Source organism: Macaca mulatta, chromosome 19 (genome assembly GCF_049350105.2).
Source record: "Macaca mulatta isolate MMU2019108-1 chromosome 19, T2T-MMU8v2.0, whole genome shotgun sequence".
In the NCBI taxonomy this organism is placed as follows: domain Eukaryota; kingdom Metazoa; phylum Chordata; class Mammalia; order Primates; family Cercopithecidae; genus Macaca; species Macaca mulatta.
In genome coordinates, this window is record NC_133424.1 from 63431185 (window position 1) to 63570375 (window position 139191).

General features: G+C 48.2%; 8 protein-coding genes and 1 long non-coding RNA gene across 26 annotated transcripts in view; 5 read left to right on the forward strand and 4 right to left on the reverse strand.

The window, feature by feature from the left end:
* Window positions 1–9513, reverse strand: part of KLK13 (kallikrein related peptidase 13) — a 9656-nt gene extending 143 nt beyond the window's left edge. Inside the window, exons 1-6 of one of the 3 annotated variants that reach the window (XM_015124687.3) lie at window positions 9360–9513; window positions 8743–8828; window positions 4031–4217; window positions 3423–3691; window positions 2081–2217; window positions 1–59 (exon numbers count right to left, since the gene is read on the reverse strand). The exon at window positions 1–59 is cut by the window's left edge and continues 143 nt beyond it. In XM_015124687.3, the coding sequence (XP_014980173.1) occupies window positions 1–59; window positions 2081–2217; window positions 3423–3691; window positions 4031–4217; window positions 8743–8794 (704 nt within the window). In that variant the 5' untranslated portion in view covers window positions 8795–8828; window positions 9360–9513. Of the gene's footprint in view, window positions 60–2080; window positions 2218–3422; window positions 3692–4030; window positions 4218–7297; window positions 7466–8742; window positions 8829–9359 lie in introns of those variants that run through there. The other 2 variants (XM_077981097.1, XM_028839472.2) reach the window with 2 other exon arrangements.
* An 11803-nt stretch (window positions 9514–21316) lies between these two features.
* KLK14 (kallikrein related peptidase 14) lies at window positions 21317–38615 on the reverse strand. 3 transcript variants are annotated; one of them, XM_077981120.1, is made up of 7 exons: window positions 38409–38615; window positions 27053–27114; window positions 26031–26202; window positions 23529–23782; window positions 23114–23250; window positions 22292–22455; window positions 21317–21484 (listed from the first exon to the last, which is right to left on the reverse strand). In XM_077981120.1, the coding sequence occupies exons 2-6, from the start codon at window positions 27090–27092 to the stop codon at window positions 22303–22305; spliced, it is 756 nt and encodes a 251-aa protein (XP_077837246.1). In that variant the 5' UTR covers window positions 27093–27114; window positions 38409–38615; the 3' UTR covers window positions 21317–21484; window positions 22292–22302. The 3 variants fall into 3 exon arrangements, with proteins under 3 accessions (XP_077837246.1, XP_077837247.1, XP_028694830.2); XM_077981121.1 differs by lacking the exons at window positions 21317–21484; window positions 38409–38615 and adding exons at window positions 27200–27334; window positions 28789–28863 and having other exon boundaries at window positions 22303–22455; XM_028838997.2 differs by lacking the exons at window positions 21317–21484; window positions 38409–38615 and adding an exon at window positions 27200–27370 and having other exon boundaries at window positions 22303–22455.
* On the forward strand, window positions 21540–24742 carry LOC144337274 (uncharacterized). The gene is made up of 3 exons (XR_013410129.1): window positions 21540–22350; window positions 23026–23205; window positions 24294–24742. It is a non-coding gene; the product is annotated as an uncharacterized LOC144337274 (long non-coding RNA).
* Window positions 38616–39831: 1216 nt separating the features above from the next.
* Window positions 39832–53399, reverse strand: CTU1 (cytosolic thiouridylase subunit 1). 3 transcript variants are annotated; one of them, XM_077976822.1, is made up of 3 exons: window positions 53325–53399; window positions 48832–49566; window positions 39832–40381 (listed from the first exon to the last, which is right to left on the reverse strand). In XM_077976822.1, the coding sequence occupies exons 2-3, from the start codon at window positions 49543–49545 to the stop codon at window positions 40136–40138; spliced, it is 960 nt and encodes a 319-aa protein (XP_077832948.1). In that variant the 5' UTR covers window positions 49546–49566; window positions 53325–53399; the 3' UTR covers window positions 39832–40135.
* SIGLEC9 (sialic acid binding Ig like lectin 9) lies at window positions 49372–67867 on the forward strand. Of its 2 annotated transcripts, XM_077981114.1 has the most exons (11): window positions 49372–49587; window positions 55590–55850; window positions 55958–56088; window positions 56224–56545; window positions 57103–58622; window positions 58825–59103; window positions 59301–59348; window positions 60202–60471; window positions 61121–61208; window positions 61580–61676; window positions 67418–67867. In XM_077981114.1, the coding sequence occupies exons 5-11, from the start codon at window positions 58187–58189 to the stop codon at window positions 67598–67600; spliced, it is 1401 nt and encodes a 466-aa protein (XP_077837240.1). In that variant the 5' UTR covers window positions 49372–49587; window positions 55590–55850; window positions 55958–56088; window positions 56224–56545; window positions 57103–58186; the 3' UTR covers window positions 67601–67867. The 2 variants fall into 2 exon arrangements, with proteins under 2 accessions (XP_077837240.1, XP_028694900.2); XM_028839067.2 differs by lacking the exons at window positions 49372–49587; window positions 55958–56088; window positions 56224–56545; window positions 61580–61676; window positions 67418–67867 and adding exons at window positions 52493–52638; window positions 63046–64557 and having other exon boundaries at window positions 57005–58622; window positions 60202–60459.
* Window positions 66390–72707, reverse strand: LOC144337272 (uncharacterized). The gene is made up of 4 exons (XM_077981124.1): window positions 70244–72707; window positions 69516–69725; window positions 68581–68642; window positions 66390–67543 (listed from the first exon to the last, which is right to left on the reverse strand). The coding sequence occupies exons 1-4, from the start codon at window positions 70337–70339 to the stop codon at window positions 67537–67539; spliced, it is 375 nt and encodes a 124-aa protein (XP_077837250.1). The 5' UTR covers window positions 70340–72707; the 3' UTR covers window positions 66390–67536.
* Window positions 72708–76917: 4210 nt separating this feature from the next.
* CD33 (CD33 molecule) lies at window positions 76918–89706 on the forward strand. 5 transcript variants are annotated; one of them, XM_077981115.1, is made up of 10 exons: window positions 76918–77247; window positions 77409–77571; window positions 78441–78670; window positions 79785–79845; window positions 79908–80288; window positions 80498–80776; window positions 81003–81050; window positions 84547–84631; window positions 84973–85054; window positions 89210–89706. In XM_077981115.1, the coding sequence occupies exons 3-10, from the start codon at window positions 78638–78640 to the stop codon at window positions 89378–89380; spliced, it is 1140 nt and encodes a 379-aa protein (XP_077837241.1). In that variant the 5' UTR covers window positions 76918–77247; window positions 77409–77571; window positions 78441–78637; the 3' UTR covers window positions 89381–89706. The 5 variants fall into 5 exon arrangements, with proteins under 5 accessions (XP_077837241.1, XP_077837242.1, XP_077837244.1 ...); XM_077981116.1 differs by lacking the exon at window positions 78441–78670; XM_077981118.1 differs by lacking the exons at window positions 78441–78670; window positions 79908–80288.
* A 6357-nt stretch (window positions 89707–96063) lies between these two features.
* Window positions 96064–117633, forward strand: SIGLECL1 (SIGLEC family like 1). Of its 7 annotated transcripts, none has more exon segments than NM_001194706.3 (6): window positions 96064–96113; window positions 112202–112414; window positions 113683–113964; window positions 114092–114197; window positions 115685–115841; window positions 116887–117557. In NM_001194706.3, coding segments are annotated over 5 exon segments (594 nt in total). In that variant the 5' UTR covers window positions 96064–96113; window positions 112202–112392; the 3' UTR covers window positions 116914–117557.
* An 11387-nt stretch (window positions 117634–129020) lies between these two features.
* The window catches only part of LOC144329482 (sialic acid-binding Ig-like lectin 5), a 15681-nt gene continuing 5510 nt past the window's right edge, over window positions 129021–139191 (forward strand). The window contains exons 1-4 of the mRNA XM_077978023.1: window positions 129021–129351; window positions 130048–130311; window positions 130643–130924; window positions 131075–131177. Of these exons, the coding sequence (XP_077834149.1) occupies window positions 129108–129351; window positions 130048–130311; window positions 130643–130924; window positions 131075–131177 (893 nt within the window). The 5' untranslated portion in view covers window positions 129021–129107. The remainder of the gene's footprint in view (window positions 129352–130047; window positions 130312–130642; window positions 130925–131074; window positions 131178–139191) is intronic.

A 139191-nucleotide genomic window follows, 5' to 3' on the forward strand; every position in this document is an offset into this window, starting at 1 on the left:
CCCCAGGAGATGATGCCATACAGTGTTCTGTTACAGACCAGGGGGCCCCCAGAGTCACCCTGAGTTGGGAAAGAAAGAGAGAGAGAGAGAGATGGGTCCTTGCTGGGGCTAAACAAGGCAGGGACAGGGAGATGTGGGGAGAGAGTGAAAGATGGAGAGAGACACACACAGAGAAGGAGACTCAGAGAGGCAGAGTCAGACACACACAGTGTGAGAGAAAGCAATGAAGACAGTGAGAAACAGACAAGAAGACAAACACAGAGGGACAGAGAGCAAGAGACAGAAATAGGGACAGAAAGACAGAGATAGGCCCAGAGAAAGAGAGACACAGAGAAATTTCTGTGTCTTTCTCTGTTCCACAGTTTCATTAAAATGGTAACAACTTACTTCATACCCATTTTTGTTTCCCTGGTACTAAATCCCAACTTGCACCCCCTGCCCCACACCAGCTGACCCTGTTCCTACTTTAGGACTCCTTTGTGCCTCTCACTATTGAGTGAACCCATCCACATCTGGGCAGGGTATGCAATACACGTGTACATCTATTTATCTTCCTGAGCCCAAGGCAGACATCACTAGCGGATCAAGGCACATATCATTAATATAGTATCATACTCTGTCTCACTGAATCAAATCTCAACTTCTTTATTGGATGCAGGTTGGTTTTTTTTTTTTTTTTTTTTTTGCTCATGTAGTATCCATTTCCTCTTATTTTAAAAAAATTAATTTTTTTTTTTTTTTGAGACAGAGTCTCGCTCTGTGCTCAGGCTGGAGTGCAGTGGCCGGATCTCAGCTCACTGCAAGCTCCGCCTCCTGGGTTCACGCCATTCTCCTGCCTCAGCCTCCCGAGTAGCTGGGACTACAGGCGCCTGCCACCTCACCCGGCTAGTTTTTTTTTGTATTTTTTAGTAGAGACGGGGTTTCACCGTGTTAGCCAGGACGGTCTCGATCTCCTGACCTCATGATCCGCCCATCTCGGCCTCCCAAAGTGCTGGGATTACAGGCTTGAGCCACCGTGCCTGGCCTTCTTTTTGTTTTTGAGACAGCGGCTTGCTTGATCACCCAGGCTGGAGTGCAGTGGCATGATCTTACCTCACTGCAGCATCGAGCTCCTGGGTTCAAGTAGTCCTTCTGCCTCAGCCTCCCAAGTAGCTAGGACTACAGGTGTATACCACCACACCTGGCTAAAAAAATTTTTTTTCTTTTTTGTAGAGACAGAGTCTCACTATGTTGCCCAGGCTGGCCTCAAACTCCTGGGCTCAAGTAATCCTCCCACCTCAGCCTCCCAAAGTGCTGGGATTACAGGCATGAACTACCGTACTTGGCCATTTCCCCTTATTTTGGTAACAGCCACTCCTGACTTTTTCATTTGGGGAACTGCCCTTCTCCACTCCCAGTCCATGCCGTTTGTCCCTGCCCCTCTCCAGCACCCACAGTTAACTATGTGACTCAGGCTTGGCCCATCAGAGAATCCCACAGCTCTGATGGACTTATGGCTCAGGACACATGACTTAGGTCAGCCTAGTGAGAATCATGCTCAAAACTTATGTGAACTATTGGAAAAGAGAGATTCTCTTTCTAATAGGGTTGCCTAGGGGGTAGGATGTAAGCTCAAAGCCGCTGGGGCCGTCTTGTCATGGGAAGAATCTAACTGAGAATGAAGCCAAAAGAGAATAAAGAAGAGCTGAGAGTTAAAAGAAAGACAGAATTCCAAACACACAATTTGCATACCTGGATCCATCTGTGCCTAAAGTCAGACACCCTGGATTTTCAGTTACAAAAGCCAGCATTTTGTTTAAGCCAGTTTGAGTTGGTTGTCACTCAATTGAAAGAATACCAACTTTTATGTATCTCCACACAGGGATCTGGGCAGCCACTCAGTCAAAGCTGGGGCTTATGATGAATTATTCCTGCCATCCCTGGGTGCCTCTTTTTGTCTTGACCTCCTATGTGAGGGAGCATTGTACCTTATAAAGATTGGTTCCCCTAATGCTAGAAACAAAGCTTTTTCCCCAGCATCTGTCACTTCCATTCTGGCTTTCTATCCTGTCCTAGGCACCCACCAGCCTCCTGGCCTCACCTCACAGGAGTCTTTGCCACCCTCTTTGGTGCCGGCACACAACATGTTGTCAGTGATCTTTCCTGGGTAGACTTGACGACACTCCTCATCTGAGCGAAGTTGGATGTTGGCACATTGTAGAGTTTTGGGGTAATTCACTGGGGAGAAGAAAGAGAAGGTCTAAGGTATCCGACCTGGATAGGATATGGGATGAAGGTTAAATATGCAAGTTGAATGGGTAAAGAGTAGGTAGAAAATTGAGATGGGAAGAGAAAGATGGGAGAAGAGATGAGCACCTATCTGGGTAAAGCAATGGAAGTGACAGAAATATGGAGGGACATGGCAGAGAGGCAAAGGGAGAGATGAGGAGAAAAGTGGAAGGAAGGACAGGGAGAGAAGGGACAAGAGAATGGGAGGTTGATAAGGAGAGTGGTGGAGCCAGTGGTGGGGACAGAAAGTTAGAGAGAGGGAGTTGGAATAGGGAGATGGTCAGAAATAGAGAACTAAAGATGGGAAAGGCAGGAACAGGGATGGGAAGAGTTATGGAAGAGTTGGATAGAATGGTAGGAAGAGAGACGAGGCATGTTGAGGAGAAAGGTACAAACATGAGTCTGGGAGAGAGTCAGGGATTGCTAAAGAGATGCAAAGGGCTCTTGTTGGTATATACATCAACTTTATATTCACATATACAATGTACTATACTTAATAAGTAATGATATATAATTATTAAATTGAATTATTAGAAATTTCATTAATAAGCATATTTAACATATTAAACATTTTATAAATTATAGAAATATAAAATTTTATATTTATATTTTTGTATTTATATTTAAATTTATACATTTATAATATATAAATGTATGATTTATATATTATAAATGATAAAATTCATTTACAGTATATAAATATATAAATGTATACATTTATAAAATACATTTATAATATATAATTTAAATATAGATGATATAGTTATAATATATACACTATGGAGAAATACATATTTAAAATACATAATTGATAAATTTTATAATTATAAAATACATTTAATTTGTATAATTTTTGTATAATATATAAATATATTGCTATATAATACATAATATACATCATATAATATATTCATATATATTAGATCTATTTATATTTTTATATATTCATGAATTTATATACATTTATATAAAGGATACAGCTAACTGTATATAATTATAACTGTATATAAATTGTTATATAAATAGTAAATATGTTTATTTAGTAATTTATATTTTTATATATAAAAGAATCTACCTCAGACCTTCCCTCCCATCTCGCCCCTGTTTCCCCAGCCACTCCTGTGGGGCCTCAGGCCACCTGTGTGGGTGCATACCCTGGGGGCTGGTGGTGGTGCCCCAGCCAGACACCCGACAGGTGGTGCCAGGGGTTAGGCGGTTGTTGTGGGAAAGGGACAGGGTTTGGATGTAGCCTGTGAGCTGGACCGGGGACTGCAGCTCCAGAAGCATGATGTCATGGTCGTGGTTCAGGTGGGTGGGACTTCTCCGGTATTCAGGGTGGGGGATAGAGTAGACAACTTCCCTCACCTGCTCACCAGCTTCCACACGCCCTAGGGCATGCTTGCCTAGGTAAACTTTGAGCCCCCTGTGGGTGCAGGAAGAGGGTGGTTAGAAAAGAAGAGGAACCCATTTCCATCCCCATCCCAGCCCCAACCTCTTCCCATCCCCAGCCTAACCTCTTTTCCATCCTACCTTCCTCATCTCCAAACATATCTCCCCTATCCTCAACTTCAATCCCATCCAAATCCTCTACTTTGATTCTATTCCCATACCCAATCCCCATATCTCAACCCCAAACCTCATTCTCACCCCCATATCCATCCCCAACCCTAACTCCAACTCCATTCTTAAATCCAACTCCATCCCATCCATAATCCCAGTCCCATTCTCATCCCTACCCCATGCTCCCCTGGCCCCTACATACTCCTTCAGACAGTGTGCGGCAGTGAGGACCCATTTGGGGTGGACCAGGACTCCCCCACAGAGTAGCCGCCCTCGCACTAGTAGGGCTGCCTGCCAGGGCTGAGAGTGGGGAAAGCAGGTGTAGCCACCTGGGAGAAACCCACTGGTCCCATTGGTGTTGAGAACCTTGGAAGACTCCTGGGAGATACCTGGTAAAGAAGAGAGATTGTTTGAAAACTGGGATCCAGGGTGCAGAGGAGCCCTGGAGTTGTGGTTCCTGGGCTTAGGGAAAGGGTCAGACTATTGCCCTGGGTGACCAGGAACTGAAGACGAATTTGCCGACCTCTGGCAGTTGCTATTCTTGACCAAGTAGAGATGAGTTAGGGCAAGGATGTGACATTCTTTTCCAAATAAGTACCAAATCTGTTAACCCCACTGGGGGTTAACAGAAGAGTTCACAAAATGAGGATGTTACTGATAGGTAAGCAGGAGATTGACTTTCTCTCCACATGCATTTTTTATATCATTCTACCAGAGGATGGATTTCAGGAGGTAGAAGTGAGACTGACTTACACATCCACCTAGGCAATATCCATCCATCAATCTATCCAATCATCCATCCCCAATTCATCCTATTGATTTGTCCATCCATCTACTCATCCATCTATCCATTCATCCATTTAGGTAGTCATCTAACCATCCATCCATCCATCCATCCATCCATCCATCCACTCATCCATTTATCCACCAATTCATCCATCCATCCATCCATCCATCCATCCATCCACTCATCCATTTATCCATTCATCCATCCATGCATCCATCCACCCACTCATCCATTTATCCATCCATCAACTCATCTGTCCCTCCATCCACTGGTCCATTTATTCATCCATCTGTCCATCCATCCATCCATCCATCCATCCATCCATCCATCCAATCCATCCATCCATCCATCCATCCATCCATCCATCCATATATCCATCCATGCATCCATCCAACCATCTTTCCACCTACCTCTCTATGCTTTCACTGCATATATACTGGTTGCCTCCATGGCTTTAAATACCAGCTACAGGCTAACCATCTCCAGCCCTGAACTCTTCTTTAAGCTCAAATCTCAAACACTGTTGATTTGAATGCTTTACAGGCATCTTAAGCTTTGTATTCCCAGTTTGATCCTTGTCAATCAAAACTGTTCCCTCCAGTATTTCCCACCTCAGTGCTCAGCTCCAAAACTGGAGTCATCTTTGCTTCTTCTCTTTCCTTCATCACTCACAGCCAATTCCTATTGGTTTTATCTCCCAAATATCCAGTTATCTCCACACTTCTGCCACCATCTTGGTCCATGCCCCATCTTCTCTAGCCCAAATGACTACATCAACCTAAATCCTTCCACTTTTACATCCCTCCAATCCAGTCTTCTCAAAGCAGGCTGAGGACTCTTCAAACAAAGAAAGTCAGATGTTGTTCCCAGGCTTGACTTCCTTTAAAATAAATCCAAAAAGCCTTCCCAAGGTGTGCAGGACTCTTTGCTGTCTGGCCCTTGCCAGCATCTTTGACCCCATCTCCAACCTCTTTCTTCTGACTTCCTCTGGTCCAGCCTCATGGACCTGTTCTTCAAACACACCAGGCATTTAAAGAAAAAAAAGAATTTAAATCATCTTGGATGCCCCCATACTAGACATTTTATACTTACTATTTCCTCTCTCTGGACAGTCCTTTCTCCAGACCTGTGTTGTTTCATATGGTAGCCACTAGCTACATGTGGCTATTTAAATTTAAACTAATTAAAATGAAGTAAAAGTAAATTAAAAATTCAGTTCTTAAGTCACACCAGCCATATCTCAAACGTTCAATAGCCTAAAGTGGCTAGTGGATAATTGGACAGCACAGATATAGGACATTTCATATATATGGAATATTCTACTGGATGACCCTCAGAATCTAGAGGTTGTATGTCTGGGTCCTTCTTAATTCTGAGAGGTCAGGTAAATGTCTTCTTTTCAGAGAGGCCTTCCCTGACCACCTGGTCTAATATTGACTCTCCTGGTCCCCACTCATCCCCCATTACATTCTTCTGGTTGGTTTTTATCAGAACAATGATTGCTATTCATTTCTCTTTACATTTGTATACATTCATTTTTAAAAATCTCTCCACTTTGACTGTAAGCTCCATTGACAACAGGCACCTTAACTGCTTTATTTAGTACCATATTCCCAGGACCTAACACAGTGCCTGGCACACAGTGGGGGCTCAATAAATAAATGCTGTGTGTGCCAGGCACTGTGTCTGGTATTGGAAGCACAGCAGGGGTCCATGGGACAGGGAGAATCCAATCCTGAACATGCATGCCATTTTGTGACTGTGTGACCTTGTGCAAATTACCTGCCTCAGTTTCCCCAGCTGTCAAGTAGAAAAAGTAACAGTTCATCTCTCATTGCACAGTTGAAGAATTCAAGATGATCCCGCATTTCAAACCATACAGCACAGCAGGTAGCACAGAGAGCACTCAGTCAGTGGGCAATGTTATTATTAATTATTAGCTACAGCAGGAGGTCCCTCCGCCTCCCCATCTAGCTTCCCCAACTACAGGGCAAGCAGTGGGATTAGCCCAGTGGTTTTCAGTTCGGGACAGAAGTTATTGGTGAGCAGAGGATCATTTTAGGTGGTAGAGAGATGAGATATAAGTAACATTAAATCGCACACTCAGACGCTGAGTCAGCATCCAGTTCTCTTTTAATCCTGATTTTGTCAAGGATAAAGTCTCAGGTGGTGCTAATACGGTTTTAACACCTCCCTAATCCTCACTGAGCTCACTTTTTAAAGCCAAGAGGACACAGAAGCCTCATCAGGCCACTTAACATTTATCATGTTGAAACATCTGCAAAAGCTGTTTTAGGAAGATCAAAAATGTTCAAGTATCAGCAATTTCAGGTGGTCCAACCCAATAAACATATTATTTTCTTTTCATTGTGCAGGGTTTATTTCCTTCCTCACCTTTTATTTATGACAAAGAATTCTGTTCTCTCTTCAGGACAGTAATATAAACTTGAACACACTTTTGTTTGAGTAAAAAAAAGAAAAAAGCTAACTTTAAGCAAATTATTAGGTCAAAAGTTATACAAATGGTTTTCAGAGCCTCAAGTCCAGGATATGGAGGACAGGGTGGACAACCTTGATTAGGATTCTGACTCAGGCATTGCTGGTGTCATTGGAGCAGGAGCCTTCTGTCTTTGAGTCCTAGGTTTCTCTGCCGTGAAATTGGAGTAATTACAGTGCACCTACCTCGCCAGGTTGTTGAGGACTCCACAAGGCGTAGCATGTGGATCTCCTAGCCTAGGGTGTGGCACTCAGGAGAGGCACGGGCATGAATCCAGGGAGTGTCGCCAGAGGAGAGAAGCCACCCCACCTTCAGGCCAAGGATGGTGCCAGGTGCCAGGCACCCACAGACCCCTCCTTTTTCAGGTCTTGGCTCAAGGGTCAAGCCCTTTGGGAAGGCCTCTGGTTGGGGAGCCGCCATTACATCTCTAGGCCCCTGGCTTGGCTCCTTGAAGTCTTCACCTCATGTCAAGATAATTATTAACTAATTATTTGGATAATTGTTTGAATAACATCTGCGTCTGTCCCCGCTAGACTCCAGGTGCTGAGAGCAGGGACTGTGTCTCTGCTTGTACAGCACCCAGCACAGTGGCCGGTGTTTAATAGCTGTTTGTTGAATGACTAAATTATGTATGAATGGGGTTTCCAGAGAAACTGCTTACAATGGCAGGGAAAGATGGGAAAGATCCATAGGGATCTTAAGGACTACCAATTTGCGGCAAAGTCACATAGGTTTGGGGTCAACCCAAGGATGAAAAGAACAATCTGGAAGGTTCTGGAAGGGACTGAGTATGAAGACAGAATACTAGAGGCCGGGCTCGGTGGCTCATGCCTGTAATCCCAGCACTTTGGGAGGCTGAGGCGGGCCACTTGAGGTCAGAAGTTCGAGACCAGCCTAACCAACAGGGTGAAACCCCGTCTCGGCTGAAAATACAAAAATTAGTTGGGCATGGTGGCGGGCGCCTGTAATCCAGCTACTCGGGAAGCTGAGGCAGGAGAATCGCTTCAACCCGGGAGGTGGAGGTTTCAGTAAGCCGAGATCGTGCTACTGCATCCCAACCTGGGCCATAGGGCAAGGTTCCATCTCAAAAAAAAAAAAAGAAAGAAAGAAAAGAAAAAAAAAGAGACTACTACTAATAAAGTAATAACGGCTAAGTGGCTAACTTTCAAGTCCCTTCTATCTGCGACATATTGCATGTTCGACGCATCACCTCGTTTCAATATTCACAGTGACCTTCTGTGATAAGCACTTATAGATTGAGCCCATTTTCCAGATGAAGCCAATTTAGGCACAAAGCAGCTGCTAGGCTACTGGCTCAAAGCGGCAGCGTCAGGACACGAACCCGTGTCCTTCAGCTTTCCAGAGAGGACAGGAAGCCTTGAACGGGGAGAAGAGGCTGCTGAGAGGGTATTTTGGGAGGTGAGGGGTCTGGGGTCAGAGGGCCGACCTCAGCCGGGAAACCAGGTCACCCAGGGACAGGCAGGAAGAGCTCTGGGCTGTCCCCACGGGACCCGAGTCCGAGTGGGTGGGGGGCGGAGCTTGCGGCTTCCACGCCCCCTCCCCCTTCGGCCTGACCCCTCCTACCATTGTCCCGAGTGGCCGCCGCGCCTCCACCCCCGCGCATTCTTACCTCCTGACAAAGCCACGGTCAGGGAGGCGATCACTAGGGCCAGGGGCCACATGGCTCCGGGATCGGGAGGGCAGGGTGGGCGGGGCCTGAGGAGAAGGTGAAGGGGGTGTCGAGGGCGTGCCCGGAACCTCCGCGTCTGAAACCTCTCGGCTCCTAAATCTCTCCTCCCCTCATTCACTCTTGACAGCTCTGACCCTGGAATCTGCCCCCCACCCCCAACTGCATCCTTGGAAGGGGTGCAGTAGCGAGGTGGGAGGAGCAATGTGCAACCCCCTGGGGCTCCGGCGTGCAGCCCCTCACCCCGGGAAGCCGTCCCATCCCCCCTGCCCTCTGGCGAGCTGGGTAGTCCGTGCACTCTCGCCCTTTTCCTCCAGAGTCAGCCTTCCATTCTACCCCTCTAGGTCTGTCCCCACGCTTGGTATTAGCCCAAGTTCTTATCTGTCCGCTCCCTTCGCCTCTCTCCGTCTCTGCAGGTTTCTCTCTAGATCTGAGACTCTAGCTTCACTCTCCCTCTCCCTGACTCAGCTGCCCTTCTGCTTTCCCCATCCCTTCTATCCCCTCCTCTCTCCCCTTCCTGCCCTCCTCCGCTCCCCGCCCCCACCCCAGGCAGACCCTACCTGAGTGAGGGGCCCGCCAGGAGTGTCAGCCGCCAGCTGCCTAGAGCTTCGGCCCCGACCCATGGCTTTTAACCCCTGAACTCCCTCCCCCAGCTCACTCAGCATTTCCTGGTCCCTGGCCTCCCCCTCTCCACCCCCGGTGGCTCAGCGGGCTGTCTCCAGGCACCCCCAGCCTGGGCTTGGCCCTCTGCTTGGGGCGGAGCTTCCAGGACGTGCTGGGACCTAGATCTGACCCCGCCCAAGCCGGAGTTGAACCCACTGTGAACTTTCAGGCACCAGGACCCAACAAGGGTAAGGGGAAATTCCATTTCCTTCCCCCTGCCCCACCGAGTTCCATGCCCATCCCTAACTTCAACCCATTCTGCACCCAGTTTTCTAACCTCTTCTCCAACCCCATTCATAATTCCTAATACGCAGTCAGCCCCCAAATGGCCATGTTCTACCGGATTCCCACTTCCCTATCCATCCCTAACCATACCCGGTACTCCAGCCTGTTCCTCAACCCCAGTCCCATCTCCAACCTCATCTCAGGTTTAGCTCTCAACACATCTAGGTTCCAATTCCCAGTCTCATCTCAACCCTTTTTCTTTTGAAAGACCCAAGGACACCTACAATTATCCCATCATCATGCCTCCCTGCTCCTACCAACCATCAGACACAAGAAGAAAATCATCAGCTGGGTGGATAGAAAGTCAACTGCCCTTGGATTTGGATGGGGGCAGAGATAGGACCTGAGAAAGCAACATTTTCCAGAAATGGCCTTTTAGGAGCAGAGCTGGAGGGGGTTAGGGAGTCACGGGACGTAGGTGGAGAGGAAAAAGCAGGAGTCGGAAAACTCTGAAGACATAGATTGGGGGTGGGGGAGAGGAAGGAGGAAGGGGTGGTGTTTTGGGAATGAGTAGGTGTCTCCAGGAACTATGACTGGGTGGAGCCCTGAGTTAATCCTAGGGGGTGGAGGGCACAGGATTAGGGATTAAGAAGGACTGAGGTGGGGTCAGAGTTTGGAAGAAAACCAGGGATGTGGACCAGATGAAGTCTGCAAAGAGTGAGAGAGTGGAGGTGTCACGATGAGGATAAGGAATAGAGATGGCTGGGGCAAGGGCTCACATGGAAACTCATACAGTCCTTGTTGATGGAGTTCAGGTTTGGATGTGGAGATCAAATCTAGTGTCAAAGGGTAACTTTTAAAACGTGGTCTTACCATGACTCTGACATATATGAAATGAACATATGTCAAAGATTGTATCTTGACTCATTAATAAATGGCAGAGCCAGTAAGAGAGCCATATGCACACAGACAACAAGGAATGCTGAAATGCATTTACAAATAGATGCAAAACTGGCTATTCCACCCTGGGAGGAGGAGGGAAATCCATTGTACTTCCACCTGGCAAAATTCATTTAAACAGTTATGGACAAGAATTATTTGCATTGCTCTCAGATATCTACAATTTAGAGCCATAAAGTAGTTCAAAGACAGTAAAGGGTACAGAGACCTCATAAAATCAGATAACCCATTTAACTTTGCACTGGGGACACCTCAATGTCCAATGTTGGGTCCATTTCAAAGTCTTTTGCTGAGAAGAAAAATATGGCTTAATATAGGAAATGAGTAGAGTTTGTGGTTAGGTTAAGGATGGGCCTGATGACAGCATTGGGAATGCCATGAGTTTGGGGAGGTGAATGAAAATTGGATGAGGATGGGTACAGAGTTGGATGTGGTAGTTGTGTTGGTTTTGGGATAGGATTAGATTGTAAGATGGGAGGTATCTAGGGATAATTTGGTGATGGGGTACTGTTGGGTTGGGGCTGAAGATGGAACCAAGATTGAGGTTTTGGATGGGGAAATGTTGCGATGTGGCTGATCTGGGGTTGTGGGTTGACATTGGTGATGAGGACTAGCCATGAGGTTGAGTGTCTATGATGCCGTAGGTTTTGGGGGATGAGCTGGGTCATACCCCACCTCTCAAGGTGGAAGAAAAGTCATCGTCTTTCTCCACCCTGGACTTCTCCCACCTCACAGGGTGGAGTCTGAGTTCACTTTTTGAGTGGAGTTGTGTTCAGGTGGTGTGGCTGGAGGGAGGATGCCAGGTTAAATGAGGCAACCAGCTTGTGTGGGAAATCAGGGTACTTGTGCCCTCTTGTGACCTGGGTCCATGCTTCCAGGGAAGCCTTTCTCACCTGAGAAGGGCTGGAGCCTGGAGTGAGGGTGGTTGGCCTTGTCATTTGCTGAGGGGTGAGTGCCAGGTCAAATTGATGTTAGGGGTTATGATTGGCCGAACACGGGATGGGTAGCTCTGGTCGAAGTGAGGTCATGGGCCCACCAAGGGCTGGGCAACTTCCACCCCCTCACTTGATGAACAAACCCACGGCTGAAAGTCACACACAAACTGGACCAAATCCAAGTGCACTTCTGTAACAAGTGCAGGTCTTTCCTCCACCACAGAGAGTTGGGCTGGAGAAAGAAGAAAGGATCTGAAAAAGATATGGTGTTCCTAGTGGTTCTGACCTCAGACTCTGGAGCTAGACTTCCTGAGTTCACGTGATGTGACCGCTCTGTGCCTCAGCATCCCCATTTGTAAAATGGCACAATCAATAGCACCTGCCTTATGGAGAAAGGTTAAATGGATTAATACATGAAAATGCTTCAAAGAGAGTGTGGCATGGACCAAGGGCCACAATGCTCTTGTTAAATAAGTAAAGCTTAAGATGGAGGCATCCGACGGTTCCGGGAGGCCCCTCCCTAACTTGGCTTCAAAATGGGATTCTTTGTCAAGCAGGAACTGGAACTTCTGGTTGGAAATGCTAGCTGGGATGAGAAAGTAGGCCCCACACCCAGGCCCAGAGGAGGGGCCCCAATGCAAACATGAAGGGAGGGGAAGACCGAGAGACACAAAGGGCTAAATACACAGAGACAGAAGGATGGGGCAGGTGGGAGAGGACAGAGAAAATGCAGAGAAGGACAGAGGCACAGAGGTAGAAAGAGAGAGATGCCCAGTGAGAAGCAGAATCTTGGTGAGAAAGAGGCACAGAGAGTTGAGAAACATGGATTCTTCTTTAGAGCTGGATCTGTGTTATTCAGGATGTGGCTCCAGTCATCATGCATCCCATGCATCAACAACACATCACTTTCATCCATCAGAATAGCAAAAATTAGCAAGGTCAGTCTTGCCACCTACCTGCATGCCCACATCCTCTGTCTCCTCTCCCATTTCTCTAGGTGAACAGTCTGCACCTGCGACTAAGATAGACGCCTCCACTGGTGCTGGTATCCTGTTCCCCTCTTGCCTTCTGGAGGGCATTGCTCCAGCCAGCAGTTCTCTGTTCTCTTTCCTGCAACATATTTTTCTTCTCCAAGGAGCAGCCCCACTAGCATGCAAATATACTACAGTTTCTCCCATCTCTCATTAAAATTTGAAAACCAACCAACAAAAACTTTCTCCCCACTCTCATGTTCTCCTTCAGCTCCTGGCCCATTTTCTGCTCCATACAACTGCAATCCTTCCCTAAAAAGCTGGCCAAGCTCACTGCCTGCAATTCCTGTCCTCCCGTCCTCCCTGGAGCCCACACTATGAAGGCTTTCTCTCCCGCTGCTGCACCAACCATGCCCCATTTTAGGACAACAGTGACCTCCATGGTGCTGGATCCAAGGGCCATCTCTTCAGGGTTTATCTTACTTGAGTTATCAGCAGCATTTAACAAGTGGACTACTCCCTGTTTCTTTCCTTGGCTTCTGGGACACTATACTCTCCTGGTTTTCCTCATCACTCACTGGTTGATTCTCATCCGTGTCTGGAGATGTTTCTTCCTGTCTCCCCAATCTCTACATGGTGGAGCACCTCAGGCTTCGGTCCTTGGCCTTCTTCTCTCCTCTGTCTATATTCACTCCCTTGGTGATCTCATCTGGTCTCGTGGCTTTAAATACCATCTACATGCTGACGACTCCCAAATTTATGTCTCCAGCCAGGTCTGACTCTCAAACTCTCCACTTAACATCCAGCTGCCTACTCAACATCTCCATGTTCAAAACCAACTCCTGTTCTCTGCCCTTCCCATGTTCCAAACATACTTCTCTTGTGGTCTTGGGTTTCTCAGTGGATGTTCACACCATCTTTTTCATTACCTGGTCAATACTTCAGTCTCACCCTTGAATCCCTTTTCTCACACCATACATACATTTTGTTACCAAATTCCATCAGTTCTACCTTCAGGGTGGATCCAGAATCTGACCATTTCTTACCACCTTCCATCCTTGTTACCCTGGTCCCACCCAGCCTGCATCATCTCTCACTTGGATTACTGCGAGTTTCCTATCTGATCTCTTTGCTTCTGTCCCTGTCCTCCTACACTCTAATTTTAATGCAGCTACCAGAATGACCTTTAAGTCAGAGCAGGTCACTTTTCTCAAAACCCTGCAGTAGCGTCCACTGCACTCCAAGTGAAAGTGGCATTTCCTTATGGTTGGCATATAAGACCCAAGACCAAATGGCCTGTGATCCACCTCTGATGTCATCTTCTACCATCTTCTCTTCTCTTGTCCCTCTAATGCCAGGCATGCTTCCATCTCATGGCTTTTGTACCTGAAACCCTCTTCCCCCAGATGTCTGCATGGTCCCCTGTATTCTTGTCGTCTTCTTCATGAAGGCCTTCTTGAACACTATACTTGGGAGTCTCCAGGACAGGTTCAGTGATTCACTAGAAGGACTCATAAAACTCAGAAAAGTTGTTATAGTTTTGGTTTCTTACAGTGAAAGGATACAGATTAAAAAGAGCAAAGAAAAAAGGTGCATCGGGCAGAGTCCAGGAGAGACCAGGCATGAGCCTCCACCTGTCTTCTCCCAGTGGAGTTTGTGGACAGTGTATAATTCCCCCAGCAATAATGTATGACAACATGCCGGAGCATCGCCAGCCAGGGAAGCTCACCCAAGCCTTGGTATCCGGGGTTTATATTGGGGGTTAGTCATATCGACATGACTGCCCACTTGTGTGGCTGACCTTAGCTCCAGATCCTCTAGAGGTCAAATTGACACAACATGTCCCTAGGTCCCTACCATAAGTCACATTGTTATCATAGATTATCTGGCATGGCTCAAGCCCCAGATAGACAAAGATTCTGTTACTCGGCAGGATATTCCAAGACCACAGAAGCTATCTCCCAGAAGCCAGGCAAGGGACAAAAGTTTCATTTCTTTTCTTATAGTGTCCTTGTCTGAGTTTGTGGAGTGTGCAGGATTCGTTGTAGTGTGCAAGATTTGGACAGTCCAAGCCTGCTGGGTTGAACAACCACCCAACATAAAATTGCAATTCTCCTCTGATATTCTCTATCCTGTTACTCTGCTTTATTTTACTCTATGGCATTTACTCCCATCCATCAGACGTTATGTTTTACTTATTCATTTGTTTCTGTCTGCCTCCCCTCTAGAATGTGAACTCCCTGAGGGAAGAAATGTTTAAATATTTTACTCCTAGAACAATACCTGGTACACAATCAGATTTAATGAACATTTGCTGAATAAGTAAATGAACTATAGGCATTAAATATTTACTGAATGAATAAATATGTGGTACAGGCCGAGAAAATGGGGGTCGTGACCAACTCAGTTTACCACTGGAGGCTGTATGAGCAAACAGAAAACTGTTCTCATGAAAGCAGGATGTTGGAAAACTGACAACTGCATCTGCCACCTGAAAAGGTGCTGAGGGCTAAGCACAGTGTTCCTTGTGATTATCCGAAGGAACATCTGAAGGCTGTTATACAAAGAAAGCAATTATATGTACCTGTGATAAATTAAGCAGCTGACCAACCGTTACCGCTCCCTCCCTGCTCTTTCTACCTAATATAAATGAAGGGCTGTAGAAGCTCAAGGCTGCCTTTGCTCACCAGAAGCAAGGAGCCCCCTGACCCCTTCTTTCAAAACAGATCTGTTGTCTTTGTCTTTATTTCTGCATTCGTCCCCCTTTGTTCACTTCCATAGGAACCGTCAACGGCAAATATGGATATTGTTGAAGGTGTGGAAAGGGAAAAACTCTTCTTTACTGAATGAATAAATATGGATATTGTTGCAGGCATGGAGAGGGAAGAACCCTAATTTTTGTTTTGTTTTGTTTTGTTTTATTTTGAGATGGAGTCTCTCTCTGTTGCCCAGGCTGGAGTGCAGTGGTGCAATCTCGGCTCACTGTAACCTCAGCCTCCCAGGTTCAAGCAATTCTCCTGCCTCAGCCTCCTGAGTAACTGGGACTACAGGCGCCCGCCACCACGCCTGGTAATTTTTTGTATTTTTAGCGCAGACAGGGTTTCACCGTGTTAGCCAGGATGGTCTCTATCTCCTGACCTCGTGATTTGCCCACCTTGGCCTCCCAAAGTGCTGGGATTACAGGCGTGAGCCACCGCACCTGGTCAAACACTTCTTTTTTAGACAAAAACTTGCCAATATTTGGTGAAATTGATTAATAATAGGCCTTTAGGCCCCTTGGTCCCACTCCTGTGTGAATGGTCAAGAGGAGTCTTATATAGATGTATAAGTGGCACACTCAAAGTGAAGGTAACCTAGGTATCCATCATCGGAGGACCGGGTTACTAAACATGGTGGATGTATACTATGCAGTGGTGCTTCTTACATCCTAACACGCACTGAATGCCCTGGCAATCTTGTTATATATAGTGCAGATTCTGATTCAGTTGGTCTGGGTGAGATCTAAGACTCCAGTTCTAATAAGCTCCAGGTGATTCAGAAGCTGCTATTTTCTGCACCACGCTATGTGAAACAAGGGTGAAAACTAGAGTAGTGCTGTTCAGTGGGACTTTCAGTGATGATGGAAATAATTCTATCTATAATATATCTATGCTGTCCAATATGGCAGCCACTAGCCACATATGGTTATTGAAATGTTGTGAGTATGACTAAAGAATGGAATTTTAAGGTGTATCTAATTTTAATTAATTTTAATCAAAAGTTAAATGGCCACACCACTTGTGGCTAATGGCTACCATATTGGACAACATATGTCTAGAAGACTCTGGGGCAGTTAGAAGCAATGAACTAGATGAGCAAACAATGATGCAGATAGATCGTTAGAAGATTATTTGACAAAATCAGATGACCTATTTAATAATACAAACTGACTCCTCACCTACACTTGCCTTCCTTCACACACTATTTAACTGAATGTAAAATACTGTTGATTATATTTGCACTGTTATTTTGTAGACCACTCAGAAAGAAAAAGAAGTTGTCAATTAAATTATGACATGTAAGACATCACGCTGAATTAAGATGTGAGATGCCTCCTAATTTCAGAGATGTTAAAAATATGAAAAGAATGTGTCTTTAAATCAACAAAATATGGTGCTCAACCAACACAACTGGAACTTTGAGTTGCAAAAATGATTAAAGTAATCTTTAAACTATTTTTACTTAGCTTTGTAGAAGGATGCAGGATGAGAATTATAGCGTGAGTTATATCATGTCACTGGGGGCCCAAATCTACTCAAGTACACAGCTTCTTTTGTCTCCTTTTTCCTATAGGGCTTGTATGACTGCTGTGTATTAAACCCACAGTGTGTGTTTATCACCTTGACACAGAAGATGCAACCTCCACAAACTCAGACAAGGACACTATAAGAAAAGAAAATGATAGGCCAATATCTCTGATGAATATAGATGCAAAAATCCTCAACAAAACACTAGCAAACTAAATTCAGTAGCATATTAAAAACATCATACACCATGATCAAGTGGGATTTATCCCTGGGATATAAGGATGGTTCAACATGCACAAATCACAAAGCGTGATATACCTCAACAGAATGAAGGATAAAAATTATATGATCATCTTAATAGGTACAGAAAAATCATTTGGCAAAATACCACATCATTTCATGATAAAGACAGTCAACAAATTAGGTATAGAGAGAATGTACCTCACACAGTAGAGGCCATATATGACAAATCCACAGCTAACATCATACCCAAGGGTGAAAACTTGAAAGCTTTTCCTCTAAGATCAGGAACAAGACAAGGATGCCCACTCTAGCCATTTGTATTCAACATTAGCGCTAGAAGTCCTAGCCATAGTAATTAGGCATGAAAAAGAATAAAATGCATCCAGATCAGAAAGAAAGAGTAAAATTACCTCTGTTTGCAGATGACATATCTTATATGCAGAAAACCCTGAAGAGTCCACCAAAAAACTGTTAGAACTCATAAATGAATTCAGTAAAGTTGCAAGATACAAAATTTGGTTGTGTTTCTACATCCTAACAATGAATTATTAGAAAAAAAATTGAGAAAGCAACTCAATTTACAATGGCATCAGAAACAATAAAATGCTTAAAAATAAACTTAACCAAGGAAGTAAATAATCTGTACACTGAAAACTATAAAACATTGATGAAAAAAATTGAAGACAACATAAAGAAACGGAAAGATATCCCATATTTGTGAATTGGAAGAATTAATACTGTTAAAATGTCAATACTAACCAAAACTATCTACATTTTCATTGCAATCCCTATCAAAATTCCAATGGCATTTTTTTTCCACAGAAGTAGAAAAAATAATCATAAATATGGAACCATGAAAGACCCTGTAACCTTGAGCAAGAAGAACAAAGCCGGAGACATCATACTGTCTGATTTCAAAACATACTACAAAGCTATAGTGACCAAAACAGCATGGTACTGGCACAAAAACAGGCATATAATCAATGGAACAGAACAGAGAGCTCAGAAATAAATCCACACATTTACTGCCAACTGATCTTTAACCCAAAGGAAAAGGATATTCTTTTTAACAAAAGCTGTTGGAAAAACTGGATACCTACAAGGAGAAGAATAAAATTGGACTCCTATCTCATGCCATGTATAAAAATCAACTCAAAATGGGTTAAGGATTTAAACATAAGACCTGAAACTGTAAAATGATAAGAAGAAGACCTGGGGAAAAAACTTCTTGACATTTGTCTGGGCAATAATATTTTAGATATAAAATATCTAAATAATAAAATATATCAAAGCACAGACAACAAAACAAATGGGGTTGTATCAAATGAAAAAGCTTCTGTGCACCAAAGGAAACAACCAACAGATAATGATCAACAGAGTGAAAAGACAACCTACCGAATGGGAGGAAATATTTACAAATGATGTATCTGATAAAGGGTCAATATCCAAGATATATAAGGAATGCAAAAACTCAACAGCAAGAAAACAAATAACCCAATTAAAAAATGGACAAAGGGCCAGGCGCAGTGACTCATGCCTGAAATCCCAGCACTTTGGCAGGCTGAGGTGGGTGGATCACCTGAGGTAAGGAATTTGAGACCAGCCTGGCCAACATGATGATACCCTGTCTCTACTAAAAATACAAAAATTAGCTGGGCATGGTGGCAGATGCCTGTAATCCCAGCTGCTTGGGAGGCTGAGGCAGAAGAATCGCTTGAACCCAGGAGGTGGAGGTTGCGGTGAACTGAGATCACACCACTGTACTCCAGCCTGGACAAAAGGGAGACTCTGTCTCCGGGAAAAAAAAAAAAAAGGGCAAAGGACCTGAATAGACATTTCTCCAAAGAAGACATACAAGGGATCAAGTATATGAAAAGGTGCTCACTATCGCTAATCATCAGGGAAACACAAATTAAAATCACAGTAAGATATCGCCTCCCACATTTTGGAATGACTAGTATAGAAAAGGCAAACAATAACAACCTTGGCAAGGATGTGGGGGAAAAAAAAGTGAATCCTTGTACCCTGTTGGTGGGAATGTAAGTTGGTGCAAGGAAATGAAATTGGTATCTCAAAGTAATATCTGCACACCCATGTTCGTGGTGGCATTATTCATAATGATCAGGATATGAAAACAACCTGTGTGTCTGTTGATGGATGAGTGGATAAAGGAAATGTAATATATTAATATCAGTATAATTTAATATTATTCTACCTTATAAAAGAAAGAAATCCTGTCATTTGTGACAACATGGATGGACCGGGAGGACACTGTGTTAAGTGAAATAGGTCAGACATAGAATGACAAATACTGCATGATCTCAGTTATATGTGAAATCATACATAATTATATTTTCACTTATATGTGAAATCACATATAATTTCACAATTATATGTGAAATCACATGTAATTTCTCAATTATATGTGAAATCTAAAAAACTCAAACTCTTAGAAGAAGAGAGTAGAATGGTGGTTACCAGAAGCTGGGGGAAGGGGTGGGAGGATGAGGAAAAAGGAGGCAGCCTCTACTTCCCAGCAATCTTTCGTGCATGTCCCAAACCTGCCACCTTCGGGTTCCCCAATACTGTGCTGTCTCCATAGAACATAAGGTGAGTACAACATTCTATTTTATCTGTACTCTGTAGTATCCAAGCACAGAACTTTGAGAAGACAGACACTAAGATCATTAGGTCATTCCCAGGCAGACCCATCCAAGGGTGCCTGGTAAAGGTTTGGCAATGACTGTCCAGCAAAGCCCTATCTCTAGTGTTTTTCAATTTCAGTGCAGTAAATACTCCTACTTTGGCTATTGTCAAGCTACTGGTGCATACAGAGTTGGGGAGCTGGAAAGAGATGTACAGAAGCTCATCATTACAGACGTAGTACAAGAGACATACCTCACTCCCAAGCATAGGTATTCATTGAAATAATTAGCAACAGTTGAGTTTTGAGTATTTACTGACAATTTTTTCAATCAATTATGTAATTATAAGCTTATGTAATTTAATTTTTAATAATGGCTGCATTTAGCAACCAGCTCTCGAAATTCCTGAAAATTTGCCGGTAGACTCCTGCGAGCATGTATGAGCTGGTCCTGGCACACATTGGGCCTGCCGCCCAGCCCACATTTATTGACCTCGTTACTCACAGGGACTCTGCTTTATTTTAAAATTATGTTTACGGCTTCTTGTCTGTCATCTCCTGCTAGAATATAAGCTCTGTGAGGGCAGGGATTCTGACTGGCTTGCTCACAGCGCTTCCTCCAGCACCCAGAACAATACCAGGTGCATAGCAGATGCCCAATAAATAGACCAATGCCTGGCGTGTAGTAGGTACTCAATAGCTGTTGATGAGTGAAAGTAAGAAAGAGAATGAGATTCCTAACACAATGGTTTCATGTAAATTAGAAACAACACCGTGACACTGCGTTGTTTTCCAAGGATGCAGGGCATTCAAAGTCATCTGTGTCGGTGCCTGTGGGAAGGGAGGGGAGCACAGCCAGAGATGAAGAGTGGAAATAAATTAATAAAACGAGAGAAAGGCTTTGCCTGGACAGGAACTGAAGCCTGTGATTAACTCAACTCTCCTCACCTGAGATCTGATTAGGAAAAAGAGGACATCTTCATTTGCATAGAATTTTCCAGGAAACAAGGCAGTTAGTTCTCTGCCCTGGACCACAGGGGCTCCAGGGAGGAGGCTGGTAGAAGGCAGTCGTGCTCAAGGTCACTCTGCAGGGCTGAGGTGTTACCGTCTAGAAACCTGATACAGTGGGGTGGACGGGGGATTCCCGAGGAAAACCACGCAAAGAGGGAGGCAGCCACTTGTCAGTACACAGCTCCCGGCTGGGCATGGTGAGGCCACTGTGTACCTGTTTCTTGAAGTAATTAAATGAATGGATGAGGCTGGGCGCGACAGCTCACACCTGCAATCCCGGCACTTTGGGAAACTGAGGGAGGTGGATCGCTTGAGGCCAGGTGTTCGAGACCAACCTGAGCAACACAGGGAAACCTCGTCTCTACAAAAAATTTGAAAAGTATCCAGGCATGGTGACAGGCACCTGTGGTCCCAGCTACCCGGCAGGCTGAGGTAAGAGGATCACTGGAGCCCAGGAGGTTGAGGTTGCAGTGAGCCATGATTGTGTCACGGCACTCCAGCCGGAGACTGAGCAAGGCCTTGTCTCAAAATATAAAAAATAAATAAATGGATGAATTAATACAACTTAGGATGATTCCATTTTTATTGTCATTATTTATTCGGTTTTTAGAGACACTAAGCGTGTTAAAAATTGTCTTCTTTGGAATGCAATGCCGGTTTAAGGTGTCTGTGCTCCTGCCCTCTGTTCCTCTGTGATGGCGACACAGCAAGGGTGGGGGCATGGTGGGGAGAAAACGCTTGAAGCAACTGATGGGAAAGGAGAGATCAGAGCCGGAGTAAAGATCAGGTTGCTGGGGACTGGGGCTCCTGGGTCTGAGGGAGGAGGAGCTGGGCCTGTCCTCCTGGGTCTGAGGGAGGAGGAGCTGGGCCTGTCCTCCTGGGTCTGAGGGAGGAGGAGCTGGGCCTGTCCTCCTGGGTCTGAGGGAGGAGGGACTGGGGCCTGGACTCCTGGGTCTGAGGGAGGAGGGGCTGGGCCTGGACTCCTGGGTCTGAGGGAGGAGGGGCTGGGCCTGGACTCCTGGGTCTGAGGGAGGAGGGACTGGGGCCTGGACTCCTGGGTCTGAGGGAGGAGGGGCTGGGCCTGGACTCCTGGGTCTGAGGGAGGAGGGGCTGGGCCTGGACTCCTGGGTCTGAGGGAGGAGGGGCTGGGCCTGGACTCCTGGGTCTGAGGGAGGAGGGGCTGGGCCTGGACTCCTGGGTTTGAGGGAGGAGGGGCTGGGCCTGGACTCCTGGGTCTGAGAGAGGAGGGACTGGGGCCTGGACTCCTGGGTCTGAGGGAGGAGGGGCTGGGCCTGGACTCCTGGGTCTGAGGGAGGAGGGGCTGGGCCTGGACTCCTGGGTCTGAGGGAGGAGGAGCGGGGGACTGGGGCTCCTGGGACTGAGGGAGGAGGGGCTGGGCCTGGGCTCCTGGGTCTGAGGGAGGAAGGGCTGGGGGCCTGGACTCCTGGGTCTGAGGGAGGAGGGGCTGGGCCTGGGCTCCTGGGTCTGAGGGAGGAGGGGCTGGGGCCTGAGTGCAGAGAGGAGGGCCTGGGCAGCTGACGAAGTCCATCCCACCGTGAAGACCATCATTTGTGCCGCATCGTTTCCTCAATCCAGCTTCGGTACTTGCACAGGTTGGCATAGACACCAGGGTAGCCAGGCAGGGCGCAGCGCTCCATTCCCCAAGACACAAGGCCCTGGAGCTGTCCTCTGCACACCAGGGGTCCCCCAGAGTCACCCTGAGGGGGAGGAACAGAGATAGAGACACCGATGGACAGGTGGCTAGAGCCATGGCACAGAGAACCCAAGAAGCAGAGATAGTCAGGGAGACAGGAAGAGACTCTGGGGTGGACAGTTAGGGACACAGTCCTGCCCCAGCTCTGAGGTCTCAGTCCCAGAGGTCAGGGCACTTCCTTCCCCCTCCACTGGGTCTGGCTCTGTCTCTGTGTGCACCTGCCTGTCCCTTGAGTCTCACCGGGCCCCCCTCTGTTCGCTCCATCTGTAGAACACTTGTGTGTCTCTCTTTTTCTATTTCCCCGTCTCTGCCTCTCTCAAGGATGCATTCAGATTTCTAGAAGCCTCAGCACAGCCTTTCCCAGACCCATATGAGCAGATGCCACTCTGCGATCTTTCCCCAACCTGCCTCATCCTACTCCACCAACTACCCTAAGAGGGTTATCCCCACCTGACAGATGAGGAAACTGAGGCATGAATGCTTTGAGTCCATTACCCAGGGGGTACAGGGCTAGGAAGCAGGGTAGCCTGGCTATCGGAATCTCTCCATCCCTGCAGCTCACTCTCTTTTGAAGACCTCTGCAGAATTCCATGCTCCTGACATCGTCTGCCTAAATCCCAGTCCCACATAATCCCTCCCCCAGCTCCCATCCTGAGCCTTACCTGACAAGAGTCCTTCCCGCCCTGGGGAACTCCTGCACAGACCATGCCAGGCGTGATGGCTTTAGAATAGGCCTTCTGGCACACCTCATCCGGTGAGATGTTGATGTTCACACATTGCAGAGAGGCGGGGTACCTGGCTGGGGGAGCACTGCAGGATTATGACTGGGTCTACCCTCCCATAAGACCCCAGTGTCCGGGCCCCCAGCCCCTCCTCCCTCAGACCCAGGAGTCCAGGCCCAGCCCCTCCTTCCTCAGACCCAGGAGTCCAGATCCCAGCCCCTCCTCCCTCAGACCCAGGAGTCCAGATCCCAGCCCCTCCTCCCTCAGACCCAGGAGTCCAGATCCCAGCCCCTCCTCCCTCAGACCCAGGAGTCCAGGCCCAGCCCCCTGCTTTCCAAGATGCAGGAGTCCTCACCGATGGGGCTGGATATAGTTCCCCAGCCTGACACTCGGCAGGAGGTCCCGGGGCTGGCACAGGCCTGGGCGACCTCAATGGGCCTGACTGCCCTCCCGATCCGCGCGGGCTGCTGGAGCCGCAGCAGCATGAGGTCGTTTTCGTGGGTCCGGGAGTTGTAGTTGGGGTGCGTCACCTGGCGAACCACACGCAGCACCTGCTGGGTGGCCTCCCACCTCCTCAGGTTGTGTTTACCCAGGGCGACCTGAAGGATCCTGGCCACGACCCCCAAGAGAAGTGCTGCTCAGTGTCTGAGCCGGAGACCCCTCCCCACCCTCTGGCCCGATTCCCTGGCCAGGTGATGAGTCTTCCCTGAGGTCTAGCCTGCTTCTCACTAACGGCAGGCCGAGCATTCTTGGCCTCCTGTGCCCTTCCCCATGACCAGGGCATTCTCTCGGCCCAGCCCCAGCTGCCTCTCCTTCTGCTCTTGGGCTGAGCTCCAGCTCCTGGCTTGGGAAGAAGGTGATGATTGGGAGAGCTTGGCTCCGTTCCAGGGTCTGTGCTGGGCTCTGTGCTTTGAGTTGTAAGTGAAACTGCATTATGACTCTAGGCTGTAAATCAGAACTGATATTCTGGAGTAGGCTCCATTCCGTTTCTAGTCTGGGCTCTGGGTTCTAGACATCTTAGACTTTTGACTCTATGCTAAGATCAGGATTCTAGATCTAACCTGGATTATGACTTGATTTTTTTTTTTTTTTTTTTTTTTTTTTTTTTTTTGTGATGGAGTCTCGCTCTGTCATCTAGCCTGGAGTACGGTGGCACGATCTCAGCTTACTGCGACCTCCAGCTCCTGGTTCAAGTGATTCTCCCGCCTCAGCCACCTCAGCCTCCCGAGTAGCTGGAACTACAGGTGCCCACCACCACACCCAGCTAATTTTTGTATTTTTTAGTAGAGACGGGGTTTCACCCATATTGGCCAGACTGGTCTTGAATTCCCAACCTCAACTGATCCGCCCCCCTCGGCCTCCCAAGTAAAGGAATTACAGGCACGAGCCACCGTGCCCGGCTGTGACTTAATTCCTAGAGTCTGATGTTGGGTTTCTGTTTTGGGATAGGCTGAGGGTTTTATTTTGAGCAATGGATTAAGACCTGGGCTATGGGTTCTGGACACATTGATAGCTCCGATTTCTGGATGGTGCTCTGGGTTCCTTATTAAACTCTGGTTTATGAGCCGTTCTTAGACAACAGTATGAGCTCTGTGCGCCAGCTGGGGTCAGGGCTCTCAACACTGGTCTGAGCTCTTGATTCTACAGGTCTGTTTCATATTGGATTATAGGGCTCTTGGTTCTGGACTCTGATCTGAGCCCTTGACCTCAGGTTGGGCTCTGGGTTCTAGTTGGAGCTCCAGGTTATGGCCTGGATCCAAGATTCTAGAGTCTGATTTGCATTCTGGCCTTTATATTCTAGATTCTGGCCTGAGCTTTGATCTCTAGGTACTAGACTGACCTTCTGTTTATGGCATAGACATGGCTTATAGGTATTTTGACTTCTTGGCTGGGGTCTGGGTTGTAAGTTCAGATCTAGAATTTAGGAGGGGTTTAGGTTTTATATGGGGCTTCCGATTAGGATCTCCATTCTGGGATTTATTTATTTATGTATTTATTTATTTATTGAGATGGAGTTTCACTCTTGTTGCTAAGGATGGAGTGCAATGGCGCGATCTCGGCTCACTGCAACCTCCGCCTCCTGGGTTCAAGTGATTATCCTGCCTCAGCCTCCCGAGTAGCTGAGAACACAGGCATGCACCATCACACCTGGCTAATTTTGCATTTTTAGTAGAGACAGGGCTTCTCCACGTTGGTCAGGCTGGTCTCGAACTCCCGACCTCAGGTGATCTGCCTGCCTCGGCCTCCCAAAGTGCTAGGAATACAGGCATGCACTGCGCCAGGCACATTCTGGGCTTTAAACACTGGGTTGAAGTCTGTATTCTAGGCTGCTCATAGCGGAGCTATAGACTGGACTCTGAACGAAACCTTGGATGTGGAACAGCCTCCAGATTTTGCCTCTATTCTTAGAGTTGTATGTTCCAGCTGTGAGCAGGGTTTCAGTTCTGGATTTATGGCTAGACTGTAGGTCCTGAACTGGGCTCTGAGTTCTACGTAGTCTCCTTAGTTTCTGAATGTAGACGGGGTCCTGAATTCAGCCACCAATCTGGTTTGGGCTAAGCTTGGTCTTGATGTAATGCGTGGCCTCTGGATGAATCACTGGATTAGATGTTTGGTTCTCAGCAGGCCCACGGGTTCCAAGCTGCCCATCTGCTTTCAGAACCTACGCTGAGTTCGAGATTTACGGAGGAGTCCACATCCCGAGCTGTGGTTTTGGTTCCAGGCTCTTCTCTAGACCTCAAACCAGGAGCCAGCCACTACATTGGGTTCTACACAGAGATCCAGGTTCTCAGCTCAGTTCTAGGGCTTTAGACTCTAGAATTCGCTGGACACAGGGACAGGGGAGGGGGTCACTTACGGGCGGCCGCAGTGAGCAGCGGTGATGACCCACTGGTCTGAAAGCAGGGCACCTCCGCAGAGGAAGCGCCGCCCGGGACCCGCCAGCAGGGCCGCCTGCCACGGCTGGGAGCTCCGGGTGCATGTATAGCCACCAATTATCTTGTTCTCATCCTCTTGGCTCCGTGTCATGTCTAGGAGTGGACAGGATTGGGTGGGGAAAGTAGATGAGCAAACACTCTCCACTTCGCAAGTTTGTAGGATTCCAGAACTGACAAATCCCCTTCCTTTTGGTCTAACCCCTAAACCGCCCACTTCTATCCATCCCACCCAGGGTGAGACATGTCCCATATTGACCCCGTTATTGCCCCAACACAGAGAGTTTTCTGACTCACCTCCCAAGTCACCTCCGTAGCATCTCTTATTTTGTGCCATGGCCACCTTATCCAGGACCTTGCTACATCTACGACCCTCAGCTCTACGCTCCCATAATTTCTGTGATCACTTCTCGAAATATGCCACATTTCCCCCCAGTGAGTCCTTCCCCAACACATTCCAGGGCCTCCCTGTCTCTTCCCCAAAGTTCCCACTCAGTGGGACCCCAAGGATCCACCATCTCTTGCCCCACACTTGCCCCCAGCCACCTCGCACACCCCACAGCACGATCCCGCCACCCCATCGTCCTTCTCCACCTTCCCTCTGACAACAAAACATCTTTCCCACGTTTTCTTTCCTAGCACAGTCAGGTAGAACCCTGTGATCTTTCTGTTATGACCCACTCAGGACCTAATAGTTCTCTACGATTCCTTATTTATTTTGCACCAGATCTTATAAACACCTCTCTCCCCAGTCCCGCCATTTCCCAGCACCTCCACAACTAGGAATTTAGGCCTCCAGCACGCTCCCCCGCCATGATCCCCAGACCACTCCCGGCTCTTTCTTACGAGGTCACCATGAGCATCCAGGGGCCCCAAGGACCCATTCCCCATCTCTTCTCAGAGTCTCCAGGGGAGCCCCTTGTGTCATACCCAACCCTTCTCTTACCTATAGCCAGGACTTGAAGTGCTGTCAGCAGGAGGAACATTTTAGGGGCTGAGGGCCAGGTTCTGTCAAATGCAGAGAGAAAGTGAGAGAGAAGGAACCTTCAACAGAACCAGGGGCTGAGAGGCAGAGACAGCGAGGGCCACTTACCCAGAGCCCAAGACCCTCAGCGACATGAAGACAGAGCAGAGAGGTAGGGGCCAGAGACCAGGAGGGCGGGGCCTGCAGGCTCTGCGGGCGACAGGCGGGAGGATGAGGAGCAGGGCGCAGGTCCCTCCTTGATGTCTTGGTGAAGGAAGGAGGGGAGGTGTCTCTCTTCCTAGTCACGCTGGCAAAGCCTTTTATCCCTGGTCAGGACAGCTGGCCCTGCCCCCACCTCCTGCTGCCCTGCTTCTGATATTTTTTTTTTTTTTTATTGCCTAGTTCCCATTCCAGAACTCCCTGATCCCATCCCCTCCCTCCCCTCTCTGGCCAAAAAAGCAGCCACAATTGTTCATGAGAACCCGCCCCCGGAAGATGCTATAATCTAGAAGGAATCCTGGGAGGGGACCCCAGGGCAGGGTGGGCACGGGAGGGTTCTCAGTTGCTGGAGGTGGTGGATCTGGTGGTGGAGTCAGGAAACCAGGGTGGGGAGCCTCAGAGGAAAGGGCAAGAAGGGGCTGAGAGAGGGAGGAAGAGAGGCACTGAGAGAGGGAGTCACAGTAGGGGGGAGAGAGAGAGAGAGAGATAGAGAGACAGAAAGAGATGGAGAGACAGAGAGACAGAGAGACACAGAGAGTGAGACAGAGAGACAGAGAGAGACAGAGAGACAGAGAGAGACACAGAGAGTGAGACAGAGACAGAGAGCCAGACAGAGACACACACAGAGAGAGACGGAGAGAGACAGGGAGAGATGGAGAGAGACAGAGACAGAGAGACAGACAGAGAGACACAGAGACAGACAGAGAGAGACAAAGACAGAGAGACAGAGACAGAGAGACAGAGATAGAGAGACAGAGATGGAGAGACAGAGAGAGATGGAAAGACAGAGACAGACAGAGAGATACATAGACACACGCACACACACACAGAGACAGAGAGTGAGAGAGAGGGAGAGGGAGGGGGAGAGAGAGAGGGGCTGGGAAAATGAATGAGAAGATACGACAGTGGAGAGAGAGGGGTCCAGGAATGCGAGCACAGAGGGAGATGTGCTCATGAGAGAAGGAACTGAGGAGGGAGATGGAGAAAGAGGTGGAAGCTGGCTGTGACAGGGAACAGGAAAGGCAGATGGTGGGAAAAAAAGACAGAGGAAGAGGGAGACACAGAGGTGCAGAGAGAGACGGGTGTGGAGAAGTGGAGAGAGAAAAGCCAAAGACGGAGGCAAGAAGGTGGAGACAGAATGCAAACAGACACACAGAAAGAGAAAACAGTGGAGAGAGGGGAGAGAGGCTGAGACGCCCCCACCATGAGGCACTCACCACAAACACACAGAACAACAGCGATGATGATGATGAAGGCAGTGTGGGCATGAGACGTGGAAGAGAACGGGACATGGTGAGAGAAAGAGGACAGGACAGGCAGGCTGATGGCAGAGGGGAGACAGGAAGGATGGGCACCTACAGGGGATGGGGACAATAACAGAGGAGACAGAGGCAGAGATGAGAGGTGGCAGCGCCAGGGAGAGAGGGAGAGGCGGGGTGGGATGGAAGACAGGCAGGAGGTGGGTGGGAGATACCTGGACCTGGAGCAGAGCTGCCCACCTTGCTTTCTCACTTTCGACTCCTAAGAGATGGGGGAGCAGAGGCCCCAGCAGGGAGCAGGAAGGTTGGCGCCAGAACTGCCGTTCCCCAACTTGGGATCTGCAGAGGGGTGGGGAAGAGCTAGGTACAGAGACAAAGTGAGAGCTGGAGATGCGAAGAGAGAGTGACAGAGACCCAGAGAGGGGGACAGAGACCCAGAAAGAGAAGGGGACAGAGACCCAGAAAGAGAAGGGGACAGAGATTCAGACACAGAAGGACAGAGTCTTAAGAGATGGGGTCGGAAATTCAAAATGGTAGAGGGTAGAGAACAGGAGAGAGAGAGTGAATGAGGTGGGGAAGGAATCTGGCCAGCCTGCAGAGGGGTTCTGGAGTTGGGGGGGTTCCATCCTCATTTGGGGGAGGGCCTACCCTCCTCAGCCCCTCCCCCAGCCCCTTACATTCCCCAATGCTTGTGTCTGTCTGTGGGCCTGGGCAGCCCCATACCTGGACCACGTGGTGACTCAGGAGGCTGCCTGCCTCCCTCGGCTACCCCAACTGTTACCCCGGCCTCAGCCTGACTCAGCCTCCCTCTACCTGGACACCCACCTAGGTTGGCGCTTTGAGCTGGTACTTGGCCTGGATCTGTCTCTGCACCTGGGGACGCACTGTCTGTGCACCTGCATCTGGATGCACACGCCCATCTCTCCCCAGGTGCCTTTCTGTGATTCCCGAACTGTTTCTGTTTAACTACGGGCCGTCTTGCTTTGTGTGAGCTGAAGGCCTCGGGGAGCCTTCCCGGCCTCCTCTGCCATGGTTCAGGCTCTGCGTCAACACAAAAACCCCCTCTTTATGTTTTATTTATTTATTTATTTACTTTTAAAATTTTTTAATTTATTTATATATATATTTTTTTGAGACAGAGTCTCGCTCTTTAGCTCAGGCTGGAGTGAAGTGGCTCAATCTCGGCTCACTGCAACCTCTGCCTCCCGGGTTCAAGCGACTCTCCTGCCTCAGCCTCCTGAGTAGCTGGGGCTATAGGCGCCCACCACCATGCCTTGCTCATTTTTTTGTATTTTTAGTTTCGCCAGAGACGGGGTTTCGCCATGTTGGCCAGTCTGGTCTCAAACTCCTGACCTCAAATGATCCACCCTCCCTGGGCTCCCAAAGTGCAAGGATTACAGGCGTGAGCCACCGCGCCCGGCAAGAACCCCCTCTTTTAAGAAAGGATTCTCTTGGGACCCAGGGATGGGGCAGCAGGAGGGAGCCGCTCTGTGGTGACGAATCATCTCTGCGCTGGATGTGGCGGTGATGACACGATTCTACACATGAGATAAAGAGACACAGAAGCCCACGTGTGCACACACACACACATGTGCAAAGAAGCGCGTGTGAAAAATGAACCCGCAGTGTGATCTGCAGTCTCGTTAATAGTTTGGTTTCTGTGCTGATTTCCTGGTTTCCATTCTGGACCTACAGTTACACGAGGTGTCGCCACGGGGGGAAGGAGGTGAGGGAGATTCCCGACACTGTGTGTGTAGCCTCCTGTGGGTCTGTAATTATCTCAAAGGAAAAAGTTAAAAATAAAACAGAATTTCCTAGTAAACACAAGGTCTCCTTGTTCCTAAAAAGAAACTCTATTTAAGCAGAAGGCCTTGGTCAACCCCCAGGAGCCCGAGAGCGGCTCCTTTATGCCACTCTTTCCCTGGGATCCAAGAGAATCCTTTCTTTAAAGGGTGGGCGGAGGGTGGGCAGGCGCGGTGACTCACGCCTGTAATCGCAGCACTTTGGGAGGCCAAGGCAGGTGGATCACCTGAGGTCAGGAGTTCAAGACCAGCCTGGCCAACATGGTGAAACCCCATCTCTACTAAAAATACAAAAAAAAAAAAAAAAAAATGAGCCAGGCATGGTGGTGGGTGCCTATAGCCCCAGCTACTCAGGAGGCTGAGGCAGGAGAATCGCTTGAACCCGGGAAGCAGAGGCTGCAGTGAGCCAAGACTGAGCCACTTCACTCCAGCCTGGGTGACAGAGTGAGACTCTGTCTCAAAATAAATAAATAAACAAACAAACACACAAACAAATAAATAAAGAGGGGGTTCTTGTGTTTATGCAGAGCCTGAGCCAGGGCACAGAATGCCTGGAAGGCTTCCCAAGGCCTTCAGCTCAAAGGTAGGGACACAGCTGGAGATGTAGCCGATGAGACCCTGTTCACTGCCCGTGGCTCCCAAGGACCCGCCGCCCCCAGCCCGGCCCTCAATGCCCGTCGTGCCGTGGCCGGGTTGCTGGGTCCTCTTCCCACCACATTCTAGGTTCCCGGGGTATCTCGCTCCACCACTCCACCACCTGCTTGGCATGGTCTTGTTTGCTGTGCCATGGGCATCGACAAAGATCTGACGAATGAATGAACACAGGGCCTCAGTCGCTGCTCCTGTGTGAACTCATGGTCTGGTGAGACAGGCCAGCGGGGCCACAGGAAACTCCATCTGGTGTCACATGTGCTCCCCCGGAGGAGGCTGAGGGGCTGGATGGAGCCCCAGGTGTGGGAAAGGGTTCCGGGAGGAGCGGCTGTCTTAGCCGGGTTCTGCAGATGAATAGGAGTTTGCCAGGGAGGACGGACAGTGTGAGGAGAGGGTAGCAGGGAGGTGAGTGGTTTCCAGTAGGGATGGTGGGGCAGGAGGATGGTGAGAGAGCTCAGAGCATAGGAGAGAGGAGTGGCCAAGACCAGTAGGGCCCTGGTGCTGCAGGGGTGAGAATTTTACTCCAAGGGTAATGGGGGGTGGTGGCATGATCCTGAGTAGGGGAGAGCAGAATCCTTTGGGATACTCGGGTCTGGAGCTCAGAGTGATGGGGCGTCATGGCACAGATGGCACTGGACACCAGCGGTGTGGAGCCCACCTAGGGAGAGGGTATACGGTGAGAGGACCCCACTGAAGACTCACAGCTCAGGGGATGAGAAGCAGTTACCCCAGGGGTAGGAGTGATTGAAGAGCTAAGAGGGACACCAGGAGGGAGCAGTGTCAGGAAAGTTGAGAGCTTTTATTTCTTTTTAAACAGGGTCTCACTCTGTTGCCCAGGCTGGAGTGCAGTGGTGCAATCACAGCTTACTGCAGCCTTGAACTCCTGGCCTCAAGCAGTCCTCCCACCTCAGCCTCCTGAGTGGCTGGGACTACAGGCACGTGCTACCACAACCAGTTAATTTTTGTATTTTTTTGGTAGAGACGGGGTCTCACGATGTAGCCCAGGTTGGTCTCCAGGGCTCAAGCAATTTGCCTGCCTTGGCCTCCCCAAGTGCTGGGATTACAGGCGTGAGCCAGCATGCTATGCCCAGCCAGAGAGCATTTTTTAAATGAGGGAGTGGCGGGGGCGGGGGCGGGGTCAGATGCCTCTGGAAGGAAGACAGGTGATGGGTGATTCTGGAGAGAAAGGTTTTCTGTGGTGTGCTAGGGGTGGAAGCTGGGAGGAGCAGAGGAGACCACAGGTGCAGACAGCTCTTGGCTGTTAGGGGAGGAGAAGGGAGCTTGACAGTGATGGCTGTTTATGAGAAAGGAAAATCCGGATAGCACTTGGAACAAAAACAATCGGTCACATGTATTCTGTGCTCAGCAAAGCCAGGGACTGTGATGAAACCTTGTTTTTTGTTTTTTTTTTTTTTTTTTAGACGGAGTCTCACTCTGTCACCCAGGCTGGAGTGTAGTGGCGGGATCTCGGCTCACTGCAACCTCTGCCTCCTGGGTTCAAGCAATTCTGCTGCCTCAGCCTCTCAAGTAGCTGGGACTACAGGCGCCCGCCACCGCACCTGGCTAAATTTTGTATTTTTAGTAGAGGCGGGGTTTCACCATGTTGGCCAGGCTGGTCTCAAACTCCTGACCTCAGGTGATCCACCCACCTTGGCCTCCCAGTGTTGGGATTACAGGTGTGAGCCACTGTGCCTGACAGATGAGACCTTTTTAAAAATGTTTAAACTTTAAGAAAATTTCACCATTTTTTAATTGTTGTAAAATAAACATAGCATAGGCCGGGCACAGTGGCTCACGCCTATAATCCTAGCACTTTGGGAAGCCAAAGAGGGCGGACCGCCTGAATTCAGGAGTTTTGAGACCAGCCTGGGCAACATGGTGAATCCCTGTCTCTACTAAAATACAAAAGAAATTAGCTGGGCATGGTGGCGCGCGCCTGTAGTCCCAGCTACTTGGGAGGCTGAGGCAGGCAGTGAGGCGGGATCACACCACTGCACTCCAGCCTGGGCAAGAGAGTGAGGTTCCATATCTACCAAAAAAAAAAAAAGCGTAAAATCTAGCATTTTAACCATTTTTAGGTACAGTTCAATGGGATTCAGCAGATTCGCATTGCTGTATAGCCATCACTACTCTCTAACTCCCCCAGACATTTTCATTGTCCCCAAATTGTGCACCTACTAAATGATAGCACCCTGCTTCTCCGTCCCCCAGCCCCTGGCAACAATCATTCTACATTCTGTCTTTATGAATTTGACTACTCTAGATCTAGGTACCTGACATAATAGGAATCAGTAGGAATCAGCCTTTTTTTTTTTTTTTTTTTTTTAAGAGATAAGTGTTACTCTATCACCCAGGCTGGAGTGCAGTGGTGCAGTGGTGCAGTGGTGCAGTCATAGCTCACTGCAGCCACAACCTCCTGGGCTCAAGTGATCCTCCCACCTCAGCCTCCTGAGTAGCTGGGACTACAGGTGCACACCACCATGCCCAGCTAATTAAAATTTTCTTTTTTGTAGAGATGGGGTCTCCCTATGCTGCCCAGGCTGGTCTTGAACTCCTGGGCTCAAGTGATCCTCCTCCCACCTCAGCCTCTCAAAGTGCTGGGATTACAGGTGTGAGCCACTGCTCCTGGCCAAAAGGAATCATATTATATTTGTCCTCTTGTGACTGGCTTATTTCACTCAACCTAATGTTCTCAACATTCATCCACGTTGTAGCATGTGCCAGGATTTCTTTCCTTTTCTAAGGCTGAATGCTATTCCATTGTGTATATAGACCAGATTCTGTTTAACCAGCCAAGTTCTTTATCTGGGTTAGTGTTTTCCCTTTGTTTTCCTCCCTCTTTCCCTTCATCCCTCCCTCTTCTCCCATCTGCCTTCCTTTTCTCCCCCACCTCTTTTCAGCAAATATTTATCAAGCACCTACTGTGTACACCCTCATAGTTGTAGAGGATACAGCAATGAGCACAAAAGATACCCCTTCCAAAAAAAATCTTTGCCCTACTGATCTCTATATTCTGGAAGAAAAAGAAAGTAAATAAATGCAATATATGACATTACAAGTTATGCGGGTCTATGAAAAGGTGGCACCAAGGGCCTCCCTGCAGTGAAAGGGGTCTGTAGGTTTGGGAACTGCAAGACGGCCAGTAGGGGGCTGAGTGGGTGAGGGGAGAATAAACAATGAAGGCTGTGAGGTCATGGGAAGTCTGGACTCCTCAGGAGAGACACTGTCTTGTCCCCATTTTACAGACAGGGAAACTGAGGCTGAGAGAGGAGGTGGCTTGTCCAGGGTCCCACAGCTGGTAGGTGCAGGAGGCAGCAGAGACTCCAGGACTGTCTGAACCTCCACTCCACGGTCTTAACTCTTCCTCTGTTGTCTCCCAAGGCCACTATCAAGTTCATTTGCACACCGATGTGTGTGTCCAACACGATTTGAACAATTTCATGAGAATTAACTCGCTGACACCTTCCCCTAGCCATGGGAGAGCTCGCGAGTACCTCCGGTATTGTTACTCCCCTCATTGTACAGATGGAGGAAGCCTGGACGGAAATGCTCGGCCACTCGCCAAGGTTACACAACGCTGAATGGGGGCGCCATGATTTGAACTCAGGTGGGGAGCTCTTAATCACCTCACGAAATGTTCAAGAACAAAGGAGTGGATGGTGCAACCAGCGATGTGGTGGGATCAGCCCCAGACATGGGGAAAGAAGCTTCTTCCATTGTTTCAGGAAGGAAGAAGGAAAGGGCAGGTCAGGTGCGGGTAGGGTGTGGGCCCGATGGCAGGAAGTCGAGGCTGGTCTGTCCTGTGGCTTGTTTCTTCCCAGGAGACGTCAGTCGGCTCATCTCAAGGGGCCTTGGTGGGTGGGGCTTGGAAGGCTGAGGGTGGCGGCGAAGGGGCCCAGGTGATGTTGAGGATCATGTTTCAAGGGGCACCTTCTCAGCAGTTGGTGGATTTTTTTTTCCTCCAACTTCCTGGATGTAGACAAAGAGAAGGCGCCTGAAGGACTGGGTGACGGCGGGAGGGATGCTGGGACTGGGGAGCTGAGGGTCGCCAGGGCAGAGGGGACTCTGGGGCTGTTCTTGAACTCCTGGGCTCAAGTGATCCTCCTCCCGCCTCGGCCTCTCAAAGTGCTGGGATTAAAGGCGTGAGCCAGTGCACCCGGCCCAAAGGAATCATATTACAGTTGTCCTCTTGTGACCTGCTTATTGCACTCAGCCTAAAGTTCTCAGGGGGTGGAGACAAGGGGGCTTGGTGGGGAGGCTGCCTGAGGAGGGTCAGACGTCTTTAAGGTGGAAGAACAGGTATGGCGCCCACAACCACAGCACAGAGGCACGGGAGGCTGTGGGCTGTGGGATTTTGTGGTTTCAGAGGTGGAGCCCTTCCGGATGGAGATAGAGGTTGGGTGTGACTGTGGGAACAATGGCGGGGGAGGTGGTCTCTGGCCACGTGGAGGTAGTGGGATGCAGAAGCTGGGGGGGTCCTATCTTTGAAAGTTGGGGGGGTCCTCTCTCCTGAAGCTCCCCACTGCGTGTGTCAGCCAGTGCCTGTCCCTCTGTCCACTTATCATAGCAATGGGGCCGGTCACCAAGGGCTTCACATACATCTTCTCACATTTAATCCTCGTGAAAGCCCCGTGGGGCGAGGGACTCTCATTAGTACCATGTTATAGATGAGGAAACTGGGCCTTAGACAAGTAACCTGGGCAAGTGGCACAGCCAGGCCTCAAACCCAGATCATTCGTCTGTTAGACACCATGCCACTCTGTCTGCAGATCCGTTTCCATGTCTGCGAGGGCTGAGAGTTTTGTTTGCCTCGTTCCCTGATGGGTCCCCAGCTCCTAGAACGGCCTGGAGTGAGTGTGCACGCCGTGAATGGTCGTGGGATGAGTGGACAGACCCCTGTCTCTGTCTTCCCTCGGGTCCTGATGGGCTTTTGGTTGGCAACTTTCCTAGTCCCTGCTGTGTGCCATGTCTCCCTTAATTCTCCCACCAGCCCTATGAGACACGATGACACCCATTTTACAGATGACAAAGTGGAGAGAAATGAGGTCAGTTGTCTAAGGTGGCATGGAAGGGCTGGGATTTGAACCCCAGCCAGCCTGACTTGATGCCTTTCTGCTTCTGATCTCATGTGTGTTGTTGATGATCCAAACTTTCTCCGGGTGAATCTCTCAGACGTTTCTGAGCTGGCACTGAAAACTGCTTTGTGCCAGGCAGCCTCTGTGTGCAAAGCTGGAGGCCCCTGAGGCTCGGCCGATGGGCAGTGAACATTCCTGCCCCCCATCCCACCTCTATTACCCCCCATTTATTTCTGTTTAAGCTCCATGGTGTGCCCCAACCTTCCCCCTGTGTCTCCTCTAAGTTAGCATCCTCTCCCCAGGTGCTTGGGTCAAAGACGCCTGGGAGCGTCCTTGATTCCTCCCTCGCTCTCATCTCCCATTTTGGCAGCTCCTGTCACTTAGCTCCAAAGTACACAGTAAAGAATCCGCCCACTTGTCTCCTCTCAGTCACCCTCTTCCAAGTCACCCTTATCTCTCACCTACACAGGTGCAAGAGCATCCAAACTGGTCTCGTTGCTTCCAGCCTCGACCCCCAACCCCTCCCTCCCTCGCCCTGCTAAGTCCATTCTCTACTTGGCAGCAACGTCATCTTAAAACAGTATCATGTTAAAACCTGCTTAAAACCCATCCGTGAGTCCCCACTGCAATTATAATAAAACCCAAATGCCTCCAAGGCACTCGGTGTCTGGCTTCTGTCCATCCTTCCAACCTCATCACCCCATTGTGTACTGTGCCTCTGCTCCCCTTGAACATCTTCCATCTTCTTAACACAGGAGGTGCTTTCCCAACTTAGAGGCTTGGCCTTTGCTGTTCCCTCTGCCTGGGACACGCTTCCCACCACTCTGCCTGTGATATTCCTTCGGATTTCAGCTTAAAGGTCATCTCCTGACCACCTTCTCTAGAGCTGGCATATTCCCTTCCAGTTTCTATCTCAGCTTCTTGTGGGTTTCCTTCCTCCACCTTATTTCGATCTGTAATTGCTCTATCCGTTTGCTTCCTTGTTTATTATTATTGCTGGTTTTCTTCCTCTCTATGGTGTTTATCACTGTCGGATGTCTCTCATGTTTTATTTATTTACTTTCTTACTCTTACGTTGTCTCTCTCCCACAGCTTGAGTGCCAACCCTGACAGCACAGGGATTTTCACCGGCTTTACCTGCCCCTATGCCCTGGCACATAGGAGGTGCTCAGTAAACCTTTGTGGAAGGAAGAGACGGCTCTCATTAGAACTGAGGCTTCGCGAGGGCAGGGACCTTGTTTATCTTGTTATTGAATCCCTGGTGCCACGTCTGCTGCCTGGTATGTGGCAGGGGCTCTATGAAAACAGGCTGAAGGAGGAAGATGATCTCAGAGCCTGTTTGGAATCTCTGCTTTTCTCCAGAATCTCTGCACTCAATGTTCCCATCTCCTCAGACCTGACAGTGATCTCCAGTGACTCAGCCCCCGGAGAGCACACAGGTGGAAGATGGGGAAGCCGGTCTTTCCGAGACTGGGCTCCACATCCCTGCAGCAGGGAGAATGCTTCGGACCCGATGGGATGAGACACTGGTGCTTCGCTCCACTGCCACCTTCAGCTGTGTTTATGTAGGGGCTGTGTTTGCCGAGAACACAGGCCACAGCAAAAGTCCCTTTGTCCCCATGAAGACTGGGGCCTCCTGTTTAGCTAAAGGACCGTCTGTGTTCACTTGGGCCTCCAGCCTCAGCAGCTCCCTGCCCCTGCCCTCCATATTTACTAAACCTTCCTCCTTCAGCAAAAGAATCTCCCGGGTTTACCATGGCCACTGGCATACGTGGCGAACATCTTTTTGTTGTTGTTGTTTTTGTTCAGCCTGCTTGGGAGAAACGTCTCTTGGATTTACACTGCCTTTGAGTACACGTAACTCTCCGCATTCAGTAGGGTTCCCAGCTCTTGGTGAGGACTTCTTAAATAGCCCTCACATCCGTTCTCACCATCCTGACACCCTTGCCACTGCCCCAGTTTTGGCTACCAAATCCATTCCCAGACCTTTGTCCCAGCCCTCTCCCTGACCTCCTGGCTCAGAATCTTCCCTACTCCAGTCCTTCCTGGACATGGCCCCAGAGGGATCTTTCTGACACCCAGAGCCGGCCCTGTCTGCTCTAACCCTCCCCAGGGCCCCATCCCGGCCAGAAGAATTCCAGTGCTTTATGGAGGGCTGGCCACCCCCTCCACCACCCTGCACGAGGAGGAGCGGCAAAGCCTCGCAGGGACTCGGGGCTCCCATGCCTGCAGGCCTCTGTGCCTGCCGTTCTCTCTGCCTTGCACGTTTGTCCCCATCTCGCCTTTCCTGTGCTCATTCTTACTCATCTCCAGCTCCCGGTTTAAACATTACCTCTTTCAGGAAGCATTCCATGACGCACCACGCTGAGTTAGAAGCCCCACCTCGGGCCTCCCCTGTGTTCCTCCTAAGCCCCACCGTGGCACGTATCCCTCTGGGTCTTGACTTGCCAGTGTCCCTGCCCGCCTCTGCTGCCAGACAGGGAGCCCATTGAGGGCAGGGACCAGGGCTGACTCAGCTGCATTGCCCCACCGCCCTGCGCAGGGCCCGCCAGCTCCAAGGAGGTGTCAGGAAATGTTTGCTGCGTGAATAAAGGGGTGATCCGTATCCCTCCTTTGCCCAAATATCCTCCATGGCTTCTGCATTGCTCAGAACCAAAGGCCAGGCCAAAGTCGCCTCTCCCTCTCACCTCTCTCCTCCACCTGCCCCCTCTGCTTTTTCCCTCAATCTCAGAGTTTGCACTTGCTGTTTCCTGCCAGGAGCACTTTCCCCCGAGACCCCCCACCCCCGTGCTCTCTGCCTCACCCTACACCTTTCCCTGAATATCTCCTCCTTGAAGCCTCCCCTGTCCCTCCTACTTAAATAGAAGTCATTATCACCATCTAACATACTACATATTTGACTTATTTTTCTGAGTGTTTTTTGATCTCTCCCTTCAGGGCATGATTTTGGTCTGTTCACTGCTGTCACAAATCACATGCTCAAAAAGTATTTGTTGAGTGGATGACACAGGGGTCTTGAGGTCAAGGAGTGTCCGGTGTTTATACGGGGCCTTAAATCTCTGCCAACCTGTCTCTCACCCTTGAGGACTGGCTCAGAGACCAACGGACAGGTGGCCGGAGACACCTGAGCTCCCAGTCTGGGCAGGGGAAGGGGAGACCTGGCTTTGCTGTCAATGACCACCGGCTGCACAGGTGAGGTCACAGCGACCTCTTGTGGCCAGAGACGAAAAGAACACCTTCCCCCAGCATTTTTATTTTCATTTATCTATTTATTTATCTATTTATTTATTTATTTAGAGACGGAGTCTTGCTGTCGCCCAGGCTGGAGTGCAGTGGCGCCATCTCGGCTCACTGCAAGCTCCACCTCCCGGGTTCACGCCATTCTCCTCCCTCAGCCTCCGGAGTAGCTGGGACTACAGGCGCCCACCACCACACCGGCTAATTTTTTGTATTTTTAGTAAAGACGGGGTTTCAGCGTGTTAGCCAGGATGGTCTCAATCTCCTGACCTCATGATTCTCCCGCCTGGGGCTCCCAAAGTGCTGGGATTACAGGCGTGAGCCACTGCGCCTGACTATTTTTATTTTATTTTGTTTTGTTTTGTTTTGTTTTTTGAGACGGAGCCTAGCTCTGTCGCCCAGGCTGGAGTGCAGTGGCCAGATCTCCAGATCATGGTTCACTGCAACCTCCGCCTCCAGGGCTCAAGCCTCAGCCTCCTGGGTGACTGGGATTACAGGCATCCGCCAGCCCGCCTGGCTAATTTTTTGTATTTTTTTGCATTTTTAGTAAAGGCAGGGTTCCACCTCGAACTCCTGACCTCAAGTGATCTGCCTGCTTCAGCTCCCAAAGTGCTGGGATTTCAGGTGTTAGCCACCGCATCCAGTACCCCAGCTCTTCAGAGTAACCCATAAGCAAGGCTGCAAGCCCAGGCTAAGAGGGATGGCAAGCACTCACTAAATGCCAGGCGCTCTTCTAAGCACTGGTATGTATTCATTAACAATAACCACAGGGCAGAAGTACCATTCCTCCCCACACTGTACAGCCGAGGAACCTGCTCAAGGTCACACAGTTCGCCCGGCAGAGCTTGACTCTGAACTCAGGCAGTCTGGGTCTAAGAAGCACATTGCAAACCTGCGCAGTCCAGTGGGGCGCCCACGAGTCCCATGTGGCGGCTGAACTGTGGGGAGTCTGGATTGAGATGGGTTGGAAGTGTAATATACAAACTGAATTTTGAACACTCTATATGAAAAAACATGTATAAAACATCTCGCGGCTGGGCATGGTGGCTCAAGCCTGTAATCCCAGCACTTTGGGAGGCCGAGGCGGGTGGATCACAAGGTCAGGAGATGGAGACCATCCTGGCTAACACGGTGAAACCCCATCTCTACTAAAAATACAAAAAAATTAACCAGGTGTGGTGCCGGACGCCTGTAGTCCCAGCTGCTCGGGAGGCTGAGGGAGGAGAACGGCGTGAACTCGGGAGGCGGAGCTTGCCGAGATTACACGAAGATTAGGCCACTGCACTCCAGCCTGGGCGACAGAGCCAGACTCCATCTCAAACAAAACAAAACAAAACAAAACAAAACAAAACTCACTTAAGTTTTAACATACTGATTATATATTAAAATTATAATTTTTGTATAAGTGGGTCAAATAAATTTATTTAAATGTCACTTGCGTCCCTTCTCTAAAAATACGGCTATGAGAAGATTTTAAATTATACATACGGTTTGCATTTTCAATTGGAGAGTGCCTTAAACCACAAAAGAAATCTAACCCACTGCCCACCCCCCCATGCAGGGGGAGAAACTCCGACGAACAGAAGGGAAGCGGTCCCTTGGCCAAAGCCACATGGTAAATCCCTGGCACATCAGCAATAGGAACCTAGGTCCCCTGGCTTCCAGCAGGCAGCCCAGCCAAAGTGTCCAGAGCCCCAGCTCCTTTGCTGATTTGCTGCAGTGTGGCCCCGGGCAACTTACTTCACCTCTCTGGGTTGTAAGTTCATCCTTCATAAAATTGGTGCTGAAGGAACCAACCCAAATGCCCATCAATCAATGAGTGGATAAAGAAACTGTGGTATATATATATATACGATGGAATACTACTCGGCCATACAAAGGAATGAATTAACAGCATTTGCAATGACCAGGATGAGATTGGAGACTATTATTCTAAGTGAAGTAACTCAGGAATGGAAAACCAAACATCCTATGTTCTCACTGATATGTGGGAACTAAGCTATGAGGATGCAAAGGCATAAGAATGATACAGTGGACTTCGGGGATTTGGGGGGAAGAGTGGGAGGGGGACGAGGGATAAAAGACAAAAAATACGGTGCAGTGTGTACTGCTCAGGTGATTGGTGCACCAGGATCTCACAAATCACCACTAAAGAAATTATTCATGCAACCAAATACCACCTGTACCCCAATAACTTATGGAAAAATAAAATAATATTTAAAAATAAAAAATAAACTTTTTCCTTCTACGTACCAGTTAAAAAAACATTGTTGCTGAAAACCCATTCCTCATGTCACTGAGCTACTGAGGAAGGTAGGCACACTTGGCACCAGGACTGGCACACAAGCGTCATCCTATGCAATTGATCTTGATCATCTTGCACCCCCTACAGCTCATTCTCCTCACAGCAGTTGGAGTAACTTTTAGGAAATGGAAATTAGACACACTGCTGGAACCAAAGCCCTTCAAAGACCTGCCATCACTCCTAAAACACAAGTCTTTCTTGCCAACAGAAGACCATGCATGGCCCATCCCTGCTTACCAGCTCATTTCATCTCTTGCTATTCTCCTCCTCACCCACTCTGTTCCCGCCACAGTGGACTTGCTGTTCCCTGCACTTGCAAGCTGATTCCCACCTCTGGGCTTTTGCACTGGCAGTTCCCTCCACCAGGAAAGCTCTTCCCCCAAATGGCTCAAAGCTTCGTTCTTTTGCTTCTGCAGGTCTGTGCATAACGTCACGTCCTCTAAGGCCCTTCCTTCCCTGACCCCTATGGCTACAAGCTCTTTCTGTCTCTCATCATTTTTTTTTATTTGTAGCATTCATCACTATCTGACATTACATATTGATGTGCTTACTGTCCATTTCCCCCAGACTGAACTTCATGAGGGCAGGGACTTGTCTCCTGCTCACTGCCGTGTTCCTAGAACCCAGAGGAGTGCCTGATGCAAAGGAGGTGCTCATACACATGTGTTGAGTGAATCCCTGCCCTCCAGCCCAAGTCTGGGTGGCCACACAGTGAGGACAGGACTGAGAAGCAGGGGTTTGGGAGAATACCAAGCCCAGGGTTGGGAGGTGGGAGAAGAGAATTGAGAAGCCTTCCAGGAGGACCCTGGAGGATCTGAGCAGAGCGATGGGAAGAAGGGGCATTTCTGACAAGAAGCCAGCCCAACAAGTCCTGGAGGTGGGACTGAGAGCACCATCTCCCTAGGAAGCTTGAGATTCTCACAATCTCCCCATACCTACAGGACAGCAACCCTGAAGCCCAGCGCCCCCTGGTGGGCAGACAGTAACACGAACGACCAAGTCCAAGTGGTCACCATTTATTGAGCACCTCAACTTCTCTGATCTTCCGCTTCCTCCCAATGGTGCCTTGATGCGGGGAGATGGGGGGGGGGGGCGCGGGGCAAGGGGGCTGACTCCATTTTCAGAGGAGAAATGGGAGATGAAAGAGGCTAAGTCACCGACAGGCTCACAACCCTGCTTCCAGAGTCCAAGGTTTGGGGAACCCATCCAGCCCCTCCTCACCCGTGACAGAGATACTAGGAAAGATTCGGGAGGGGTGGGGTGGGGGAGGGCCAATTCCACGATCTTCAATCCTCGAGAGCTTTGGAGGGAGCCCTCGGTGTGACCCCTTCCGACTGGGTGTCTTAGGGCCATTTACCACTTCAGGCTATAGCCAGTGAGGCCGTGGTGGAGACGAAATGAAGGTGCAGCGTGCACTGCACACGAAGCGCTGGAAGGGAGGCATCGTGATGGGGGCTGTGAATGGCGTGTGTCCATCAAGTCATGTCACTCTGCTTACCCCACTGTGGGCAAACAGGAAACATCAGGTCAAGACCCTCCTGAGCGCACCCAGAACCAGCAGAGGCACTGGGCAGGAGGCCCCAACCAACCTCCACTCGCTCAGGAATCACAAGGTGTTCAGTCCCCTCCTCCCTGAGACCCAGGAGTCCACGATCCCAGGTCCTCCTTCCTCAACCACAGATGATGCCTGGGGTCCCTAGCACCACTTCTTCTAGGCCTAGTCCTGGCCCTCTCCTCTCTCAGACCCAGGATGGTCCCCCAGCCCCCTCCTCCCTCAGAGCCAGAAGCCCAACTCGAGAGCCGTCCGCCCTAAGACCCCAAAGTCTGGGGTCCTAGCTTCTTCAGGGTTTCAGGTCAACAGGCCGCCATCTCCTTCCCAACCCCACGTGGAAGGCCCGGTAAGGTAACAGGTTTATTCACAGTGTCATTTACAGGCAGCCCCCACCCGGGGGGGGGGTCAGATCCCGGCGGGAGGCCTGAAGTCGCTAGAAGGTGGGGACGGCCTTGGAGGTGGGGACCCGGGCCGGATCCCCGGGTGTCCCCGGCATCGCCTCCTCGTCCAGCCCCCGGCGGCCCTTGCCGATGGCCAGGCGGGGCCGGCCGCGGTTCAGGCCGTCCAGTAGTGCGCAGGCCTGGCAGAGCGCGCGACTGGCCAGGGCCCCACAGCGGGAGCAGGCGCCGGGGCGCGGGGTCCGCGCGGCCGGGGCCAGCGCCAGGCGCTCGGCCGAGTGCACGAGGTCCAGCACCGCCGACGGCCGCGCCGCCTCCAGGCGCTTGAGCAGGTCCCGGGCGTGACCACGGAAGGCCTCGGGCGCGTAGACGCACTCCTCGGAGAAGTAGTCGAGGCGGCGGAAGTGCGCGTACAGCACCACCTCCTTCTGCGAGGCGAACTGCAGTGGGCGGCAGCGCGGCAGGGCGCCCCCCTCGCCCGGAGAGCCCAGGCCCCCGCCCCGGGCCAGCCGCCCCGCGTCGCCCCGCAGGAAGTTCATGAGCACGGTCTCCGCCATGTCGTCGGCGTTGTGACCTGGTGGGGAGAGACGGGAGCGGGTGAGGTGGGGCGCGGAGGGCGCTGCTGGTCAGGGACCCCCCCCCCCCCGGGGAACTAAGGGTCCACCAGGACCCAGAGAGAGACTGGGAGGAGAGACCCACGGAGACCCAGGGCACAGTGTGGCCGCCAGGACCCAGAGAGAGACGGCGAGAGGGAGAGCAAGCCATGGAGACAGACCCCTGAACAACGTGCGACAGCCAGGATCCGGAGTGGGAGAGAGAGCCATGGAGACCCCTGGGGCACTGTGGGCAACCAGGACCCAGAGAGAGACGAGGAGGGGGAGAGCGAGCCATGGAGACACCCCCGGGAACCGTGAAGCAGCCAGGTGCAGGCTGGAGGTGGGCACAACAAAAAATCAAAGAGAAACATAAGCTCCCCTGGCGCCACATGGGGGTGCCCTCATGTACCACCCGCCTACTGCATAGTGGACCTTATGCTAGTTGCCCTTTCATATAGGAAGTAAAAGTGCATTATGCTGCTAATAACCTTATCAGCCTCAGTTAAAACCGCAATTCAAACTGTACACAAAAATCAGAATGGCGTTTAAGGCACTTAACCAAGATTCTCAAGAGAGCTGCTGGGGTAGGCAGGCTGCGCTCTCCCCCACCGCCTAGGGAGTCCATGGCCTAATTCTGGGAACCTGTTAGTATGTTTGGTTGCAGGGCAAAGGGGAATTACGGTTGCAAGTTGAACTGGGGCTGCTAATCAGCTGACTTTACAACAGGGACAGTCTGGTGCGTTATCCAGGCGCGCTCAAGGGAATCACAAAGACCCTTAGAGTGGAGGAGGGAGGCAGAAAAGGGAGAGATAGGACCATGGAGACCTTTGAACATAGTAGGCAGCCAGGACCCAGAGAGAGATAGGGAGGGGGAGCCTGAGCTATGGCGCCCCTCTGGGCACCATAGGACAGCCAGGACCCAGAGACCGGGAGAGGGAGACTGGGCCATGGAGACCCCTGGGCACTGTGGTGTAGCCAGGTGGTGGCCGGAGGTGCACACAGCAGGAATCGAGAGGGGAACATACACAAGCTCCCTGGGGAACTTGGGGATACCTCATTTGCCACCCGCCTACTGCATATGGGGGTATGAGGGCAGAAGCAAGGTTAGAGTGACGGAAACGGTGTAAGACTCAACCTATCATCCTTGGCTTTGAAAATGGAGGAAGAGCCGGGCACAGTGGCTCATGCCTGTAATCCCAGCACTTTGAGAGGCTGAGGGAGAATCACCTGAGGCCAGGAGTTCAAGACCAGCCTGGCCAACATGGCAAAACCCCCATCTCTACTAAAAATACAAAAATTAGCAGGGTATAGTGGCAGGCACCTGTAACCCCAGCTACTCAGGAGGCTGAGGCATGAGAATCTCTTGAACCTGGGAGGTGGAGGTTGCAGCGAGCCGAGATCGTGCCACTGCACTCCAGCCTGGGCTCCAGAGCAAGACTCTTTCTCAAAAGAAAAAAAGAAAAGAAAAGAAAATAGAGGAAGGGGCCAGCCAGGAATGTGGGCAGCCTCTGGAAGCTGGAAAAGGCAAGAAAATGGACCCCCTTGCCCCAGAGCCTCCAGGAGAAATGCAGCACTGTTGAGATTTTGATTTTAGCCTGGTGAGACTTCCCAGACTTCTGATTTCCGGAACTGCAAGATAATAAATCTGTGTTGTTTAAAGCTGTGAAATTTGAAGTAATTTGTTACAGCAGCCAGAGAAAACAAATGATTCTTGACACAGAGCCTCTGACAAAACAGACTGTAGATTTTTATGTTTTTTTTCACTTTGTTTTATTGTGTGTGTGTCTGTGTTTGAGACAGGGTGTCACTTTAGTGCCCAGGCTGGAGTACAGTGGCACGATCTCAGCTCACTGCAACCTGCATCTCTAGGGCTTAAGTGATCCCCACTCCTCAGCCTCCAGAGTAGCTGGGACCACAGATGTGTGCCACTATGCCCAGCTAATTTTTGTATTTCTGTATAGATGCAGTTTCTCCCTATGTTGGCCAGGCTGGTCTTGAACTCCTGAGCTCAAGTGATCCACCTGCCTCGGCCTCCCAAAGTGGCTGGGATTACTGGCATGAGCCACCACCCCTGTAATAACTGCAGTGTTTTTGTGTTATCTTTGTTTAGAAATAACAGTGAGAAAAAAAAAAATAAAAATAAAAATAAATTAAAAAAAAAAAGAAATAACAGTGAGAAATATGGTCACCATGAAATTGAAGCTATACTTGTTCTGTGTCTTGTCAAGTTGTACTTGAGTCTGTATCAGTGGTTCTCAATCTAGGATGATTCTGCCCTCCTTCCCTCCTCCAGAGACATTTGACAATGGCTGGAGACATTTCTGGTTGTCGGGTTGGGGGTAGGGCACTACTATTAAATAGCATCTAGTCGGTAGAGGTCAGGGATGCTACTAAAATCCTATAACGCAGAGGACAGCTCCCTAACGACAAATTATCTGGCCCCAAATATCAATAGGGCCGAAGTTGAGAGGCCCTGGTCTATATGGTAAAAATCCCCCAAGAACCTGGCTCTAATTGTGTTTGTAGTAATGGTTACCTTCCAAAGACCTGCCGAGCCCTGTGACCTTGAGATCAGGCATGTTTGCAAACGACATCTGGTTAAATGTTTATTGATTTAAAGTTGTAAACCACATTAACTAGGGGAGACTGGATTTGCTCCACACCTTGTCATTACAAACCTACCTAAGAGCTCCCGATTTTGTAATAATTATTACAACAATTATTATACTATGCCTTTGAAAATGGAGTACATAAACAAAGGGTAAAAATCACCTTTCAAGTTAGGGATTTTTCTGGAAGCCTTCATTACTTTTAGAAGTACAATTATTCTATCAAATTAACTTTAAAACCCGAGACAGTCTCTCATTCTCTTTTTCTTGCTCTGTCACTCAGGCTAGTGCGATCTCAGTGGTGCGATCTCAGCTCACTGCAACCTCCGCCTCCCGGGTTCAAGCAATTCTCCTGCCTCAGCCTCCCAAGTAGCTGGGATTACAGGCACCTGCCACCATGCTTGGCTAAATTTCATAGTGTTAGTAGAGATGGGGTTTCACCATGTTGGCCAGGCTGGTCTCGAACTCTTGACCTTGTGATCCACCTGCCTCAGCCTCCCAAAGTGCTGGGATTATAGGTGTGAGCCACTGTGCCCGGCTCAAGCGTTTCATTCTTTCCATACACTGCCTGTTCTTGTATGGAAAGGATTATTCTTCCCATTTTCAATCACAGAGATCTAGGGATTTCTCCAAAGTTACTCAGTAAGGAAAGGGCCACACCAGTGAATGAAGCTCAGTAAGCCTTCCCCAGAGCCAGTGACCCTAGCACGGTGGCAGACAACAGACTCAGAACTACTTTTGCCTTCCTATCCTTTGAGTGTGCTGATTCTCTCCAGCTATCATCTCTCACCCCCATGACCGCAGCTGGCTTCCCACTGACTGGTCTCCTTGCCTTTGTCCCTGCCCCTCCAACCCAGGTTCCTCACCATGGTATGGGTGAGCTTTTCAAAGTGAAGCTCTCTTCATGTCACTTTTACTGGTTCCACCACAGCCTACAGGGTAAGGCCTGACCTCTTCCACCTCTCCAGCCTCCCCTGCCCTTGCTTTCTGGGCTCCAGCCACACTGGACTTCTTAGGGCAGCCCAGATTGGCTTTTCACAGACCAATAACCTCTCCCCAATTCTTACCCCCTTAACCTCTTCACTGTGAGCCTTCAGATTTCAAAATAGTTCCTTGACCCCACTCCTTCCATGCCATAGGATTCTCTGTGTGTACACATAGTCCATAACATGTCCAAGCATGGTCAATAACATGTATAGTGTTTATAATCTTGTACCCGATAACCATGCAAAGGTAGAAACTTGTGCATAACTGTATTCTCAGCCCTAGCCCAACAACGATGATGATAATAGCATGTATAAAATGTGTAATCTATATGATATCATACAGGTTATGTAACATAACTATAATATAGATAACATTATACTTCTACTGACTCATCTAATTGTCATAACAAGTTTATGAGCTGGGTACCATTCATAGTCCTGTTTTAGGGATGGGGTGAACAGAAGTACAGGGTGGTTAAGAACTTTGGTATGGCCACAGTTGGGATCCGGCATGTCGCAGAAACTTAGCATCTGTTTGTTGAAGGAATGGATGAAAGAGACAGAATAAAAAGTTTGGGAGGCCGAGGCGGGTAGATCATAAGGTCAGGAGATCGAGATCATCCTGGCTAACACGGTGAAACCCCATCTCTACTAAAAATACAAAAAATTAGCCGGGCATGGTGGCGGGCGCCTGTAGCTCCAGCTAACCGGGAGGCTAAGCCAGGAGAATGGCGTGAATCCGGGAGGCGGAGCTTGTAGTGAGATCGCTCCACTACACTCCAGCTGGGGAGTCGGAGCGAGACTGTCTCAAAAAAAAAAAAAAGTATCAAAGAGGAAAGGCCAACCAAGAAAAGGAATTGAGAGATGGAGATACTTTTTAGAGACACAGCTGGATTCTGAAAGGTGGGCCGTTAGAGATCAAGCATGTTAGAAACACTTAAAAATAAAGAACCAGAGATCTAATCTCCAGAGACTTTCACCTCCCACCCCTTTGGCAATCTGTGGAGACCAAGACGGTGGCCAAGACCCAAAAGCCTTTGTGATCACTGCCTGGCGCCTCTGTCTCCCCAGCATCTTGAACCTTCAAAGGTCCCCAGCCCCAAACTGGAGCATGTGCACTTCCGCATCTCCTTACAGGGATCCTCGGGTTAAGCCACCAGGGTCTCCTCGCCCGCTTCTGGAGCATGCGCCTGAATCCCCTTTCAGGCCCCGCCTCCTCGCCCGTGCATGCGCCCCACTGCCTCCGAGAGTGCCGCTCTGCGCCACGCCTGTACTCACCTGTCACGATGTGCGTGGCTCCCACGCGGCGCGCCCCTTCCTCCAGCGCCCGGCGCCGCAGCACTCCACAGAAGGTGCAGCAGGAGCGGCTGCGGCCGGAGCCGGCTGTGCTGCGGGCCACGGCGTCCATCGTCCAGCCCCCGAAGAGGTCTTCGTAGGCCACCACCGTGAGCGGCAGCTCCCAACGCGCCGCCTGGCGCCGCACGGCCGCCAGCGCCACGTCCCGGTAGCCACCGATGCCCTCGTCGACGGCCACGAGCTGCAGTGAGATGCCCAGGCGCGGTGTCAGCGCACGCAGCACGTGCGCCAGCACGGTGGAGTCCTTGCCGCCCGAGGCGCCCACCGCCACCACCGCGCCCGGCGGCAGCAGGCGGCCGGCGAGCACCGTGTGCAGCACCTCGGCCTCGAAGGCGGCGCAGAAGCAGGCACCGCACAGCGCTTGGCCCGAGCGCGGACGGCGGAGGGCGGCGCGTGAGGCATGGCAGGAGGCGCACGGCGGGGCGGGCATTGCGGGAGGGGTCGGCTTCTCCTAGACAGGGAGAGAGAGGAGGTGGGTTACACGTGGATTCCGGATTGCAGGGTCCTTGCCTTCGAGGAGATTGGCTGGATTGCACCTCTGCCTGGAATAGACCAGGGAGACGCGTGCGGGAGTGGGGTAGCTTCTTCTAGCGCTGGGGACAGAATGGTTATAATCAGGTCCTACTGTAAGGAAGCCACTGCCTTAGGGAAGGCTTCTTGGATTGCGCCCATTATGCACGAAGAGAAGTAGCTTAAGCTGGCTTCATGGGTAAAGAGAGGGAGCGACGAGCAGGTTATACCCAGGATTAGGTTGTATCCTGTCCAGAGGGATGAGGGTGTATATTAAGGACCATTTGTCACAACCTCCAGGGAGGCCACCCTTGTTACAGCCCTGATCAGAAGGACAAGGTAGATATCATTGGCCTGGGCCACCAGGGCTGTTAAGAGCGCTTGGGAGGTGAGGGGTTTATAACCGTAAGGGCAGAGAGAGGCCAGGGGACTGAAGCTGTATTCAGGGGGAGGTGGAAAACGGGAAAGGCCAATTGATTTCGCTTTGTAGGATGGGATACGCTCTCCAGGAATGGGTTCTGATTGCATCCTATGAAAGGCAGGGTGATCACCTTCTCCAGGGAACACATAGGCAGCCTGGATCACACCTCTCGGGAGACCAGCTGGGGCTGCACCCATTTTGAGGGTGAGAGAATGTGTGGGCCTCCAAGATTGAACTCAACTCTGCTCTGGTATCAGAATCCCCCACAAGCTTCTGTGGCCTCATTAAGACATGGATCGGCCCATCTTTGACCTTCATCTGTTATCTTTCCTACCTCATCCTTCCCCACCCAGCCAAGACTCCAACCCTTCAGTCAAATCTTGGTCCTGCCTGCCTGGTGAACCCATAAAAACTCCCCAGGCTCAGTTCCCCTCCCCAAGCCACCCTCACCTCCAGCCTGGACTGCTGCAGTCACCTCCTTGCCATTCAGAGCAGGCCACGCTGCTTCTAGGATTTACCACAATGGGTGGAATTATTTTATGTGACTATATATTTACCATCTCTAACTTCTATGAGGACAGAGACCAGTGCGGCTCAGATGTCTAATAGGCATCTCAAAACCCAAATTCCTGATTCCTCTAACCTAACGGGCTTCTCCTGCAGTACAGGGCAGCTCCATCCTTCCAGCTGCTCAGGCCAGAAGCTTTGGGGTCCAGGACCCTGGACTGCTCTTCCTCTCACTACACTTGTCATGCTCCCAGTGGGTGGCACCAAATTGCAAGGCTAAGTCCACACCTTTTCAAACTCCAGGTACCTAAAGGAAATTTAGCAAATCCTGTTTGAATGTAGCTTCAAAACAGCCAAACACTTACGACCATCTCCACGGCAGCACCCTAGTCTGGTCTGTCTCTCTCCTGGACGGTTGCCTGGGGCTCCTCACAGGTCTCCTACTCCTGCCTCGCCTCCCCTACAAACACTCCTTCACAGAACAGCCAGTGGGATCGTGCCCTGAATCTTCTCAGCATCCTCCTTTGGATCCCATCTCAGTTTAGTATAATAACTGCTAATGGCCGATGAGGCCCTACACGTCTGACTCCTTGTTTCTCTGACCTCCCGTCCTTCAGCCTTTATGGCGTTTACTCTGACACCTGAGGAATGCTCCTCTCCAGATTTTTGCACTGGCTCTCCCCTCTGCCCTGAGTACTCTTCCCTGCCACTGGGCCCAAGAAGCAGCCCTCAGGACCCATCTGCAGTGACCATCAGGCACATCTGTCACAGCTGAGCAGCAACCCTTGGAATCTTTCCTCCCCCCACTTTGACTCATTCATTCTGTGCTCCTGGATTTCCTGCTCAATTCTCTTTTGGGGAGGCCTCTTCATGTCCTTAGGTCCTGCCTAGCACCCATCTCTTTCCATTCTTTTTGAGATTTAAATTTTTTATTTTTATTTTTTGAGATGGAGTCTTGTTCTGTCACCCAGGCTGGAGTGCAGTGACACAATCTCGGCTCACTGCAACCTCTGCCTCCCAGGGTCAAGCGTTTCTCCTGCTTCAGCCTCCCGAGTAGCTGGGACTACAGGCGTGCACCACCATGCCTGGCTAATTTTTTTTTTTTGTATTTTTAGTAGAGATGGGGTTTCACCATGTTGGCTAGGCTGGTCTTGAAGTCCTGGCCTCAAGTGAGCCACCTGACTCGGCCTCCCAAAGTGCTGAGATTACAAGTGTGAGCCACTGTGCCCAATGTCTTTCCATTCTTGTGAGTGCCTATGAATCATGATATTCAGATGTCCCTCTGGCTGGTCCTCCACATGGCTGCATCACCTTTCAGATGTTCAGACCCTAAGTGCCCAGACAACCTTCCTCAAAAGGCAGAAACCTGTTCTTGCCCATTTGTTCCCTCTCTTCTGAGAGCAGCCACCACTTTTCATCCAGCACATCTGCAGGACAGGACATAATGTCACCCTGGACTAATCTCTCCTCATCCCCTAAATCTACAGTCACCCAGTCCTGGGGGTCCACGTCCTGAGGAAGGGAGACCCTTGCAGGGGACAAGGCTGCACAAGTGAGCAGAGCCTAATAGGCCATGATGTGGAATTTTAGGTTTATTCAGGAGGAGATGGGAGCCATGGGAGGTTTTTGAAGAGGGAAGAGGTACGATCTGACATGTTTTAAAAGGATTCCTAGACTGGGCAACATAGCGAGACCCCATCTCTAAAAACAATAAACAAATTAGCTGCTCCTGGTGGTGCAGGCCTGTAGTCCCAGCTACTCAGGAGGCCAAAGTAGGAGGATCACTTGAGCCCAGGAGGTCAAGGCTGCAGTGAGCCATGAGTGCACCACTGCACTCCAGCTTGGGTGATAGAGTGAGACCTTGTCTCAAATTTAAAAAAAAAGGTGGGATTCGTTTGGCTGCTGTGTGGTGAGGACTGTTGTAAGGGAGAAGGACAGAAGGCTGGAGGTCAGCACACTAGACAGGAGTGGTGGCAGTAGAGGTGGGAAGAAATGAAATTTCAGATCTACTTTGAAGGTGGAGCCCATAGGACATGTATAAGACTGATTGGGGACTGGAGCAATGACGAGAGAAAGTGATGAAAGGTAACTTTGAGGTTCTGGTCTGAGCACTGGAGGGATGGTGGGGCCATTTTGTGAGGGGAGAAGACCAGTAATTCCATTTGGACACGTCAGGTTTGACATGCATGTTAAGCGTCTTCCCTCAAAGACTTTATGGACCCCAGTCACTGAGTCGAGCGCCTCCACCAGGGCCCCCAGAACTGCACGTATGCAGCTCCATACGGGCCCTGATCCTGACTAGCTTCACTAGTGACAGGTCTGCCTCTCTGCTTCTTCAAGGCAGGGACAGGGTTGGTCTGGTGCCCTCTCCCCCGCTGCCTTGCGCAGGGTCGGTGCTCAGTAAATATCTGTAGGATCAAGGAATAATAAATGCTCCCAGAAGAGCGGCCGCGGACCCTAGGGATGCCTCTGGATTGCAGCCTTATCAAAAGGACAGATAATGTGTGGCATGGGGGCGGGGACAGGCATATAGGGACATAGGGGCGGGGGCAAGCAGATGGTCTTATCCTGTCTTGGGGAAGGGGGTGGCCCGGTAAGAGACAGGCCGGACCGCAGCGTCCAAAGTGGGAATCCTGGCTACAAGGCCTCAGGGACACAGGCCCTGGGAAATCAGAGGCGTCTTACGCTCGGAGAGACCCCCAACCCTCCCACAGCACCGCAACAAAGAGCCGGGGTCCACATGCTGACCCACCGCAGGAGGAAGTACTCACCCGGGCAGAACTCAGTGCTGGGACGCCCACACTGCCCAACACGCGGAAGCCTGGCACGGAAGTGACTCAGAGACTACCACTCCCATGAGGTCTTGGGGCTTTCTTGCCTGGAACTCCCAGAAGCCCATGCGACAGGGCCGCTGGATGCGCCTGCGGCTCCGGGATCCCGCTTGGCCTACAACTCCCAGAAACACTTGCATTGCTCTTTCAGCTGCTCCCAAAGTACACTACCCTCTGTTTACTTTCTCCTCCTGCGCGCGGGCGCAGGGAGCTGCGGAGCCGCGTGTACTGTTGTCATGGCAGCGCGCTGTCACCAGCAGGTTGCTGGATGGGCGAAGTAGTTGTATTCTAATTAACTGGTTTTGTGGGATTATTATAGGATTTTAAGGGGATTATAGGGCCTGTGATTTCTGCCCTTTGAGGCGGGGTTGCGGGTGGGAATTGAAGGTGAAACTGCAGGGGTTGGTCGCTAGTGTGAAAGGCGCAGATGGCGCATCCGCAGAGCAGACTTCGAGGATTGGAGCGGAACTCCGCGCGCACGCGTGGGCGGTGGTGATGCGTGTGCTGGAGACCCAGACTCTAAACATCTAAACAGAAGGATCCAAAGATCTTTCTCACCTAACCCAGGAGCCCAGACGCTCAGAGACTCAGGCCCTTGAGACTAAGGGCGTTAAATACGCAGACCCCTGGCACCAAAGCACCTGAGAGAACCAGTAGACCTGGAGACTACCGTCTGCACCCTAGAGACACAGGGACCTGGAGGCCTCCACCCTCCCCACAAGGCCCAAGGGCCTTGAAGTCCCCGGAGACTCAAATGCCGGGGCACAAGGAGTCTAAGGACTCAGATATCTGATATCCTTGAGACCCGGGTCCCCAAACCTAAGTCCTCAAAAAAACTGAGGCTTTGAGCTCTGTCTGGATGCCTCCCCTACTTTCTGCCCCTTGATCCTCGTCTTATGCATGGCGTCTCTCTTCCCCCATTTACCCCATTTGGGATGCAGCACTTCCTGCAAATGTCACCCTTTTCACCCACCACACTCATAAGCCAGTGGGTGCTGTAACTTCACTTCCTGAACAATGTCTCCCATCATGCCCTCCTTGCTTAGTCCCCTCCCCTCCATCGGCATGACCAGGTCCTTTGCTGTCTTTTTTTTTTTTTTTTTTTTTTGAAGATGAAATTTCACTCTTGTCATCTAGGCTGGAGTGCAGTGGCAGGATCTTGGCTCACTGCAACCTCCGCCTCCTGGGTTCAAGTGATTCTCCTGCCTCAGCCTTCCAAGTAGCTGGGATTACAGGCACGTGCCACCATGCCTGGCTAATTTTTGTACCTTTAATAGAGACAGGGTTTCACCATGTTGGTCAGGCTGATCTCAAACTCCTGACCTCAGATGATCCACCCGCCTCGGCCTCCCAAAGTGCTGAGATTACAGATGTGAGCCACTGTACCCAGCCCCTTTGCTGTCTTGATCATTGCTCCATGCCCCTCCCCAGCTTCCTATCTTCCCTCCATGCTGTGCCCCTGACAGCACAAGCCAAGAAAGACCTTCTTGCACTCAGTACTAGCCCCACCCCTTCCTGGCCCACCCCTGAGACTCCTCGGCACCCTCAGTCCAAGCTCCTCAGCTGGTCATGCCCCAACACCTCCACGTCCCCTTGGAAGACCCCAGATATATGTGCAGGTCCCTTCATCTGCCAGGCTGTTTCAGAGCCTTTGCACATCCCTCGTCCTTCATTGTGGTGCCCGTCCGTCATGCGTCAATATGACCCACTCCCCCTTCCAATCTCAGTTCAGCCTCCTTCCCTCCAGGGTCTGTCAGCCAGTGTGGACTCTAGGATTTGTGTACATAAGAGCATGAGCCGGGCCAGGCTTGGTGGCTCACGCCTGTAATCCCAGCACTTTGGGACGCTAAGGCGGGCAGATCACGAGGTCAGGAGTTCGAGACCAGCCTGACCAACGTGGTGAAATCCCATCTCTACTAAAAATACAAAAGTTAACCTGGCATGGTGGGACGCGCCTGTAATCCCTGCTACTCAGGAGGCTGAGGCAGGAGAATTGCTTGAACCTGGAAGGCAGAGATCGCAGTGAGCCGAGATCGCGCTACTGCACTCCAGCCTGGGTGACAGAGCAAGACTCGGTCTCAAAAAAAACCAAAAAGAGCGTGAGTCAAACCGTCGTGTGTCTTCTGTTTAATTCTGAATGGGAGGTAAGGGATAAACTGACCTCTCAGGGCCACCCTTCCTGCTTTCTCTGTTTTTTTCATCCAGCCCCAAAGACACTGAACAATGGCACATCACGGCCTGTCCTGGAGAGAGAGTCCCTGTGGTCTGTGTGGCTGACAGCAGCCCGCCTCCCCACCCTGCCCTGCTGAGCGGGTCCTGAGAGGGAAGAACACCGAATTCCTCCCAGCTCTCAGCACCCGGGGGCCTGGAGCTGCCTCACATAGAGGCTGGGGATGGAGGAGAATTGACCTGTTGGGCTCATCACCCACTGCGATCTCAGCACATTTCCCTGAGCCTCTGAGTAGAGTGAGTTGCAGGACGGGTGCTGGGGCAGGCAGCCTGGTTGCGTGTTTGGGCTGTCACAGGGGTGGAGGCCTGGGAACAGAATCTCATACTCTTCTACCCTTTCCCAGGAAGCCCCTCTGGTTGCAAATGTGTGAGTGAAAAGGCCTCCGGGCCCCTGGTTCTCACCTGATCAGGCGCCCTCATGGGCACTGGCTTCCCTCTCCCACCTCCATGGCCTCACCTGGGGCTACTACTCCAGGTGAGCAGGCCTGCTCTTCTCTAGGGAAGCTGAAGGATTGGCCCCCGAGTTCCAGGTGGGGCTGAGCTGTCCTGTCCTGCCTGAGTTAGAATTGAAGTGGCCGATGCTAATCTGAGGCCCGTGTTAGCTCTGCAGGTGCGCAGGCCTTCAGGGGAGCAGGGCTGAGAGGCCTGACTGAGCACCTCCTGCTCAAGATAGAACTCAGATGTGGACACCTGGCCCTGCGGGACAGATGCAGGACATCACTGTCAGCCATGGCTCAGCCCTTCTGACCACTGAGATGCTGCAACTTCCCCTCTTGGGAGGGAGTGATTGGGCAAACATGGGGGCCTGCAGTACTCCCGGCAACATGCACAGATGATAAAACTACATAGAAAAGCATGGAGACCAGGCCGGGCGCGGTGGCTCACGCCTGTAATCCCAGCACTTTGGGAGGCCGAGATGGGCGGATCACAAGGTCAGGAGATCGAGACCATCCTGGCTAACACAGTGAAACCCCGTCTCTACTGAAAATACAAAAAAACTAGCCGGGCGAGGTGGCGGGCGCCTGTAGTCCCAGCTACTCGGGAGGCCAAGGCAGGAGAATGGCGTGAACCCAGGAGGCGGAGTTTGCAGTGAACCGAGATCGCGCCACTGCACTCCAGCCTGGGCGACTGAGCCAGACTCTGTCTCAAAAAAAAAAAAAAAAGAAAGAAAAGCCTGGAGACCATTAGCGTTAAAGTGAGGCTGGGGCTCCTTCCGTAGAAAGTGGGGGTGTGGCTGACAGGAAGTGGGGTAACAAAGGGGAGGTGCTGCGGTGTCCCCAGTGTTCTGTTTCTCTAAGCGTGTTCATGTGTGTAAACCACTGAGATTTGTTTTCTTGGGGGGAAGATATTTTTATCTACATGGCTTATATTTCTCCCAAAACTATTTCTAGAAAACTGACATCGGTCTAAGGAGGCTCCACCACACAGGACACTCCCAGTTCCTCCCAGCCCAGCCACACAATTACAAAAAATCTTCTGTTGAATTGAGGGGCACGTTTCTTCTGTCATGAAATCCTGCCCGTCGCTGAGGGTGGACGCCCCAGGGCTGGTGTCCTCGCTCCACATCTCCTGTTCACCTGGACCCCCGGGAGCAGAGCCTGCAGGAGCAAAGCCCGGGGGCCGGCAGACCCCTCGTGTTCTGGAGTAACCAGGGAAGTGTGGCTGAGCGAGACATCGCTGGTGAAGAAATCCTTCGTGGCGCTGAGACAGCAGTGAGGAAAGGAGAAGTATCTTCCCTTTTGAAATCTGCCCCTTCCCTTCTGGATTTCCTCCCCTCCAAACCCCACAGTACAACAATCACAGTCTCAGTTTCCCAGACCTCCTGCGAGCCAGGCTCTCCTCTGTGTCCTTGGCGTGTATCAACAGGCGAAATCCTCACCTCCACAGCCCCGTGTCCCTCTGCTCGGTCCCCCTGAGACTGAACCCCCGACCTAGGGGAGAGTGACCCCATCCTGCCTGTGCCCCCCACTGAAGCTCCTGCTATGGACAGCTCAGAGGTCAGGAGCCTCAGTGTCTCCTCTGCACAGTGACTCCTTGGGGACAGTGTCCGGCTCTGCTGTGTTGACCTCATTGTGCAGAAAGGGGGTGCCCACCTCGTACCTGCTGGCAGGGGGAATGAGAGGCTGCCTGCTCACCCCACCTGCACCCCTGTCTCTCATGGCCCCGAGTCCCACCTCTGAGCTACACAGACATCCACAGCCTGTGACTCAGGGGTCTGGCCAGATGGGACTCATTTTCACCCTGCAGAAAATGTCACCTAAGGGGAAGAGCATTGAGAGTCAGGCAGGAAGTGGGGTGGGCCCTGCATGGGGTGGGAATCTGGGCGAGTCTGTCTCCTGCTCTGGCCTCAGGGGCCCAGGAGTGAACATGGGGTAGTGGACGGTGGATCTCCCAGGGCTGACCCAGGCCTGACAGTGTCTGTGTGTGAAGTTCCTCCTCTGGGGAGGTCACTGTTCTGACCTCACCCCTGTCTTCCTGTGGGGCCTCCTCTAAGTCTTGAGCTCTCACTTCCTGAGAGAAGAGCCCTGAGGAACAGACGTTCCCTGGCAGCCCTGGCACCTCCAACCCCAGACATGCTGCTGCTGCTGCTGCTGCTGCCCCTGCTCTGGGGGAGGGAGAGGGTGGAGGGACAGAGGAATAACCAGAAGAATTACCCACTGACGATGCAGGAGTCTGTGACGGTGCAGCAGGGCCTGTGTGTCCATGTGCTTTGCTCCTTCTCCTACCCCTGGTATGGCTGGATTTCCTCTGACCCAGTTCATGGCTACTGGTTCCGGGCAGGGGCCCGTACAGACCGGGATGCTCCAGTGGCCACAAACAACCCAGCTCGGGCAGTGCGGGAGGACACTCGGGACCGATTCCACCTCCTTGGGGACCCACAGACCACGAATTGCACCCTGAGCATCAGAGATGCCAGAAGCAGTGATGCAGGGAAGTACTTCTTTCGTGTGGAGACAGGAAAGACAAAATGGAGTTATAAGTATGCCCCGCTCTCTGTGCATGTCACAGGTAAGGCACGGGCTCCAGGACAGGCCACAGGGAAAGGTCATGGGGGCGGCAGGGAAAGGCTGGGATGGGGCCCCTGCCCCGGGAGAGGGCTGAGGGTGAAGTGAGTTGGGCTCAGGGCAGGAGCTGGACCAGAGCCTGAGTTCCCCCCAGGGCTGCACCATGGATCCTCCGTCCTGATCCTGAGTCCCCCTCTCTTCACCAGCCCTGACACACAGGCCCAACATCCTCATCCCAGGAACCCTAGAGTCCGGCTGCCCCCGGAATCTGACCTGCTCTGTGCCCTGGGCCTGTGAGCAGGGGACAGCCCCTATGATCTCCTGGATGGGGACCTCCGTGTCTCCCCTGGACCCCTCCACCACCCGCTCCTCGGTGCTCACCCTCATCCCACAGCCCCAGGACCACGGCACCAGCCTCACCTGTCAGGTGACCTTCCCTGGGGCCAGTGTGACCACGAACAAGACCATCCACCTCAACGTGTCCTGTGAGTGCTGGGCCAGGACGCCTGGGTCCCTGATGGGGTCAAGCCTGGACACAGGGTGCTGGGTCCCGGAATCTGGGCTGGTTGTGGGGTCAGGAGGACAATGGCTCTGTCTTCCCTGTTTATGCGGCTCCTGGGGACAGACAGGGCCAGTGTTCCCAGCCCACAGTGATGCGGGTCTCCATGTCTTTCTGTCCCAGACCCCCCTCAGAACTTGACCATGACTGTCTTCCAAGGAAATGACACAGGTAGGATGGAGCCCCCTCCCTGGGGCTGGAGGTGCAGGGCCTTCAGGTCAGGATGGGGCTGGGTTATTCCTCAACCTGAACTCACTTTGGGAAACAGAGATGCCCTTGTGGGTGAACTCAGGGCCCCTCTGTGTCCTTAGGCCCCAAGGCCGCCTGTTCCCATCCTCCCATCACCACTCTTGGACCCCCCACACACACACCTCCCTTCGGCCTCAAACAAGAACAGGGTGGCATTCACACAGCAGGGCCAGGCTCTGAGGTTCCTTCTCATGCATCTCCTGAATACACCTCCACCCTTACCTGTTTATTTCCGATAGTTCTGATATAAGTACTTCTGGACAGGTGATAAATGCCCATGGGCAAAAATTCAAATTGCAGAGCAGAGTCTGTCCTCCGATGCCTGCCCCCTACCCAGAACCAGCCACTGTCCATCCAGGCTGCCCTGAGCCTTGGTGTGTGCACCTGGAGGATCAGAGGCGGTTTGGTGTCCGTAGTGAGACGGTCCACACCCTCCTCTAGGGCTGTGTGTGATTCCACTGCATGGATGGACTCTGATTTTGTGGCATCTCCTAATGGAAGATCATGGCACTCATTTTATCCTATGGCAGGAACACGGCAATGAACAATCTTGTATCTACTTCCACAGGAATATCTAAGTCTGTGGGTTAAGTTCCTAAAAGCAAAATGTAGCTACGTTATGTGTTCACATTCCCGACAGTGAGTGGTGGAAGTGCATGTGTCTGGAACTTCAGTCTATGTCTGTGTGTCAGTTGCTGTCATCAGTCCCTTTCTGTATCCTTTCTTTTTCTCCAGATCTATGTACTTCTCTGACCCTCTGTCTCTTTTTCTACAGTATCCATAGTCCTGGGAAATGGCTCATCTGTTTCAGTCCCAGAGGGCCCGTCTCTGCGCCTGGTCTGTGCAGTTGACAGCAATCCGCCTGCCAGGCTGAGCCTGAGCTGGGGAGGCCTGACCCTGTGCCCTTCACAGCCCTCAAACCCGGGGGTGCTGGAGCTGCCTCGGGTGCACCTGAGGGAGGAAGAGGAATTCACCTGCAGAGCTCAGAACCTTCTGGGCTCTCAGCAGGTCTCCCTGAACGTCTCCCTGCAGAGTGAGTGCACCGGTGTGCTGGGGAGGGGCTGGAGGAGGAGAACACCCCTTCTCCACCCTCAGTGACCACTGAGCGGCCCCCTGACCTTCAGAGAGGAGCCCCACTCTGGTCTGTGCTCAGCTGTGAGCACTTTCCTGGGACCCACAGCACCACCGTCCTCTTCCTGTCAGGGAAGGGTTGTGGGGTGGGGAGAGGGCAGGTGTGGATCTCAGAGGGGAGAGGATGGGGCCTGGACAGGTGTGTTTAGGGAGACAAGCGCCTTTCTTTGCAGGGCTGAACTGGAGTCACACAACGGAGGTACTTGCCTTGAGCATCAGATTAAAAAAAAAAAAAGAAAAAGCCCAACAAGTTAGCAATCAAATGAAATCATACAGCAATGCAGTCATCTTTTAAAAACAGTACAAATTGAATGCAAAACAAATTCATTGATGGATAAAATATTAACATCGTAAAGAAAAAAAAAAGGAATGGCTGGCACTTGCATGCCTCACTGGCCTCAGGAAGAGTCTCTCCATGTCCTCCTCTCTCTCATTTCTGTTCTTTGTGTCTGGGAAGGGGAAGTGGAAATAGACGTATAGGACCCTACAGGAAGTGGGAGGAGGAGGAGAAGAGACCCAATTCTCTGTGATATATCACAAAAATAACTCCAATCTGTCAACAGGTAAAGCCACATCGGGACTGACTCAGGGGGCGGTCGGAGCTGGAGCCACAGCCCTGGTCTTCCTGTCCTTCTGCGTCATCTTCGTCGTGTGAGCGTGGACCTTAGGAAGGGAGGGAGAGCCCTGGGGGAGGGCGGGCTGGGAGCTGGATCCCTGAAGCCAGAGCTGGAGGGACCCGGATGGGTCAAGAGCTCGGGGCAAGAAGGAGGTCACAGGTGCATGGTGAGAATTCCATGTGGGCCTGTGTTTGAGGAGCTTTGAGTCTGTGGCAAACCTTGGTACCCACTGTCCAGGAGAAGAGAGTCTCTATTCTCAACCTTGGGGTCTCTAAGACTGGACCACTGCTTTCCCACCTCAGTCACCCCTGCAGTCTCTTAATAGGAAACACATGGGGGGTACCTGGTCTGCCCACTGCACCCCGATCTGACCACACTGAAAGGCTGTCTGGTCTCTTCACTCAGAGTGAGGTCCTGCAGGAAGAAATCAGCAAGGCCAGTCGCGGGCGTGGGGGATGTGGGCATAGAGGATGCAAACGCCGTCAGGGGCTCAGCCTCTCAGGTGAGTGCTGTGGACTCTCCACAGCCAGCATCCAGCCTGGACACCTCCCACAGGATGACCCCCAGGACTAATCAGCTGGGCACAGCCAAAGTTACCTCCTCTCTGTTCTTCCTTTCTTCTCTGTAGCCCCAAATTCACAATGTTTGGTTGGTTTCCTCCCCTAAGAACAGCTTGCATTGTCCCTACCCCCATCCTGACCCTTCATTGCTGAGGCCTGAGGATCTCTGTCTTTTGCTCCCTCACTTCCCTGCCTGTCACCTCTCCTTTCCTGACTGGGGAGACTGTCCAGAAGGCATCATCGTCCAGTTCCTCTGCATTTGAACAGCTGTTCCCCGACCCCTCGATACCGTCTAGAGCAGAAGCCAGCAAATATTATCTGTAAGCGACAGATAGAAACTATTTTTGGCTTCATGGGCCACACAGTCTCATTGCAGCTCCTCATATCTGCTGTTGTAGCGAGAAAGAAGCCATATACCCTGTGTAAAGAAATGAATATGGCTGTGTGCCAATAAAACTTTATTCACAAACATAAAGAGTGGGCTGGATATAACTCAAATACTGTAGTTTGACAACCCCTGATCTAGAGTAAAAATCCCAAACTCTATAGCCTGCAGCAGTGCACATTTTGACCTTTTTTTTTTTTTTTTTTTTTTTGAGTTGGAGTCTTGCTCTGTCGCCCAGGCTGGAGTGCGGTGGCGCGATCTCTGCTCACTGCAAGCTCTGCCTCCCAGGTTCAAGCCATTCTCCTGCCTTAGCCTCCGGAGTGGCTGGGACTACAGGCGCCCACCGCCACGTCTGGCTAATTTTTTGGTATTTATAGTAAAGACAGGGTTTCACCGTGTTAGCCAGGATGGTGTCGATCTCCTGACCTTGTAGTCCGCCCGCCTCAGCCTCCTCAAGTGCTGGGATTACAGGCGTGAGCCACCGTGCCTGGCCACATTCTGACCTTTTAAGCACCTACCTCTCCACTAGGGCAAGAACAAGGGTGAAGTGAGTGAGGCTCTTGCCTCAAGTGCATTTTTTTGTTTGTTTGTTTTTGTTTTTTTGAGATGGAGTCTCGCTCTGTCACCCAGGCTGTAGTGCAGTGGCACAATCTTGGCTCACTGCAACCTCCACCTCCTAGGTTCAAGCGATTCGCCTGCCTCAGTCTCCTGAGTAGCTGAGATTACAGGTGTCCACCACCACACTTGGCTAATTTTGTATTTTTAGTAGAGACAGGGTTTCACCAAGTTGGCCAGGCTGCTCTTGAACTCCTGACCTCAAGCGATCCGCCCGCCTCAGCCTCGTAAAGTGCTGGGATTACAGGCGTGAGTCACTGCGCCCAGCCTCTCTGTTCTGCTCTGACTCCCTTCTCTCTCCCATGTCTCAGGGGTCCCTGACTGAACCCTGGGCAGAAGACAGTCCCCCAGACCAGCCTCCCCCAGCTTCTGCCCGCTCCTCAGTGGGGGAAGAAGAGCTCCAGTATGCATCCCTCAGCTTCCAGACGGTGAAGCCTCGGGACTTGCAGGGACAGGAGGCCACTAACACCGAGTACTCGGAGATCAAGATCCACAAATGAGAAACTGCAGAGACTCAGCCTGATTGAGCGATCACAGCCCCTCCAGGCAAGGGAGAAGTCAGAAGCTGGTTCTTGTAGAATTAACAGCCCTCAAAGTGATGAGCTAGGCACGTAGTGAAAAGCACACAGGCTTTGGAGTCAAAGTATCGCCAACCTGAATCCACACTGTGCCGTCCTTTTTATTTTTTTGACTAAAAGACAGACAAATTCCTACCTCTCTGTACCTTGGTTTCCTGCTCTGGAAAACAGGAGTGAGAAGCCCTACTTGCAAGGTTGTGGTGATCATTCCAGGAGCCACATCCCATCAGAGCTCCTGGCACAGGTGTATGCTGAGCATTGATGAATCGCTGTGCTTTGAACACAAAGGTCCTGCTGAGAACCTCTCCTGATTCTGGTGGCAACTGGTACCTATATGTCTGTGTCACTTGCCTGCAAAATAGTGATTCTGCAATTTTCCAGGAAAGGACCTCAGCCTGCAAATCAGGTCTGGGTAGCATCTGGATCCTGCCCACCTCTTCGGCCTCATCTCCCCTCCTTGTGACTGCTAGGCCTCCTTGCTCTCTGTAGTCTACGTATTGTGCACAGTCCAGTGGGAGTCTTTAGGACACACTGAGCTCTCTCTGCGCTGCGCACAGCCCATCCATGGCTCCTGGATCCTGAACCTCCGATCACATCCTCTTCATGACATCACTCTCCAACCTCAGTCCACTCCTCCATCCTCACCACTGAACCCACTGGTCCCTCTGGCCTTTTCCAAATCATTTGCAACATGTCCTGTTGGTTCATACCTCAGTCCTTGAACACTGGGGACCCTCCTCCTAGAATGCCCTCCTCCTGGGCCTTCATCTGCCTCCGTCTTTGAAAATGGAGTTCAAGGATTGGACTTCGGGGTTGAGCTGAGGGAGACAGTGAAGCAGCAGCTCATGATCTCCCTCCTCTAAAGCCAGACCCAGGGAATGAGAAACGTTTCCAAAGAGTCAAAGGATCATCTGGCAAATTAAACATGATCCAAAAAAATTCACCTACGTGCAGCACCCGAACGAGGAAAGGAACGTCTCACAACAGTAGCCCTGATGAGAAGGAATCAAAGGACTGGAGGAGGCACTAACACTTCCCTAAATCTGGACTCTTGCCCATTTACGGCAGCATCAAAAAACTGTAAAGTACAAAGGAACAATTTTTTTAAAATCACGGCCGGGCGCGGTGGCTCACGCCTGTAATCCCAGCACTTTGGGAGGCCGAGGTGGGCGGATCACAAGGTCAGGAGATCGAGACCATCCTGGCTAACACGGTGAAACCCCGTCTTTACTAAATATACAAAAATTAGCCGGGTGTGGTGGCGGGTGCCTGTAGTCCCAGCTACTCTGAAGGCTGAGGCAGGAGAATGGCGTGAACCCGGGAGTCAGAGCTTGCAGTGAGCCGAGATCGTGCCACCACACTCTAGCCTGGGTGACAGAGCAAGATTCCATCTCAAAAAATTAAAAAAAAAAAATCATATGCGAGCTGGGTGTGGTGGCTCACGTCTGTCATCCCAACACTTTGGGAGGCTGAGGCAGGTGAATCTCTTCGGGTCAGGAGTTCAAGACCAGCCTGGCCAACATGGTGAAACCCCATCTCTACTAAAAATACAAAAATTAGCCAGGTGAGGTGGTGTATGCCTGTAGTCCCTGCTACTTGGGAGGCTGAGGCAGGAGAATTGCTTGAACCTGGGAGGCGGAGCTTGCAGTGAGCCGAGATCGCGCCACTGCACTCCAGCCTGGGCGACAGAGCGAGACTCCGTCTCAAAAAAAAAAAAAAAAAAAAGTAAGATAGAGAAGCAAGCAAGGACCCCCGTGGCCAGCAGGATCTGGACCAAACCAGCAAGGGGCAGTTCTTCAGAACTAGACATGTGCATTAGAGAGAAAAAGTATCCTTAACCTGACCCTGTATGATAATCAGCTCATTAAAGCTCATGCATATGGACTGCATATTATCCATGTACTTAAAATTATGGGATTGGTCAAAGTAACTAAGCAACATACTTAACCATCAAAAAGGCAGACACTGGCCAGGCGCATTGGCTCATGCCTGTAATCCCAGCACTTCGGGAGGCCAAGGTGGGCGGATCACTTGAGGTCAGGAATTTGGGACCAGCCTGACCAACCTGGTGAAACTCCATCTCTACTAAAAACACAAAAATTAGCCAGGCATGGTGGCGGGTGCCTGTAGTCCCAGCTACTAGGAGGGCTGAGGCAGAAGAATCGCTTGAACACAGAAGGTTGAGGCTGCAGTGAGCCAAGATCATGCCACTGCACTCAAGCTTGGGTGACAGAGTGAGACTCTGTCCCCACCTCACCTCACCTCCACCCCTTCCCCCCGAAAAAGGTAGATGCTGGCTAGAGATTTAGCAACCTTGGGAAGCGAAGAAAAGCAAACATACATAAAAGGACCCTGCAGGATTCCCCATCTTGCTAACTGCATGACAGTCCCTCCTACCTACTTTCTCTCAGGCCAGGCATGGAGAAAGAGTTTTCTCCTCTCTGTCCTCCCTTTCTTCTCTATGGCCCCACATTCACCAAATCTTGTGCATTCTTCCTCCCTAAGAATGGCTAGCATTGCTCCCACCCCCAAGAATCCTAAACCCTCTCAATGCTGAGGACTGAGGATCTCTGTCTTGGACTTCCTCACCTCCCTGCCTATTGTGTCTCTTGCCCTGATGGGAGGAATTGTTCAGAAGCCATCACTGACCAGTTTCTTTGCATTTGGATGGCTGTTCCCACTTCCAACACTGTCTAGAGCAGAAGCCAGTAAACACTATCTGGAAAGGCCAGATAGGAAATATTTTTGGCTTTCTGGGCTACACAGTCTCATTGCAGCTCCTCAACTCTACTCTTATAGCAGGAAATTAGCCATAGACCATGTGTAAGTGGTTAGCTGGCTGTGTGCCAATAAAACTTTATTTATAAAAACAAGCAGTGGATTGAATTTGTCCTAAGGGCTCTAGTTTGACAAGCTCTAACCTAGAGAAAAAGCCCAAACTTCATAACTGCAGCCCTGCACATTCTCATCTCTTAAACATCTACCTCTCCAGTAGGGCTGGAATTAGCGTGAGATGAGTGAGGTTCTGGCCTAGCGTACACAATTTAAGAAGGTGCCAAAAATCTCAGTAATTGTGACAGTTTTTTATAAAACTTTTATTTTGGGTTTGGGGGTACATGTGCAGGTTTGTTACATACATAAACTCTTGTTACAGGGGTTTGTTGTACAGATTATTTTGTCACTCAGGTACTAAGCCTAGTACCCCATAGTTATTTTTTTCTGTTCCTCTCTCTCCTCCCACCCTCCACCCTCAAGTAGGCCCCAGTGTCTGTTGTTCTCTTCTTTGTGTTCATGAGTTATCATAATTTAGCTCTCAGTTATAAGTGAGAACATGCAGTATTTGGTTTTCTGTTCCTGTGTTCATTTGCTAAGGATAATGGCCTCCAGCACCATCCATGTTCCCACAAAAGACATAATCTCATTCTTTTTTATGGCTGCACAGTATTCCATGGTGTATATGTACCATATTTTCTTTATCCATTCTATCATTGATAATTTCTTTGACTGACTTATCCTCCCCACACCACCAAACTGTGAGCTTCCTAAGGGCAGGGGCCCCATCCAAATCAAGGCCCTGTGATTCTCTCTCACTTACCCTCTTCCTGTGCATCTTATAATTCACACATAGATATTCATTTGTTTGACAGTCATTTTGCCAACTTCCCTCAATTAAAAAGTGAGCTTCAGGAGGTCAGGGCCAACACTACTATGTCCACCACAGTCCATCCAGCACCTGGCTCAGGGCCTCACATACAGAGGGCCTCAGCAGGACTGCAGGCTTTGGGGTCAGAAGGGATGGACTGGATTGGGTCCTGGCATAACAGGGAGTTTGGGCACGCTACTTTCTTCATGGGATTGTTGTGGGAAGTTAATAAGATTAATAAACACCAAACGAGGTGCTCATTAAGGGTTAAATATTGCAGGAAAGTATAAATGAAGGAGATTTCTATAATATGAACATGGGATAGAGGCAGGAACTCATGAAGTTTAATTCTATACAGAGCGATATGTCCAAACCAACCAACCAATCAAACAACTGGTGACTCTCCCTGCCTTATCCTATTTCCACTGCTCTGCTCTGACTCCCTTCTCTCTCTCCATTCAGGGTACCTTGATTGAGTCCTGGGCAGATGACAGCCCCCGACACCATGGACTGGCTGCTCCCTCCTCAGGGGAGGAAGGAGAGATCCAGTATGCATCCCTCAGCTTCCATAAGGTGGGGCCTCAGGACCTGTGGGGACAAGAGGCCACCAACAATGAGTATTCAGAGATCAAGATCCCCAAGTGAGAAACTGCAGAGACTTGGGCTTGTTTGAGGGTTCACAACCCCTCCAGTAAAGGAGTCCGAGGCCGATTCCTGTAGAATTAACAGCCCTCGAAGCTGTGCAATAGGACATCAGAGCTTATTCCTCCTGTCTAACTGAAAATGCATGCCTGCCTTTCCCCGTCCAATCAGTCCACACTCCCCGCCCCAGCCTCTGGTACCCATGATTCTCCTCTCTACTTCTCTGAGGATGTCTATTTTAGATTCCAAATATAATGAGATCGTAACGTGTTTGTTTCTCTGTGCCTGGCTCATTTCACTCAACATAACATCCTCTAAGTTCATCTGTGTTGTTTCAAATGACATAGAGTCATGTATTGAATAATTCAAAATAACTAAAAGAGAGAAGTTTAAATGTTGTCACACACACAAAAAAAGATAAATATTTGAGCTGACGCATATGCTAATCATGCTCACTTGATGGTTCCATGGTGCATCCAGGTGAGGGAGCCTCACTGGGGCTGCGTTCAGGTCACTCAGGTTCTCAGGGCAGGGCTGGAATTTAATCCCTGCCTGATTCTGAGGTATCTTCTCTCACCTGGCACTGAGTAAAGCAACCACTGGTTGGGCACCCCTTAGCCATAAGTTCGCAGCATCTCTGTTGACTCCATGGCCTCTGGTGAAGGAATCTGAGAACCTGGACATGCCAGAGCTCTCTGAGAAAGGAGGCGCCTGAAATTACAGCCCAGCTCTGCGCATGGCCTGCCCCAGCCTGCATAGCTCTGATCAGTGGATAGAGCCTCCAATGACCATGCTGCCCATGATTTCATCCCCAGGGCCCCGATTGGGTCTGTAGACCTCCCCCAGGAGCCCCCATCTCCAGACCTTGGTGTGACTGGGCTGGGTCCCTCTCTTGCCAGTCCTTTCCAGAAAGACCCTGGACCCTTTCCAGCCTCACAGGTCCTATGGAGACCCCCAGCCCTTCTCCATCACCTTCTCCTCACCTGCTTGCCCTTCTGGTCTTGTCCTTAGGTCTGGGGTGGACAGTCATGGAGGCTGATGTGCCCTATGGGGAGAAATCAGGGAAGAAGTCACATCTCAGGTCCATAAGAAACACGGGAGAGTCCTGGGTAGAGGGAGGTGAAGATGCCCAACTTCCCACCAAGTCCAAGCCCAATCCCTCCCCACGTGGGACCCTAGGAGGTGGAGGAGATGGTCTGGGGGCTTCACCTCTGCACCAAGAGTCCTCAACATCTCCATACTTTTAAAGATTTCCGAGGGCGCTGTAAGAAGATGCCATTGTGTGGGGGAAAGAGGCCGCCAGGTGAAGCTGAGGAAGGAGTTGGCACTGCTGGACTAACTACCAGGGGATAGTATAACAATGTGGATGATAGTAGTAATTTACTTCACACCGACTATATGCCGGGCACTATGACAGGGCTACCTTTAACCCTCCCAGCAGCCAAGCAAGACACATACTTTAACCCCATTTGCAGATGAAGAAATTCGGAGGTGCAGAGAGGTGAAGTTACTTGCCCAAAATCACACAGCAAGAACATGACAGAGGCCAATATTCACACCCACGGGAAAGTCAGTACGGGAACCTCAGGGTGGAGATACAAGGTCCTGGCACCTGGACGTGGATAGAAATGCATGGTGTGTGTGCGTGTGTATATGCGTGTGTGTGTATGTCTGAGTGAGTGTAACACCACATCTGTGGGGCTGTGCAGGGCTGTGTCTAGGGGTAAGACATTTCCAGGTGTGTGACCTCATGAAAGACCTGCAGAGGGTCCTGCCTCCTCCCCTCTCCCCAGCCCTTGCTCTGGGAGTTTCCGGCTGTGCCCCTGGATGGGGATGGCCCCAGCCTCCTCCCCTCCTTTGCTTCCAGTTGCCCTTCCCTCAGCCCTGGGAAGCTCATCCAGCATCCAGCTTCTCTTACCCACCAGGAAGAGCCCCCTCCGCAGCCTCCATCTGGGTCTGGAAAGGTCCGTGAGCTACTGGGGTCCTCCAGGAAGAGGGGTCCCTCCAGAGATGCAGCTCTGCTCCCTCCCAGACCTGTGTCTCCTGGCACAGAGGCTGCGGGTCTCATCTCCCAGCCCTGGGGCAGCCTTTCCTCTCCAGGGTGAACTCCGACCGGCACGGGTGGGGCCTGGGGAGGATGGCGCTTGTGAGCCCAACCTTATCTTTATGGCTTTATGTTGCCTTTAGTTTATTATTTATTTACTTATTTTCATATTTGTTTACCTTATTTTGACCTGGCTATCAAACGAGCAAGCAAGCAAACAAACAAACAAACAAAAAAGACAGCTCACTGTTGGGACAATTGGGAAATACGGAAAAGCACAGCAAAGCCTCAGATTTCCAGGTGTCCTGTTTCCGTTTGGTTTGGTTTTCCTACTTAGGACCTCGCCCAATTTATTTTATTTTTAAGAGTTGTCATGTAGGTTACCTATTTCTTATAAAAATGATATTGAAAGAAGGGGTTGAAGAGTCAAGTGCACTGGATTAGTACACATTTGCCAACTCACAGGATTCAACCATTTCGATAATTTTTTTATTGATAAACAGGAAATGCATATCACAAGCCTCACATCGAAGCCTGAAACACAAGTCCAACCCCGACAACAGTGTGCACATGAATGCGCCAAACAAGCTCTGGGAACTCACGTCTCCTGGATCGCCTACGATATGAGCTTTGTCCCCCTGGCTGTGACACGGTTCATCCCCTAATAGTGCACACGCTTCTGCAGAGACCGAGTCCATTTCCAAACCTCCTGCAGGTTTGCTCTCTTGGCCAGGATGGCACCTCAAGCAGGACCCTTTGTGGTTTTCACCGGCAGTGCTAGAAGCTTTGATTCAGAGGGAGCACAGAGCAACTAAAAACAAAACCAAAACAGTTCCCAGATAAAGAGAAATTCACAACAGCTTCCCGGAGGGAAACACCGACTTTTCTTAGCGTGGGAGGCAGGCTGAAAGGAAGACCCTCAGACTTGTCACAGATTGTTTCTTCATGCGTCCGGCCAGAAACGTACAAACCAGGCGAGTTTAAGACAAGTCCCCAAGGCGGGGAACTCTTGGCTTTCTGGGATAATTTAAGTTCTGCACCAAGGATCCTATTTTATCACTTGGGTGGTGAGTAGAGAAACAAACACAAATGCCAACAAAAAAATCCAACAAGCTGGTGCCATCCTGACCATTCCCGGCATGAGTGTTGCCTGCACCGCGGCCCACACAGTCTACCCTGCCAGGGGCTGGCCGCCTTGTGATCCCTGCGCCTTCCCAGGGGTGCCCAAGGGCTAGGTTGGCAGCCCCCTAGTCCCCCACACCACCATCAGCATTGAGCTGCCCAAAGTATTAATATCAGGCCACTGAGACGCTGCTCTTCTCTCATGCAGGTGCTATGTTTACAGTGCTAATTTCACTGGAACAACAACAAAAATCAGTTCCAAGGCCCTCACACACTCAAGATTTTTGAAACAAAATTAAAACAGGAGAGGCACAAAGGACCACACAGGAACGGCTGTTCATTGGATCAAGATGTTCTGCAGTGTATTCATAGTAACCCACGGGGAGGAACCTGGAGCAGTTCTCCCTCTTCCCCGAAACGGTTTCTTAAAAAGTAGCTTGTTTGGCCAGGCGCAGTGGCTCATGTCTGTAATCCCAGCACTTTGGGAGGCCGAGGCGGAAGGATCACGAGGTAAGGAGTTTGAGACCAGCCTGGCCAATACGGTGAAACCCTGTCTCTACTAAAAATACAAAAATAGCTGGGTGTGGTGGCATGTGCCTGTAATCCCAGCTACTCAGGAGGCTGAGGCAGGAGAATCGCTTGAACCCGGAAGGTGGAGGTTGCAGTGCACCAAGATCGTGCCACTGCACTCCAGCCGGGCGACAGAGTGAGACTCCGTCTTAAATAAATAAATAAATAAATAAAAAGGCTGGGAGTAGTGGCTCACACCTGTAATCCCAGCACTTTGGGAGGCTGAGGCGGGCAGATCACAAGGTCAAGAGATTGAGACTATCCTGGCCAACATACTGAAAACCCATCTCTACTAAAAGTACAAAAATTAGCTGGGTGTGGTGATGCATGCCTGTAATCCCAGCTACTCAGGAGGCTGAGGCAGGAGAATCGCTTGAACCCGGGGGGCAGAGTTTGCAGTGAGCTGAGATCACGCCATTGTACTCTCCAGCCTGGGTGAAAGAGCAAGCTCTGTCTCAAAAAAAAAAAAAAAAAAAAAAACCAAACAAAAAAACAGCAAAGTATTCTTAAAAATCCTAACTCTGCAGGAATGTTAATGACGTTTGGCTTCAACAGGCGGCCGTGCACCTTTCCTTAGCTGTACAGGTGAGAACTGGAAAATCTTCAGTCAGTGACTGTAAATACATCACACTCTGCCTGCTGTAAGCAATTGGTTTGTGTAGGTTCCATTTGCCCTGTTGGTCCCAGGTGAGCTGTTTATTCCCTTCAGACCCCAAGTAAATAAGTGAAAGTCTGTTAGCAATTTCCGGCTTGATGAGAGGGGCCTCCCAGAGAGAACTCCAGGCCTCCTTTCCAGGTATCATCGGCAGTCGCCTAAATCGGTAGCTGAAGAAGAGATTCATCCAAAGGAATAAGGGGACCCCTAAAAACAGCCTTCACCCTTTCCCATGGCAGCCTCTGCTCCCACGTGGACTTCTCACTTTTCCATCTCTTGATCTCTGTCTTGTCTGTTGCATATGGAGTGGATTCAGTAGCCAAACAACTGAGTGAAAGTGAAAACAGACAACCCTCAAGGCACAGGAAGGTCGGCAGGATGACAATTATTGGAGGTAAGAATTCACTGCATTCAGTCCGCTGCCCCCGGACATAGGAGATAAACTGAAATCCACAGAGAATCAGACCGTGGGCTGAAGACGGAGCTGTCCACATAGGAAAGAGCACGGAAAACTCAGATTCTTATCCCCTACACCACTGCTCACCCTCAGGCTGTGGTGACCCGTTTTGCAAACACATCTCTTGCAAGAACAGCAGTGGTGAGGACGCTCTGGCTTTGTAGGCTGGTGGGCCAGTTCAGGTTCTTGACTTCGCTAGGCAAAAGAATTTGAGAGTGAGTCCAACGTAAAAGTAAGCAAGAGAGTTAATGGCAAAGTGAAAGTGCACTCTGACAGCAGGTCAGAGCGGCTGCTCAAACGTGAGACGGCACTGACTGACGCTGGGGAAACTCCCTGTAGGGGAATCTTCCGTGATTACTCATGCGGGGGTGGGACGGTGTTGCTCTTAAGCATGTTCTGGGTGGTCTCTTAGGCCCGCATGCGCAGTGGCTGTACACGCTAGTGCATACCTCGCTGTGTCATTAGCACCTTAAGTCTCCACGCGGGGGTGTGTTTTCACTATTATAATAAGCATAGATCAGCCCGAGGACACTAACTCAGCATGGGTTTCCGCACTTGCACGAATTTGGGGACTTTCCCTTCTGCCCTTCTACCTCCTTGCTGCAGGATGTTTTGGCCACGAGCCCAGGATGCGGTTTGTGCGATGTCGGGCGGTTTGTTCTCTCCGTCTATTTAGCAAGTTTGTTTCCCTTTAAGGGAGGCTGTGACCCGCCTGTCTAACCTATCTCTGCTTGATACAGCAGCACTTGGAGCAGGTGTAGATCGCTTCTCGGGGCTGCAGCTGCACACTCTCCGTGTATTCTTTTGTAGCCTTTCCTTTGGGTACCGCCCTGGGGTCGGTGAGCGTGGTTCCCAGCTAGGACAACAGGCAAGCACCGCCACTGACCACAGAATACCGGAAGTCTTTGGAAGGCAGCAGCATGACAAGCGTCACCACAAAGTCTGCACAGCAGAGCAGCAGCCACGTCATGACAGCGCAGATCATGCCACAGCAGTTGCAATGACCCAGACCCCATTTGCCACATCAGCCTCAGAGAAAGATGAGGATGATGAAGAGTCGTTATTGTCATTTTCAGTCAGGAGAGGAGGATGCTCGATGGGCACCCACAGACACCTGACCCTGGCCGTGCAAGAATTCCCAGGAGTGCACATTGGGATCTAATGCATAACGCTTGGGTGCTTTAGCACCAAATCTGTAAGATCCACTCGCAAATGATTTCTAAACATCACTTGAACACTTAGTGCCTTTTCTTCAGGATCTAAGGTGCATGCTGTCCTGTGTGACAGGATCTGAGGCCCAGGAGGCATCGGCGGGCGCTGCAGCTCCTCCCTGCCTGCTGCAGTTGCCAAGACTGGGATGCATCATGCAGCTGCACTCCTGGATGGGCCAGAGTGGGCCGGGGGCTTGGCTCTGTCCCTTCCATGCCACTGGCCAGTTAGAGGGAGGCGGCCACCAAGCAGACGCTGGAGCCCAGAGCGGCCCCCGAAAGTCTCACCCAGTTTTAAAATTACTGGTCCTGTTTTAAGACCGGCTGCTTTTCCCCTCAACAGGGTACTCTTCTCTTGTACCATTAAATATTCCTCAGCAAGTCCATTTCCGATGGCTGCAGGGCATGCTGGTAAAATCCTAAACCCAAGTTCGTATAACCAGTGTCCTTGTTGGAGTTTTGGGTTATTCCTACATTCACTATTAGGACTATAAACTAAAGTTCTCTGAAAAGGATTTTGCAGGAAAGAGACTTTATTCCAGTTAACAGTTTGCAAACCAGAGAGACTCCAGTGTAAAATGAAGGGTGTGTTCCATCAAGCCAAGGGAAGGGTCAGGTTTAGTGTCCTGCCCAGGCTCCCAATCAGGTCTGTTTATGCAAATGAAGGATTGAAACTTACTGAGTTCTCATTGGTGGACACAGCTGAGCTCTGATTGGTTGGTTCAGGTGATCTCTGAAAGTCCCGAAGATGAAAAAGGTGTGGGTTTTTAGGGAAGTCAGAGTAGGTGGGTGACCTGTAGTCAGTAATTGGCCGCTTGCCTCTATTTTAAACTTAGGCCCAGTCAGCCACTCAGGATCCGTCTTGAAGGAGAGGCTCATTCAGGTTCACATTTGTTTAGACGAATAACGCTGCGGGTTAGAAGCACAGGGGCAGACTTGTGCAGACAGGAGCTCGTGGAGGGGGAGTCGAGGTGTGCAGGGATGTGATGATGTGTTGCAGACTGAGAAATAACAGAGAGAGAAAGAGAGATAGAGAAGGAGAAAGGCAGAAAGAGCCACTCAGAAATGTTCAATTCACAGGGTATCACAAGCAGTACTTGGAAATATATTTTTCTTTCGCTTTTATAATAACACATACTATTTTATTTTGTTTTACTTTAAGTTCTGGGATACATGTGCTAAACGTGCAAGTTTGTTACATAGGTATCTAGCCATAGGAAGGAGCGAAGCACCGTCACACGCTACAACATGGATGAGGCTTGGACGCATCATCTACGTAAAAGAAGCCAGACACACAGACATAAAAGACCACAAATTGCACGATTCCTCTTATACGGAGTGTCCTGAATAGGCAAATCTATAGAGACAGAAAGTCCAGTGGCCCAGGGCTGGGAGGGAACAGGTGATTGGGGTGTGACTACTAATCAGCACTGGGTTTCTTTTTGAGGTCATGAAAAAGTTTTTAAAATGTTTGTAGTGATGTCGGGCAAACGTACTTCCTGAATTCAAATCAAAGGCACGTCGTTCTTCCTTCTGCAGAAGAGAATGGACTGCGACTCTGCCTGGTATGAGGCACCATCCTGTGATGATACTAAAAAACCCGTGAATTGTACACTTTACATGGGTCGGTTGTATGTTCTGTGGATTACATTTACTAAGGCTCTTACAGGAGGTAGCTAGTCAGCACAAGCAGGGCAGGAGAGGGCTGCCTCCTCCACTACCGGCAATGTCAGGTGGCCATCTGCTGACAGTCAGGTGGTTGTTACACTGTTTCTCTAAAATAATCATTGGTCGCAGCTGGTGCCAGAGAATGGCCATCTCCCAATAGATAGAAAACACCTGAAACTGGCAATCAGCAGCTTCCCAATACCATCTGCCACAGGACTTGGATATGTTCCCCTGCTAACCAGGCCATTTGCGGGGGGAAGGAAAAGATCATGTACTTCTTTTTAGGATGGTGGGGAGTTTAAGTTTCCCTTCGAAATAAGAAGAAAATCTTTCGAAACTATGAGTGACAGAACTTCAAAGTCCTCCGTTGGGAAGAACCCAAGTAACAAAAGTTTATTAAAAGAAAAACAGAGGTTAGCAACCTGTATACCTCATGTGCACATGGGAGACACCCAGGGAAAAAGAGTAAATTTCAAAGAGGTGGCTTTGACTTCAGGCTTAAATAGCATCTTCCACAGAAGCAAAGAAAGAAGGGTGTGGGCAGGCCAGTTATCGGAAGGCAACAGGGAAACACACCAGGAAACAACAGCGAGGCTTGTTTTGCAGATCACATGGGTGCCTCTTCCCTTGATAAGAGTTTCGTGAGTGAGTCGTCTTCTCTGCCAGGTACAGAGGGAGACCCCTTCGCTGTTGGAGATTCCTTTGTAGATGTGATTTTCCCTTTAAAAAAGGGAACTTCGCCGGGCGCGGTGGCTCAAGCCTGTAATCCCAGCACTTTGGGAGGCTGAGACGGGCGGATCACAAGGTCAGGAGATCGAGACCATCCTTGCTAACAACGTGAAACCCCGTCTCTACTAAAAAATACAAAAAACTAGCCAGGCGAGGTGGCGGGCGTCTGTAGTCCCAGCTACTCGGGAGGCTGAGGCAGGAGAATGGTGTAAACCCGGGAGGTGGAGCTTGCAGTGAGCTGAGATCTGGCCACTGCACTCCAGCCTGGGCGACAGAGCGAGACTCCTTCTCAAAAAAAAATTAAAAAAAAATAAAAAATAAAAATAAAAAAGGGAACTTCTTCCCTGGTTCTCAGAGCGTCTCCTGTGTCTACAGGCTCTTGAAATAATCTTTATGCCAAAAAGGCACATCTTGGGGTGGCATATTTTGGTCTCCTACAGCCATATCTTGGGGTGATGTGTTTTTTGTCTCTCATATTCTCATAAGGTTCAAAAGATCTATTGTAGGTAAAGGATTTAGAACAGTTAATAATAAATTAATAATTAATTAATACTAAAGGCTCACTAACAGCGTTCTCCAATTAAAAAAAAACTATTTCCAGCTGTTTGCACAAGTCTCACATGACGTTTGACCTGATGTGTCTTTGGTGTGAAAGGACTGGAAAGTGAAGGGTTATGACTGCCCTCTGGTGGCCATACTGTGAATTACAGCCTCTACAAATCCCCGTAAAAGTTGGTCCCGACGGTGGAGGACGTACTCGCTCATTCACTTCTCGTGTGTTGAGGATCACAGGAGGTTCTCCCGTGGCTTGCTCCGTATTGGATGGGAGGTTGGTAAAAACAAAAAAGTCATCCCACGAACTGCTGCAGAGAGAGAAGAGGGCTTCCCTTGGCGCCACACTACAGGGAAGTTTTACCACAAAATCTTTCAGCACATGGGAGCAAACGTACTTCCTGCATTCAAATCAAACACACGTTGCTCTTCCGTCTGCAGAAGAGAATAGACTGCGGCTCTACCTGGTATAAGCCAGCACGGATGCACACATACAGGCCGCTCAGAGCTCCTGAAAAGTGAGAGAAACAGACATACGTGGGAGCCTCGGCAGAGGTTGCCGCAGGAAGCAGACGCATCCGTAAGAAAAAGATGGACGAGGGACGCCTCATCAGGGGCAGCTTTGCAGTGTGAATTAGGAAGAAGGTAGGGAAACAGCCCCCACCATTTATTAAAGCATTCATTCGTGTAGACCTGCACTGAGCATGCGCTTTATTCTTAGATGTGCTGTTATGTGGGGATGGAGGATGTTGGAGACAGGGCCCAGGAGAGGTCCCTCCTCCCCATCCTCTCTCTCTCTCTTTCAGGCTCCAGCCAGGGAGCGGGGACTCTGCTGGGGCCAAGGATCAGATGACAGAATCGTAGAAGGAAAGAGCTAGAGGGAAGCATGAGCTTGCTCCTTCTTCTGGAGCTGGGAAATCCATCTGCTCTTGGTTCTCGGGCCTTCATTAAATTCATTAAAGAAACACAGTAAGACTCACATATTCATATTTGATCTTCTGGTCCATGAACATAGTATGACTTTATTGTTAAAACTAAATGTGACTGGGCACAGTGCCTCACGCCCATAGTCAAAGCACTTTGGAGGCCAAGGTGGGAGGATTGTTTGAACCCAGCAGTTCAAGACCAGCCTGGGGAACATAGCAAGACCCCATCTCTCCTAAAAATAAAAACAAAAAATTACTCCAGCCTGGTAGTATGAGCCTGTGGTCCCAGCTACTAGGGAGGATGAGCTGGGAGAGTCACTTGAGCCTGGGAGGTCAAGGCTGCAGTGAGCTGTGATCATGCCAGTGCACTCCAGCCTGGGCAACAGAGCAAGACCCTGTCTTAAAAAAAAAAAAAAAAAGCACTAAATGTACTGAATTTTCCATTATGTGCCGCATGCTAAATAACTTACAACAGATATTATTTACTGGAGACTTAATTTGTTGTATATCAAATGAGGATTCTACCTCTCTATTAGTAAGGACGAATTAAGAGTTATCTAGATACTATTGTGTGTAGAGATTTGACAAAGGTAAGGTGGCAAGTACTAATATGTCCCAGGGATCAAGGGTTGCTGGATGCATACTACACAGAGTGATATGGACAACCACGTAGCTGGACCTAAAGTTTAATTTTCTCTGTACATTCCACTCATGTTGTCTGGAAATATTATGTCTTTGGGCCATATTTAACTGTGAGAAGCAGATTTTTACATGAAAATGTTGATCCATATCATGAGCCTCTAAAAAAACTTGCTTCTGCCCATACTGAACCAAATAGCAGCATGAACACAAAAAAGTTTTTTTCTGCACTGGTTCATAGAACGAACATGTGTTCTCCCTTTTGTTTTACAGGAAGATGCTGCATAGTTCTTATTTTGGAGATGTCATCGACACTGTGCAAAGCAGTGTACTAGCTGCCAGGGGAAAATTCTATAGTCAAATTTCTTTCAAATTTTCCAATATGCTCCCATGACACATGGCAAATTCCCAATTTTTCACAGCTCTAAATCCAGACAGTATATGTGTGTGTGTGGTGAGGACATGAGGCTATGGATGGGGAACATCTCAAGGGCAGGAATCAGGTCAGTGGCATCTCTTCTCAAGCCCCACCTACACACAAAGGCTCAATGTAAGAATTAAAGAAAGAAGAAAGAAACATGTATGGTGGCTCGCCAGTCAAGACAGGTTTTAGAGAAAACAAACCTGAGAGGAGTTTCTGGCTGAGTTAGGTAGAGGCACACTCTCTTACAGACTAAGAGTTTTTAAGGATTTAGGGTGGGAGGGTTTATCAGAGGCTTGGACTGCTTCTGTGTCTCTTTGTTGTGCTTATCTGGGAGGGAGAGTTGTGTATCTGTTCCCATACATCTTTTTGCAGCTGCAGGCATACCCACTGAGTCTGCATTTAGCTTTCCAACTTAGTGCACCTGAAGGCAAAGGAATGTGCTTATTAAGGCCCACTGTTTTACTAGGGCCCATTGGATGAGAGTGAAGTTTGGCAATAACTCAAGAGACTTTCCCCCCAACCTCCCTCTGTGCCTGAGCTGTCTTATCCGTGTTTCACCGGTCTGCTCTTTCTGGCTGCTGGTAGTTAGCAGAGAAGTGATTTCCTTGAAATGCATGAGGCTAGAAAGGGAGTTGGAACTTAAAGTGGCGGTGTTTGTCCGAGATGACAGTGGTCCTGCTCTGTCACTCACTATGTCTTTAGTGAATGGCTGCCACCTTCACTTTACCTAGGACTCTTCTTTGTTTCTCTGCCCCAGACACTCACACAGACCCTATAGAATCCTATATCCTGCTGGACAAATCACCCCATGGATCTAGGCGAGCCTGTGACTCGGGCCAGGCCAGCAGTGACCAGCCCCCATGCAAACAGTTGTTCACAGAAAAGTACCTCAGAGTGGAAGGATTTTAGACATGGGGTTTGCATGTCTCAGATGGCCCCGGAGGTACTGGTCCAGGCTCCGGTGCTCCTGGGAGGCAAGACTCAGATTCTGCTCCATCTCCTCCCCTCTCTGGGCGGATCTCTGGCATCTCTGGCCCATGAGGTTCAATCTGTGTGGAAGGGACAAGCTCTGAGCACGTGTGGGTCTGAGGTTCCTCTTCCATGCAGGGCTGAGGTCTCCTGCTCCTCCCCAGCTTCCTATCCGGCCCCCTAGCCCTTCTCCTCCACTCCTTTCCTGTTCTCTGCTCACACAGGGAGCCCAGGAAACCTCAGCCTCAGACATGCCGCTGCTGCTGCTGCCCCTGCTGTGGGCAGGTGAGTGACTGCTGGGAGGGGGGTTGTCGGGCTGGGCCAAGCTGACCCTCATTTCCCCACAGGGGCCCTGGCTATGGATCCAAGAGTCAGGCTGGAAGTGCAGGAGTCAGTGACAGTACAGGAGGGTTTGTGCGTCCTTGTGCCCTGCACTTTCTTCCATCCCGTACCCTACCACACCAGGAATTCCCCAGTTCATGGTTACTGGTTCCGGGAAGGAGCCATTGTATCCTTGGACTCTCCAGTGGCCACAAACAAGCTAGATCAAGAAGTACGGGAGGAGACCCAGGGCCGATTCCGCCTCCTTGGGGATCCCAGTAGGAACAACTGCTCCCTGAGCATCGTAGATGCCAGGAGGAGGGATAACGGTTCATACTTCTTTCGGATGGAGAAAGGAAGTACCAAATACAGTTACAAATCTACCCAGCTCTCTGTGCATGTGACAGGTGAGGCACAGGCTCCAGAAGTGGTCACAAGGGAAGGTCATGGGTACTACAGGGCAGGGCTGGGATGGGACCCTGGTACTGGGAGGGGTTTAGGGGTAAAGCCTGTCATGCTTAGCAGGGGAGCTTGACCAGAGGTTGATCTTCTCTCAGGCCCTCACCTGGACGCTCCCTCTTGATTCTGCATCCCCCCCCCTGCTTCTTCTCACTAGACTTGACCCACAGGCCCCAAATCCTCATCCCTGGAGCCCTAGACCCTGACCACTCCAAAAACCTGACCTGCTCTGTGCCCTGGGCCTGTGAGCAGGGAACACCTCCAATCTTCTCCTGGATGTCAGCTGCCCCCACCTCCCTGGGCCTCAGGACCACTCACTCCTCGGTGCTCATAATCACCCCACGGCCCCAGGACCACGGCACCAACCTCACCTGTCAGGTGAAGTTCCCTGGAGCTGGCGTGACCACGGAGAGAACCATCCAGCTTAATGTCTCCTGTGAGTGCTGGGCCAGGATGCTCGGGTCCCTGAGTGCGTAGGGGAGACAGGATGGGCTGGTGCTGGGGACATTTCGTGTCCTGGGGACCTGGCTGAGTTCGGCAGTTAGAAGGACATGAGCCCTGTCCCTTCTGCATTTCTGTGGCTTTGGCAGGAGTGAGGGGAAATGCCTACCCTTATTGCATCTCTACTCCCAACTGAAGGAAATCCTCTCTTCCTCTCTTAGATGCTTCACAGAACCCAAGAACTGATATCTTTCTAGGAGACGGCTCAGGTAGGAAGGCGCCTCCCTGCCTGAGGCTGTTACTGGGTTGAGTCTGTGTCACGTTTGGTCAGATCTGGACTTTCAGAGTCAAATGTTCAGAGGCAAGGCCTGCAGTTAGACACAGGTAGACATCGGACACCTTGGATAAGGATATTTGGGGATGACTAGCAACTTCCTCCTTGCCCATCCAAATAATGCTCTTTGTCTCCCTCCTGTCACTGAATGTCTTGGGGTATTTTATTTTTAATTGATACATAATAATAGTACATATTTATGGATGGCATAGTGATGTTTCAATACTAATAACATATAGTAATCAGATCAGGGTAATAGCATATCCGTCATTTTGAACATTTATCATTTCACTGTGTTGGAAACATTCAATATCCCCTCTCTAGCTATTTGAAACTATCTATTATTTTTAACCACAGTCATCCCACAGTGGTATAGAATACCAGAACTTACTCTTCCTTTCCAAGTGTGATCTTGTATCTTTTAACAAATCTCTCTCCTTATCATTGTTCCCCTAACCTTCCCAGCCCTTATTATTCTCTGTTCTACTTTTTACTTCCATGAAATCAACTTTTTTTAGCTTCCACTTATGAGTAAGAACATGTGGTATTTAACTTTGTGTTCCTGGCTTATTTCATTTAACATAATGTCTTCTAGTTCAATCTATGTTATAGTGAATAACAAGATTTCATTATTTTTTATGGCTGAATGATAATCCATTGTGTATATATGCCACATTTCCTTTATTTATTCATCTGTTGTTGGACACTTAGGTTTATTTCATATCTTCCTATTGTGGTTACTGCTGCAATAAACACAGAGGTGCAGACGTTTCTTCAATATACTGATTTCCTTTCCATTATATAAATGCCCAGTAGTGGGATTGCTGGATCATATGGTAGTTCTATTTGTATATTTTTGAGGAAAAAAAACTACATATACTAGTAGTGGTTATACTAGTTTACATTCTGGTCAAAAGCATTTAAGAATTCCCTCTTCTCTACATCCTCACCATCATTTGTTAATTTTCATCTTTTTTTTTATCATAGTCCTCCCAACTGGGGTGACGTTACTTCATTGTGGTTTTGATTTGCATTTCCCTGGTGATTGGTGATGCTGAGCATTTTTCATATATTTGTTGGCCATCTGTATATCTTCTCTAGAGAAATGTCTACTCAGATAATTTGCCCATTTTTAAATCAGATTGGGTGTCTTTGCCATTGAGATGCATGAGTTCCTTGTATATTGTGTATATGAATCATTTGTCAGATGAATAGCTGACAAATATTTTCTCCTATTCTGTAGGTTGCCTTTTCACTCTGTTGATTGTTTCCTTTGCTGCATAGAAGCTTTTTAGCTTGACATTATCTTGTTTATTTGCTTTTGCTTTTGTTACTTGTGCTTGCGAGGTCTTACTCATAGAATATTTTTCCAGACCAATGTCCTACAGCATTTCCCCTATGTTTTCTTCTAGTATGTTTATATTTTTGTGTCTTACATTAAGGTCTTCAATCCATTTTGAATTGATTTTTGCATAGGATGAGAGGTGTGAGTCTAGTTTCATTCTTCTGCATATGGCACCAGTTTTTCCAGCATCATTTATTGAAGAGACTGAGTGGGACCATAAGACTCTTCCTCCAGCTGGAAGTACAGGCAGCAGGGATTGGTTTCTCTGCTGTTCAGGACCAGAGTTCCAGCCAATCCTGGGCCCAGGCTCCATGCAGCTCTAATTGTGGTATTCAGCCATTACTGCAGGCTTAGTGGAACGAAGATGGAGTTACAGTGATGAAGAGGTGTGTGGCCACTGGCCCCCAGAGGAGGGTACACTCCAGAGACGGCTGTGGTCTCGAGATGGTACTGTGTCGCAGCAGCTTGCCCACAGGGGCTGGTTAGGGAGTTGGGAGTGCACACCGTGTGCTCCTAATCCAGAACCATGCAGCTGCATGAATTCCTGGCAGCTCTTCCAACGGTGCTCAGAGCTTGTGAGGACTGCAGGATTAACCTGTAGTAAGGAATGTAGGTATCTGCAGTGGGCACTGGGGGTTGGTTGTATTCTTCTGCTTCTCATTTCCCTACAAGGGGAAATCCTTCCTGTCTCTGGGACAAACCAATCTGGGCTGGGGAGAGGGAGCTGCAAAGTCTGGGTGCCTCCATGCTGCCCTCCTGGGCTTCCAATTACCACAGGTAACTCTCCACTCCCCTGCTGCACTACAGTACTCTGCCTTCGACACTCCACTCAAATCTCTGCTGTTTATTCATTGCCTTGGCCCTTTCCTGCCCGGGGGGATGGGGGAGGATGAGTTCCAGGCACCTCTGGTCAGCCATTTTGCTCCAATGGGAGCATTTTTTTAATAGGTTTTATTTTTCAGAGTAGTGTTCGTTTCACAGCAAAATTGAGTGGAATCTTCTAGTCGCTGAACATCTTGGGAGCATTTATAAATGAACTTTATTTTTCATGAAAAAATTGAGCAGAAGGTACAAAGACTTCCCATATGCCCTCTACCCTTACACATAGTTTCCCTGGCCATCAGCATCCCCCATCAAAATGGTACATTTGTTACAATCAATAAACCTACATTGACATATCATTGTCACCTGAAGCCCATAGTTTACATTAAAGTTCACTGTTGGTGTTGTACATTTTACAGGTTTCTAAAAAATGTATGATGACATGAATCCACCATGAGAGTATCATATAGAATAGTCACACTTCCCCAAAAATCTCTTTAGGGCATTTTTTTTTTTTTTCTATTGTCCATACCTCAACCCTTACCCCTGACCTCTGTCCAAAGTGCTCACTCCACTGCCTTATTCCAATTAATAATGGCCTGGTCCCTCAGAGGACAGTGAACCCAGTGAGGGCAGGAATAGTTCCCTCAGTAGTTGTCATCAAACTGTTGACAGATGATGCTCAGAGAAACGCCCCTGACTCTGAGTGTTGGGATCTAGAAGGTACAGCCAGGCAGGTCCAGGAGAACTATCTGGGTCTAAGAAGGTCTGAGAACCACCTCCCTGCCCCACCCTGATTCCAGGCACTTTTGAAGGCCAAAAGGAGCACCTTTGACCCTGAGTGATGGGGCCAGTGGGAAGAAAGAAGAGACAAGGCCTATCAGCATTCCAGTGCTTACTCTCTCTCTCTCTCTCTCTCTTTCTCTCTCTCTCTCTCTGTCATCCAAGAGGCTCAGAGCTTCACAGTCCTTCAGTGGCCGTTTCTGAGGTTCATTTCAGAGAGACCGAGGGTGGAGAGGAACCTGGGTCCTAGGAGAGATGGTGTTTTGTGCACTGGAGAGAGAAGGTGGGACAAGAGGTGTCAGGTGTACTGTGTACTTCGTCTCACGGTCATGGTCAATATTCATGTCTATGATGGATGGGAGGATCTAGGAGCCAAACCCCATTTTGGAGGTGAAGTCATCCCTCTCTACATGCTGGAGAGGAGGATACACATACCTGTTTATCCAGATTAGAGTTCACCCCATGTCTTTTTTGTCTGCAGGGAAACAAGGAGTGGTTCAGGGAGCCATCGGGGGAGCTGGTGTCACAGTCCTGCTCGCTCTTTGTCTCTGCCTCATCTTCTTCACGTGAGCATTTTCTCTGGGTCAGGCGTGGACCAGAGGTGGAGAGGATGGACCTCGTGTAGAAGGGTCCTGGAGGGGCTGTGAGGGCTGGAGAAAGGGCAGGGGGTGTGGTAATCTACAGAATCTAGCCTGTAGCCACTGGGCTAGGCATGGGTCTATGCTAGGGCCCTGGTCTCAGATGTCCAAGGAGTGGGAGGTAGAGGAAGACCTTGTTACTAAGTTTTGTTTGAAGGCTCCTGGATTAATTCCACCCCTTACCTGCCAAAGTCCCTCATTCCAGGCTCATAACAATGGCCCCACAGCCTGAGAAAACCAGGCTCAAAGACCCTGGTGTCTCCCATCAGAGTGAAGACTCACAGGAGGAAAGCAGCCAGGACAGCAGTGGGCAGGATCGACACCCACCCCGCCACAGGGCCAACATCCTCGGTGAGTGATGGGGCATGCTGGCATCCAGGATGCCCTGCAGACACCTCCTCCCAACATGGCCCACAGTCATGCCCCATTCAGCATTTCCAGAACTGAGCTTATTGTCTTTCCTCCTGTTTAACAGTGTAAGTTTTTTTGTTTTGTTTTGTTTTTGTTCTTTTGAGACAGAGTCCCGCTCTGTCACCCAGGCTGAAGTGCAGTAGCACAACCTCGGCTCACTGCAAGCTCCGCCTACCAGGTTCAAGCCACTATCCTGCCTCAGCCTCCCGAGTAGCTGGGACTACAGGCACCCACCACCATGCCCAGCTAATTTTTTGTATTTTTAGTAGAGACAGGGTTTCATCGTGTTAGCCAGGATGGTCTCGATCTCCTGACCTCGTGATCCGCCCACCTAGGCCTCCCAAAGTGCTGGGATTACAGGCATGAGCCACCATGCCTGGCCCCAACAGTGTAGGTTTTAATGTTATTCAGGTATGTTGAGGCCAACAGATCAGGAGATTATGGCCATTGAAAAGACAGTTTCTTGGCCGGGCGCAGTGGCTCATGCCTGTAATCCCAGCACTTTGAGAGGCTGAGTTGGATGGATCATGAGGTCAGGAGATTGAGGCCATCCTGGCTAACACGGTGAAATCCCATCTCTACTAAAAATACAAAATAATTAGCCAGGCATGGTGGTGGGCACCTGTAGTCCCAGCTACTTGGGAGGCTGAGGCAGGAGAATGGTGTGAACCCGGGAGGTAGAGCTTGCAGTGAGCCGAGATCGTGCCCCTGCACTCCAGCGTGGGCAACAGAGCAAGACTCTCTCTCAAAGAAAAAAAAAAAAAAAAGATAGTTTCTTATTCACTGTTCCCAAGAGGAGAGGGTGCACCACACCATGCAAGACCATATAGAAAAGCACCAGGGTCAGTCAGGAAGCAGAGGGAGCAAGGGGAAAATGGGACCAGAGCCTTTACTGTGGCTTTCATCGAAAATAATGGGTAAGACTAGGGTAAGCAAGCTAGGCAGGTTTAGGATTGGCTACTTTGAACAATTTCAGCAGACTCTGGGGTATAGGAGTTGTGTCTAGTTGTCTGGTACGTGGCCCTGGGTTTATTAAGGGGGATTGTGGCCTGGAGTGTAAGAGCTCAATAAAGGATCCAGCTGGTAGTGTGGGCTTTAGATTGACTGGTTTGCACACGAAACGTGCACTTATATGCAAGCCCTTTATTAGCTCTAGAAATCTACTATCCCTGGGAGAGGTAGTCTCTCAAGGTTCAGCAATGCCCCAGATGTCGGAACATCAGGAACACTTGGTTGACACACCTCTAAATATACTTCTCCTGGTTGGTTCTCTGTCTCACTAATGGTACTCTCGTCCCCATTACCCAACCAGAGACATGGCCCCCTCCTGCCCCAGTCCTCCATCTCTTCTTCCTGTGCCAGTATGCTACGATGCATGTCTGAGCTTCCTCTGAACACAGCTTAACACAATCACTCCTTCTGAGCTGAGATCCCCTGTTACTCCTTATTCTGCTGCAGCCTCACCTCCCATTTCTCCTCTCCAGAACATTACCTCCCTAAAAGATCATCGTCCCCTCATTCCCAAGTTTGAAATGCACTGCTTCTCCACACTCCTGAAAGGCTGGCATTCCAACAACTTGGTCTGGCATTTGGAGCAGGAAAACCAGAGTCCCCTTCAGTGCTACGCTCCCCCAACATTAGCCACTCAATCACCTCAAGCAGAGCAAGCTTTTTGATCTCAGAATCATTGCTGAGCTGTTCCTTCCTCCTCATATGCCTAGTAGCTACCTGCCCAACCCCAGTGCATCCTTCAAGCTCTGATTTTTTTTTTTTAATTTATTTAACTCTGACTAAAGTGAACACCACAGTAAAGTTTTTTAACACAGGGTCAATAAGCACTCATTCATTCTGCAAATATCTATATAATCCCATTTGCCAGTTGTTCTAGGCCCTTGTGCCATTCTGTATTTTTATAAACATGTATTTTACAAATATAAAGTATTCCTCCTATCAGGGGCTTAACATCTATTGGGAAAAGGGATGAAAATAATGAACAAATAAATAGTGCAAATATACATGAAATAGGCATGAAATAAGTGCTATGGCAGAAAATGAAATGGGAGGATGGATTGGACAGTCCTGGGGGCCAAAGAGTGGCCTTTGGGCAAACAGCTGCAGGAAGAAAATGGGTACAGTGTGAGCAGTAGAGAATCATCGAGGAAGCAGCGAGTACCATGGCTCTGAGGCTGGAGCACATCTGACGTTTTAGAGAAACAAAGTAGGACAGTGTGGATAAGGCAGTGTCGGGGGTGGGGTGTGGACTGAACAATGGCAGGTAGGAAATGAAGTTGAAGAGACATAGAAGCTGCAAATATTGCAGGGTCCTAAGTCCATCATAGTTATCGATGCATTTAGAGCAGAAGAGTGACATGAACTGACACTCATTTTGGTGGGAGTGACTCTGGCTGCTCTGCGAGAAACTCTAGTACGTAGCATAGAAGAGAAGATACCAGAATAGAGGATACACGGATAATCAAGCCAAGAGATGACTGACTCAGACTTAGTCCCAAGTAAGAATGATGAATCTGGTGTGGAGAAATTGGGTTCCGGATACGTCTTGAAGGTGGAGTCAACAGTATTTGCAAATGCAGTGATGGAGTGCATGCAAGGCAGGAGCAAAGATAGCTCATGGGCTCTGCTCGGTAAGGGTCTCAGATGTCATAGGTGGCTCCACAGATATCATAGATGTCATGGATGTCCAAGAAGACCCCCTATAGATGTCTATAGATGCCAATGATGATGTTCACGTGACTTACTCAGAATTCAAACTTAAAGAATCAAACTGCCAATGATGAAAATCACCAACCTTGAAAGAGAAGTATATTTTCAAGTGTATGTCAAACATTATTTTGGTTACTGTAAGTTTGAGGTGCCTCTGAGACATCCATGTGGAGATGACAAGTAGCAGGCAAGTGTCTGGAACTCAGAAGAGGGATCCATGTGGGAGACACAGAGGTTGGGGGCTTCCATATCAACATCCAATAATGGATGAATCTACAAAGAAGAGAAGAGGTCCACAGACACAGCCCTGGAACCCTCCAGCATCGAATGTTAGGGAGATGAGGTGTAAATGGTGAGAAAGCTGAGAATGAGTAGGAGCCAATGACCAGGAAATTACAGACTCTAGTGTTGGTGGCCAAAGGAAGATGGGGCTTCACGGAGGAGAGGTTGGTCATTTGTTTCAAACGCTGGTAAGTCTGGTAAGATACAATCTGAGAAATGGCTATTTGAATGTAGCTAAGCGATATGACAGCAAAGCAGATCTGATCTTCTACTGGAGAAAAATCCCTTGACTAGAGAGAGTTCAAGAGAGAATGGGAAGAGAGGAGGCAGAATCTGTGAGGTGAAGGACTCTTTTGAGAAACACTGCACCAAATCTAGAAACAAGCAATGGGCCTGCACCAGAAAATGGTTGTACCCTGTAGACTTGCCAATTCTCCAGCATCTGCTCCTGTGTCTCTTGGGATACCATGTTCCCTGTTTGTATAGAGCTTTGCACCACTTGAACTAACTACATTCCCATAGCTCCACCTACCACACCATGAGCTCCACAAGGAAAAGGCTGAGTTTTATCAGACCTCCATCATTCTACTCTCTCGTGTTCAGCTGCACACTGTCACAATTTGCAATTACCAGTCTGTTTCTGTCTTCATCCCCTGCAGTACTGGAAATCACAGGGCTCCTGCTCTGCTTTGCTCCCTCCTGAGGATCCAGTTCCCAGCACAGAGGAGGTACCAGAGACCTGGGACTGAGTTCAGGGTCAACAGATGTGTGACTTTGGAAATTACCTAAGCTCTCTGAGAGCTAGTTTCCTGGTCTGTAAAATGGACAAAATAATAGATGCCAAAGATGATGTCAGTGTAGCTGGCCATAATTTTTCCACATTAGTCTCTGTGAATATTGAAGAGAATTGGGAATCAATCAATACATGCTACATGTGTTAGGTAACGAATAAGTAAAGCCTTAATTAATAAACATTTGATGAAAGAATGAAAGAGTGAATAAATGTTCATTTTACTTCATTGACCCTCCTTGCCTTCTCCCGGTCCTCCTCCTCACTGCCCTGCTCTAACCCCCTTCTTTCCTCTCCATAAGAAACACCAGAAGAAGTCCAAGTTACATGGCGCCACTGAAACCTCAGGCTGTTCAGGTACCACCCTTACTGTGGAGATGGATGAGGAGCTGCACTACGCTTCCCTCAACTTTCATGGGATGAATCCTTCTGAGGACACCTCCACCGAATACTCAGAGGTCAGGACCCAGTGAGGAACCCACAAAAGCATCGGGCTCACGTAGAAGATTCACATCCTCTACAGGTCGGGGACCAAAGGCGGATTCTTGGAGATTTAACACCCCACAGGCAATGGGTTTATAGACATTATGTGAGTTTCCTGCTATATTGACATCATCTTAGACTTTGTAAGCAGAGTCGTGGAATCAAATCTGTGCTCTTTCATTTGCTAAGTGTATGATGTCACACAAGCTCCTTAACCTTCCATGTCTCCATTTACTTCTCTGTGAAATAGGTACAAGAAGTCCTATCTCACAGGGATGCTGTGAGCATTAAATAAAGGTACACGTGGAAAACGCCAGTCCTTGTGTAGTGAGAGTTTGGTGCATACTGGTTCCTTCCCCGTTGAACAGAAGTCATTAGTGATATTTGATCCCTGGAACTATATCAGCAACATGTCTATCTCACTTGCTGCTCAAATCCCCACCATCTATTTCTTCACTGACTTGCCCTCCAACATCATCTCTCTCTACTCCTGAATCTTCCCTTTCCATCCCACCTGTCCCCTACTAAGATTTCTGCTTTCTTTATGTCCTGCTACAGGGAAAATCACATATTAGCATTTGGGGAATTTTCTAAAACTCAGAGCTGACCATAGTCAAAATAGTTCCCTAGATCCCCAACCCACAAGAATAATTTGAAGCTTCTCAATGTGACATTCTAAGTCAGAGATGGTCAACCAGTACTAGCAAAGGGCCAGATAGTAAACATGTTCAGTTTTGCAAGCAATATGGTCTCAATTGCAACTATTTAATTCTGCCATTGTAGCACCAAAGCAGACACAGACAATCTGAAAATGAATGATATGGCCATGTTCCAACAAAATGCTATTTATCAAAACAGGCAGCCCACGGGCTGTGGTGTGCTAACCTCTATTCTATGTTGTTCTGAATCCCGCTCAGTCTACTCTTCCATTGCCACACCCTACACTCTATGGACGCCATTCTGATGCACTCCTCCCTGTCTGTTTGAATCCACATGCCCTCTCCAAGAAGGGCTGTCACCATGTCATCATCAGGCTACCATATTTTTATCCTTCCAAATGACCTCAGAGGTAGATGTCCAAATTGAGACGGCAGAAAGAAGAAGCTCACAATCATCCTCCTAAAAAGCCCAGTTAAAATGATAAAAATCAGTTTAAGAAAACCAGCCCCAAATTCATCAGCAACACCCAAACCATGACGGGGGGTGAAAGCATTATGCCATAAGCTCATAATGCCCTTTAGATAAACAAATGGAAGATTCTAGTGTTGCTTAAAAAAAAAATGCATGCCTGGGTCAGGCACGGTGGCTAACGCCTGCAATCTCAACACTTTGGGAGACCAAGCCCCGACCCCGCCAGGCTGTGCCTGCCTCTGCCTCCCCTGCCCATGGGAGTGGCGGGTGCCCCTCCAGGGTCCACCTCACCCAGCCCAGACCCCCAGGCGGCTCCGCCCCATAGATGGGAGGCAACTGCCCAGGGTGTAGGGGCAGTGAGGGCACTGCTGGCTGAGGGACCTGACCCATCCTGGGGAGGGAGGGTGAGTGTGTTGGGGAGGGGACAGCCCTGCAGATGTCAGAGGTGGGGCTGGAGCAGCACAGGTTTCCTCTGGTTACAAACCCCTCCTAGGTGCATACCCAACAGAAATACATAGAAATGTTCTTCAAATATACACAAGAATGTTCATAGCAGTACTAATTGTAACGGCTGAAAATAATACCTACCCAATACCAATCAACAGTAACACAGATAAATAAATTAAGGATTATTTCTGCAATGGAAGAAGCAAATAATGACTGCATACAACACGTATGAATCTTAGAAATATAATGTTGAGTGAAGGAACCCAGATACAAAAAGTACATACTATGTGATGTACTTGATATAACGTTTAGAAACACTCATAACTAATCTTTGGTGTTCAAAGTCTAGATACTGGTGACCAGAGGGGCGGAGGTCAGGGGCTCGTTGTTAGTAACGACTAGAAGGGGACATTAGGGAGTTCTGGGAGATTCTGGTAAGAATCTGTTCTTTGGGGGGTTTTTGTTTGTTTGTTTTTGAGACAGAATCTCTCTGTCACCCAGCCTGGAGTGCAGTGGTGCCATCATGACTCACTGCAGCCTTGACCTCCCTGGTTCAAGCCATCCTTCCACGGCAGCCTCCAGAGTAGCTGGGACTACAGGTGTGCACCATCACGCCTAACTAATTTTTTCAATTTTGTGTAGAGACATGGTTCTCCATGTTGGCCAGGCTGGTTTTGAACTCCTGGGCTCAAGCAATTCTCCTGCCTCAGCCTCCCAGAGTGCTGGAACTATAGGTGTGAGCCACTGCACCCAGCCCAGGATCTTTTTTTTTTTTTTGATCTGGCTACTAATTGCCCAGATGTCATCACTCCGTGAAAATTTTTTTAGTAAAACACTTGTGATGTGTTCCCTTTTCTACATGAATGTTACTCTTCAATCAAATTTACATTTATATTTTTATAAGATTATCCTTATTAGTATCTAGTTCTGATCTCCAAACCGTCAGCTTCCCCAGGTCAGGAAATGTACTATGTCCAGCCCTGTATTTTTAGAGCCCAGCCTTGGAACACAGCACATGAAGTGTACTCCAGTAAATCTTTGACATGACCTGAACTCCATCCAGGTGGGAATCACAAGGTTGGACTCTGATGAGGCCTCAAAAGTTACATTTCCAGCCCAGGCCTCTCTCCTAAGCTCTAATCTCCTATATTCTCCTGCACATCTCTCCCTGAATGACCTACAGGCTCCATGCTTTCAATGCACCCCAAACTGGACTCATCTTTCCTTAAGCGTGGTTGTCTTCCAGGTTCCCCATCCAGAGGGGTGAGGACTCCCATCTACAGTCATGGCACTTGGTACTCAATGCCTGGGTGTCTTAGTTTGTTTGGGTTACTGTAGCCAACTACCATAAACTGGGTGGCTTATAAACAATAGAAATTTATTTCTCACAGTTCTAGAGGCTAGAAAGTCCAAGATCAAGGGGCCAGCAGATTCCATGTCTGATGAGGGCTCATTTTCTGATTCATAGACAATGCCTTCTCGCTGTGTTCTCACATGGCGGAAAGGCAGGGAAGGGAGCTCTCTGAGGTCACTTTTATAAGGGCACTAATCTCATTCATGGGGGCTCCACCCTCATGACCTAATCACCTACCAAAGGTCCCACCTTCAAATACCATCACACTGGCAATTAGGCTTTAACATATGAATATGGGGGGACATAAGCATTCAGTCTATCTCATTGAGCAAGGACAGCATCACACCCCTGTGCCTGGTTCTAACCTGTCTAAAGACACAGTTTCTGGCCTACATTCATGGTTTCTTGTAAAACAGGCCTCCTGCCCTTCTCCAATCTCTCAGATCCCAATTTAGGTTCCTCTCTGCCTGTTCCTCTAAAAGATCACTGTTTGAACCACTTCCTGAAATCTGATGAGTTTATACCTTGTCCTCCTCCTCCCTTCTCCCGGCTCCTTCTCCTCTGGGGACTGTGAGCTCCACTGGCCACAGTATGAAATACCTCAAGGCCCAAATACAAGGTCTTCTCCAGTATGAAACATCCTTCAACTTTGCACTACCCTGGGACAAATCTGAAACTCCCTCCTCCGGGATCCCACAGGTTCCCATCCATCTCTCGACCACAGCTATATCCCAGGATCTAGAATCTGTTAAAACTGTCTTAACGAAGGCAGCAATTAAAATTTTCACTTCCTTCACAGTGGCCAAAAATTAGAAGCAACCCAAATGTCCATCAACTAATGAAGGAATAAACAAAATCTGGTATATTCCCGCAATGCAATATCATTCAGTCATTAAAAAAAGGACCGAAGTACGGATACATGCTACAACGTGTATGAACTTCAAAAACATCACCCAAGTGAAAGAAGTCAGACATTAAAGATCACGTATCATATGATTCCATTGATATGAAATGTCTAGAATAGGAAGTATATTTCTGGAGGCAGAATGTAGATTGGTGGTTGCCAGGGGCTTCGAGGAGGGCAGTGACTGCTTAGTGAGTACACGCTTTCCTTTTGGAGCAATGAAAATGTTTAGAACCAAATAGAGGTTGTGGTTACACAACATTGTGCGTGTACTAAATGCCACTGAGTTGTTCATTTTAATATGGTTCATTGTATGTAATACAAATTTTACTTCAATAAAACATAATAATAATAATTTAAGCTTTCAAGGCAGACCTCCAGGATCTGAACACCTGTCTCACCACTGAACCTCCTGCTACTTCCATTTGCTTATCTGTTCAATGGGGATAATAGCACCACTTAGTTCATTGGTTCATCCTGAGAATTCAATGAATCAATGCTTGACAGAGTGGCTGATGCATGCCAAGTCCCCAGCTCTTGGGGGCTGGTCAAAGTGAACTCAGCCCCCGGCCAAATTCTTCAAGGTAATGATTTGATTCACTAAATGACCTACAGGTTTCCAGCTATATCCTTGTGGCACCAGGCTTCCTACTTGCGCCCTGATTACATGGGTGACCCTCTGGTCACGGGGAAAAGTGATGTGCAAGATAGCAAAAGATAAGTATAAAGTCTATTTTTTTTTTTTTTTTGAGATAGAGTTTTTCACTCTAGTTGCCCAGGCTGGCCTGCAATGGAGTGATCTCAGCTCACTGCAACCTCTGCCTCCCAGATTCAAGCAATTCTCCTGCCTCAGCCTCCCAAGTAGCTGGGATTACAGGCGCCTGCCACCACACTCAGCTAATTTTTTGTATTTTTAGTAGAGACGGGGTTTCACTATGTTGGCCAGGCTGGTCTTGAACTCCTGACCTTGGACGATCCGCCCACTCTGGCCTCTCAAAGTGCTAGGACTACAGGCGTGAGCCACCTCGCCCAGCCATATAAAGCCTATTTTAAGTCTCCATGGCCAGAGTTTTGTTTCACTTCTCCCTTTCCCTCTTCACCCATTCCTGTAAGTCACCAAGTTCCTGGCCTGTACGCTTCCCCTTACTCTCAGATCCAGGTCCCATCTTGACCTCTCTTCCCCAGAACATAACAAAAGCCTCTTCCCCAGCCTCTGGGCTCCAGTCTCACCCCACCCAGTCCATCACCAAAACCATCAGCAATGGGAGCTTTCTGATACTCACCTCTAACCCTGTATCTCTCTTTCTAAATATCCTCCCACACCTGCCCCTTTGCCTCAAGATGACGTTCTGACTCTAAGTGAGAGTTATTCAAGACTTTTCTCAGGCCAGGAACAGTGGCTCATGCCTGTAATCCCAGCACTTTGGGAGGCTGAGGCAGGAGGATTGCTTGAGGCCAGGAGTTAACACCAACCTGGACAACATAGAGAGACCCTGTTTCTACAAAAGCAAAGAACAATTAGGTGTGGTGGCATGCGCTTATAGTCCCAGCTACTTGGGAGGCTGAGGTGGGAGGATCCTCTGAGCCCAGGGGTTCAAGGTTATAGTGAGCTAGATCATGCCACTGTACTCCAGCCTAGGTAATAGAGTGAGACCTTGTCAAAAAAAAAAAAAAAAAAAAAGGCTGGGTGCCGTGGCTCACACCTGTAATCCCAGCACTTTGGGAGGCTGACGCAGGCAGATCATAAGGTCAAGAGTTTGAGACCACTCTGGCCAACATGGTGAAACCCTGTCTCTACTAAAAATACAAAAATTAGCCAGGCATGGTGGCTTGCACCTGTCGTCCCAGCTACTTGGGAGGCTGAGGCAGGAGAATCGCTTGAACCTGGGAGGCAGGGGTTGCAGTGAGCTGAGATCACACCACTGCACTCCAGCCTGGGTGACAGAGCAAGACTCTTTCTCAAAAAAAAAAAAAAAAACTTTTTACAATCTCACCGTCAGCCACCATCCCTCACACATCTCAGCCTAGAGATCGCGTGTCCCTCTGTGCCTCTCCATGCTTCATACATGTGGTTCTGTCTCATTGCAATATTGTCCCCTGCCCTCCTCCTTTGCAGCACACACTCATCCTTTGAGAGCTGGTTCAAACATCACCTCCTCAGGTAAGCTGCATTGCCTACCCTCTCCCCTCTCCCAGCCCCTATACTTTCCCACAGCTTGGATTAGAGCAGAGTTTATCAACTGTTATCGGTACGTCAGTTCAGGTTCTAGACTTTGTGGCACAAAAGAATTTGAGAGGGAATCCAAAGTAAGAGTAGGCAAAGAAGTTTATTGCAAAGCGAAAGTACACCCTGAGAGGCAGAGGGAGGTAGAGACAGCCTCTGGCATCTCAAGGTAATTCCTTTTACGGGAGCTATACATACACATTCATAAAATATTGGCGAGTCAAGCATGAAAAGTAAGCACTCAGCATCTATGCGCTCTAACACGCACTGCATGTGTTATTAGCATATAAAATCTCCATGTAGGGGTGCGTTTTCTACTATTAAAATGAGGAAAAGGTCACTATAAGCTAAACCTTGAGCCTAGCTGCACATGCAGGACCCTGGAGAAGTTCCCAGCTTCCCCACGGCAGGAATTTGCAGCTCTCAGCTTCTTGGGTTTTGGTGTTGATTGGCTGGAGATTGGGGAAACTACATCGTGAATAAGTAGCTTTTGTTCTCTTTCTCAGGCCATATTGAGTAACAGGAACTTGCAACCATCTGGTGGTCTGCTGGTATCCTGTAGGACTGTTTATCTTGCAAAAGAGTTAGGTCCCGACTCACTAGGGTGCAAGTCAAAGGAACCTGCTTGGAAAGGGATCCACGGGGCTTCGCATAAGAAGACAAGTCAGTATGGCCTCCTAACCTTACTTACCCTGCCTCACAACCTCAACGCTATTCATAATCTGGCATTTGGGGCTGAATAATTCTTTGGTGGTGGTGGTTAGGGGAGGGTGTGGCAGGCCACGTCTCCCTAATGGCTGAACAGGCAGGCCTCCATAACAACTGTCTCAGCACTGATTGAGTGGTTAAGTTAAATATTAAAAGCTGACAGAGCCAGTGCCCTCACACAAAGGCTGGAATGTAACAAAAGCCCACGAAGAGTTTTGCCCAGGCCTTTTCTGGGCCTTGAGCATGACAAGATAATGAAGGAATTCTTGACAGGACCTGTTTAGGATTAAACAAGTTTTATTGGAGGTCTGAAGAAACTCCTCAAGCCTCCACAAATGAGTTTATTGGGGGGTCTGAAGGAATTCCCCAAACCTCCATGATTTAGCAGGAGACAAGATAAGGGTAATCACCCCAGCACCTGGACCCATTTATGAGGAAAGACAGAGACCCTCTCATATTGTTTTATACTCAGTACCTGTTTTAAGAAAAAACAATGAAGTAAAACCAAAGACAGGCAGCCCAGTGCCAGGCCCGAAACCAGGCCCAGGTCTGCCTGGCCTAAACCCAGTAGTTAAAAATCAACTCATGACTTAGAAACCGATGTTCCTGACATTGTATGGAAGAACATTGTGAAACTCCCTGCCCTGCCCTGTTCTGTTTCACTCTGACCACCGGTGCATGCAGCCCCTGTCACATACCCCCTGCTTGTTCAAATCAATCATGACCCTTTCATGTAAAATCTTCAGTGTTGTGAGCCCTTAAAAGGGACAGAAATTGTGCACGCGGAGAGCTCGGATTTTAAGGCAGTAGCTTGCCGATGCTCCCAGCTGAATAAAGCCCTTCCTTCTACCACTCGGTGTCTGAGAGGTTTTGTCAGCGGCTCGTCCTGCTACATTTAGATTAAGTAAATTTACTGAGGCTCCACAGGAAGATCTTCAGGACTGAGATCTTAGTTATGGATTGGAATAAGTTAATCGCTTACGTCTTTAGATGAATGCACACTTACCTGTAGACAAATAGCTTACAAGGTACAGGAGCTCTGGAAAACTTTGTAATTTTGAGTTGGTCGGGCAATATTTTCCAGGTCTTCTCCCTGTACCCAGTTACAGAAATCCCAGTTCACCTGTATCTTGTCATTGGGCTAAGAGAACACTTGTTCCCTGACCCTTGGTTTGGTCTGGGAACAAGAGTGCATTGTGAGATGTTGAGCAGCATCTCTGGGTTGTAGGTTGTACACACAAGATGTCAGTAGCTCCCCTAGCCCAGTTTTGACAACCAAAAAGGACTCCAGACATTTTCAGCTGTCTATCAGGGCACAAAAAAGCACCCAATTGAGAAACACTGAATTACAGCCCTCCTCCTCTGTATTCACGTAGATACTTGAACAAAATGAACTTTCTCTAGTTCTTCTTTTCAAGAAAAGAAACTGCCAATTTCTTCTTCTTCTTCTTCTTCTTCTTCTTCTTCTTCTTCTTCTTCTTCTTCTTCTTCTTCTTCTTTTCAAGAAAAGAAACTGCCAATTTCTCCTTCTCCTTCTCCTTCTCCTTCTTCTTCTTCTTCTTCTTCTTTGAGATGGAATCTGGCTCCACAGTCCAGGCTGGAATGCACTGGCATGATCTTGGCTCACTGCAATCTCTGCCTTCCGGGTTCAAGCAATTCTCCTGTCTCAGCCTCCCAAGTAGCTGGGACTGCAGGCGCCTGCCACCACGCCCGGCTAATTTTTGTATTTTTAGTAGAGACGGGGTTTCACCTTGTTGATCAGGCTGGTCTCGAACTCCTGACCTCAGGTGATCCACCCGCCTACGCCTCCCAAAGTGTTGGGATTATAGGCGTGAGCCACGGATCACAGCCCCAAATCAGTTTTGTTAGAAATCTCTTTCTAACAAAGAGCAACCTGCAAGCTGGGAGCTTACCTGAGTGAATGAGGGCAGGAACTAAGAACTAGACATTTTCAAGATGGCCGCTCCCTTCTCTGTCAGACACGTGTGCTGTAAGGAGCAGACAAGATGGCACCAATCAACTGGAAAGGCCATTTGCATAAAAAGATTAGGGTGGGTATACCATCCTTCCTTGTGCGATATGTGAACATTATACCTGATCAAACCAATCTATGAGCCTTATATGAATCAGACGCCACCTCCTCAAACCGGACTATAAAATTCGTAGCATTGGGACGGGCGTGATGGCTCAAGCCTGTAATCCCAGCACTTTGGGAGGCCGAGACGGGCGGATCACGAGGTCAGGAGATCGAGACCATCCTGGCTAACACGGTGAAACCCCGTCTCTACTAAAAAATACAAAAAACTAGCCGGGCGAGGTGGCGGGCGCCTGTAGTCCCAGCTACTCGGGAGGCTGAGGCAGGAGAATGGCATAAACCCTGGAGGCGGAGCTTGCAGTGAGCTGAGATCCGGCCTCTGCACTCCAGCCTGGGGACAGAGTGAGACTCCGTCTCAAAAAAAAAAAAAAAAAAAAAAAATTCGCAGTGTTCACCACCAGGTAGTCTTTTTCTCCGTTCCAAGACCCCTTCCTCTATAGAGGAAGCAGTTTCTCTTTCTTTTCTCTTCTACCTATTAAACCTCCACTCCTAAAATCCTCGTGCGTTTCCATGTCCTAAATTTCCCTGGCATGTGCCAGCGGAACCCCAGGTTTATACCCCAGGCAACCTAGCTGCTTCAGTGCCCCCAGGAATATCAAAAGGAAGAAGATACAGTCCCTGGCTCATATGAAAAGATAAACTCGGGCATATTAAAATTTTAAAGAGCTTATTGGAGCTGACATTCATGAACCTAGAAGTGCCAGACCACCTAGTGGGCACACAAGGAAAACTTTTATAAGGTGTTCCTGAAATCAAAACGAAGAAAATAGTTTCACCTGGTTGAAGGAGAACAGTAGCCTTAAAGTTTGTAATTAGAGGTCAACTGGCGGTTTCTGATTGGTAAAGTATCTACTCAGAGGTTAGTAGGCAGTTTCGATTGGTTAAGCCTAAGTTTCATTTTTCTAGGATACGACCATTCACTTCGAGTTAGGTTCCAATTTGCTTACTTGGAAACCAAGGTCTTGGAGCCATCTCAGCCTAATGGCTTCCCAATTAGTTATTTTGATAATTGGGAGAGCTCAAGTTCATGGGGTAAGGTTTGGGAAAGGGACAGAAATAGGTAACTTACTAAAACACAGTATGATAAGGTTCCTATAAAGATGGCAAGGGATATAAATTATGAGGATAATTATGGCCTAGGGTCTGGGGACCCAAGGGCAAGAGCTTTCCGGGATGGGAAAGAAGTTAGAAAAGGCTTCTCAGAGGAAGCTCCTTTCTAACTGCACCTTGAAGGGAAAGCAAGAGCCGGCCAAGCAGAGAAGAGAAGAAAAGCAGTTTTGAAAGAAATCAGGCACATTCCTCAGCCCCGGGCTCAACACAAACAGGCCCAGTACAAACACATCCCACCATATATCTCTCAACTTCCTGAGCCCAGTACAAACACCATATATCTCTCAACTTCCTGAGCCCAGTACAAACACCATATATCTCTCAACTTCCTGAGCCCAGTACAAACACCATATATCTCTCAACTTCCTGAGCCCAGTACAAACATATCCCACCATATATCTCTCAATTTCCTGACAAACACCACCTGGAAAATCCCCGATAAGGACACAGTGTTTGAGGTTTTACTGAAAGCGCGGGAACCAATAGAAAAACTACTAAATGTATAACTTAAAATGTAAACCAATTGTAGTGCTGTAACCAAAAGAATTCCCTTATTCCTCTGTAACTTTACGTATCTTATTTACATCGGGCTATAAAAGGCAAGCACTCGCATTGTTCGGGGCCCTCTTGTATGCTGTGGAATGGAGGGACCAAGTTCGAACTTGCAGTAAAAGATCCTTGCCGCTTGGCTTTGACTCTGGACTCTGGTGGTCTTCTTTGGGGAACAAACGGTCTGGGCATTACAGTTTAAGTATTGATAATTTCAGTTACAAAGCAAGGAGGTAGAAGAGGGCCTGGCAGATGTTTGGGTGATAGCAGTCAGTCTGCCACAGCTACGGTAAAGGGAACAAAGTCAGGTACCCTCTTGGGAAGTCTATCTGGGGCCTGCTCTGCAAGGACCATGCGGTAAGGCCCTGGAGGGTGAACATCATCCTTCAGTCTGTCACATAAAAAAAAAAAAAAAAAAGCACATAAATAAAGCAAGATTTTATCCAAAACAATTTTTCCAATAAAGGGAGAAGAACCTTTGCAGGAGTGGAAGGGGAACTACTGCAACAGGGAGGTGGTGACTGTTGTAATAGGCAGTGGAGGTCTCCTATGTACCACAAAATAAAACCAAAAAGTGAGCTTCTATTCTAGTGGCACAGTCAAACTAAGGGAGGAGACCACCCCTCATATCATCTTATGCCCAGTTTCTGCCTCCAAAGAAAGAAGAAGTAAAAACTAAAAGGCAGAAATGAAATTCACAAGCAGACAGCCCGGCACCACACCCGGCACCACACCCTGGGCCTCGTAGTTAAAGATCGACCCCTGACCTAATCGGTTATGTTATCTATAGATTACAGACATTGTATGGAAATACACTGTGAAAATCCCTATCTTGTTTTGTTCCGATCTAATTACCAGTGCATGCAGCCCCCAGTCACGTACCCCATGCTTGCTCAATCAATCATGACTCTCTCACATGCACCCCCCTAGAGTTGTGAGCCCTTAAAAGGGACAGGAATTGCTCACTCGGGGGGCTCAGCTCTTGAGACAGAAGTCTTGCCGATGCCCCGGCCCGAATAAACCCCTTCCTTTGTAACTCGGCGTCTGAGGAGTTTTGTCTGCAGCTCGTCCTGCTACAAAACCATAAACCAAAGTATCATTAGCAAATGATATTTAGCAAAGAGTGTTTTTGTTACAGAAAGGGGTTCTGATCCAGACCCCAAGAGAGGGTTCTTGGAGCTCACGCAAGAAAGAATTCAGGGCTATTTCATAGAGTAACGTGAAAGCAAGTTTATTAAGAAAGTAAAAGAATAAAAGAATGATTACTCCATAGACAGAGCAGCCCAGAGGGCTGCCAGTTGCCCATTTTTATGGTTATTTCTTGATGACATGCTAAACAAGGGGTGAATTATTCATGCCTCCCCTTTTTAGACCATATAAGGTAACTTCCTGACGTTGCCATGGCATTTGTGAAGCGTCAGGGTGTTGGTAGGAGTGTAGCAGTGAGGATGACCAGAGGTCACTCTCGTTGTCATTTTGGTTTTGGTGGTGTTTGGCTGGCTTCTTTTTTTTTCCTTTTGAAACAGAGTCACACTCTGTTGCCCAGACTGGAGTGCAGTGGTGCGATCTCGGCTCACTGCAACCTCCACCTCACGGGGTCAAGTGATTTTCCTGCCTCAGCCTCCCAAGTAGCTGGGGTTACAGGTGCCTGTCACCACGCCCAGCTAATTTTTGTATTTTTAATAGACAGGGTTTCGCCGTGTTAGCAGGCTGTTCTCAAACCCCTGACCTCAGGTGATCCGCCTGCGTCGGCCTCCCAAAGTGTTGGGATTACAGGCGTGAGTCACCGCACCCAGCCTTGGCTGGCTTCTTTACTGCAACCTGTTTTATCAGCAAGGTCTTTATGACCTGTATCTTGTGCTGATCGCCTATATCATCCTGTAACTTAGAATGCCTTAGACCTCTGGGAATGCAGCCCAATAGGTCTCAGGCTCATTTTACCCAGCTCCTATTCAAGATGGAGTTGCTCTACCTCAAATGCCTCTGTCATTTTGAAAGCGTAATGGGTAAAAAAGTGCGTGACGGATAAAGTGTGAGAAAAAAATAAATAGGGTTAAACAACAGGAACGGAGTCCTCAGGGTTGGAGAGGAGCGTGGTTTCATCAGCATGGGCTGGAAAGGCCTTGCTAAGAAGAAAATTGGCACCCACAACTACCCTGGCACTGCCCCCGGCTGCGGATTGGCTCAAGCCCTCAAGATCCAACTGGGCACAAAGGTTGGAGGCGGGAGTTGCAGTTGCAGTTCCTGATTGACTCTGGCAGCTGTGCATCAGCTCCCAGAGGCACAAGCCTGTGGAGGCAATGCTTCTTCTGCCTCATTGATTGGCTGTAAAATAAGCTCATGCAGCCTCTGATTGGCTGTAAAGTGAGCCCATGCAGCCACTGATTGGCTGTGGGGTGGATGCACTCACCTAAGGATGTGAGCTAGCAAGTCCTGTGGCTGCTATGCAGCGTCTCAGGCCGCTCTCTCTGTGCAGCCGACTATCACGCCCCTCACGCCGCTATCTCTGAGGATCCCTAGTCGCACAAGGCCGTCCCTGGCCGTTGTTGGGTTCTGGCGGTTGTTGGGTCCCTGGCAGTTGTTGGCGGTTGTTGGGTTCCTTCATTGAACCTGCACTAACTGGGCTTCCAGTCAGCATCAGTCAGCGGATCCTTGGGCCGTGGGGCAGCCACAGGTCGGTTAGGCCACCAGGGCGGCTCTCGTGCCAGTGAGGCCCCTGAGAGCCCTTTGAACAGACAGAGGCCAAATCTGGATCAGTCAGGCGGTGAGATTAAGCATAGTCAGGGAGCTCGCCAGGAGCCAGTGACCGCGTTCCTCAGCCTCCACCACGTCAGTCACCTGGTCAGCCCGAGGGCAGCTGGGGCGCCATCCGTCTACCAAGAAGGTAAGCAAACGGCCTGTGGGTTCACAATCAGGTCAGTGCCCTTATGAGTCGATGGTTAGTCCCTTTGAAAATCAGTTCATGAGAAAATCCACTCCCTTCAGAGCCTGCCCTGTTCATTGTTTAATTAGATTCCTGTTAAGTCCGTCTCTTGGTAAGTTACACCCCTGCAAGGCACCCAGTCATTAATCACACAGTTATCCCGTGTGTGTCTATCGGTTTCGTTGGTAATCATCCTGGTTTCCCTAGAAAATCGTTTCCCTCGCCATAAATAGGTCAGTCATTAGTAAGTCAGCCCTTCCCTTAGAAAGCCGAACACCTTTGCATCACTCACACCCTGCTAAGGAAATACACAGACGGAAGTGTGCTGAGAACAGAGAATATCCTGGAGCCCTTTGGAACAAGAGACAGAAGGAAAATTGAGAGACGCGATGGTCAAAGAAAATAGGCTGGGCGCAGTGGCTCTCATCTGTAATCCTAGCACTATGGGAGGCCGAGGCCGGGGGATCACTTGAGGTCAGGAGTTGGAGATCAGCCTGGCCAACATGGTGAAACCCCGTTTCTTCTAAAAATACAAAAATTAGACGGGTGTGGTGGCCCATGCCTGTAGTCCCAGCTACTCGGGAGGTTGAAGCAAGAGAATCACTTGAACCCCGGAGGCAGAGGTTGCAGTGAGCCAAGATCATGCCACTGCACTCCAGCCTGGGCAACACAGCGAGACTCTGTCTCAAAAAAAAAAAAAAAAAAAGAAACGAAAGGAAAATATAATGGGTACATGAGGAGTCATCACATGTATGCCCTAAAGCCGATGGAGAGAAGAAAGAAGAAATCAGAATTTTGTAGTTAAATGGATCATTACATGTCCAGCAGTAAAACCCACTCATGTTACACATGAGGAAATAAGAGGAGGGTAAAATACTTGACCACAGTTATTCAGTGCTTTACTGGCAAATCCTGGGCCAGGACCTAGGCAAGGCTCATTCCGACCATCTAACATGGGCTTTTAAATGGGAGAAAGGAGAAGGAAAAAAAAATTGACAATGCAGAAAGAAAGTGGATATGTGGCGTGAAGGAGAGAGGCATTTAACGACCTGGAAACCTGGGCAACATCTTTTTTATGTGAGAAGGAAAAAGGGCAGTCAGTCTGGAAGCTAAGGGTTGGGAGCACAGACCACTCAGAGAGGTCCTGTAAAACATGTAGAAATATGGAATAGGAAAGGAGAGGGCTGGTTCCAGAACTCTGGGAAGGGATTAGGGGTGGTCAAGAGTGGTCCCAGGCTGAGTGTGTTGGCTCATGGCTGTACTCCCAGCACTTTGGGAGGCTGAGGTGAGAAGATTGCTTGAGTCCAGGAGTTTGTAAGACCAGCCTAGGTAACATAGTGAGACTCTGTCTCTACAAAAAAAAATTTTAATTAGCTGAACATGGTGGTTTGTGCCTATAGTCCCAGCTACTCTGGAGGCTGAAGTGGGAGGATCACTTGAGCCTGGAAAGTTGAGGCTGCAGGGAGCCGTGTTAGTGCCACTGCACTCCAGACCCTGTATTTAAAAAAAATGAAAAAGTGGTTCCAAGTCAAATGCTGATAGGAGCCAAGCAGGGAACCTAATACATAGTAAAGAACATATTTTGAGTGCTTACCAAATGTGAGGTTCTGTTCTACTGACTCATTTAATCTTAACAACAACTCTAACATGAGTGATATTATTATCCATGTTTTTAAAATGAGCAAATAGGCCTAGAGAGAGGTAAAGCCACTTGCACACTATAAAACAGCTAACCTTCGTATCTAGGCAATTTGACTTGAATTTAAAAGAAGAGAGAGAGAGAAGCCGGTTGTTTGAATTTTTTGTGAAGTGCCCTGCTTATTAAATGTTATCTCATTTTAAAAGTTAATTTTAAAAAGTAAACATTTGTGGGCCAAACAAAACTCATTTATGAGTGTTTTTAGTCTCTGAAGCAGGCTGAGTGAGGGAAGTGACTTACCCAGAATCACCCAGAAAGTAGCGACAAAAATTAGGTCTTCTGACTTTTGGTCCACTTCCAGGAAAAATCTAAGTATACTGTGTGTCACATCAGGGCTAGCTGATTTATTCTTATATTTTATTCATGAGGAAATGGACTTGGAGAGGAGAATGAACTTCACCATGCTTATACAGCAGTTTTTAAGGCAAAATAGAATCATGAAAAAGACACCACATTGGTAGTCAAAGGTTGAGTCTGAAATCTATCAGCCTAATGGCTGCATATCTTGGGGGCAGTCATAGTGCTTTTGTGGAGCTCTGCCTTCCTTTTTGACGTGTCGATAATGAGATGTACCTCACAGCGTTCTTGAGACTAATATAAAAGTTAGATAAAATTTCTATGTCTCTAGAGTTGTAAATGGTAACCATAGTTTCTCATTAGATGTTAACCAAAAAAGTAGTTAGTAGTCATAGCATGATTCAGTCAAATCAGAATTGATTCACAGCAGGGCATAGTGGCTCATGCCTGTAATCCTAGCACTTTGGGAGGCTAACGTGGGAGAATTGCTTGAGCCCAGGAGTTCAGAACCAGCCTGGGCAATATAGCAAGACTCGACTCTCTCTCTACAGAAAATAATTTTTTAAATTAACTGGGTCTATTGGTGAGCCCTTAAAGTCCCAGCTACTCAAGAGACTGATGTAGGAGGACTACTTGAACCCAGGAGTTCGAGGCTGTAGGGAGCTGTGATTGTACCACTGCACACCAGCCAGGGTGCCAGGGTGACAGGGTTGAGACTCCATCTCTTTAAAAAAAAAAAAAAAGGATTGATTCACAGTAGCCAAATAGTAGAAACAACCCAAATGCCATCAACTGATGAATGGATAAACAAAATGTTGTATATCCATACAATGGAATATTATTCAATGATAAAAACGAAAAGATAATTTTGCCGGAATAGGCAAATTAAGTTACGCTGTCCATGACGCCACAGGGAGAGGACAACTAGAAGCTTTGTGTGGGGGACTTCAGGACTCTGCCCTGTGTGTCTTCCCTTGGCTGATTTTAATCTCTTTCCTTTAGTTGTAGTAAACAGTAATCATAAGTGTAACAACTTTCAGTGAATTCTGTGAGTACTTCTAGTGAATTACCAAACCTAAGGATAGTCTTGGGGCTCCAAAAACCTGCAAATGATTTGAGAAATGAGGGTAATCAGGGATCCTTGATATCTTCAGTTGGTGTCAGAAATGAGGGGATCTTGTGGACCATTCCCTAACTTTTCAGTTGTATCAGAAATGGGATTCACCAGAACAGCCCTGACTCACTGAAACATATGGTTTGAGAAGAGGAAGGATGTGAAGTCAAGATGATGAGCCTTTGATTCCTGGACTGTCCTGCAGTTACCGTGCATAGAGAAATGCAGCTGTTCTGCAAACAGTTACAGGAGTTAAAAGTTACCACTGCTTTTTCAATACAATGCATCCAACCCCTAAGAAACTGACCCACTGGATGCATAAGGAAACAAACCAAATAGACAATCCCTTGGCTATTTTTTTTTTTTTTTTTTTTTTTTTGAGACGGAGTCTCGCTGTGTCTCCCAGGCTGGAGTGCAGTGGCGTGATCTCGGCTCACTGCAAGCTCCGCCTCCCGGGTTCACGCCATTCTCCCGCCTCAGCCTCCCAAGTGGCTGAGACTACAGGCGCCCGCCACCACGCCCGGCTAGTTTTTTGTATTTTTAGTAGAGACGGGGTTTCACCGTGTTAGCCAGGATAGTCTTGATCTCCTGACCTCGTGATCCACCCGCCTCGGCCTCCCAAAGTGCTGGGATTACAGGCGTGAGCCACCGCGCCCGGCTCCCTTGGCTATTTTTATCTGTAATGGTTAAAATGAAAGTGGCTGAGGCGGATCCTGATGCTGGCCCAGTTGAGCTACAGCTGCTAGCCTCGGGGCTACTGCTAAAGGGCAAAGTTAGGCTGAAATGACAGATGGCAAAGAAAATGAGAGTGATTCACCAGAGAGTGAGAAAAGATGAACATTTCCAAGAGGGTGGAAATCTTGAAACAGTTATTAAGAAATGAGATGAGTTAAGCAGACATTGAGGGAGTTAAAACAAAGGTCTCAATGGAGCACTCTTAGAAAATAGGTGGAGCAGTGAGAACCCAGACTGGCCCTCCAGTGTCGAAGGGCCCCCATCAAGTTTGCTATATTTACCCTAGTTTGGAGGAATTTTAAAAGCCAGAAGGCAAACATGACAATGAGAAATCTGACCTCAGATCTGAGGGGATGAACATGTGATCTAATCAAGATAAATGACAAAAGGGCCTGGGTTGCTTGGCCTGACCCCTAACTGAGGACCCAAAGTCATAGGCACATTAGCGGTAAAATAGTCAGGGGGTGGATAAGAGATATTTCTGGGACTCATGTGGGAGCCTTATACACTGTGATTCCAAAAAGGTTGGTGAAATTCTAATAGCATCTATGGTTAGATTGCGAAGACACAGGATTGCAAAAGTGGACGAGATTCAGGTGAAACTTTGGATGAAAATTGGAATGTTTGGACAGACTGTGTGAATGTATTATGTGAATGTATTTATCTAAATGTATTATGAGAAAGGATATTGTGTCCAACTAGGGAAGAGCTCCCCTACATACTATTATAAAACAGAAGGCATGTAAATCTTCCCTTCAACCAATATTGATTGAATATGCTAAATAGGAACCAATAAGATTGCCTAAGCCCACACTAATTGTTCATTTGAAACAGTACAGGGTATCTGGTGGACAAAACATGTTAGAAGCTTAATGTTTGGTTTATTTAGGCAGACTGGAGCTAAGGCCAGTGAGCACCACCCAGTGGTGAATGCTGGGATTTGGGGCCAGAAAATTTCCGTTTGACAGACAACTAGTCTACTGGGCTTTGAGTCTGCCCTGTCATGGAAGGACATAATAATCCTGACACCTGAAATACTCATGATGTGTTTGTAATGTTGGAAAAACACTGTGATAAGAAAGGCCATGCCCAAAAGAGTCTCATAATAAAATGGAAATTGTTGATACAGGAACATGCTACCAGAGAAATGCAAGGAGGTGCTCATTATGTTTATGAACAGGTGGCCTCTTTTTCCCTACTGAAGAGCTGCTAGATCCTATTATTACTTGGATGATGTCTATTAATAGGTCTCCACTGACCAACTAAGAGCTGTTTGATTTATGGATGGCAATTCCAAAGTGAATTAACAGCATCCTGTTTGGAAGACTGACACTCGTATTGAGGAAGGTAAAAACAAGTCACTTCAGTGGGCTGAATTGCCTCTATGTTTGGGTTTTTACCAATTCATGGGCAGTGGCCAATGGCCTGGCCATATGGTCAGGCAGATGGGCAATGGAAAACTGTACTATTAAAAGGACGCCTATATAGGGTACAGCCTTATGGAATTCACTATAGCCAGTATCTCAAAAGACCTGTTCATACCCCCTACAAATAATAAAGTAAAAAGAGAAACAGACCTCCTTCCTCCCGCAAAGGCAATTAATATCCTACCTTTTATGCTGGACATTTCTTGGCAACTTTTAAAGGATTTTTACTACTTGTGCCTGTGTTCTTAAACACTTGATTTTGCCCAGTTTTTTCCAAATTTTAAAGAAATGCTGCCATACATTATTACTCATTTGTGTCTGGCTTTGTTAATTCAATATTTTATTTGTAAGAATGGGCCATGTTGTTGCATCTAGCATTAGCTCATAGGTTTTTGATGCTGTGTAGTATCTCATTTTTTAAAATTCTGTGTTTACTGGCATTTGGATTGTTTAACGTTTTAGCTATTTTTAAATAATACCACTGTAAACATTTTTGCATGATTTTTTGGCATACATATGCACAAACATTTCTATAAACTATATATCTGGGAGTGGAATTTGGGGGTCATAGAGTATGTGTATCTTCTACTTTGATAACTTTGTTGCCCTGATTTATATTTCCATCAATAGTGTGTGAAAGTTGAGTACCACATTCTCACCAAGACTTGATATACTGTCAGTCTTTTAAAATATCCAGCTAGATATGTACTGGTATCTCATGGTTTTAACAGACATTTTGCTGGTTATTAATGAGATTTTAAATATTTTCATGGAAATTTTGTTAAGGTTTGTCTTATGATCCAGCTATGGTCAATTTCTGTAAATGTTCTCTGTGTGCTTACAAAGAAATTGTATTGTGCAGTTATTGAATGCAGTATTCTCTATATATTTTGGGTCAAATTTGCTGATGAAGTTGTTGAAATCCTTATATATTCCAATAGTCTGTTTGTTCTATCAGTTTCTGAGAGAAAAGTGATTAAAATGCCACACTAGTATTGTGGATATCTGTTTCTCTTTTTATTTTTGTAGATTTTTTTTGCTTTATATATTTTTGGACTATGTTAGTAGGCAAACACAAATGTTAAATGTATACTTTATTCCTGTTAATGTCCTCTTATCATTAGGAGATATGCCATTCTATCTTTGGTAATGCCTCTTGCTTAAAGTCTGCTTTGTGGGATGTTAATGTAGGTATGTCTACATTACCTGGTTTTCTGGTTGGTATTTGCTTGGTATATGTTTTCATTCTTTGGTTTTTAACTGTCCTTTACATTTATGCTTTGGTTGTGTCTTTTGTAAACAGCATAGAGTTTGGCTTTGGTTCTTTTTTCCAATATGGTGATCTTAGATTCATAACTGGATAATTTTAAGCCATTTATATTTAGTTAAATCATTGATGTATTGGAATTTAAATCTAACATCTAGGTACATGATCTCTACTTGTCCCAACTGTTCTATATTCCCTTTTGTATCCTTTCTGTTTGTTTCTCTGTCTTTATTTTCAAACAAGCTTTTAAATCAAAGTACAATTTATACAGAGAAGTATTACTACAGATAGTAAGCATACAATCAGATTATCACAAAGGGAGCAGGCCAGTGTAACCATCATTGAGGTCAAGAAATAGAACATTAACAACACCCCAAACACTCCACTCATGTACTACACCATTCATTACCCTCTTTATCCTTGCTATATTCTGGATGCAAGCATGTTGTATGTGTTGCAAGTGTCTTCTCCAGCCCTGTAACTTGCATTTGTCCTCTCTTAATGGTGTCTTTTAATGCAGAAATTAATTCTGTTATAGTCTATTTTATCCATATTTCCTCATAGCTAGTGCTTTGTGGCCCTTTTAAAGAAATCTTTGCTTACCTAAAACTTACCAAGATACTCTCCTATGTTGTATTCAAGAATTCCGCTGACCAATACGGTAGCTACTAACTACATATGGCTATTGAGCCCTTATATTGTGGCTAGTCTGAATTGAAGTGTGCTGTAAGTGTAAAATATATACAAGGCTTTGAAGAGTGTGTAAAGAATGTACCAAATCTTGGCCGGGCGCGGTGGCTCAAGCCTGTAATCCCAGCACTTTGGGAGGCCGAGGCGGGTGGATCACGAGGTCAGGAGATCGAGACCATCCTGGCTAACATGGTGAAACCCCGTCTCTACTAAAAATACAAAAAACTAGCCGGGCGTGGTGGCGGGCGCCTGCAGTCCCAGCTACTCGGAGGCTGAGGCGGGAGAATGGCGTGAACCCAGGAGGTGGAGCTTGCAGTGAGCCGAGATCGTGCCACTGCACTCCAGCCTGGGCGACAGAGCGAGACTCCGTCTCAAAAAAAAAAAAAAAAAAAAAAGAATGTACCAAATCTTTCAATTGTGTGTTGATTGCATGTTGAAATATTTGGTTAGGTGCAATATGAATAACCTAGTGAATAACCTAGGTTTCTTTCACTAGGTTAAATGAAACATCTTAAAATTATTTTTAACCATTTCTTCTTTTTTAATGTGGCTACTAGAAAATTTTAAATTATACATGTAGTCCACATTTATAGTTCACATTATATTTCTTCGTACAGCACAGTTCTAGAACAGTGTCCCAATGTCCCTAGAAGTTATTTTTATGTATGACATGAGGTAGAGGTCTTATTTCCTTTCACTGTATGGCTATCCAGTTATTCTGACACAATTTATTCAAAAGAGAGTCCTTCAACAACTTCTGTGCAGTGCCGTATTTATCCTAAACCAAGTGATCATGTATGTATAGGTATTTTTCTCAACCATATAGCTTGTCCCACTGATATTTTTATTTATCCTCGTGTCAATACAATACTCTCTGAATTACTATGTATGTATGTATTTTATTTACTTACTTACTTATTTTGAGATAGAGTCTTACTCTGTTGCCCAAGCTACAGTGCAGTGGCGTGATCACGGCTGACTGCAGCCTTGACCTCCCCACCTCAGGTGATCCTCCCACCTTAACCTCTCAAGTAGCTTGGACTACAGGTGCATACCACCACACCCAGATAATTTTTGTATTTTTTGTAGAAACGAGGTTTTACCATGTTGCCCAGGCTGGAATTACTATGGCTTTTTAAGTCATGATATCCAGTAGGAATTGGAATTGGCCATTGTTTTTTGAGACAGGGTCCCGTGCTGTCTCTTTTTTTAATAGAAATTTACTGAGAACAAATTTATTAAATAAATATCTACATGGGATATAAACAGGAACATTGTGCCAAAAATGTCAACACTTTTCTATCTTAAGTGATCACACCACTACACTCCAGACTGGGTGACAGAGAGACAGAAAGGCCCTGTCTCAAAAACAAAAACAAGCCGGGCATGGTGGTTTATGCCTGTAATCTCAGCACTTTGGGAGGCCAAGGTGGGTCAGGTGTTTGAGACCAGCCTGGCCAACATGGAGAAATCTCATCTCTACTAAAAATACAGAAATTAACTGGCCATGGTGGTGAATACCTGCAATTCCAGCTACTCGGGAGGCTAAGGCAGAAGAGTCGCTTGAACATGGGAGACGGAGGTTGCAGTGAGCCGAGATCGAGCCAATGCACTCCAGCCTGGGCGACAGAGTAAGATTCTGTCTCAAGAAACAAAAATAAAACAAAGAATAGACTGGGCGCGGTGGCTCATGCCTGTAATCCCAGCACTTTGGGAGGCCAAGGCGGGTGGATCACGAGATCAGGAGATCGAGACCATCCTGGGTAACATGGTGAAACCCCATCTCTACTAAAAATACAAAAAATTAGCCAGGCATGGTGGCGGGCGCCTGTAGTCCCAGCTACTCGGGAGGCTGAGGCAGGAGAATGGCGTGAACCCGGGAGGCAGAGCTTGCAGTGAGCTGAGATCACACCACTGCACTCCAGCCTGGGTGACACAGTGAGACTCTGTCAAATAAAAAAATACATAAATAAATAAATAAGTAAATAAATAAATAAATAAAAGTAAACGCATAAATGAATAAATAAAACAAAGAATTAAGGAGACATGACACTGAGGCTTCACAGACTATCTTAGTTGCCTCACTGTCCCTACATGCTCATGAGCATCTCATCCCATATAATTCCTGCTTCTCCAGGTGAACAGGCCTTCATATTGACCAGAGACAGAAGCCCCTGACTTGGCTAAAGATACTTTCTGCTCTCCCTATCCCCACATCCTCTTTCAGTTACCCATCACCTCACTCCTTCTGAACCATATGGTTCTGATGTCAGAGGCAGCGTAGTAAAGAGCTTCTGCTATTCCTGAGAACTGTTGCTGCTGCAAGTGATGCTTCCACTGCTACAGCTGGGTAAGTAAGGTGAGAAGCAGCACTGGAGGGGTGTTTGGAAGCCAAGACTCCAGGGCCTGGGTGTTGGCGGGGGCAGAGGATGGACTATGGAGGCACAGAGAAAGAGAACATAACGGGCATAAGTACCAAATAATCAATGTGAATTAGACATCTTCTGTGTGTCAGATTTTGACAGGACTGGGGTGTCTGAAGCAAATAGCAAATTGGGCAAGGGAGAGGGATTGAGGGTACGGGTGCTATGAAGGCATGAGAGCACTAAGAGCTGTTTCAGACATTACTGGAAGCCCTGAAGTTAAGTTTTTCAGCGTTTCCATGGGCACACTTTGCCAGATGGAAAAGACAATTCAGAGGACAGCCATAGAGGGAGCCGTGCATGAGAGTCCCCCACAAATTCCTCAACAGCACCCCGCAAGTGACTCATGTGAAGAGACCAAGATCAGGAGCTACTGGTTAGGGGAAAATTACCCCTTTCTTCCAGTAACCTCAAAAAACTTCAATGAAAAAGTGTGTGTCAACGCTGAAGACAGATTCCTCATTATTGGAGACCTTGATGGATGTGACCGTTCCTTCCTAATCCATGATATTCATCAAATGGCCACCATGTCCTACCTATTCTAAGTAAAGCGAGGCAGTTTCCAACATTCTTACACAGAAGATACCATAGTACTCTTGGCTTCCAGTGAATATTCCACCAAAGGCCACTTGGGACCGGGAAGAAGGAAATTGAGAAAGGTGTTCTATTTATTGAATGGGTAACACTTCACTACGCACCGAGCTGGGTGCACTACAAATCTTGGGGTATTCATTCTTATAACAATGATAATATGAGATAGGTTCAGCAAATATCCCAATTTTTCAGGCTAGGAAACAGCAATGATAAGAGTGACTTGCCCAGCAGCATCCAGACGGTAAGTGATGGAGGGAGAACTGATCATAGACCCTAAGAGGAACATTGCGGGTGGGAAGAAGAGAAGCAGAGTAGGAGCTCTGGCTTGGACATCTAGCCTTGTGGGGTAGGTGAGGGATCACAATGTAGAGCCTCAGAAAATGTACTGGCCACCCCTCAAGAAGGTCTAGCGATCAGGTTCAGGCCAGATGAGGGGAGAAGATAGAGGGGAACTAGTCTGTGAGGCCTGAATCCTGTGGGCTTCCAGAAAGTCCTTCGGAAACTCCTTGTGAATAGCAAATAAAGAGAAGGCTGCATCCTGGAGAAACTGGAAGAGGGAAGTCAGGATGCCTTGCTGACTCCTGACCCTTCCTCCCCACAGTACCTGCTAAGCTGCTCAACTCTTCTTGCTCCTTGAAGAAGACACTGCAGTGCAGCTGTTCCTTCCATGGGATTCCCACACCCTCTGTGCAGTGGTGGATGGGAGGAGTCCCCGTGGGTGTGGATGGCATGGATGGCAGCCTCCAAGTGACCTCCACCGTGCTTGGCCCCTGGGCTAACAGCACCATCAGCCTAACCGAAGAGCCAGAAATGGGCATGAGACTTCTCTGTGAGGGGAAGAACCAAAACAGAACCCACGCTTTGAGCATCCTACTGATGTCAAGTGAGGGTGGAGGGGGCTGGGTGACTGGGTGAGGACAATAAGTGGGATGGGGACAGTTACTGGGGCTAGAGAATGGAGCAGAGTTTTGGCTCCAATGCCAAACTTCTCACATGCTTTCTGCTTCCAGGAAAGAGTTCTTTGGCTTCCCAGGCCTTCGTGAAAGGGCTGATCCAGGGTGCTATCTATGCGGGAGTTGTAATTGCGCTGCTCTTCCTCTGCCTCCTCCCTCTCATGTGAGTACTAGGGTTAAAATTCACCCGCAAGCCTACCACCTGGCAGGTCCTGGCTGCAGCCCTGGCACAGAGAGGGCAAAGACAGGGCCCCTCCCCTCAAGGAGCTTAGGGTCTAAAGAGGGAAAGAGGGACCAAACATGGTCACCACAATCCAGGACCATGAGGACTCCACAGAGCCGTAAAACTGTATCATAAAACAGACACTTTCAACACATTTTATAAAGGAGAAAGCCAAGAAAGGGCTTGGCAGCCCTGGAGAAGGCAGCAGTGAGTCCCCGGGGTGCTGGCTGTGGCGGGCCTGCAGAGCTAAGTACTCATTAGCTTGGTGGAAAGTATTAATAGTACAGGTTGAATATCTAATCCAAAAATCCAAAATCCGAAATGCTCCAAAATCCAAAAGTTCTCGAGGCACCAACATAATGCTGCAAGTAGAAAATTCCACCCCTGACCTCATGTGATAGTTCAGTGTACACAAACTTTATTTCATGCACAAAATAATTTTAAGTATTATATAAAATTACCTTCAGGCCATGTGTATAAGGTGTATATGAAACATAACTGACTTTTGTTTTTATACTTGGCTCCTATCCCCAAGATATGTCATTATGTATAAACAAATATTCCAAAATCTAAAAGAAAAAAAATTGAAATCTGAAACACTTCTGGTCCCAAGCATTTCAGATAAGGGATACCTAACCTTTGTATGCAGATGCCCAGAGGCATGTTTGAGGCATTTCCAGTGTCTTTGTGTAATGTCAGGTGCATTGAGAGTGCCAGGTAATGGCTAAAAATGAGGTTGAAAGACGTCCTTGGTGTTGGTTTACAGGGTGTTAAAACTTAGCTGCATGTATTAGCTAGAAGCATAGAGTGGGAAGGGCTGAGTTGCAGGAAGTCAGGTCAGAGAGTCAGGCAGGGGAGCCTGTCCAGACAGCTTGGACTGAATCCTCAGTTCGGAGCACTGTTAGGAAGAGTGCTAAGCTGTGAAGGAAAGCTTGAGCTTGGGGTGGGACACAGATTAGAGAGAGTGAGAGACAGAAGGTCAAAGGCCAGGCAGGAAGCTGGTACAGCAGACTAAGCAGGAAATAGAAGGCCTGACCTGGGGCACGTGATGAGGGGCAGCCAGAGAGGTGGGACTTGGGCATGGCTGGCTATGGGGAGACAAAGATGAGGAGTGAGGTGGCAGGGCAAACTGAGGAGCTATTTTCAAAGTATAATCAACTGGACTTGAAGACCAGTAACAATCTCTGCCAGTTGCAAGGCTCTTTCATAGCTGACCTCATCTGAGCCCCACAGCCTAATAAGCAGGGTATCCCCATTATTCAGGGTGTGAAACTAATTCCCAGAGAGGATGTGTGGCTTGCCCTAGGTCATACAGCAAGCTGGTACTGTTGTTGAGGCTTTAAATCAGAAGTTCTGGTCAAGGTAGAGCCCGTGTCGGGATTCAGGGAGATGGAGAGCCAGAACCAATCCAAAGCTTATTTCCTTAGAGTAAAACATATCAGAAAGAAGCAGGCGAAGAAAGCTGCAGCAATCAGAGCAAAAAACAGCTCGAAAGTCAGAGCAAGCCAAGAACTCGCGATGTCTCTGAAGCCTGAGGAACCAGGAAAACCCATAGTCACCACATTTTCTGAGAGCCACATATTGGTATGTACCTATTGTGTCTGGAATCTGGTCTCTCGGAATACTGATAATAAGACCCATAGGGAAGGGAGCACACAGTGTTTTGAAGGTGTTACCATCTTCAGTCTTGCAGGATACGTACCACTAGAGTGTGCTTTCAGGTCATTTCATAAATAGGAAGCTAAGGCCCGGAGAGGAGAAGGATGAAAGTTAAGAGAAACAATTTAAAGAACAATTAAAATCAATTTACACACACACACACCAGCACACTGAATCCCCACTGAAAAGGCAGTTGTGGAAAATCCTAATAGCAGTTGTAGCATCAGAGTGGAAACCAAAGGATTTGGTCTCTGAGTGTATGGCTGGCAGCAGTCAGCTTGGTGTAGATGCCACAGGCCAAGTCAGCCTGAAGTGGTTAGAGATTAGGCCAAGCCCAGGTTACTCCTTCATTCACCCTGTACCCCACATCCTCAGCAGGGCTTGGAAGATACAGTGTCTGAACTTGCTGGGCCTCACTGTTATTTACCGTTTATGATTCTCCAGAATCAGAATTGCCCTGCTGCCCTCCTGACACCCTGCATGAATAGTTAGTGTCCTTTAGTGGATAAACCATCTGTTAATTCCACCAGTATTTCCTGCAATATCCCACAATCTTTGTGCTGGGCAATACTGGGGTCTCAGAAATGGGCCAAACCTAGGCCTTGTCCTCCAAGAGCAGCTAGACTGGTGGAGAAGGCACCTTCACAGTAGGGGATGCTGAGCCAGGGAGTTGCGGTGGTGCAGAAGAGGGAGGGACCAAACCTACCTGAGGAAGTCAGGCAAGATTCCCTGAAGAGTCTGAGGAACAGTCAGTGTTATTGGCACTGAGGATGTGCAGAGAGGTGCCAGAGGGAGAAGACCGAGTTGCAGGCTCGAACCATGGGGTTGTGAGGAAGGGCTAAGCCAGTGCTCACTCCATGTTGCTTTAATTCTGTGCACAAAGAGGTGTCATTTTAAGATTTGGATACCTCAACTCTAGACCTGTTCCAACATTCTTCTTTCTTTGTGTTATTTTGCACCTCGCTTTCAGGAAAAGCAAGATAAACGAGCCAGCTAAGCCTGTGGAACGTGCATCATACCTGGAGTCACCATTATCCCTGGAATTAGAAAAGTCTGCAAAATTTATAGAGCCCACAGAAACCCTGGAGGCTGTAATAAACCTGGAGCCCCCGGACTCTCCTGAGCTCACAAAACCCTCTCAGTTCCCACACATCCCTTACACTCATTCTCCATTGAATAGGGGTTTACTCTCAGACCTAGTCTTAGAGCCTCTGAAGACAAACTTTGCAATTGGTTGTTTGACTAAACCAGAAGAAATCTGTGCCACCCTGGGAAGGTGTCAAAAGAAGGAAAGATATATGTGACAATGTGAATCAAGTCCATCAGCAAGTTGCTTTTGAGCGCCTACTGTGTGCCAGTACCTGAGATACACCTACAAGAGCACCAGGCTTTCAAGCCTTCATATCTGGATGGAATCCCAACTTCAGTGCTTGGTAGCTGTGTATCTTTGGACAAAATCTTTCATTCCCCAACCTTTAAACATCACATGACCCATACCTGGGTGGAGAGCGGGTGAAAAGTACTGTTCAGAGATGCAGATGAGAAAAAACATGACAATGGGCCCTGAAGGCCAAGATTCATTGGAGCTTTATCTTGTAGGACCTTATCCTGACTCCCTTAGAATGTAAGTTCCAAGAGAACAGGGACTTTTTCTGCCTTGTTTTCTACTTTTATCACCAGCACCCAGAATGATGCCTAAAATACAATAAGATCTCAAGAATGTTTGTCAAATGATTTAATTAATTATAAGCTGTTGTAAGGTTCGTAGCAAGCAAGTAGAGTGACCAGATATATACAAAAACATCATTCCCCTACCCTGACCCCATATATGATATATTTAGAACGGGTAAGGCTGGAGGTAAAGATGCTAGTTAGGAGGTTACTGCAATAGTTCTTGGCCAGAATGAAAGGCAGGCATGCAAGGAATGAGAAAGGGATTCTGGCATTAGGGTGAACCACAGCTGTGTATTGTTCCTCTCAGAATGGATGATAACCTCCCTTCTAGTAGATTTTTTTTTTCTTTTTTTCAGACAGAGTTTCGCTCTTGTTTCCCAAGCTGGAGTGCAATGGTGCAATCTCGGCTCACTGCAACCTCCGCCTCCAGGGTTCAAGTGATTCTCCTGCCTCAGCCTCCCGAGTAGCTGGGATTACAGGCATGCACCACCATGCCCAGCTAATTTTTTATAGTTTTAGTAGAGACGGGGTTTCACCATGTAGGCCAGGCTGGTCTTGAACTCCTGACCTCAGGTGATCCACCCACCCCGGCTGCCCAAAGTGCTAGGATTACAGGTGTGAGCCACCGTGCCTGGCCAGATGCTAGTAGTGTTCAGTGGGTCGAAAGAGGGTCATCTCTTCCCTGGGGCAATATTTGTGAGTAAATACAGTGACCCTGTAGCACCAACTAGATGGTCATCTTATACTCAGGGTGGACATTTCTGTTAGCCCCCACGTGTATAAGCACCTCTCACAGACAGTTCACATTTCACAGAAATATCAGATGTGCCAGATAATGAGGGAAGAAGTAAGACACTGACCCTGCCTCCATGGAGTCATGGTCTACACAGATAGACAATGAAGAAAAGCAGACAAGTGTATAGCTTAAAATGTTGATAAGTGCTAGAAAGAAAAAAGGATAGAATACTATGAGAAAGCACAGGAAAGGAAGCTAGGTTGGATTACAGAGTCAGAGAAGGCCTCTCAGAGAAAGTGACACTTGTCTTGAGACCTGTAGGATTCTCAGGAGCTGGCTAGACAGAGGGAGCAGTAGAGCCTAGGCCCTGACATGAGAGCAGTTTGGTGAGTTCAGGAGCCCAGAGCAGGCTGCTGTGACTGGAATTGACTGAGGGATGAGCTCCTGAAGGGCCAGAACTTTCAGGGCTTCAAGGGCTCTAGTAAGAAGTCTAGGTTTTGTCCTCACTTGTGGAGGGTTATTTCCTCTTATGCTTTGTAATTCTGGAAAGTGCAGATTGTATGAGAATCACATTCAGTGGAGGTGTATGAGAATCCTGTGCAGCAGAGGTTTTGAGTTGAGGATAGAAGCCTCTATATAACAGGTTTGGTGTTTGCTTCTACTAAAGATACATCCTCTCCTTGGGAGGGAGAGGCAGATAAGGCTGGGGAGAGGGAGAGTGCCAGTGCTGGGAAAGAAGAGAATAAAATGTAGAAGAGGAATGGGAGAGAGGATGGGGATCGGGTTGGAGATAGGTCAGAGATGGGTTTGGGAATGGGAATAGAGAGGCTACGCTTCATCGTGTGTCTTGTTTTCTTGGTGGTAGGGGCCTCGGGTGCAGGACAGGAAACAAGGAGTACACAGGGTGACTTCTGACCAGCCCCGGGGGTCCAGCACTGGGCATTTTGTTCCTTAGCCAGTGCCTTGACTTCCCGCACGTACTAGGTTGAGAGAGGAATGTTCCTTAGCAACTGATTGGCTTGGAGTCTAGAGGACTGGTGGGGGTCTGGAACCACCTGCCCAAGGAAACCGATTCTCCCAACGGCTGGCTTACCCAGTAGCGACGGTTGCTTCTGACTAGCTCAGGCTCTGGAGACCCGCGCGCTCTCCTATGCGGCTGCGCGTCCCAGCAGCTCCCGCGAGAAGCGTCAGGCCCTGATTGGCTCTGGACAAACTCGCGTGTGCTTGCGGGGCGGGACTTCACGGAGTTGGTATCCCCGTGCAAGGAGGTTGGCGAGGCCTCGGGGAACTTCCAGTTCAGCGAATCCGTTAGCTTTCCTCCACCTTAGTCACTTCCCCGTGAGGCACTCCGTGTTTGTGTACACGGTTATTCCACGTGTCAGTCAGTTCATCGGGCGCATCTGGAGTCATTGAAAACAGTAATAGGAAGTCAGACAAACCCGCTTGATGCAAAAATTCAGGAGGACATTCGGTTTTTAAGGAGACAGTGCTGAGGTTAAGACCAGGCTGGAGCTCTTTGGAACCTGAGACTAGGAGGTAAATATGGAAAAAGAAACAATAATTTAGGGGGAGGGAAAAGAGATCGCCTGTGAAGACAACTCATGCATACACCAGGGCCTGGAGAAGGAAATGAGACTGGAAAGAGATCAGAATTTTATTTTTATTTCATTATTTTATTCATCTATTTATTTTGAGACAGTGTCTTGCTCTGTCACTCAGGCTAGAGTGCAGTGGCACAATCTCAGCTCACTGCAGCCTCGACCTCCCAGGCTCAAGCAATCCTCCCACCTCAGCCTCTGGAGTAGCTGCACCCACAATGCCGGGCTGCTTTTTTTTAAATTGTTTTGTAGAGACAGGATGTCGCTATGTTGCCCAGACTGGTCTCAAACTTCTGAGCTCAAGCGATCTTCCCACCTCAGCCTCCCAAAGTGCTGGGATTACAGATGTAAGAGATCAGAGTTTTTGAGTCTGAAGGACCCTTACCTAGTTTCCAGTAACCCTCCCGTTTTACCGAGGAGGAAAAAAAGGGGAAGCAGAAAGGGAACAGAACTTGCCCAGAGCTATCCAACGAGTTACTGGCAAAGCCCCAACTGGAACCAGTCCACAGCTCTTCCCAACCTTTGATTTGAGGTTGTAAATTAAAGCAGGAGGAGGAAGGATTTTGACAGTGGGGAAAAAAAGGAAAAGTGGCTTATGATGGAGAGATAGGATTTGTTATCTGGAAGCCTGAGTAGCATCTTGATGTAAGGAGGGAGTCGTTTTTTAAGAGAAGCGAAATCAGAATGGAAAAGCAGAGGGCTGATTCTTGAATCAAAACATCACTGAGCAGAGAGATGAGTCAAGAGCGGTCACAATTTAAATGCTAAGGGAACCAGGCAGGTGATGTGAATGATAAACACTTGCTTAGCACTTATTTTGTGCTGGGCTGTGTTCTGAGGGTTTTACATACATTAATTCATTTAATCATTTAATCCAACAATTCTGCCAGATGAATCCTGTTAAAATCTACATGTTATAAGTGAGGAAACTAGGGAAACCTGGAGAGGGGAAGTAATTTGCCCACAGTCACACGGCTGGCAAGTGGTGGAGGCCAAATTAAACTCAGGAAGGCTGACTCACACACACTTAACCACTGTGTTATATGCACTTCCCAGGTGAGTGTAGCAGGGAGAGCACGGCCAGGAATGGACTGGAGAACAATTGTTCAGTGTTAAAGGGGAAAGTTAATATCTGCCATGTGTTGTCAGATCTAATTTATTAAAAAGTAGCTGGGAGTTCAGACTTTTATGTGAGGATCCTGATTTTTAAACATTGCAACTAATTAAAGTCTGTATGCAGGTTTCTTAATGCAGGCTAAATAAAACCCCTTGCATTTTAACTGCCTCACAAAGCCACTAATTTGCAAACTCTAGACTATCTTTGAAAGGAGGAAGCAATTCCCTAGTGAGGGAAGGGCCTGGCCCAGAAATACCTAGAAAACGGAAGGCAAAGACCAAGCCTTTGGACTGCTGGCCGTCCACTCACTGAAGAATCTAGGACCCTTCCTTTGAACTGGCTTCAATACAAGTTGTATGGGTTTCCTGTTGCTTTCATAAGAATTACCACAACTTTAGCAGCTTTTTTGTTGTTTGTTTTGAGACCAAGTCTCGCTCTGTCACTCAGACTGGAGTGCAGTGGTACAATCTCAGCTCACTGCAACCTCTGTCTCCTGGGTTCAAGCTGTTCTCATTCCTCAGCCTCCCGAGTACCACCACGCCTGACTAATTTTTAAAAAATATTTTTAGTAGAGACAGAGTTTTGCCATGTTGCCCAGACTGGCCTGGAACTCCTGCCTTGTGTGATCCACCTGCCTTGGCCTCCCAAAGTGCTGGGATTACAGGCATGAGCCACTGGGCCCAGCCCAACTTTAGCAGCTTTTGAAGTAACACTCATGTGTGATCTCACAGAAGGTCAAAAGTTCCAGCATAGTGTGGTTCCCCTGGTTTTCTGCTCCAGCTTTTACAAGGCCTGAATCACAGTGTCAGCAGGGGTATGTTGCTTTCTCGAGTCCCTTTGGATGAACCATTTCCAATCACATTCAGAATCAGTTCCACGCTTTGTAGTAGTGAGGTCTGCATTCCCTTGCTCGCTGTCTGCTGGGGTCATTGTCAGCTTCTAGGAGCTGCCCTCATGGGCTCGTGGGTTCGTTCCTTCATCTTCAAAGCAAACAATAGTGAGTCAAATCCTTCTTATGCTTCACATCTCTCTGACCTCCACTTCTGGCTCGTCTGTTCCCTTTCTTCCTCCTGAATCTCTCTGACTTTTCTGCTTTGAAAGTTTCATGTGATTACATTACATTCACTCAGATAGTCCAGGATGATCTCCTCAATTTAAGATCAGCAGATTAGTCACCTTCACTCCATCAGCAAAGTCCCTTCACTGAAGCACGTAGATTAATGTTTAATTGAATAACCAGGGCACAGGAATCTTGGAATGGGAGACATCTTTAGAATTTTGCCTACCACACAAGTCCAGGGGGAAGACATTTGCAACTCACATTGTGCATAACTACATGCTTTTCCCACTGTCTCTCTCGAACCTTGTGAGGTAGACAGGACAGGTTGATTTATCATATTTTATACATGAGGCATGGGACTCAGGAGAAGAGGCTTGAACCATGATGACACAGCAGTTCTGAAGGCAGCCTGGCATACCAGAAAGGACACTGGGTTTGGAGTCCAGGGACCTACATGATGACTTCAGGATGTCAATTTCTTGGCCCTGTGAACCTGACCAGTTCCTATGCTGTTCTGGGCCTCAGTTTCTTTATCTGTGAAGTGATGCATTGAGAACTACATCACAGTGCTGTTGTGAGATTAAGAATAATAAAATATGTGAAGCATGTGAATCTCCAGTGCACAGTACATGGGCCACCATGACTGTTCAGTATTTATTTATTTATTTATTTATTTATTTATTTATATTAAGGTATCTGCAGAGCCACAGTTAGAACTCAGATTTATTTATTTATATCTCTCTCTCTTTCTCTTTCTGTCTCTCTCTCTCTCCCTCCCCTTCCCCCTCCCCCCAGGCTGGAGTGCAGTGGCACGATCTCTGCTTACTGCAGCCACTGCCTCTGGGGTTCAAGTGATTCTCATACCTCAGCCTCCCGAGTAGTTGGGACTACAGGCACATGCCACCACACCTGGCTAGTTTTTGCATTTTAAGTAGAGAAGGGGTTTTGCCATGTTGGCTAGGCTGGTCTCGAACTCCTGGCCTCAAGTGATCTGCCCGCCTTGCCCTCCCAAAGTGCTGGGATTACAGGTGTGAGCCTCCACGCCTGGCCAAAACCCCAAATTTCTTGGTTCCAAATCTTTCATTTGATAAAGATTTATTATGCACCAGCTGTGTTCCAGATTGTGTGTTGGGTACTAGAGACACAAAAGTGACTCTGACTTGACTTTGAAAGGTAGACTCCATTATGTCACACAAAGGTACCTTGGGCATGACACACAAAGGCCACCCAGGAGTGGTACACAAAGGTGATTCCAACATGACACGCAAAAGTTATTTGGATATGGCTAATTTTCTCAAGGAACTCACATCCTGGTCAGAATAGATACAGAGTTACTTCCCTGCGTACTGTGAAGTGGCAGAAGCTGACCAAGGAGAGAGAGAGAAACAGAGGGGAGGTAGGGTTAGGTAGTATTTCTAGCAGTCTGCTAATAATCTGTCAAATTTTAGAGTTTATTTTGACAGTAAAGTGAAGCCAGCAGATGGTAACGAACAGGGAACTGACGTGATTGATTTATAATTTAAAAGGATGTCATGTGGATATGGAAATGTGAAGGGGCAATGGTGGAAATATCACTGGAACAATGGAGTCATGGAAATTCTACTGTCCTTCCTCAGCTGCAGAGCCCCCTGCATAGTCCCCTTGTCATCTTCCTCTAAAAGTTTTCTAAGAGTCCCCAAGGAGTCTCCTATCTCTTCACAGACAGGCCCCCTTCATCTGGTTCCTGCAAGCATGGGACCTTTACTTTTTTTGTGGCGGGGACGGAGTCTTGCTCTGTCACCCAGGCTGGAGTGCAGTGGCACGATCTCGGCTCACTGCTGAGTTCAAGCAGTTCTTCCACCTTAGCCCCCCCAGTAGCTGGGACTACAGGCACGTGCCATCACACCTGGCTAAGTTTTGTATTTTTAGTAGAGATGGGGTTTCTCCATGCTGCCCAGGCTGGCCTTAAACTTCTAGGCTCCAGCAATCTGCCCTCCTCGGCCTCCCAAAATGCTGGGATTCTAGGCATAGGCGACCGCGCCTGGCCTAGAAGTTCACTTTTGGCTGGATTCCCTGGTAAGGCATTTTGTCAGTTTTCCAACTAGCACGACAATCAAATGGAGAAGAGATACGGCGGCGGGCTGTGTGGGGTTGTTGCAACAGCTCCACAGGGTCTTCCGAAAACCAGGCTCTCCATGTCGTTGTCAGCGACATCCTCAGATCTCCAGCTTTCATCCTCACCGTTGTCTCATAGTTGCCAGGTGGCTGCACCATCTCCAGCATCACATTCATCTTCCAGGAAGGAAGAAGGGGAAGGTGAGGAGGAGGAAATGGTGGTGCCGGTGTCAGAAAAGAAGAACTCCCAAAACTCCCCAGCAGATAGCCTCTTAAGTTTGGTATTTTAAGTAGACAAGTCTCTCAAAATGCGTGCTCAGTAACAAATCTAGCAGAGTTAAAGGTTTTTATTATTTATTTATTTATTTATTTTTGAGACGGAGTTTCGCTCTCGTTGCCCAGGCTGGAGTGCAGTGGTGCAATCTCGGCTCACTGCAACCTCCGCCTCCCGGGTTCAAGCGATTCTCCTGCCTCAGCCTCCCCAGTAGCTGGGATTACAGACACCTGCCACCATGCCCAGCTATATATTTATATATATGTGTGTGTGTATATATATATGTGTGTGTGTATATATATATGTGTATATATATATTTGTGTGTGTGTGTGTGTATATATGTGTGTATATATATATTTGTGTGTGTGTGTGTGTGTGTTTTTAGTAGAGACAGGGTTTTACCATGTTGGCCAGGCTGATCTCAAACTCCTGACCTCACGTGATCCACCTGCCTTGGCCTCCCAAGGTGCCGGGATTACAGGCATGAGCCACTGTGCCTGGCCAGGTTTTTTTTTTCCTGCATTGTTCATGAGAGAGAAGAGTACAGTTCTACAGATTGGTATACAGTTTAGGAAAACAGATGTCAATTACAATGTTATTATTACCAGAGCAAGAAATCATCAGGTAAGACAACCCGTCAGAATTCCATTTTATGTGGGGATCATTTTCATGAGACATGGAATAATTTCTAACATCTTTGGAGTCTCATAAGACCATTTTGTTTAAATTGTTCTTCCAAGGGCAGATTCATATTAGCAAAGACTAGAACAAGTCAGCAACCGTCATGAATATTCATACAAAACTGTATATTGCAGAGGAGAACATAAATGACATTCTTATAAACAGTCTCAGTTTTGCACAACATCAAATCAAATTCCTTGAACCATTTTATAACACAGAACAGTATCTTTTGATTCAGTGCTGCAGGGGCAGGAAACATGTCCTTCAACTCTTTCTGAGAGTCATGTACTTTATTATGAAAACTTATGTTTTTAAAACCAAGTCTTGGAATTTTATTAGCTAGTATTACATGAAAAAAAAAAAAAAAAAAAGGGCGGGGGGTGAGAAAAGCTGAGTAGGCTTTTATTCACTGATAATAATTTGATAACATTTTTCTTCTCCTTGACTCATTGGCCAGAACTCAAAAAAAAAAAGCAGGGGGGAGGGGGGGAGAAAAGCTGAGTAGGCTTTTATTCACTGATAATAATTTGATAACATGTTTCTTCTCCTTGGCTCACTGGCCAGAACTCTGCCATGTGGCCACCCCAGATGAGGCAAGAAAACAGAGACATTATTTTTCAAATTGGTGGCTTGGTCACCTGAACAAATTTGAAATAATAAGGAGGAAACAGAGGTTGGATATCAGGTAGGCAACTCTCAGGGTTTACCTGAGACATTGCCCTAGAGGAGATGGATAGCTAGGGCTGCTGAAGAGAGTCGGAGAGAGGAGGCTTCTTTCTGGTTGTGAGATCCAGGAGAGAACTTCCAGGAGGAGGTTACGTTTGACCTGGACTTGGAGAGAGAGAGAGGGTTTGAATGTGGGCAGAGGACAGGGCTGCAGAAGGACGCCATGACACGGGGAGTGGCCTGAGGAAACAGGCAGAGGAAGGATGTGTGGAGCATCTGTGGAAAGGATCCCTATTTCAGCCGGTGCAGTGGCTCCCGCCTGTAATCCTGGCACTTTGGGAGGCCAAGGCGGGCAGATCACCCGAGGTCAGGAGTTCGAGACCAGCCTGGCCACCATGGCGAAACCCCGTCTCTACCAAAAATACAAAAATTAGCTGTGCGTGCTGGCAGGCACCTTTAGTCCCAGCTACTTGGGAGGCTGAGGTGGGAGAATCGCTTGAACCTGGGAGGCAGAGATTGCAGTGAGCTGAGATCGCGCCATTGCACTCCAGCCTGGGTGACAGAGCAAGACTGTCTCAAAAAAGGAAAAAAAAAAAAATCTTTTTTTTTTGGTATGGAAAGAATGACAGGGTGCAGGCATGGGGAATATCGAGGTAAGGGAAAAGCGGGGCAAAATCAGGGAGGGCTCGAATGAAAGGCAAGGGAGTTTGGAATGTACTCCGTCTGTCCCTGAAATGTTGTTTATTTCTTGAATATCTCTCTTAAATATATCACCTTCTCTCTGTCCCCCATAGCTACCGTTCCAGCTCAGATTTCATCGTCTTTCTCCTGGACTGTTGTTTCCTCCTCAGTGCAGACCCAGAGGGATCTTTAGAACACCCAAACCCGTTCTCCCATAGTTCAAAACCGTTCCATAATTTCCCTGAGCTCCCCCATTGACATGGGAGGGAGTCCGAGCTCCTCAGCCTGGCATTTGAGACTCTTTGAAGAGGAAGTGGAGTGGGAATGCAGACTGGAGAGAGGAAAGCAAACATGGTGTTGAGGCATCACAAAGAGTTTGGGGACAACCCCTGTTCTTTTGTTTTTGAGGCAGGGTCTCACTGTGTTGTCCAGGCTGGAGTACAGTGTTGTGACCACAGCTCACTAACAGCGTCAACCTCCCAGGCACAAGAGATCCTCCCACCTCAGCTTCCTGAGTAGCTGGAACTACAGGCATGTACCATTACACCCGACTAATTTTTAAAAAAATTTTTTTTTATAGGGAGAGGGTCTCCCTACATTGCCCGGGCTGGTCTCAAACTCCTGGGCTCAAGTAGTCCTCCCACCTCAGCCTCTCAAAATGCTGGGATTACAGGCGTGAGCCACTGTGCCCAGCCCAACCTCTGTTCTTGAAGCTACCCAGCATCAGGTCCCATCAGGCCCCTAATTCACCAGATTAACAGACCTTAGGGGTGGATTGAAAAGACTAGAGCCCCTAGCAAGCCGTGGACTTCTTCCTAGCCGCACCCCATGCCTCTTGCTGCTGCCTCTCTCCTCATCCAATCCAAATCCTGCCCTCCAGGACAGACCAATCTGAGGTCAGAGTTAGCAGCAGGATACATCCTGGTCCTCTCTTGCCCATGAGGTCTCGCTGGGGCTGATGGCACTGCCGCTGCTATGGTTGGGTAAGTAGAAGGAGAGGCAGTGTGGAGGTATCTTGGGGAGGTGAGGGTGGGTAGGGGTGGAAGGCAGACGGCTGAAGTCAGATGAAGTGGTGAGAACATAAAAAATTAGGTACTTGGCCAAGCACAGTGGCTCATGCCTCTAATCCCAGCAATTCGGGAGGCCAAGTTGGGCAGATCACCTGAGGTCAGGAGTTGGAGACCAACCTGGCCAACATGGTGAAACCCTGTCTCTACTAAAAGTAGAACAATTAGCCAGGTGTGGTAGTGGACACCTGTAATCCCAGCTACTGGGGAGGCTGAGTTGGGAGAATTGCTTGAACCCAGGAGCGGGTGTTGCAGTGAGCCAAGATCGTGCCACTGCACTTCACCCTGGGTGACAGCAAGACTCTGTCTAAAAAAAAAAAAATGTAGAATCTTTATTCTACAATATAGACCCTCAAGAAACCCTGATCTTTGAAGACCAGAGTTCAGGTTCAAGCTCTACCACCTTGAGTAATTCTCTTCAGTTTACTCACCTGGACAATGGAGTGTTCCCCGTCTATACAGTGAAAGGAAGTTTATTTGTGGAAACCATTCAACCACAAGAGTCCTAGGTTTCACAGGGCTGTCGGGGAGGGGAGGGGGTTCCAAATGAGCTAATGGATGGCGAGCACAATTATTCACTAACTATTCACTGTGACATGGTCCCCTGTAGTGGAATGTGACTGAAGTCACAATCTGCAGTTATTGCAGAGGGCCACGTGCCTCTGTAGGTATTGTCCTTAATTATCACAATATTGTAGTGTTGGTATTATTGTACCCATTTCCCTGACTGAGAAACTGAGATTCAGAAATGATGCAACATGGCCAAGATCATAAGATACAATTAATACCAACAAGAAGAGCAATAAAAAATCCAGCAGACTAGATTGGGATGATGCAATTTAGGAGTCCCCAAGACGCCTCTGATTCAGTGATCCACAAGAAGGACCCAAAACTCAGCAGAACTGTTTTACTCATGATTGCAGTTGATTATAGCAAAAGAATACAGATGAAAATCAGTACAGGGAAGAGGTGCCTAGGGCAGGATTCAGGAGAGAGCAGGCATGCGCTTTCAGCTGGCCTCTCCCAGTAGTGTTGCACCAACAGAGCTTACTTCTTTCAGCAACAATGTGTGGTGACATGCACAGACATGCCAAGAAGAGAAGTGCACCCAAGCCTTGGTGTCCAGGGTTTTTATTGTGGGTCTGGTCACTGACTTAGCTTAGTCTTCAGCCCCTCCAGAGGTCAAGCTGATGCCCCAGGATCCAGGGGTCCCACCATAAATCAGAGTGTTAGCATCAACTGATGAAGTCCAAGGTCTCAGGTAAACAAAGACACTCCTATCAGGCAGGATATCCCAAGGGTTTAGAGATCACCTCGTAGCAGCTGGACAAGTGTCAAGCCTTTCTTAGGTAAGGTGACTCTTTTAATGCACAGATATAATACAAGAGTATGGTAGGTGGGTCTGTTTTTCAACTTGGATCTCTCCTTACAGGGTTACTTTCTCAGGTTTTGATGGAAATCAAGAAGATACCAGTGGAAGAGGGGCTGTGCACGACAATCCCTTGTGCATTTGAATTTCCCAAAGAACTCCCAAGCAATTCCATGATCATGGGCTACGGGCTCAACAAAAACGTCAGCTCCCTTGTAGCTACAAATAAACCCAATGCTACCGTTGGTGATAACACCAAGGACAGATTTTCCATGACTGGGAATCTTGATGAAGAAGACTGTACCCTACTCATCCATGATATTCTCAAAGGGAACAGTGCGACGTATTTATTCTATGCAGATCTAGGAGAACAAAAAAGTGCTTTCCTGGGGGAGAATATCAAACTCTTTGTGTCAGGTGATGTTCAATATCATCCAATAAGTGGTTTGGAAAGAAGGAAATCCAACCGTGGTTCTGGTGATTATGTGGTTTTTACTTGATGGGCACTAGGCTTTACAAAACCTCAGGTGTTTGAGTTTTCCAGTGATGCAATGAGATCGGTATAATAGGTAACTTTACTTTTCCAAATAGAAATGGCAAAAAGAGAAGCGACTCACCCTATGTCATCCAACCAATACAAAACAGAGAGGAAATGATCACAGACTGGGCTGGGAAGGGGCAGAGTCTAGGGGTAGAATTGGGCTGGAAAAGGGAGGCAGAGGAGGAGTTACCACTAGCACATCTAGTCTGGGGCTCAGGTAAGGGGCCAGAATGTAGAATCCTCATTCTACAATGTAGATCGTCAGAAAACTCACCCTCAGTCTTTGAAGACCAGAGTTCAGGTTCAAGCTCTACCACCTTGAGTAGTTCTCTTCAGTTTGATCACCTGGACGCTGGGCTGTTCCCCTTCCACACAGAGAAAGGAAATCTATTTGTGGAAAACCATTCAACCCCAACAATCCCAGGTTTCACAAGGCTGTTGGGGAGGTGAGGGGGTTGCAAATGAGCTAATGGGCGGGGAGCACTTTGTAACCTGGAAACGCCGTGCATCAGTGAAGTGTCCATGAGGGTCCCTTTTCCCCCAAGGTTTGGGTCTGCTTCTCTCTTCTCCAGACCTAACCCAAAAGCCAGAGCTCCACATCCCAGAGATTCTTTTGGCTGAGAAACCTGTGACCTTGAACTGTACCCTCAAAGGCACCTGCAAAGAAATCAAAGCCCTCTTTCGCTCCTGGAAGAACCCAGCCATCTCCAGCAGCTCCTCCTCAGTGCCGCACTTCATCCTGAGGCCTGAGGACCATGGCAACACCCTTGGATGTCACTTGAACTTCTCCCTAGCCAACGTGACCAGAAGTAGCTTGGTCAAGCTCCAAGTGGTCTGTAAGTGCTGGTGGGCACAGGCAGGATCCTGAGAAATAGTGGGCTCAAGAAAAGACCTGAGCCCCAGAGGGAAAGAAATCTTAGGAGCTGTCACATGTTCCCCCTGACCTTTGGGGCTGAAAGGTCAGAGGTAGGAGCTGAACCCAAGTCGGAGGCAGATGTGGAGAGAGGATGAAAGGGGACTGTTTTGAGTCCCAGCCCCACTCTGGATTGCCAGAAAGTCTTTCTGAAGCTCCCTGTGAATAGCGAGTAGAGAGAAGGCTGGGTCTTAGGGGAAGTAGAGAAGCAAAATCAGGACATCTTGATGATCCCCGATTCTTCCTCCGCACAGCACCTCCCAGGTTGTTCGATTCCTCTTGTTCTTTGGAGAAGACAGTTCTGTGCAGCTGTTCCTTCCATGGGATCCCCACACCCTCCGTGCAGTGGTGGATGGGAGGTGTCCCTGTGGATGTGAACAGCATGGATAACATCCCCCGGGTGACTTCTTCCACACGTGTCCCCTGGGCCAATAGCACCATCAACCTCATCGGGGAGCCAGAAATAGTCATGAGACTTCGCTGTGAGGGGAAGAACCAATATGGAATTCACACTTCCAGCTTCTTCCTGATACCAAGTGAGTATCCAGGGACCTATTGACTGAGCTGGAAAGAACGCCTAAGGACCAGATGTGGATGGGCACAGGGCCAGTGGAAAGGGTAGAGAGTTTTAGCTCCGACTTCAAAGCCTTTGGAGAAAAGTCCATCTCACTTCCCTCCAATTCCAGATAAGAAATCAGTTTCCAGTATGTTCGTGAAAGGATTAATCCAGGGCATTGTGTATGGAGCCATTGCATTCTCATTGCTCTTCTTCTGCCTCGTCCTCTTGTTGTGAGTATCAAAGTTCAAATTCATCAGCAGCCTTTCCCAAAGCCTACTACCTTTATTTATGTTCTCCATTTCCTTCCTCATACTTCCTTCCAGTTTATTTTGCTTTTTCTACTTTGTTTGTTTGTTTGTTTGTTTTTTGAGACAGGGTCTCCCTCTCTCACCCAGGCTGGAGTGCAGTGGAGCAATCACAGCTCACTGTAGCCTCCACTTCCCTGGGCTCATGATCCTCCCACTTCAGCCTCCTCAGTAGCTGGGACTACAGGTGTGTGCCACCACGCCTGGCTAATTTTTGTATTTTTTTGCAGAAACGTGATTTCACCATGTTGCCCAGGCAAGTTTCCAACTCCTGGGCTCAAGTGATCGACCCACCTCAGCCTCCCAAAGTGCTGTTGGGATTACAGGTGTGGCCCACCGCCCCCGGCCTTGTCTGCCTTTTAAAAATGGATTCTTACGTCGTTAACTTTCGGTTATTCTTCTTTTTCAGTATTTGTATTTAGGGCCATAAATTTCCCTCTGAGCGTGACTTTAGCTGCATCTCACAAATTTTAATATAAAGATTTCATTATCATTTGGTTACAATATTTCTAATTTCCATTATGATTTTTTGACGCATGAGATTTTTTTGTTTTTGTTTTTTTGTTTGGTTTGGTTTGGTTTTGAGACAAGAGTTTTGCTCTTGTTGCCCAGGCTGGAGTGCAATGGCATGATCTCGGCTCACCACAACCTCCGCCTCCCAGGTTCAAGAGATTCTCCTGCCTCAGTCAACCTAGTAGCTGGGATGACAGGCATGCGCCAGCACGCCCGGCTAATTTTTTTGTATTTTTAGTAGAGGCGGGGTTTCTCCATGTTGGTCAGGCTGGTCTTGAACTCCCGACCTCAGGTGATCTGCCTGCCTTGGCCTCCCAAAGTGCTGGAATTACAGGCGTGAGCCGCCGCCCCCAGCCTAACCCTTGAGTTTCTTAGGCACATTACTGCCTTTTAAAATTTTTAGCTTAAACCGAATAAGGTCAGAAAATATACTATGCATGATTTCAATTCTTTATTTTCTTTGTAACACATTTTTTGTTTAGTTTTTATAACTATTCCATGTGAACTTGGAAAGAATGTATATTCTGTGCCTCTTGAATGCAGTATATATTTCTCTGTGTGTGTGTCTGTGTGTGTACACAAACACATACATATACGTATATACCCTTTAAATCAAATTCATTAATCGTGTTGTTTAAATCTTCTCTACTTGTACCGACTTAATTGCCTGCCTGCTCTAATGATAAGAGATAGGTGTTTTTAAATCTCCCACCATGATTGTGGATTTGTTTGTTTCTTCTTGAAATTCTGTCAGTTTTTGCTTTATAAATCTTGAGGCCATGTCATTAGTTTCAAGTCTATTTTAAAATGTGCATACAAGGCCGAGCGTGGTGGCTCATACCAGCCCTTTGGGAGGCCAAGGCAGGTGGATCACTTGAGGTCAGGAGTTTGAGACCAGCCTGGCCAACCAGGTGAAACCCCATCTGTACTAAAAATAAAAAATTAACCGGGCATGGTGGCGTGTGCCTATAATCCCAGCTATTTGGGAGACAGGAGAATGGCTTGAACCCAAGAAGCGGAGGCTGCAGTGAGCCGAGATCATGCTCCTGCACTCCAGCCTGGGTAACAGACTGACAGGCTCTGTCTTAAAAAAAAAAAAAAAAAAAAAAAAAAAGTTCATACAAGTATCTTCCTTATATCAGAAACCATTTTTCTTCTTCACCTTTGTATTAAAGCCTATCCTGTCAGATATTAGTATAGCTCCACCAGCTCCTTCTTTTACATCTACTCTCAATCTGTGATCTTAAAGTTTAGATATGTGTTTCGTAATCAGCATATGATTTTGACTTTTTTTAGTCTGGTAATTTTAAAATCGGATTTAAATTACTTTACTTGATGTAATTACCAGTGCATTTAAACACTGATGGCATTTCAATATACCATCCCGGCTTGTTCCATATGTTTATTTTTTCCCTTTACTTGTCTTCATTTGGATTGGCTGGGTATTTTTATCAATCCATTCTTTTCTTTCTACTAGTTGAAAATTATGCGATTATACGTTTTTTAAATATTATTTTACTGGTTACCCAGAAATCACAACATCTGTACTTCAGCTATCAAAGTATATATTTGAGAATTTCAAAGTATAAAACCTTTACCCTCCTCCAGATAATATAAAGACCTTAGAACAGTTGAACTCTAGCTCTCCTCCTCACAACTTACATGCTATTTTCATAACATTCTTTGTGGCATTTTATCAATCCCAATATACGTGTTATTTCACATTCGAACATCTCCGAAGTAGAGGTATGTCTTCAATTGATGGTGATTTACAGTTGCTGTTAGTCCCAGGTGTCAGTCCTGATAAAGTTGTCATTGCCTGCAGGTGCATGAACTCTGTCATTGCTGTTCATATTATCGCTTTAATTGAATTATTTGTTCATTGATACATGTTTAATTTATTGCCTTTTCAAACATTTGCAAAAGTGTTACATTATTAGCTGGTACAGAGACAAAGTTATTGTGTATACAGAAGGGCACAGAAGTAAAAGAGGAAGCATACCTTTCATTCTTGGGACACCTGTAACATTTGTTTGGGAAATGACCATATTCGGTATTTTTTTGTAGAGCAACAATCTGGTGCTTTATAGAACCTAGGAAAGAAAGATACCCACATGTGGATGAAGCCATGTTACTTTTTGTTGTAAGATAAAAAGCAAAAGGGTAATTTACCATAAACTGTCAGTGCAAATGAAATAAGAAGAAATTGCTTAATCCTTTAGAAGACATTTTTAAAATTTAAATTAACATGACATGGGATGATTCATGTGCTGTTCAGGACGATATTAGTTCTTAATAGTTTAACTGGCAACATTTTTTTCCCCTTAGGTGATATATAAATTATGCATCTTAGTATTAGTGGCATTTTATTATTAATGAAATACCAATTCTATATTTTTGAGCCCCCAAAGATATCATCGTGATGTTTGGTTTTATTTTGTACATTCACTGCTCATTTTGATTTACATACATATTTACCATAGTCTCTATTCTTTATTCCTTACACTCTGTTAGTATTCTTAGATCTTCCATCCAGAATCTTTTTTCCTGAAATATATTCTAGAAACCCCTTTAGAATTGGTTTTCTGGTAGCAAACATCCTTGGTTTCCTCTCTCACTTTCTCTCTCTTTCTCTCTCGTTCTCTCTCCCTTCATAGTCGAAAAATATTTTGGCCAGACATGGTGGCTCATGTCTGTAATCCCAGCACTTTGGGAGGCCAAGGTGGGCAGATCACTTGAGGCCAGAAGTTTTAGACCAGCCAGGCCAACACGGTGAAACCCTGTCTACTGAAAATACAAAAAACCAAAAATAGCCAGTTTTGGTGGTGTCCACCTGTAATCCCAGCTACTCAAGAGGCTGAGGCAGGAGAGTCACCTGAACCCAGGAGGCGGAGGCTGCAGTGAGCTGAGATTGTGCCACTGCACTCCAGCCTGGGTCACAGAGTGAGACTTTGTCTCAAAAAAAAAAAAAAAAAAAAGGTAGATTTGCCAAGTTTGGAATGCTGTATTGGCAGGCATTTTCTTTCGGCATCTTGAACTATTCCGCGTTCCACTATATCTTGCTTCTATTATCACAGAAGAAAAGTCAGCTGTGACTCTCATCTGCTGCTCCTTTGAAAATGATCTCTCCTTCCCTGTCTCGGCCTTTAAGACCTCTTTGTCGCCGACATTTCTGGTTTGGCCTCACACTTTACACTTTCCTAACAGCAACTTGCCTATTTGTCTCTGACACATGCGTTTCTTGTCCTGCAGCTTTGCTGACAGTTTGGCTTCTGCCCAGTACTCCCTCTCCTCTGCATTTCATCTCCTACCCCTGCTCCCCTCTCACACCTGGCTGACATTTATTCATCATTTACAACTCAGCCTATAGTCCTTCCATCACACGGTCTGGAAAACTTCCCCGGGCCTCTCTCCAGGGCCAGGTGTCTCTTCAGGACTCCTGTACGTCTCCTGGACTTTTGGGTATTAGCACTAACACTTCTACTTTGATGTGACTGAGTGTGGATATCATCTTTTTAGGTTTGTCGTTATTGATATTTATTTGGCCTCTTCAATCTATGCTTTGGTGTCTTTCATCAGTTCTGGGAAGATTCTTAACCACTGTTTATATTGTCTCTGCTCTTTGTTTTCATTATAGGGCTTTCATCTAATGTTTGTCAAACTTTTTTATCTGTTTCCCCTCTTACCCTGTGTCCTGTATTTTCCAGAGAGAGGGAGTCAAGTAAACAAGTACTAGGTTAGAGGTCTGTATGAGGGAGATGCTAAGAGAACCCTACTCTTTCACTGTCTTCATCCTTGGAGCAGAGGTACGGGATCAGTACTGCCCAGAAATCCTTTAGCTTGCCTCTAATCAACCCCCTTCGACTTCACACTCTGTCAGTATGCCAGGTGTTTCCCTCTTTCCCCCAATCTCTTATCTCATCCCATCACATTCAGCAATAGGGTTTACCTACTTCCGAGGAAAAAAATCAACTCCCCGACACATACGACATCATTACCACTGACGGTGAGTGATGTACTCCCTGCCTTTTTCAGGTAAAGAGGCTTCCTTCCTCCTGTCCAAGGTAAACCTCACCTCCTCTGCTTGGGAATCCTTCTCCTCCACTGCCTTAGGAGCTGGACTCCATCAATCATCCCTTCTGGCTCCTAAATATTCAATCATTCTTTCTTTGCCGGCACAAATCTCTCCCACCTCAGCCCCACAGGCTTCCTCTATGTACTATCCAATATTCTTTTGGAAAAATACCTTACACCACTTCCTGATTCTCATCACACTCTTCCACTTGCTCCCCAGCACCAGGCCACTGAAACGACATTGTCTAAAGCAACCAGTGACCCTTATTCTCAACGTTATTCTCAAAATCCAGTGGCAGGTGTTCTTTCTCTTGTTCACCTTTAGGCAGCATTTAGGATTGGGGTTGGTGGGGTGAGGTCCTCACACCCAGTGGCTTATTTTCATAATAAGGGAAGCATGGCAAGGCCATCTGCTGAAAATGACACGGGTGGGAGCATGGGGGATCCGTGGGGGATTGAGAAGAGGCATGATGTGTTAGGGTGGTTGGAATAGCCACTGGGGAGAATGAGCAGGATCTGTATAAGGACAAGGAGAGCAACCACTGAGCAGTAGCAAAGGCCCAGTGGTTGCTGGAGATTAGTAATCATTAATGGTGCCAAGCATCATTGCTATGTGACATCTCCTCCCAGCAGTGGTCATTGGAAGACGTCTTAGTCCATTCAGGCTGCTATAACAGAATACATAGACTGGGTGGCTTATAAACAAAAGAAATTTACTTCTCACAGTTCTGAAGGCTGGGAAGTTCAGGATCAAGGCACCAGAAGATTCGGTGTCTGGTGAGGGCCTGCTTCCTGGTTCACAGACGGCACCTTCTGGTTGTGTCCTCACATGGTGTACAGGGAAAGGGAGTTATCTGGGATCCCTTTAAAAGGGCACTATAATCCCATTCATGAGGGCCACACACTCCTGACCTAATCACTCCCCAAAGGCCCCAGCTCCAAATACCAAAACACTGGAGATGTTGTTTCAACAGAAGAATTTTGGAGGAACACAAACATTCAGACTATAGCAGAAAAAAAGGAGTAGATGATGGCATTGGGCTAGGTTTGAGTATTCATGGACAACATGCTAGGAAGGGTGATGGAGTGGGGAGGTGGGAGATGGGGAAGCGAGGAGGCTGGAAGGTGAGAGCACTTTAACTGAGGAGCCATTGTACCTAGTGGGGTGGGGAGGGAAGGAATGGAAGAGAAACTGAGTCTCCATAGACTGTAGAAAATATAGTGTCTTGGGATTGAAGCTTCCACCTGTGATATCATATAATGGGAACAGTTGGAAGGGGAGCACAAAAATACTGGATGGATAGAAGAACTAGGCAGATGATGAAGTATTGGAATTTGCATTTTCATAAGTGGAAAAGTTTTTGGGAGATAATGAACCCTTGGTAGTTAAAGGAAACAGTTGCCTTCATCAGGTCTCTTCCAGTTGTGAGTTATAAGGGCTGAACTCAACCAGCTCAAAGAGAAAGGTAACAGTTCTGATCATCTGTTGCTATGTCTTTACCCCTGTCTTAGTCTCTCTGGGCGGCTGCCACAAAATGCCATAGATTGGGCGTTTTGTGCACAATAGAGATTGATTTCTCACAGTTCTGGAAGCTAGGAAGTCCAAGGCCTGGGCACCAGCAGGTTCAGTGTCTGGTGAGGGCTCTCTTCCTCTCACAGTGTCCCCACTTGGTGGAAGGGACTAGGGGGTCTCGCTGAGGTCTCTTTTATGAAGGCTCTTGTCTCATTCAGGAGGGTTCCATCCTCATGAACTAGTCACCTCCCAAAGGCCCCACTTCCAAATACAGTCACCTTGAGGGTTAGGATTTCAACATGTGAATTTGAGCGGAGGATATAAACATTCAGACCATAGCAATCCCCCAAAATACAGTGGCTTCAAACAATAATCATTTTAGTATTTTTCATGATTTCCTAGATTAGGAATTTGGGCAGGGCCCAGCTGGATGCTCCCTGTGGTGTCACTTGAGGTCACTTGAATTGGGCTAGCATGGAGAGTCCCAAATGCTTTCATTCACAAACCAGGCATTTGGTGACGACCAAAAAGACGAGAGTCAAGCATAAAAATCCTCTGGGAATACAGAGGCCTGGCCTAGGGGGTTGCCAGTGACAGAAATGAGGAGAGGAAGGGAATGTTCTGGCCCAATAGCCAGAGGCTCAAAGTAGCAGAAGGAGACTCTTTCTTCAGAGGATGAGGGTTCTAAAACAGAAGAACACAGATGTGGGCTCCAGGCCTCCTGGAGAATCAGGCCAGAGGCAGGGTCGCTCTCAATGGGGAGAAGGCTTCGGAGGTGGTGTCCTGGGGAAGGAGAAGGAAGGGATCTGGGAAGAGTGGGGTGCAGGAGGTAGGAAGGGCCAAACACAGCAGAAGATGGGTGGAGAGTCCAGGACAGGAGAGTGTGGTGGTGGTGCCCCAGCCAGAGGGCGAAGCAGAAGGCATGGGAGCAGTAGATTGGGCCACAGGTGTGGAGGTGTCCCCTGCAGGCGGGCTGGTGGCTCTGGAGCTGAGCTGTGCCAAGTTCTCTCAGGAGGCAGACATTGGGGGCCTTGGGAGGGCAGGAAGAGAGTCACAGTGTGTCCAAGCAAATCCAGTACAAGCATAGGAGCGGGTTGTGAATGGGAGGAAAACCTACAATAAAACAAAATGGCGGCCAGACATGGTGGCTCACGCCTGTAATCCCAACACTTTGGGAGTCCGAGGCGGGCAAATCGTGAGGTCAAGAGTTCGAGACCATCTTGGCCAACATGGTGAAACCCCGTCTCTACTAAAAATACAAAAATTAGCCAGGCGTGGTGGCATGTGCCTGTAATCCCAGCTACTTAGTAGCCTGAGACAGGAGAATCGCTTGAACCCAGGAGGTGGAGGTTGAAGTAAACCAAGATTGTGCCACTGCACTCCAGCCTGGGCAACAGAGCAAGACTCTATCTAAAAAAAAAAAAAAAAAAAAGAAAGAAAAATGAGGCTGAATGCATTCACTCATGCCTGTATTCCTAGCACTTTGGGAGCCCAAAGCAGGAGGATCGCTTGAGCCCAGGAGTTTGAGACCAGCCTGGGAAACATAATGAGACCCCATCTCTACAAAAAAAATACAAAAATTAGCTGAGCACGGTGGCGCACGCATATAGTCCCAGCTGCTCAGGAGGCTGAGGTGAGAAGATGGCTTGAGCCCAGGAGGTAGAGGCTGCAAAGAGCTGTGATCACACCACTGCACTTCAGCCTGGATGACACAGTAGGACCTTGTCTCTCAAAAAAAGAAAAGAAACAATAAGTTGCAATAATAATCTTGAATTCAAACCATCTCACAAGGCTGCTTCAATATTTTGCTATTTTCCTGCATGTCTGGATTGGTATGCT

Excerpts from the sequence above, each read along its gene's own strand:
- CD33 (XM_077981115.1), top strand. The coding sequence starts at position 78,638 with ATGGATGGGGAACATCTCAAGGGCAGGAATCAG. Across the intron at positions 78,671-79,784 it reads ATCTCAAGGGCAGGAATCAG|GGAGCCCAGGAAACCTCAGC; the intron begins GTCAGTGGCATC and ends CTGCTCACACAG. Across the intron at positions 85,055-89,209 it reads CCACAGGGCCAACATCCTCG|AAACACCAGAAGAAGTCCAA; the intron begins GTGAGTGATGGG and ends CCTCTCCATAAG.
- CTU1 (XM_015124422.3), bottom strand. The coding sequence starts at position 49,545 with ATGCCCGCCCCGCCGTGCGCCTCCTGCCATGCCTCACGCGCCGCCCTC. Across the intron at positions 44,143-49,037 it reads AGCCACGCACATCGTGACAG|GTCACAACGCCGACGACATG; the intron begins GTGAGTACAGGC and ends TCTCCCCACCAG.
- LOC144337272 (XM_077981124.1), bottom strand. The coding sequence starts at position 70,339 with ATGGACTCGGTCTCTGCAGAAGCGTGTGCACTATTAGGGGATGAACCG. Across the intron at positions 69,726-70,243 it reads TCGTAGGCGATCCAGGAGAC|GCCCCACCCGTGCCGGTCGG; the intron begins GTGAGTTCCCAG and ends CATCCTCCCCAG. Across the intron at positions 68,643-69,515 it reads GAGGGGGCTCTTCCTGGTGG|GGCACATCAGCCTCCATGAC; the intron begins GTAAGAGAAGCT and ends TTCTCCCCATAG.
- SIGLECL1 (XM_077976825.1), top strand. The coding sequence starts at position 112,393 with ATGCTTCCACTGCTACAGCTGG. Across the intron at positions 112,415-113,682 it reads GCTTCCACTGCTACAGCTGG|TACCTGCTAAGCTGCTCAAC; the intron begins GTAAGTAAGGTG and ends TCCTCCCCACAG. Across the intron at positions 113,965-114,091 it reads GAGCATCCTACTGATGTCAA|GAAAGAGTTCTTTGGCTTCC; the intron begins GTGAGGGTGGAG and ends TTCTGCTTCCAG.
- KLK14 (XM_077981121.1), bottom strand. The coding sequence starts at position 27,225 with ATGTCGCTGAGGGTCTTGGGCTCTGG. Across the intron at positions 27,115-27,199 it reads CTGAGGGTCTTGGGCTCTGG|AACCTGGCCCTCAGCCCCTA; the intron begins GTAAGTGGCCCT and ends TGCATTTGACAG. Across the intron at positions 23,251-23,528 it reads AACTATATCCAGCCCCATCG|CCAGGTACCCCGCCTCTCTG; the intron begins GTGAGGACTCCT and ends GTGCTCCCCCAG.
- SIGLEC9 (XM_077981114.1), top strand. The coding sequence starts at position 58,187 with ATGCTGCTGCTGCTGCTGCTGCTGCCCCTGCTCTGGGGGAGGGAGAGG. Across the intron at positions 61,209-61,579 it reads TTCTGCGTCATCTTCGTCGT|AGTGAGGTCCTGCAGGAAGA; the intron begins GTGAGCGTGGAC and ends CTCTTCACTCAG. Across the intron at positions 61,677-67,417 it reads TCAGGGGCTCAGCCTCTCAG|GGTACCTTGATTGAGTCCTG; the intron begins GTGAGTGCTGTG and ends CTCTCCATTCAG.